Below are 144,179 nucleotides of genomic sequence, written 5' to 3' on the forward strand. Positions count from 1 at the left end.
CAATCCAAGCACGTTTGAGAATGGTTCACTGTTGGGAGATATTTGCAGTCTCTGTGTGGCTTACAATGGAGAAAGGCTCTTTCAGACAATGCGATTATTTGAGCAGCGCTCTCCGCTGGGTTCATTCAGCGCACATCTGACTGGGTGTTTGAGGAAGTCGCAGAGGACCGAGAAACATAGGGTTGCTTTGTTTCTATTGGCCACATGGGTGTTCGTTACAGTGCATAGTGCTCGCCGAATACTGGGTTTCAGAGCACAGTGATGCCGTAGTTGCATTATGTTTGAAAGGGCCATGAGTGTTTTCTTAAAGAGTAACATTTGAGTTTCTGAAATAAATTCCAAACAAGTTTGGGAAGGTTTTAGGAACTTGTGAAAAGCTGTTGTCAAGTAAACACATTTGTATTAGATTGAAAAGGGGTTAAGGTCTCACACGGGCTGCAGTATTCTTTAGTGTTACAAGGTTGGAACAGGATACTGATAATTTTGCAATTCATACATTGCCTTAAGGCTGGAAATGTTAAGTTGTTTTTCTTTTCTTTTTTAGAGTTACAGTCTTTTGAAGGCCATTAAAAACACCAGACATTCTTTCTGAATATGCTCAGCAAATAGCATAACATGAGTGTATAGATACCTTATGTGTATTTGAACACAACTAAGGACGTGTCCTAAATTCATACTACATACTTATTCTAATCAGATTTTGAGTATGCAGTTGTCACACTGAAAGACTAATCAAGATGAGTCTACTCAAATGCAGCCTGCACACTAATTACCATTGACGTTTTTGATGGACATTAGTCTCCCACAATGCATTGCAGAAAAGAAAAAAATGGATCATGAAAGTTATTGGGATTCATCCTTTAGGAACCATGGATATTGATACAAAATTTCATGGCAATCCATTAATAATCTTTTACATATTTCTGGAGTAAAGTGGTTGACAGTCTGACAGCACATTGACATCCCTTACAACGCTGCAAAAGTGGCTTGAATAGGTGTCCAAAATTCAACTACTATACTATAATATACTATCAATGCTAACAGCGCTAACAGCGCAAACAATTGTAACAGTGCTGACAGAGCTAACAGTGTTTACCTGAGGAGGAACCGGTGGTTTGTGCTACACCTTTAAGAAGACTGGGTTATAAGCTGTAACCGTTGTACGAGTGTGGTGCAGATTTGCAGCCACGATCGAGCGAGCGGGGCACTCTCACATGAACTATAAACTAAAAGGCACACGTGGCTGGCCCAGTTATGTAAACAAAACACAGCGAAACTCGGATTACAACATAGAGTGACTTCATTCTCTGCTCAGGTAGCCATTACTTCACTAGATATTTTGATTGCTGCTATATTAGTGCTCTGAATATCGTATAGAGAACCTTTTAGATCAAACACATGGCTTTTATATAGTCTGCTTTGTGAGACTCTGTAAGAGCCATACAGGAGAACAATTTGTCCTGACTTGCCCTGAACAAAGAAACATCTCAGAATAATGGATTCTCACATAAATAAGCCATTTTGCGCTCCCTTGAATTCCGAGTCGATGTAGGTCAGACTAAAAGTCGACAAGGTGAAGTGACAAGCACCAGCTGAAGCAGGACTCTCTGGGTTCCTTATTTCTTAAATCCTTCTCATTCTAGATTATTTAGGGTCTAATACCATCTCCACGGTAGATAAAGCCGATTACAAACCGTCTCTAAATGGAATTAGGTAATTTGCCTCACTTCATTCAGTGTAATCTCCACTGCAAACCTCATTTCGACTGCTCCCTCTCTTCACTTGATCTTTTTCCTTACCATCAAATTCAGGACCTGAGAAACTGATTGTAATATGTCCAAAGTATGGTTATTAAGACCTAGTAGCTCGTTACATTTTAAAAAAAGGTAGAAGTCACACTCACTACGTACCAAAGCTCGTCCAAAGGAGATGGTTAAAACCCCCAAAAAGAATGGTTACATCACTTCCACCTATCAAATTATTCAGGGAGTCTAGGATTTGCCACCAGATTCCAGGCTATTTTGGGGCTTCCGTTGTTCACAAGCTGAGTGAAGGCAGATCTCATTGTAGTTCTGAATCAGATTGGATTATGAGCTTAGTCTATTTTTTCTGTTCTCTCATTGTATTTTTTTTTTTTGTGGGGGGGGGGGGGGGGGGAATCACAAGGAGTGCAATGATGCCATGCGTTTTCTTAGGACAATCATATTTGTTGTATTCCTCAAGACTGTTACTGTCTAAAGTCAAACTTTTTCCAGTAAATGTTGTGATACGCCACACAGTTATTTCAGAGAGCTTTATCAATTGATGATCTTTCAATCCACTGGAGTCCAATATTAGAATTCAAATATCCATAGCCACAGCTACTGAGTTTATAATGTGAAATCATATAATGAGATCTTCTTACTCCCTAGATATGAAGATGGTATCATACTATGACATCAATAATGTGTGGCGTACATGTATTGTGCAGCGATAGACCCAGATTGATACAGTCTGATGGCATGTCAATGTTTGAATTTAAAGGCTGTCTGCCGTTAAACCTCTCACAATAATTTGGCTTCATGTGAGGTATTGAGATTCTATGAAAATGTACAATCAATCTTACATAGAATGTCAATCTTATTTTCTCTAAGCTTACAAAAGGCGATAAGACATGAGCATTGAGATTGCGTGCCCCTGGTCACTAAATGAATGACCCGGACACACGATTATCCACAACAACAAAAAAAAATCCAGCTATGTTTCTTAGAATTTCTGTAATCTGCCAGTCTGGCTTCACAACTATTCATTTCCTTTAGAAATCTCTGCCTGCCAAAAACAACCGCAAAAGCCTCAACAGAACATATACATATACATAGTTTCCAAGATGTACTGTGCAAACCTTGCATATCCATTTCACAGGTACTCTGTCCAAATGAATTACAGATGAGGCTGTCCATTTGATTTAAGAAACGTGCCCAAGTACAAGCGGCTTCAAAGGAGCCCTGGGCAGGTAATGACAGAGGAAGCTGGGTAACCCTGATTCTGGATGTGTACATCTGCATACTTTCCCAGCTTTGCCTGTGAAATTGATGGAAAATCACAGGGGTTTAGCCCGAGGATTCTCTACATAGATATCCAAGACACAGGACGGTGGTAAATCCAAGGTCCTTTTTTAATTAAATTTTGGTGTAAAGCTTGCTAATGTCGGCGACTTTTGTTTGCATTTTGAAACACTATTTACATAGAAAATAATATATGATCCACTCTAAGTTAAAAAGGACTCCTAACAATGCTGGCATGATCTCTCAGGGAGGACATGGTGCTCTATCTTCTGAACACAAGGCACTTATGAGCTTAGTGCTCAGTGCAGAAATGAATGAACTCATAGCAGGCGCCAGGGGAGCATATATGGACAGAATCATGGTTTGTGCCACCTTATTGCGTAAAACAATGACAAATGATCAAAATATTCAGGGGGCAGCTAGAAGTCTATTGCCAGCTCTCCATGTCCAAAACATATCTGAAAACTTTTTAAGTGATTGATGGCTCACTTCAGCCTGTGACACTCTTCACATGTCCTGCAGTCATAGATTTGACTCTTGAACCTGCCATATGCAGAGCCAGGCACCACACCGGCACGGCCCCATTTGTTAGCATTTGTGTGGCTCTGTTGGGAATTTTCTAGAATTCATAAGTGGTAAGATTTAAGTTTTGACGAAAAAAGGAACATCAACATATGTGCGGAATTGAAGTGAAATCAAGACAGACCAACCGTAAACGATACCACAGCCTGCATTCAGAGCACATCTCTGCTTGAATTGATAGTACTGACCATTACATGGAATGAATCAATTTAAAAAAACAACTGATGATTGATTATGGGTGGGCTTCAATTCTGTATGTAGTACTGCGCATTAATTGGTGGGCGGTGGTAATGGTTGGCTAGGCTTGAGTCTGGGGGTTTCACTGGTTTAAAGGGGGAAACAGTGGGTGGGAGCAGTTTGAGTAACGACCTGTCCTCATTTAGCATGCGCTACACAGATCAGTGGTCAACAGGCTTTTGCTAGAAGCCCCTCTGTTGTTCATGTGTACATACAACTACATGTATGATAATGCATAATCGGTTGCTTGATGTGCTTCAGATAAATATGGCCGCCAATTAGGCTTGGAGTGATCACAGATATCATGGGGTGATCATGGGTAAGGTAGGATTAGACCTGACATGATGAGCTCAAAGGCAGGACTTATTCCTGCTAAGGTAGAAGAGCTGGGCAGTTACCGCCACACAATCCCCTGGCTAACAGCTCTCCTTTGTCTCTCTACAGGCGTCTGGCCCCGGGCTACTGGCTATCTCCGCAAAAAGGTCAGCAGGATCCTTCTGGGCCCATAAAGACAGGCCAATTAACGCACCCGCACTTGGAAACCTGCATTATTTATACAGGATCCCTCATAGGATGAGAATTGGAATGAGGGAGGAGGCAGGGAGGATGTAGGAAGAGATGAAGGAGATCAATGGAAATGTGGGGTTTAATTACAGTCTGCGCGGCAGGCCATCTTCACAGGACTAAATCCTTGGCAGGGGTTGGTGGAAACAGACCGGCAGCATCCGGAGCCATGTATCCGTGTTTCTGACACGTCTCACTATTCACAGTGGTGTTGTGTTTAACGGCACTTAGATCAGGGTGAGAGCAGTCCTACTTGACAAGGCCGACACGCTTTATGATGAATAATGAAAGAAGAGTTTTTGTCAAAAGCCCCTAATTGGCTTAAAAGAGAAAAGCATTTGAGCAGTTTCCAAAAACATCCCTTCTTGTCAGGACGTAATTGAACGTCCTCTGTAGATAACTTTCTAGTCGTGATGCACTTACAGCATCACTAAACACGAATGTGTTAGCCCAGCCCAAGGATAAACACTTAGTTTCACACCAAGTGAAGGAAATGTGATTAAGTCCGTACATCTACACATCAAGCGATAAACATCATTAGATGGAAACCGCCCCGTCTAATTTGTTGTGATGTGCCCGTGATGTCATGATTGGATGTGCTCCTCCAAATGAGAGAGAGGCAATCCCAGCCGCTACGGAAAAAAAACACTTTGATTAACCATGCTATGTTGTTGACTGCAATTATGCATGGGTAATGAAACAGGTTATTTCAGGCGTGATTCACACCAACTGAACAAAGAAGTGTACGGCTTAAATGTTCCCATTCATGAATGACATAACAGTGTGATGTCTTAGTAGTGATCTCTTGCACAAAAAACACACTTATTTAGCGTGGAAGCCAGACACAACATGCCACAGCAGCTCTTTGTATGTGAGGGCGTGTTTTGGTACATTGTAGCTGTCAACTGTAAATCCCATAATTGCATACATTTCTTATGTACGATAATGTGTTTGCTTTATATTCATGTAAACAGTATTTTCTTCTCTGTGATATATGCAAAATGGCGATTCGAATCCCCTTTGAACACATGGAGAAGGCCCATTACCATCCACTGGTTACGGCTTTAGCGGGATTTGTGTTCTATTTCCATGACATCAAAGAATGAAGTATGTTGAAACCTGCCGAGATTGTTTGCAGGTGATTGTTTGTACATTGGGCGTCAGAAAATGAATGTCATTGTGAATAATTTTCCTTTGGTTGCATTTAATGTGTTCAGCATAACACTTGTTATACTGTACAAATAAAATATTCTACCAAGTACAACTTGTTTTGGTGGAATGTGTGCCCTTTAACTGGAGCAACTTTTGTTATAATTCATTTATTAATCAATGCAAAGGGGAATCTTGGCCTGCAGTGAATTAAAAACAATAAACTAGAACATGACTTGAGTATATTAGTAATGAATTAAAATGTATGTACATAGTACAAGATGTTGACTGAATTCAGTGAAATTGTCTGTCGAAACCTTCTGGCAGAGATATTTTACTATTTTTCTGTTGCTCTGTTTGTTACATCCTAATATTAGACAAATTTGCATCTACATTTGCCATTGCATTGTCATCTTTTCTCTGGGTGCTAAGATGATGAACAGAAACCAATTGGCAGTTTCTGCTTGTTTATTCAACTTCATTTAGTTACAGATTTACACATACGAGGATATTTAAACTGGGCATGCACTGTACTAGAAGTTAAAAGTATCTAATGAATTTAAATTAAATTTAAGAGCAGATACAAAAATACTTTCTGTAATGTGTGGGCACACCAATAAACGACTGTATTATCAAACGTTAAACTGTTCAGTAGTGCGTATATATAGTTATTATGATAGAAATGTAATTTTCTATGGCACATGGGGTTTTCTGGATTCTCTTGCAATATAACTGGTTAAAAAGTATGCATTAACATGCATTTACTATTTGGTCATGATTTTCTCTATAGCCTATGGCCGACAGTGAAATCAATTTGCCCCCCCCGGATTATTGGATCCAGCTAACTATATAAAGAGTAAATGCATCAGTTTTTTCTTTTTAATCTTTTCTTGCACCTCAGGAATGGGTTAATAATGAACCAAATGGAACTTGTGGTGTAGGGAGTCGGGCCCGATGGATGCCTAATTGAACCTGCTCACCTGCACCTCTCACTGGACTCCTCTCTGAGTGTTTGCCCGTGATAGACACACGTACACAAACACACATGACCTGACGGCAGAGATATGAAGTGGAGGATGTAGGCAGGAGGGCAGGTGCTCTCGCCTTTGACCGCTGCCCACGGTGTATCGACCGCCCATAACCCAGCCAGTAGTCAATACGCTCAGACCCAATTAAAGGCTCCTTCCTGAACACAGCCAGTATAATTGCCCTGCCTTCCTAGAAGCATTTCATACCACTGACATGCATGCTGTATTTAATGGCATATGTGTGAATGTGTTCCTTCATACATTTACATGTAGTTTTATAAACTATGTTCAGGAACGGGACCACGCCCAGAACGTGGCTCATTTCCCCCGGACAAGTATTTAAGCTCTACTAACCCATTCACTTCCTCTTCGGATCTGTGCTCTCATCCCTCCCCCCCGACCCCGTTTTTTGTTTCCCTTTTTCTCTCTCTCGCAGGATTACAGGAACGACTGGGGACTCTGCACCTCCAGAGCTTCCTAAGAGACGGCCCCCCATCCAACAGTCTCCGTTCCCTCCAGCCGCCGGACGCCAACGGTCCCCCGCCACGTCCCTTCACCCCTCTACCTCTATCCCTAACCTACTTCTTTTCATCCCTCTACCTTGACCCCTACCCTACATCCCTTCATCCCTCTACCCTATATCCCTTCATCCCCCTACCCCTACCCCTACCCTACATCCCTCTACCTCTACCCCTACCCCGCATCCCTTCATCCCTGCAACCCTCTACCTCTTCCGCTTCCTCATCCAACAATCATTCCGTTATGCAATAAACCTCTCGAAACTCATACAGTTATGTGCGTGGTCCTTGTTAGTGAATTATCAATATGACTTGACGAGCTTAGTAACCTGAGAACACATTCGGTGGCGACTGTGGCGAAGTGGATAGCGGGACCGTCCTTCAATCAGAGGATTAGTGGTTCGATCCCAGGCTCAGGCTCCTCGCATGTCGATGTGTCCTTGAGCAATACACTCAACCCCAAAATTGCTCCCGTAGCTTTGCCTACGGTGTAGAATTGTGATAGAATCTAAATTGTAAGTCGCTTTTGATAAAAGCATCTGCTAAATGTCTGTAATGTAATGTTATTCAGTTGGTGCGTTCAAAGCATTTCTACTTTATGCTTAATCTAAATATGTCACTTTAGATTTGTAGTCCAATAAGGAAAATATTACAATATTTAATCAGCCATTAAATATCTTTTCTTTTTCTTAGATTTGATTAAAAATCTGAATACAGTAAAACAAATAAAACCTCTGGACTGTGTGCTTTTCATATGCTGTTTAAGGCTCTGATGTGTGAGAAATAGTAGATAGATGTTCAATTCTTCAATTAATAAGCTGCGCAGCAAATCATTTGTGGCTTCTGTTTAAAGGAGAACATCACCATAATTAAAAGAGTTCCAATATCGTGGCGCCATGACCGCCTAGGAAAGCTCAATCAATATTTGTGAACATGAGCTACTCTCTCTAAAAGCCAGAAACCAGAGTCTCAAACAGAGTGTCTATTTTGAATGAGTTTAAATCTCTTGTAGCATTCTCATTTGAGAAACAGAAAATGTACCCATACATACATAACTTTTTTCCTATCTTTCTCAATTCATTGTCTATGGAGCAGTTCAACACTTAATACTACATAACATCAGATTTTCTTTTCGCAGGGTTTTAGCACTTTAGTTTTGGGATTGGGAAAGAGTTGTTCATGTTTACTATTATGTTTGGACTGGTTCCACAAAGTTCCAGTTTTGTCAAGACCGCTACCCTTCATTACATTTTCAAACCGTATTTATTCAGTGCATCCTCGCTTCGAGCCAGGCTCTCTTTGGTAGGTACATCTTGATCACACTCAGTTATACCCATGTTTCCACCAAAACTAGCATGTATATTTGGGCTTTTTAAACATGGTAAAACCTGCAAGAAGTAGGCAATAGACTCCTTTCTCATTGTGAGTTTGCTGTGGCGTTAAATCAGTGGAGAGACCATCCTTGTCACACAAGATACGAAAATAAAAATGATGTATGTTATACAATACAATTCTAGATTGTATTATTCAGTAGTTTCAGTGGTTTGATCCCTGGCCCCTCCAGTCCATACGAGTGTTAACACTGAAACCTGACTTGCTCCCAATAATTGTGTGTGTGGGGGCAAATGCACGTTGTTGTCAAACGAAAAGATCTGCCAAACAAAATCAATGTAGCGTTAAAAACATTAGATGTGAGTAACTGCCAGCTACTCTGCCTGTTTAACCAAAAACATAATTTCCCACGCTGGTTATGACATCTTTATGTTTTTGCTTTTCAATTAATTTATATAACCTTAGACATTCTGGCCTAAGTGCCCTCTCAGATATTTTCCAGGGCCCATGCCTGTCATATATTTCCAGTACGCAACATTGCAATGTGCATTAGTGCACCATATCCATTGAACTGAAGTGGCTACTGTGTAATTTAGACCAAGCAAGTGGGTGTTAGTCATTAGTCACTGCTGGGGTTGCTGTTGATTTTCTCTCTGTGTGGGTAGGGGATGTATATTATGAGATTACCGCGCTGATCCTCACATCCTCACAGTTATAATTAATGCAGGACTGCAGGTTGGCTGAAAGCTTGCTGCTTTTTAGTCCAAGTAAACTCTCCAATGTAGCGTCGAACAAGGTGCTCCATTAAGCTTGTTCTTTGTCTGATGGGCCTCCTGACGTTTTGTGATTTGGTGTCTTAAAAGGAAAGTAGTGGACTGCTGCACTGCACACTGTCAGGTTATTACATAAGCCATTAGCATTTAAAGGTGATTTAAAGTTTTAGAATAAAAGGGGAGCAATATACCGTATCAGTGAAGTGAAGTGTGAGATACACGTGCTTCCACCATGCATTTGATCATGTGACATGTCATGCGTCAAATGCAAAGTTTAGAAGGTCTCACCTTTCTTCAGCGCTCCCATCATCGGCGTCAACCAATCATATTGTAGAGACCCTTGGTAGGGAAAGCTACGAGGCGTTATCTTGCTTGTTTTGATGTATTGTTGGACTGCACACTGGTTACTGTGGGCCGTAGCCAAGGCGAAAACAACCGACCATACAGCTCTCTGAACAGACTCTAAACAGGCTAACAGGACAACAACAAAAGCATCCCACCTCACTCTCTCTGCCAATCACAGGTACGCTCACTTGTGCCACCTTAACCCCATAGGTAGCTCGAATGATTGACAGGTTCAACAGCTCCACAGATCATGAGACATTCACTGACCTCCTGAACTCAGTAAATGCAATAGCCATTACTCTTATCTTAAACCATTTCTTCCTGTAAACGAAATAACACTCATACCATAGATTAACTCAGTCTGTTACAATATGGTTTTGTTTGTTGTGTTCCATCTTAAAAACGCTGTTAGCCAGTTCTCGATGCTATTTAACGACATAAATCCGTCAACCAGGGCTCGAGCAACGCTCAGCTCAGCTACAGACTAACTGGCTAGACTTGGCCGCTTTGTTGCTTTTAAAAAAATTGAACACAAATGGTACAAAACTGGACTTCTCCTTTTACTATTCAAGCATAAGACCCTGTGTACAAAACTGACATTTGAGGATCAAGCTCACGAAATGTCCAAGTGAAATTTGGCTCCTGTGACACCGCCACAGTGGCTTTGAGGCCAGACACCAGAGCCCACAGAGCCCACTCACAAGGTTGGTTATAACTTTCACAGTGGCTCCTTTCCTCTCATCTTTATTGCTTTTCTCAGCTTCAGCCCTTCCAGGTAAGTATGGTCTCAAAGCAAACAATACGCATACATTTCACAAGACAGCTCCCCATGGGAAAATTGAAAGGAACTTGGAGCAGACTCGTAACCAGTTTCGGGAGACCTTGTCTGTCAAAATGACATGCTACACAGTCATACAATTGCCTCATGGTCCAGGATTTCAGTTATATGGCTCTTCTTCCATTTTATTTTTCTAAGTCGAGCCATATAGGACAGGCAATCATACTGGCTTGTTTCTTTATTTATCATGCTCTTTTTTGTTTATTTTGAGGTGAGGAGTTTGTATAACCCCCTTGGGTTCTTTTGTTTCTCTTCTGAATATTCTGTGCTCTTTTCACAAGTGAACATGAATAAAAGCTCAATCCTCAGCGTCCCGGGTGGAGAGCCAGAGTTGGAACTAAAGTTGACCAGGACTGTGACAAAACAATCATGATTTCTTCGGGAGCAAAAGACAGTCATCTCAGCCGGCGTCTCGCCTAAAATAGGAGCTAACTCTGGAAGTAGGGAAATAAATTCCCTACTTCAGAAAAGCTTAACGTCTATATCTGCACTTAAAAAAATATATATATATATGCAATTACAATTTTATTAATGCTGATATGTTCAGTAAGACCTTGGTTGACAACTTAAACTCAAATTCATCTGCATCATTCTGATTGACAAGTCGTCAGAATTGCTGGATACATTTTTATTAAGTGAGTTTTCACAAAACCTTGTTCTCAGCTCCAGAAAAAAAAAAAGAAGTAACGCACATCAAAACATGCAGGCAAACGCAGAATCTGCTGCTATTTTAAACAGTACTGTTTAAAGTTGTAAAGCAGTTTGTGTGCCCTTAGTGGCTTTGTGATTGACATATGATATGTGCTCGGGTGCAAACATCAACAACAGAAATGCTTTGGGTTGTTATTTGATTGTTGTTGAGAAACACAGCATGAAGATGTATTTCTTCTCAATCAGATGCTTTCAAGAGAACGACTAGCACCAAAGGCAATTTGCCTGCAAGCTAATATTCATTCAGAGGTTCATACATGGTCCGAGCCACAGCGTTGGTATATCTGAGGAAATAAAAAAATCAGCATATTATAATTTTGATGTAGTTAAAACAACAAGAAAAGACACTATTAATGCATATTCTAATCAATATGAGTCGAACAACATGCTGTGTACACCCTCCTATGAGTTGAACAACATGCTTTGTGATTATATATCCATCCACAGCTGTCTGTATTCTCCTCCATCCCCTCTTGCGGCTGTATTCTAATATCTCATTTGTCCACTGTGCCTGTCTCCTCTGCTCCAGTCTTGTCAGCGAAAGGTCACTCTGGCCCTCCAAGCAGAGTGCACACTTTCTCCAGGGAAATTAATGGTTTCAGCCTTCAATTGCTGCCTCTCTCTTTCTTGGTAATTTGCCGGCATTGACTTGGAGGATGCCTTCAAAAGGTAAACGTACACTATGGCGACTGGGAGCAGATGGACGCTCCTCTTGAGTTGATGAATTCAGATATTAGAGGGTGCTTCTGTCCTTTTTGTTGTTGTTTGCCGGACAGTGAAAGGACCAGGTGGAGCAGATGGAGATTTCCCAGACTCTGCTTTTGTGCGTGTAAATATTACACTATTGCATCCGTGTGTGAGAGAGAGAGACTGTGTGCACCGGCATCGGGGGCAAAGCGATTCCCTTTGATTCGATTTAATTTCACTGCATCCCGCGGAGGTATCAGTGGGAGGTGTGTGTAGCCGTTGCGACAGCCGCCACCCACCCGCTTTCTGGCGTTACGTTATTGATGATGTTCTCATCCTCCCAGACAATCACCGGGGATACACGGACAGACGAGGGAAATATGTCTTCATTCTCCCGTCAGGAAGGTTTACGGGCAGTTGATGTTGAAACGCCCATCAATGCCTTCAGAATGGATGATCAGGACAGTGCTGCAGAGTTTCGGGAGTTTGTGACGAGAGCAGGCCAACCTTCACAGAGGCATACGTTGGGTGCATTGTGTTAACTAGCATGTGAATGAATGGGACACAAAATGTCAAAGTGACACTGTTGTACCGAAACACATTGTTCTCATGACAATTACACGCAATTATTGGCTGCGAATGAAAAAAAGTCGTACATCTCAGAGCACAGAGTATACAACTTGACATGAAAAAGATCTTTGTCCGGGAGAATATTGTCTACTTTTGCATTTTAATCTCTGGCTTTTCAGCATATTCTTGTCTGCTGTTCAATGTAGTTATCCATTATATCGGGGCTTAATACAGCCTTGACTGTCCAGTTGTTACATTACACATCAGCGGAAGTCTCCTAGAGCCCAATAACTCACACATACAGATACTAACGGAGGTCTTCAGACCATTTATAAGCCATTCACTGGCAGGGGGAAAAGGGAAAGGATGTCTCTTTAGGAAGACTTGTGTTCAGACCCGAAAAGGAGATTTTAATACAATTGAGAGCAAAGTGGTCAATTAGGCATGGCTCAGGGAGAGTTGGGTTTCTGCCAACAACAAAGTTTTGTAAAAGGAATGATTCAATCCCCCAAAAAGGCTCTTTCTGTCCAGGCAGTGCTGAAAGGGAGCATTGCCATTGCAGTGTGTTAATATTTGATTTTCACAATGGCCCCATTTTGAAAGTTGACAGTTCTGTTTTGATGTGCTTCCTTCCTGCCCAGAATACCTTGCGGGGAGATCGACCTCTACTCTGCCTCTGATTGGCTACTGGCTGCTGAACGTTACATCATTCACATCTGTTAGTTTGATATGATGAATTCAATTCTACATCCTTAAGTTTAGTTTTTATTTCATGTTCTTAGGTAGTACCTCAAAACACATTTTACAAAGGTCACCAAAATTCTTCTGTGAATACCTGTCAGTCCAAGTCACAGCTCTTGGTTTGTCTATACTTGTGTATCCTAACAATAGTCGTCTTTAATTTAGGATATAAATTCAGGATTTTAAACCTAGCACTGATACAGGGAACTCCAAAAACTCATGTTACAGCAGTATCAAGTTCCAACTGATTTTCCACTTGGCTAAACCACGCTTTCCTTTGAAGTAGTGTCATATTTTTTTTTTCCACATATAAACTCAATCTGACTGCAATGTGAGAAGCACCGGGCTTCAATGGCTTGTTGATGGGGTCAATACTTGTGATGTGTGCAGCGAATCTAACATTATGCTGGACGGAGGGAGTCTGTCTCTTTGTGGCTGCAGGCGAGATATGATAGATTGGAGACCAAACCGCAGGTCCTCTCAGGTCTCTGTTGGGTGCCCGGGGCATCCACAGTTCAAAGTCCACAGCGCAAAGACATTTGAAGAAGACAGAACGCCGGATGCCTGAGAGGCTATATAATGCGTGTGAAAGAACCCACGGGAATATGGGGGCTGGAAAGGTGAGGAGGAATGGAAGGATTGAGATAAGGATAGAGAAAGTTGGTGTGTCTGGTAGAGAGCAGACTGTCAGAGGGCTCGAGAGTTCGCCTCATCTTTTCAACAGGGTTTATGAGTTGTGCCGTGTGATGAACACAACATGTACGGTACACTTGATAGAACATGGAGCCTGTGGGATTACAGTTTGCTCTACTGTGATTATATAGTGGAGAACTCTGCTAAAGTGTCCCACTTCTGGGTTTTAGGGATTAGGGATTTGTAAATAGGAAAATGCATGTTGGTCAGATGTGAAACAGTGGGCTCAGTGTAGCGGACTGTGTACCTCAACGCTTTGCCCTGGTGTTGATCTGCTCCTAAAGGGATTTACCACACGAACCTTACCATCCCATCCTGTCACTTTGCACACACCAACACGCATGCATGCACACATTTGATGCAGAGGTTGGGTGTCATGCACCGCTAGGTTTCAACCCCTCCCTTGATAAACACTACTCCCCCCCCCCCACACACGATAATCTCACTTTCACTAATCTGCCTCTTTGCAGGTTTTGGAAACCGCAGCCAGCCATTACCAATATGCTCCCACAATCCCTCTCTCTTTCTTCAATTAAATAGAGCGGTAATGTAATTAATACCGCTGTAATGTGTTTCTCTGTCACAGTGACATTCCCCTTCTCTGTATTTTTGTTGCACTGGATAGCTCTCTCCCACTCACGCCAACCTCAAACGGTCCTTCTGTATCATGTCAGTGTTTGTATCATGCACCGACTGCAAGCCGCTAAACTCATAATCTAACTCGCAGCAGCAAATCCTATTGTAGTCATGCCATCGGAAGGGACACGAGTGACGGTGCGGTGACAAATGACCTCTGTGTACTGCGTTTTGATAGTTATTGGGGCATCATTGATCAATAGCAGGCTGTCTTTATTATTGACTGTGTAATGGAAAAAGTCTAGACCAACAAAAAAACTGCACTTGACCTCATTTTGGTGCACGGCAGTGCATTTTGATAGCTGTAGTCAAAATTGAAAGTTTATATTTAGATACAGAATGCTGTGAAAAGTATTTCTACAGCAGAGGGCATGTACCTCAGCTCTGAAACATTTAGAAGTCGATGCTTGTATCAGCATGTTCCACTCTGTACACTACATTGTTTAGGACAAGGGAGCAGCATACAGCATCTGTCACTGAGGTGTCACTGGTGTATAACAAGCCTCGCAAGCTGAAATCACTCCCCCCCCCCCTCCCCCGCTTCAAAGTCTATGTTGGTTTAAACCCGTTCCACACTTGTCACCTTCTAAACAACAACTCTAATCTCTTCAAATAGAATTGCTTGACATGTCTCTGTAACGCTACATTTTTTTTCTTCCTCCGAGTCTTTTGCTGAGGCGGGGAAAATGTGCGGACCACTCAGAGTGTGCAGGCATTTGTTATTCCCTTTTTTTTTTTGGTAAAATAATTTAGTTGAAAAGAGAAGGTGTACCGGCGATCAATAGCAGGTCAGCCAATGATGGATGGCGTCGAGATTACTAATTTCACTGCAAGACAAATAACTCTGCGCACGGGCCCTCAGAGCTGAGAAATGGAGAGTGAAAATGGCAGAGCAAGCTACACGCGGCGCCTCGGCTCCCCAATTCTCTTCCCTATTCACATCGCCATTCATCTCCATTGTTTCTGCACTCCCAGCTTTCACGCTCACTCTCTGAAGGATCGTAATGACTGCTGGGGTAATCACAAGTGGGAACCTGTGTGTCTACCGTCGCTGCATTGACTTTACCGCGACTTACGCAGCTCTGACTTTAGTAGCTACAGGAAATCAGGTCGGCCCAATAGCATTCGATCTTCTATGTGTTATTGAAGCTCAATAATAGGAATGGTTAACAATGAGATAACTGCATTACCTGTGACGCTGAGACAGCTAACAATCCAAAATTGGAAACTAGCGATGCATTTCAGGTTAGTGCACGGTTTATACATTTCAGATGTTATTATTATTTGACAATTCAATTAAAGAGGAAAGAGTGACATGACAAATATAAAAAAAAGAGTCTTCATTTGTCTTCAAATCAGATCGATAGGTGCACGAAAGGATGGGGGGGGGGGGGGGGGGGGGGGGATAGGTCAGAGAGAAAGAGATGATGGGATGCGTCCAACTTTCTGGGTCTCTCAACGCTCAGCTGAACTCATTAGAAGTTAATTAATCACAGGTATCGATCCGTTGTCACTCTTAAGCTCCGCTAGATTCCAGGGCTCGGGTTCTGCTCTGCCGGTTGAAATGCTGAGTTCTCTTATCGCCCTGCCCTCTCGACTGGGCTGTGGTATTCGTCCTGGCGCCGTGCTGTGTGTCAGCGTGTAGCATGAGATGGCAGATCTATGCCTGGGATGTGGGACAGCCGATAGCACTGAGGCCTGGCTAGGATGAGACCTTAATTGAGTGTTAATGCGGTATAGGTTTCCGTACTGTATCGCATCATTTCACACGATATATATCCACCATCGGGGAGCAATAGAATTTTGCTGGAACAATGGGCAAATGTATTACTGTGTTTTTAAGTTTCTTTTTTTTTTTACTTTGACAAATTAAGATGCTGGCTTTTCAGTTTTGACCACATGTAATTTCTGTTTATTGATTCAAATTGATGTCTGTTGACACTGACAATTGTTATCCATCAATATGTAGGTTTGCAGAGAACGCTCCAGTTCTAACGGATATTCATGAAAGAGCAGAGTGTGTGGTTAATTCCAGCAAATAGTCAGTCCTTTGACTGCAACAAGCTTGGGAGTTGGGGATTGTGTAAGGCTAATGTGAACTGAGTCGAGTGAATATAATTCACAACATAAGTCAGATAAATGAACCATTAGCTAAATTCTCAAGTGAGGCACGTCGTTTGACCAAAGATTTAAAATAAAAAGTGCAGGCGTAGCATGCATAATGCAGTGCTTACTATTGAAGGTAATGACTGGTTGTTATTTATGCATTTTATACAGGCTATTCCTTTGCTGATAAACACAAACGTGGGCAGCTTGTGCTGTGCAATTTTACCAGAACAGGCATCTTCCCTTTAACTAGAAAGCAAAATAAAAATAAAAATAACAGTAACTTTGCTCCACATCCGTAAAAAATGCAATGGGTCTTTACTTTTTAGTGCAGCTGTTTAAAAGTGTATGTGTTTATGTCTGAAAGTGTTAGTGACTCAGTAAAAAACACCCCTTTACATAATTTGCAAATGCTCGGCTCGCCAAACATTTGCAAGTGCAATCCGTTTAAAATTTAAAACTTGACCGATATACTTTTGTTACTGTATTCTTTAAATGGAGCTTCCCAGCTGTGTGTTCCCCACGTTTTAAAATCCGAACAGTCAAATGTTATACATTGTGTATTTTCTAGTGTCTAAATGCTCTTTTTGTAAGCCCTTCCAAACAACTTTTCCCACTTACCATAGGTTTCTGCATGATGAAGCTGCTAAATACAGTATACATTACGCATTATAGTCCATGTATGACATACAGTAACATAGATCGGCTGTCTTCACGCCTCCCGTTTGGAGAAGCAGACACGGGTACTGGCACAGAAAGTTACCAATATACTGCTGTGGACGCCATATTAGTTCGGACCAGAATAACACAAACTCACCAACCGATGAATGCTGCAGTAAACCAGCAAGTTCTGCCAGGTAAAATAACTGTTTTTGTCAATGGAGTCTTTTGACTTTGAAGAGAGCATAGAGGACGCATTTTCCCTGAAGAAAAGGGCTCTCTGACGGCAAGATAAAGCGGTGACAATATTCTAAATACAGCGTATATAATTGTTCTGCTGCTCTCGTCTACAGCCGCTTTATCTTGCCGTCAGATAGACTTCATTGACAAAAATGGTAATTTTACCTCGCAAAACACGGGAGTTTATAGACAACCCCATTTAAAAAAAAATCCAAGCTAACCTCTTTTCAGGTATTCCCAAACTTAGCACAGCTAATGCTGACTAACGTTCAGTAACGGCTGCGTGGGCATTTCCAAAACCCCACTAAAGAGCACAGATGGAGTCAACCGTTAAGTGAGATGAAATAAAGTTTGTATTGAAGACATCCACATCCATCCATTATACGTAACCATTTATCTTTATTTCTTCATTCAGAAACATTTAAAGTAAAAGGCCTTGTCAGATTGCATAACATAAAATATTTGGTCTTCAAATACAAACTTCCAACCCCCGACTACATTTTTTTTCTCCCATGGACCGGAGCCGGTCTGCATTAGCCGTAGTGTGCCAATCCCAAATCCGTGATGACATACATTTCTTCTACAAGCTCACAGCAGGGACAGCCGCGTCGTAGCAGGGCCGACCACGGCCGACCCGTGACGGTCTCCCTCCATTCAGCTGTCGCCCCAACGGCTAAACCCGTGTGTCTAGACTAGAGATACAACTTAAACGTTTTTAAAAGTCGCTTTGTTCAGCTCTCAGTGTAGCATCTATCTGTATTTGTTTCACTGCTGTGTTCCTATGCAATTCTTCAATATGAATAGATAAATAGTCTAATCAACCAGTTATGGACATGTATTGAGCTATTTAAGAAAACCGATTTATTTAAATTGGCTTATAATGAATGCAATTCTTATGTATTTTCTTATTCTAATTCTCTCATTGTTTTTATACTTAATGGTCAGTTTTTTTGTATTTCACTTCAGCTGCTAATCACTTCATAATTCTGGTCTTAAAAAGTGAACTGGAAGTTGAATAAAAACTATTGCAGTTTTCTCGTGATGCATTTTAATAAATACCAGACAAATCTAACCACAAGGCAATACAAACACACTAATACTCGTCATTACAATGGATGGATTTCCATTGTTGAAAACCAAGTTTGTGTGTATATGTGTGGGGTGTGTTACTAAAGGGGAAATTGCTTTTGTCGGCAGTCTGACCTCGCCTTGGTCCAATTCGCCTCAAAGATTTGTCACCTCCGTACGGACTGCAAATAGTTTGGGGGCTTATGTTAAACCCTATTCTACTGAACCCAATGGTATATGACACATACACACACTCCAGAGCATGAATTTATTCATCAGTCCGATTAACCATTCAGCAGTGTGTAATCTCTTGTGTTGGGAGGCTGTAGTGGGCAGGTGAGGGTCATTGTTCCAATCGTAAACAAACACTATGTCTGACTGCTTAATCTACTTCATTTACTTTACATTCTCAAAGAGGGGTGCACTGTTTTTATTTATTTGTTTTTGCTGACATTCTGTTGCACCAGGATAGAACTTAGGCTACATCTCAGGAGAGTGTTTAAGAGTGGATGTGGCTGAAAATAGAATAGTCTGTGTGCGCGGTGGCCTCAGTGCTAGAGCCCATAGAGCTGACTCATGCTATTTTTCTTTTCTTTTTTCATGCCACTGGGAATAAAAAACACACCTCTGATATTTGGGGGTAGGGGAACTAATAACTACTCTATTACTTGGTCTGGTTCATTTGGTTATGCAACATAAAACGGAAATAATGCATCCAACAGATTGTTTGAGTCGTGCGCTAAGTTTAACCGCCCTTTTCAAGTCTATTAAATGTTGTCCTTACCAAAAAAAAGCATAAAGGTTGTATGTATGACAGGACGGCGATCTGTTATATGTTGGGTTTGTGATATTTCATATGCTTATGTGCAGCTGTACATAACTGATCATTTACACAAACAGTTACTGAGTGTCCTATTTTAGTTCAATATTTTAGGCCTGATTCAGCTGTTTTGTGTTATACAGTACGAGCTTAAAGCATGCAGATGATTATATGGTTGCTGTTCATAACTCCGACTAACATCCTAGAGGCCGTGTTTAGATCAGACCCCATATGTAAGCCAGTACCAGTCTCCTGTACCGTGTGATCTATTTAAAAGTGTTCTTGTGTCCACAGCTCTGCTTGTACTGACTGACTCCCAGAAGTGAGTGTGAGGGAGGAAAATGTGCCGAAAAAAGATAATGTGTGAAGCATCCACCTTCCCTAAAAAGAACAGAGAATGAATGTTTCTTCAAGAGCCTTAACTTGCATTGCTTCTTTCATTATGTAAAGATCATCTCTTCTGTGCATACTGGCTTTCGTCAGTTTATCTGAAGTCTTGTACTATATACTTATATTGGCAGTAGCCCGATATAATATATTTTTTCCCAGACTCCCTGTAAATCCCTTTTGTATGTTTAGATTTAATTGCTGAAAATACAAATGTTGACAATTTGCAGAACAATTTGTGGGGTATTTTAATCATTTTTTTTTACCACAGACATAGTTTTATAATTCAAAGGACTTTGAACACTAACTGTGTACATTTGTAAACCTAATAATACCAATAAACCCAAATGTGTGTATGTGGACAAACCTGATGTGAACACTACCACAAGGATCCTGCAATACCACATGTCAGGTCAGAAATTAATAGTTTGGTTGAGTAAGTCAAACAAGTTCAGTTCAGAACAGGATTTGTGTTGGTTTATTTTTTGTACATATTTATTTAGTATCGACACAAAGAGGTCTACAGTCCATTTTTACATGTTCAGTGCAAAATAAGGGGAAATGAGATTCCTAATGTGTGCAGAAAAGTTTCAGGACAAGTAATTCTTGCTCGTCTTTAAATCTGCAAATTTACATCTAAATTTAGCCTCAATATATCTCTGAACTCAATCATATCTGCCACGGATTTGTGATTATCAGATAAGGGAAATTCAGTCTCGTCACAAGCGCTCCAAAGTAGCCCCTCAATATTCTCAAAGTCAAGCGTGTCTATCGGAAAGAATAGAAGAATTACCCCAACAGCAACATAACAGACATTTACTTAGCACAGCACAACAAACAGGACATATTAAAAAGCTGGACTTCACTTTAACAACTGTGGAACTGTGTCTGCTCATTTCAACACAGCTGATTGCTGAATCCGTCTGCCAGTGCTTTCCTCGCCACAGAGCTGGAAATGATTACATCACATGCAGCTTGCTGTCACAACAGATGTTATGTGTTAGTCTTAGAAAAGTCATATTATTGTCCATCAAATATATATACCAAATGTTTTGCCAAAACCCAATGAATGTGGGATTATTTCTTCCACTAACTCTAAGTACAGTAAGGCTAGTTTAGGTTTAATGGCAAGGTTATGGGGTTAGAGTCGAAAAAAACAACTTTTAGCATTCATTGGGAGACGAAGCTGGGTTATTGGAAATGTCTCTCTCCATCCAACCCCCTAACCTCCAACCACTTCACTTCCCTCTGCTCTATTCCATTGGCAAGCTATAGTTTGAAGGCCAATCTCCGCCAATCCTCTTGTGGTTTAAGATGCACTTCTCTCAAATTACATGCTTGGACCATGTTATTTCCTTTCATCGTGCTGATTTCACTACATTTCACAAGACCAGGCTCCATTAACCCTTTATACTTTTTTTAAATGGGTCATTAGGTTTGTGCTGTAACCTGGAAAGATACGTCCGTCGTACAGCGTCTTTTAAACCCATTACTTTGTCTACTCGCACTTGACTGATTAATCCTCCTCTGTGTCCTACTCATGAAACTCAGGTTGCTATTACCAGGTATCCAGGGGTGACTGGCCTTGAGGCGATGCTATTTCCCTGGGTCTAAATAGCCAATTAGCTGAGACCTTGGGAACCTGAGTAAGGCAACCATTAGTAATTAGCCATTGACATTTGGCTGCTGTATAGAGTAGTAGCCTGATATTCTGACTGAATGGCCATTTCTTTGAATTGGAGAAAATGTGAGGTGTGTGTGGTGATTCAGAGCTCTAAACAGGGTAATGGGATAGTAAAGATGTGGCCAGTGTAATGGATCAGTGCTGTTCAACAATCATTTTAAATCTTTATCTTTCAGTGACGCCTTTTTGAAAGGATTTCATCTCACAAGATCATTCAAGCAAGTCAGTCAATTCATACTCAGGAGATGAAAAAAGTATATTCCTCATGCTGTGAGCGTTTGACAACCAGTCAGGGTCTTAATCTTTTTTTTTTTTGTCTTCTTTTTTTTTAATCTTTTTTTTGTAATCCAAGCTCACGCATGATGGAGGTCACTAATCATTAAGAACATTGAATATAGTTCAATGTCCACCACTGCTCTTGAGTTAGATTACTGTACCGTGAAGCACTACAGGAATTGTAGTTGATGATTATAATATATATCTAAAGTATTCTATTTATTGTCTGGCTTACAAGACCACTATTCAAATATAGTATCAAAATACACTATTTCCATATCCATGGTATGTCTACTTAAAACCCAACTATTATCTGTGTTGAAATGAATTGATATTTGACATGGATGGGGCTGCAGCTACTGGTTCTAACCTTTATTATCCATTAATATGCCAATCATTTTCTCAATATATCATTTGGTCTAAAAGATAGTTAGAAATGCGTGTCAAAATGTCCTTAAGCCCAAGGTGATGTCATGGAATAGTTTTTTCATTTCAAAATAAGTTAGAAAGATATTCTATAGTCTATCAACTAAAACAAAGAAGAGCTGAACATGTAGTTGCCAGTTTGCCAGCAAGCAAAAAGGAACATTATCAATGTTGTCTTGAATTCAGAAATTGAGATAGATGATGGCCTCAACACGATTGAAGTTGTTCATCAGCAAGTGTGTGAAGAAAGTTGTATTCAAGTCAAGTAGCAGTATAATGGGGCGTGAGGGAAATGTGTTTGTTTTTTTTGATCGCCGATGGTTAATTTAAATGTTTTCTTGGAGTTTCCAGAAGCCGCGAGTCACGCTGAACACCGCTGATTTGCATAATGTAGCCTACTCCTCCACTTGAAAGAATGAGGAGCGGCCATCGTGACGGCCCGTCTCTCAATGCATTGGGCGGTTGCTTACGTAGACAATGAATGGGGAGTGTGGAAATGAGGGATCCCGTGGACACAAACCAAAAGTGTATCTGATTGACACTAAATAGATGTAGATAGAAAAATCTGGCTGAATAGTCTCAAGTACAGACAGGGTGTCAATTATGTAGGTCTCTGAACAGGGCTGGGAGGGTGCTGTGAGTGTATCGTTGTTATCAGAGTACTACATCAGAGTGTTTTGCTCTGCATATTCTGCAGGAGGGTATAAAATGAAGATGAGCAACAGGAACCCTGTTCCATTAGCTTTAATGCAATAATAATGGCTGCAGCTGAGGCTAAGAGCCAACATGTTTGTTCTTATAGGGTAAATAGAAGTCTGAAGGAAGAAGAGAAATTCAATTTCAGTCTTTATCTCTGAGGATAGGTGTGAACTCGACGTTCAGTCATCGAGTCAGGGGCTGTGACAGGCTGAGCGGCGGTTTAAATCTACCTCTCAGCAGAACATCAACATCCTGCCTCTGACCTACATTCTCAGAGATGGACAATAACAACAGAGAGAATATTGTGGAATTAAGAGCAAGCAGGGCAATTTTATTAGGACGCTCCAGCTCTGGGTGTGCTCACAGTTCCTTCAAATCTCTCGGGACAATCACTCTTATTACTGGAGGCAGAGGATGATTTTTGTCAGGCATTTCCTGTCTCAATAATACATCTATTGTTAGTTTTGCTATTGTATGAGCAGAGAGGTTTGGAGGCAGAATAAAAATATTTCAAGGCTTTCAAAATCTATTTTTCATGAGCTTCATGGCCTTCAGAGAAAATTGCTATAGAGGCGGCGTTCATTTTAGTAGGACACAAATGTTCAAAATATTTTGGATGCCTCGGGGTGAAACCTAAATTGCGCATGACCAAAAAAAAGTTAATAATATGCTGATAAAGTCAGTACAGTGCTGTCACCATGGTTCCCATCTGAGTGTGCTTGTGGTTATTCCTGACAAAAAAAGGAAAATCTTAAAATGGACATTCAAGCCTGGGTTTGACTGCAGTTGCTTCAAAATAAAATGAATCCGCAACTACCAGCAGGAACGAGCCAATATTTCAATAATAGTCTCACCGACAATGATCAAATCAAATTACGTCAAATTAAGTCACGATGAAGTTTTCCCCACATGGTTGTCTCTGTTTCAATATGGGAACAGCATTGACTTGATTGTTTGTCTTGGGAATTCTTTTGTGGTTATGTTTAACAGTGTGGGCGAAGGGAAATACTAAGAAGTATTTAGCCACATACCCTCAACATGACAGTCCAGTGCTAGGCTAGACTTGTAGCCTATAATGGCCACAACACTGCTACTAAAAATAAATCAATACCATACCTCAGAGTGTGATTATTCCTGTCCATCACCTTTACTTAACCAACTCTGATTTCCAACATGAATATTGCTTATTGATATTTCTGAAAGTGTACCAGATTTAGATAATGTCAATCTTGGGCTGTTCCCGGAGGAGCCTGTGTAAGATGAGACACAGTGATGAGAATAAGTAAGCGAAGAGGAGTGGAGGATAAAGTGTAGGAGGTACATTGCAAATGCCAACAGCTACAGACTCATCTGTAAAGATGGCATTTACCCGACAGCAGGGCAGTGGACGTGTAAAGAGCCTTCAGCCTTTGCCTCCGTGCGAATCTACATCCCTAGTGTTTCCCTCCTGCTTCTTGTCCTCTTTGTCTTTGCTTTTCTGTCTGTACCAATTGCCCCCACAGTCGTCCTCTCCTGCCTCCTCTAAACTCCTCTCAGCCCCGCTGCCGCTAGTTCTGATCAGCCACACCACAGGCAAAGGCGCTGTCTTGTGCAAAACATGTGCCTGATAAATGAAGATCCAGACATCTGCTACAGAGGGGGCCCTGGAGCTCATGGGGGGCTAAATCACCACCATTGATTGTGCAGCTTCAACGCACTGACAAAAGGCCATGATCACTCATCTTGTTAAAAGCGGATTATCGGCCTGTTTGTATCTTGTTCAACCCATAAAGATTTTTCTTCCTCCCTTTTCTCTCCAATTTTAACACATTAGCTGTTTTTCTTTGGCCTAATTTGCTGAAGGGATAATCCTCCACGTTGGGTTTTTTGTCTCCAATGGAACTATGGATTTGAATGCTGTATTGTCTTCTTCTAAAATGGCTGACTGTGAAGATGTGCTGATTCATTAAGTGGCAGCTTTGGTTTTGTGGCTGGTAAATAAGACTTGTATGGTGGGATGGGTTGTTTAGCTCTTGGCCATGTGTGCTTTTTGTTGCAGCAGAGAGATTATCCATTCTCACCCAAGTGGTTGTCATACAAGAACACTTTGTTCAATCCAGGAGATGAATTAATCAGACCACCCTCATCCCACTGTTCTAAAGTGCTGCAAATTTGCAGAACTCACGTAGACCATCTTTTGAACATCTAAATGGCACCAGGCTAATTGTATGCAATGATTATCATATACATTGATAGAGAAATGAAACTACATTTTACAGAAAAAAATAGACATGATAGTGTGCTGTTTGTGATGCAGGATTGAGTCATCTGCGTAACGATTTGAAAGAAAATTACACATGATGGTGTGCTGTTCCGTCTCGGTCATGAAGGATTGTGTCATCTGCATAATGACTTACAAGCTATCCAAGATGCGAGGAAAGCACACGTGTGAATGTGTGTGCATGTCTGGAAGCAGGGGTCTAATGACATATCACTGCCAAATCCTAAACTCGCTGTTACAAAACCCATTTACCTCCTTGAGCTCCTTGTCCAAGCTGAGTCCTCAATGCAGACAAATGAATCACAGAGAAAATGGACACCAGCAGCAGGTTTAAGCTGTTTGTACATGAATATGTTTCACAAAAGTGTTGGGGGCTGCTCCACAGAATTATAGCCAGTGGAGGTTAATCTTGGCTTTACGGAGCCCCGGAAAGAACATGATGGGAGAAAGAGATGAACAAAAAAGATGTACAGGGTCCAGAGTTTTTCATTATAGGTAATGAAGAAAAATGTGTGGGTCTGGATCAGTTTGGCACCATGGAAACAACCACAGCAATGGAGTGCACACACCCATGGGAGAGGTTCATAGAAATGTATTTTCGAGAGGTGGGCTGGAGGCCAGCGGGGTAAACCAGTGCAACAGAGCCAACAGAAAGTTTGCTGATCCGGCAATGGAGTCGAGGCGCTACGGGATCAGCAAACTTTCTGTGGCTGCCGTTTGGAGGTGCAACAGCCATTAACTGATGGCTTATCTTCCAGCATCTTTGCACCAGTTCACTCTCTTCTTCTTCTCCCTTGGGATTTGACCGCTACTACTTTTATCCACTCAATATTTCTTCGGAGAATGCAAGTGTTTCTTTGGAGAACGCACGCGTTTCTTGAGAGGATGCAAAAGTTTGGAACACAAGATTCTCATCCCCCCTTAGGAGCTCCATATTGCTTTTACGCAATGAACTAAAAATATATATCCTACTCTATGTATATGCATTGTACATGCTAAATGCTGTACATTGCACACCATCAATCAAAAGTGAGATGTTGTTTGATGGATATTAAATCAGTGGTTCTGAAGGTATCATTCAAATATGTCTGATTTTAAATGAAATGCAATGGATATAAATCAGTTGAAATGGTCTTTCTGCACCAGAATTCTGAGGTACATTAATATTATATTGCTCATAACATGTGCATGCAGTGCACACACACGAATGAAAAGGCTGAATGTACGTTAAATTGATAACCCCCAAACATGGAAAAAAGAGAAAAGTTCCCATACGTTTTATAAGATGACTATTTAATTTCCCTTGCTACCTGGCAGTCACATCTGTTACCTAACTATCTCCTGTCTTTATGTTACCAAAACATATCAGCTATCGTTTATGGTTTTCCAGATTTGCTGATGCCAAAGGCCATATACAGCACATGTCTTAAATTATTCATAATAAGTGCATGTAATGATTCCAATTGATGGCATAGAGTGTTTGAGGAGATACAGGAAAGCAGACAGTGGCAGAATATTTTAACACAGCAATCAAGAAGTGTTGCACCCACCGGTCAACCTGCTTGAGGCTACTTTCTTCCAGTCTAGTCATGCATGTCACAGATATCTGAATCACCACCCCTTTGTTGATTAAATAGGTCTGGTGTTGCTCTTTTGAAAAGATGTTTCTCTCTTAAGCTCTGCGCAACAGTATGATTTGGAGAATCGGAGGCTTTGAGGGCTGGCGGTTATTACACCAACACAAGCACCAGAACAAGTGACTAGAAGGTCAAATCAAAGGGAACAATGAGAAGATCATCACTTTTCTGCCTGATGATATTCTGCTGTTTATCTGCAATGAACAGTTTAACTGATTGAATGTGATTTACAAAAACTACAGTATGTGAAGTGTTCAGTGATGCAGAATCGTGTCATTTGTGCGATGATATATGGCCGCCTTTCCCAGGAAGGGTTCAGAGCACATACATGTATGTGTGTGTAGTGGTTTGAGAAGTAGGGGTCTAATGACAGCTCAGTGCCAAATCCTAAACACCCTGGCACAGAGCCCATTTACCTCCTTTAGCTCTATATCCAAGGTGAGCACTCAACACAGACAAATGAATCCCTGAGAAAATGGAGCACCAGCATGTTTGGAGCCACTGGTACACAAATCCATTGTGGTGGAGTGGAAGTGACTGCTTCATCTAATTACAACCAATGGAGGTTAATCCCTGCTTTAAAATGTAGTTTTTTAAAAAAAGCTCTTTTATTGTACCTACTGCATCTATCATGTCTGAAAATATGTGCCAACAGACAGGATATCCAGCCCACCTTTTAACCGCAAACGCTCATTCTGCTGCTTAATCCTAACAACATCCAGTTAGAGGCCTCAGAAATGAGAGCAAAGCCATTTTATATAAACTTCTATCATTTAGAAAGGTTGTCAGATACATGTGGAATCTTCTAAATGTGTTGTCATGACCCGGATTGGGAATGAACTGCTTATTTATTGGCTTTAACAAGCAATTGACTGGGGAACTAAATGTTATGTTAACATATCATCTATCCTGCCACTCCTCATGCTATATTAATATTGTAATGATCTTCTGATTTGTATTAGTGCTTTTTAGATAATTATCATGGCATTTAGATGTCTGAATAAATGTCATCTCTGAGTTTACAAATTTCTGAGGATGCCAGTCGAGTCCCAGCTATGTTCATCTCACAGGGCAGCTTCTGAATCTGTGAGCCCATGAACAATAAGGCAAGTCAAACTGGAAGAGCTCAACAGGATTGCGTGATTGATGATGTGTTTCCCCTGCGGTGACTCTGGGAATGAAGACCTCTTTCGGGGAACTATTTGAATTAATGGTACTGACTCGTGGCGTATGGAGTCAACCATGCCAAGAATTATGTGAGCCACAGCGACAACCCTTAAATTAAGTTTCACAGATGCAGATGCTGCGCTGTTGTTACATGGGATATTGTGACAAGGTTGGTTTTCCACTTTTCAAGAACCCATTGCATTTAAGAAACTACTTGTAAAGTACTGAGTGTGAATTCTGTGACAAGTCTCTGACTGAAGCTGTATTGCAAATGGATATACAGATAGGTCCTATACTCTTTGAGGGAGCTCTTCAAGAATCCAACACATCCCTAATACATGTAGTGGTGCAGAATCAGAGATCGCTGTAAACATACCGTACGTGATCATAGGATGGTAGCATGACAACAATTCCAAAGCGTGAATCACATCAGGATATTGGGATAGTTGAGGGAGTTGCAGCAACAAGCAGTGTTGGACTCAGAGGTTTCAGCAGAGTGGGCCTAATGGTGAGTTTTGACAGTTTATAGGGAGCCGAAGCTGTAACCATGCTGCAACCTCCGGTTCTGAAAAGGGAAGCGAATGGAGAAGGTGCTTAGACTTGCATTATCTGAAGTTAGATTGTATTTAGGAGTCGGTTAGAAAACTACCCTATTTCTCTATTGATTTACTACCTCAGTAAACATTGTGATCATGGTGTCAATCGCTTGTTTCAAGTCTTCTTCAATACATCATGATACGATAAAGCAGAATATACTTTAGAGCATGACTACCTTGTGATTGGCGGGTCGCTACCACGGCTAAGTATGGTCTTGGAGTCGTGTTTTTGTGATAAGACTTTGCAATGTGTTGTAACATTTGGGTCGCCTAAAAATGTATTTTTCAGCATTCAATTGTTCTCAACCCTCTCTCACCACTTCTGATTGCTAAAAACCCAAATGGCAGCAGCCAAAATGCCAAACTTGAGGCCTGAAAACCATAGTCTACTAACCAGTGGGTGATGTCACGGTGACAATGTACAGTCTATGGCTTTAACTCAACGCAACAACTGATTCAGCTTTTCCTGCATCTGTCTTTGTGAAAAAAGTGGATCTCTCTGGGCTTTACCTTCCACAATCTAATTTAATTTGGCATACACTTCAGCTCTTGCTATTAAAAATGTAAACAACCGACCCTCAACTCAACCCATGGACTGTTCTCTTTGTTGAACAGTGACAAGCAACCTACAAGGGATATGGTATTTGGTAATATAAAAACATAAATACTTTATTCATTCTTTTTTTAATTATCATTAATACTGTCCTTATTTAGACATATGGAGTGATAAACCTGTGATCAGGCTGTTACTTGTTAGACAGAAGACGCACATGGCGACACAAGCAGAGGCACAAAAAGATGCACGCTAATACACAGATGGACAACCAGCCTGATTCAAATGAAGTGAAAGCTACTTTATACACTCCAGGGATAATTCAATCAATTCTTTAATCAATTATTTGTGAATTCGCCCCATAGTTTCTCCGTATGCTGACACATAAGGTGACAGAAACTGTCTTAGTGGGAGGGTGTCAGACAGAAATGAAAGTGTGAATACAGTAGATGAGAGTTGACTCTGGCTAATTGCAGCTATAGTTATACATGTTGATACCGCCAGTGTAGCACTGTGCAGAGAAGAGCTTGTCTGATTTATCCAGAAGACCATATGTGAGGCAGATTAAAGTACCAAACCACCAGATTAAGAGAATGCTATCCCAGCTACAACAGAGGTCAACTTGAGAAAATGTGATGGCTTCTCTTGTTACCACTCCTGTAAAATTCATAATATGTTGCAAGCCCCTTGACTTTCCATCAGATATGCGCGATACAAAGATTAATGGTTTCAGGAAAGATTTCTAGTGAGAAATTAAGTCTTGAATTGTAGCAATAGGGGACTTTAAAGTGGTTAAATTAATTTCTGGACCCCCCCACCCCCCTACCAAGGTCTATGGGACAAGGATTAACTAAAATGGTTTCCTTGAGGCAGTGACGTGGGGAGAGCTGTAGTTTGTTTGCTGCTTTAGCTAAGCCCATAAAGTGTTCACAGCGGTTGTCAGTGTTGAACACTCACAGGGGTTTTGAAAATCACTTCCTGTTGTGCTTAAACACGGTGAGACGTATTGAATACGGCTCACAAACTTGAGTGAATTAAGCTGCTGTGTCATTAGAGGGAAAGCTGCAGCAAGGCCCCTCTGTGCCTGTGGATGAGCACTGAACCTGAGTGGTGAAAATCACAATTTAAATGTGCCTTCAAAATAGAACAGCAAAACCACTTGAATGTAATGCATCGCTGAAATAAAGTGAGAAAATGCATCCAGAATGTTAATTGCCCACATTAAGGACAGGGCAGAAGAACGATGGTTAAAAGCAAAAAAGTGTTACAAACAATGTGTGCTGCCCATGTATAATTAAAGACATGGCTTTTACAATTTAATTGCTGGTGATCTGTATCCATGCAACCATGATAAGATCATCCATGGTTTGCATTAAAGACGTCACTTTGATCGTCACTATCGCTGCACTGACTCGTATCAAAGCATGCCATCTTTCAGATGACAATATCTCCCATCTATCTAAGCTGCTTTGAAGTTGCACCACCTGCCCTGTCTCCTCATTGATACCATCAGACGGAGCTGCTGCTTTCTTTTTTCTTTTCTTTTTTACCAGCTGTCATGTTCCCCTCGACCCCGTTTTTCTCCGACTCCTGAACCATCACTTAGACCATGCCCGAGAGTAAGTGTAGCAGATAACCGGTTGCTGGAAGTAACATGTGGGACACACATCATGGTGTGGCTGCAACCTGTCAAGATGGAACGTTTCAGACATCCATACATGTAGGCTTACCGACAAATGGAGTATCCTGTTATACAAGAAAATGTGTTCCATGCATACCATCAATATGTCAATGCTCTGTCAGTAGAAGGAGGCATTATCTAAATTAGTTGTACTCTTCTGTTGCATCTCACAGGCATTGTGATTGGGGTGGACAAAACGCAATTTTCCTGTTCTGACTGAATCTGGCCAAACCAAAATTATAAAAAAGGACATAGCATGCACATTGAGGGTTCATACATGTATTTGGGGTTTCTACTAGAACATGTTTACATGCTTTAATGTTCACAAAACACATTATTTTGCATATTCCAGTATTCACCCTCGGTTCGAAAGGCTCCGTTTTCTCTTTAAGATCCTTTCACGAAAAAGCACAGTCTTCTCTGATTGGCCTGTGAAGAATATGATGCACCTTCGCAAAGGTAGTTCTCAACGTGTCGGTGGAGATACTCCGATTGGGGGTGGTATATTCTAATGAGCCTGCATGTGACGTAGTAATCTCATGTTTTCTGATCCAAGCAGCCCACAAGAAACTGACAAGAAACTGATAAGAAACCTCCGGTTTGTGGGTTGGTAAGCACTCCAGATACCCAGATTTATGTGCACAACATTGCAAAAGTTTTTCATGATATATTTCCTTTAAACTTAGACTTATTAAACATAGGCCTACATTATAACACTGATAATGGCATGCATTGCATTAAACTGTGGCACTACCAAGTCCCTGATGTTATCAATGTTGCCTTACTTGCATTGGCTCACATACATGGCACCAAGCCATTGGTAATGTTATTAGTTTCTGATGTAGCGTATGTCAAAATGTCTGCAGTGACAAAAGGGTCTTCTGAGCTGGACTGAGAGGAAATTGAACCTCAGAGTGCTTACACTAGTGTTTGGGATCAAATTCAGTTGATTCACTGGGCAGTTAGAAAAACGTTTCAGAGTATGAGTAGCTTGCACTCTTGTCTACAGGCTGACCTACAACATATACAGCAAGAAACTGAAACCCTGTCTGAGATGAGGAGAACAAGACCACACTACAATATGTCCTTTTCCTCAGGTGAGGCATGTTGCAAATAAGTTAAGGCTTTAATTGTGAACAGCTTGGAGAAAGCAATATTTGTTCAGTTGTGCTCAAGCTGAGGTATGAAGTGCTAATTAAGAGCTGATGTCAAGACAGACTCATGACACAGAGTTCTTCCTTTAGCTTAGATGACTGTCAATTGTTAACAGGTGTCATGAATTAGCAATTTAATGTCATGTTCTTCCTTAATACTACATCCTTACTCTCTTTGGAGGCAAATTTGCAGAAACATAGTAAAGCGATGAAATTACTTACCAGATTGTTCTCCAGACTCATTATCAAACGTGACAGTGTGTTGCATTGCATTCTGGGCTTCAGAGAAATGAAGAAGTGGTGGATTTCTTCCTGTTTTACAGTCAAATATCAGTGCAAAAGTATGACACTAGAAAGAAAAATTTGCTCTTTGATATTGAGGGAATGACACCAAAGCCTGACATTTACTATTGATGTTCCAGAATAGAGAAGTCATCTCTTTTCCCATTAAACTCTATTATGGATACACTCTCAAGTTTTTGACATGCCATTACTCTATGATCTGTTATTCCCAGTAATAAAAAAACTATACCAGCAGATAACAAAATAGACCTTGAAACGTAAGTTACATTGCCGAAAGCTGTATTTTGCCAGAGCTGAAATGTTCCACAGCAGATTGTTCCTTTAAACAACCTGAGGAGAGGGCAGATGAGGTGTGTGTGTGTGTGTGTGTGTGTGTGTAGCATGTCTTGGCTTGCAGGAAGAGTTGCGTAACACCAAGCGGGTGGTGGTGCCAAGCCGCGAGCACATGCGGATTAGGAGAAACTCACCCTACAGAGATCTGGGTTAATTAAAACTGTTTTGGTGAGCTTGGTGACCTACCCTGCGAGATACAAAGAGAATGCCGGCTCCATCTGTTTAAGCAACGATAACGCCACAGTCAATGACTCGGCTCAATGCATGATGTGACGGCCGGATTGCACTGTTTTGGCTACAGTTTTACATCATGCAGCTATAGGCATTGCCCCCTGTATAGTGTAATCAGTGTGAGCTTATGTGGGTTTTCGGGGAGGGAGATTTTCCTTTTCCAAACTAAGATTCTTGAAAGTGTGTAGAGTCCCTTGGGGCACATTTGTGATTTAGGGATATTTAAATAAAATTGACTTGACATTAAGTGTGAAAGTGTTTGTAGAACGCACATGTAGCTTACATGTGGGTGTCAGGAAAACATATTTAGAATCTTCAGCAAAAGATTTTTACAAAAAAAACTAGCTAAGATTCATTTATGAAATGTTCTAAGTAATAAGAGTTAATATATATTATGATAATAGATTCAATTGCAATTACTGATGCAGAAGAAAAAGCATTTCAACCTTTTTATCATCCCGCTCATGGGATGCAAACACTACGTAATTCTTTTTCATGGAATTTATGTATATATTTGCCTATAGATGCTTTATGTATCTACAGATAAAACTCACGTCTGTTGAGTAATTGTCCGTTCTAAAATAGAATTTAGGGCATCACGCTAAACCAACTGGGAGTCAATGTAATAAAGATACCACTTTGTACTGTTGGATAGTTAAATCTACAACGATGCATCACATTAATAATCTCGTGTTTTATATGTAAAATCTTTATCTGAAACATAGCTATAGCTATGGCTGGCAAAAACGGCACAGTAAAATATTTCACTCTGAAATGCAAATGTCAGCTTCAGCAGTACATTTAAATCAAAATATTTACTCAGCTGTGGTGGAAATGGCTTCATACGTGAGAGGAAAAGTTCAAATTTGCGCTGTGAGATCATGATCATGTAAGGTATTGGGAATAAAATGTGGTTGGACTTTTATTTGATTAAAAGTAGGTTTATCTGTCTGTTTGCAAACGTCTGGAATACAAATATGACGGGGTTTGTATTCTGCCTTGGATGAATTTCAATCTTAGGAGCAGGCATATATCTGCTGCATCTCTCTCACACATAAACACGTTCCCGTCTTGCATCATCTGTCCTTCAGGTTCGCTTGCTTCTCTCTATGCTGCTCTGCTACCGCTCCCATCCTCCTCCCCGTCTGTCTGTCCGCCTCCCTCTCCCGTCGCAGCACTCGGTGTTCTCTCGCACACATTCTCTCTCTCTCTCTCTGATCTCCATCCTCCCGAGCATGTCTTGGAGGGGAATCGTCTGCAGCCAGCCAGGCAGCTGTGTGTTGTTGGTCTTGTGCCACCACAGAGGCGCTTTGGCAAACCCGCTATCTATTTGTTTAGAGGAATTAAAGGATGCACCCTCTCCAGGGACCTCTGGCCTCCGAGTCGCCAGAAGGGGCCCCTATCAGAAATTTCACTCAGTAAACACACACACGCACTCCGAAGTAAATAGACAGAGCCGGACTCACGTAGAGGAAAAACTGATAATCCATCGCTGGTCTTTGGAATGATCATCGCATCCGATTCCCCACCATTGACCACCGCGTTGTGTCGCTGGACAGGAATAGGGTTACAGATGTGGGCTTTTGAGGTAGTTCCCGCGGGTGCCATCATACTTACTACTTGACTGCTTTCATTTTTTTCCCTCTCTGTGCTCGTGGGGGACCACAGGAATGATCCAATATCCATTCTGCCACGCAGTGTGCACTGCACGTTAATGCAATCCATTTTCTATTTTTCTCCAAACGCTTTTAGTTACGGTGCAGGAAGGGAAATTGGTTTCCCTTCCAGCGGAATCATAGACTGTATATGCATATGTACAACGCGGCACGGCATAAATATCATTTGAGCAAACCTAAGTGGGTGAATACATGTAGTTATGTAGCATGTCTGAAGCTAAATGAGAAAATGAATGTGGCAATCAGACGCCTAATATGCTAAAATGACTGGCTGCCTTTCCCCAGTTTAACTAAAATGCCACTCAATGTTTGTTTGATATTTTCAAACGTATTGACTAAAGCTTTCTGCATCCAAAATGGAAGGTATGTAACTAGCTCAGTGGGTGGGAAGGACCTGATTTTCTTGTGTCCGTTCACCTTCACAATCACGCTCTATGGGCTCAGCATACAGGCATGTTATTTCCTGCTCCCACGCTATGAGCCATGTATGCAGAGCCTGCTCAGCTGCCGGTGGGCAATGAGCTGAGAGCTCAGAGGCTGATATCTGCTCGCCTGCCGGCAACTCCTCAGGGAATTGCATCACTTGGAGGCTAGCGAAGGTAAGATTTAATTCTGACAAAAGACGAGCAGAAACAACAGTTGTATTCTCAGGGGTTCTGTACAAATGTGGTCAAGCGGCGTATCTGAAACGTACTGGAGGCAAGGCAAGTTTATTTATATAGCACATTTCAGCATCAAGGCAATTCAGAGTGCTCAACATAAAACATCAAACACATTGAGACAAAGTGCAAAAGAAACCCACCACAAAAGGACATTTAAATACAATTAAAAACTTTCATTAAAGAGCCAAAATAAAACAAGCTGAAAAAGAATGAAAAAGAAAGTTAGAGTGCAGTTTAAGAAAAAAAGACCATTTGATTTAATAAAAAGCAGCAGGAAACAGAAAAGTATTTGCCTGTATTTAAAAAACAACAACTGAGAGTTGCAGATATACGGTGCATAAAAACTAAACACTCCTTTTCTGTGTTCAACTTTGACTTTGGGTACAGGCAGCAGACCTGTCCTAGATGACCCGAGAGGTCTGGATGGAGGATTGGAGATGCATTTTGGCCCTAAACCATTAGTGGCTTTACAAACCAACACTGACATTTTGACATGTATTATGTGACAGACTGGAAGCCAGTGTAAAACCTTAAAAGTGATGTGTTGCGATTCACTTTCTTGGTCTTAGTGAGGACTTGAGCAGCAGCGTTCTGAATCAGCTGCAGCTGTCTAATCGATTTCTTTTGGGACACCTGAAGAGACACCGTTACTGTAGTAGAGTCTACTAGAGATAAATGAGTGGACAAGTTTTCCCAAATCCTGCTGAGACATAAATCTTTTAATCCTTGATATATTCTTAAGGTAATATTAGGCTGACATTGTGTATTAATGCGACTGTTGAAATTCAGGTCGGAAACCAAAATGTCTGGCTTGGTGTGTGGTTTTTAATTCCTGCTTGGCTCCAAATACAAATACCTCGTTTTGTCTTGAAAGAAAATTCTGGCACATCCAATCGTTGAATTGTTCAATGTCACTTATTCAGAACTTGTATTGGACCACAGTCCATTGGTGATAAAGCTATGATATCTATATAAATGTATTGTGTATTTATCTATATTTTTATGTTGTTTTCCGTCATCTGAGCCAATGTAGATGTTTGACAGCAGAGGCTCCAGAATGACGCCTTGGGGAAATCTGCACGTCACATTTGTCTGCTCAGATGTGTATTTACCTATAAACAAAAAGGTCTTGGTTTGGATCATAAGTACGTTTGTTACGTAGTTACGTGGGCTAAACGTAATGTCGGCTACGATATGTAAGCGACATAGTAACATTATATAATCTACAATAACTTAGTAACACTGATTTTCGGTGTCACACGGGACATGAATACCGAGGCTCCAGTGAAGTAGGCTAATGCTAAACTTTCTTTTCAGCACTCGACAGTTCACTAGAAGTAATTATGTTGTATATTGGTGGAGAGGAAACAACCATCTATATTCATACAGCTGGAGAGAAAGGGTGAGACGGAGTGCTCGGCACTGACTAATCATTATTGATGGAGATTCACTTTCTCTTAGCAACCGAACGGCTGGCTGACTGCTGATCCTCGTTAAAAGAACACTGCACGTGAGCCGCCATTGGCTGGTTTTCACGGCCTATTGAGCCAATCAAGGTGACTCTGTGGAATGCCTGCTGTGGGGTGCCACCGAAACCTTTGTGGAGTCTCGGGTGCAATTTGGTGCAGTTCCACTGTACTCAACCCCCCCCCCCCCACATCAAAGCAATGGGTTTGAGAAAAGTCACAAGATTAAACTCTGTCATATCAGCATTAAACCACTCCAGGGAGAAGTGACTGACTGTCACGGCACCGGACATGGCTCGTTTTTAGGTTAATTCCAAGGCCGTACTATATTATATAGGAAAACTTCTTTTTTAGAGTATTTTTTAAATTATATTTTCACCTCCCAAGTTCAATAAGTTTGTCTCTCCTGTTATTGCCGCAAGGAAAAGCCAATCTCCACCGGGAAAGCATGTGCATAAATCATGTGGGTGTCTTTACAGTGATGTAGTCTCCTGCTTGTGTTATTATGTTCATGCTTCGCAGGATTCCGGCATGCTTCACACTCATGAATATTCATGGCTCATTCTATATTTGATCTTTCTTAACCTTGTTAGCTGCATATGTGCTCCTCTCCCTATTTTTTTACTCACGCACGGTCATAATGTTCGTACTGTACGTAATTAGTCTCATGCAGAATCATAGTCTCATGCAGCCTCTGAATATTTGATATTTTATGACTTTATATGCTCCCATTGCTCCGTGTGTACACCTCAAACTCTCTGTTCACCTGTTGTGTGCAAGCTAGGGTTACCAGTGTGCGTGCTTTGTTGCCATCAGCATGTTGTTGTGCGTGTGTGTGTGTGTGTGTGTGGAGGCCTGTGTGTACTCTGTCCACCAGAGCATGAAAGCATGTACCAGCTCTAGTCATGCTTCATTCACAGGAACATCCCTGCTGTGAGTTGTCCATACAGGTGAGAGGCACAGCTGTGGCAGTTGCAGATGAGTGTAAGCTGAAAATATTGTATAGGGCTCTCTGCACGCGAAGTACAGAACTGAACCCTGCGTGTTGAGTGCAATTAGAAACCCAGACCCAGCATGTTTAACGTGTAACAGGGCCTCCATTTTGGCATTTTCTTTTTAAATTTCACAGGTGGCTGTGATGGTTAAAGTTCATGGCTGTGAAGGTCATTGTATTATTTATAACCCCACTGGTATTGTATGACTGGGCAGTAAATGTAATAAATTATAATTTTTCTAAAGGAAAATGATGAAGAAAAAGGTCAGTATGATGTGCAGTTCTGTTTTCAAAATTGTAAAGAAAAAGAGAGTGAAAGAAACTAAATGAAAGAGAGTAGTTTTTCTACCATGGCTATGAGTCTAAACATAAAATACCCTTCCTCAAGCTCACTGAAACAAGTTTGCTTCCTCAAAATTAAGGTTTTTATAATTCTTCATTTGTTTTTGTTTTTAATGTTTCGGTTATTAATTCTTCTTTTTGTTTCATTATTGTGGCTTTGGTCCACGTCTCTGCTAAACGTTGTTGAATCATGTTTTTGTTGACAACTTTGGGCTTCCTCTCTGCATGAACGGTGCGTTAATGTAGATATAATTGCACATTATTGTACAGTATACTAGTTTTTATTCTCATCCCACAGCCATATACGTATGCTTTGGGAATTTCAAATTCCGTACAAATGTTTAATCGAAAATACAGTAAGTTTGTGGAACAAAAACTAACTTAACTTTTGAATATTCTCTATTGAATTCTTTTTATTTTAATTCATTTCCTAACCAGGTGGCAACCATAGCATCTGCACTCGCACTTGCACCCTTGATGTGAAAAATGTGTATGCCCGTTCACAAAATACTCTGGCTGTGGTCATCTTGATTTATGTTGTTTACTGTATAGTGGAATTCAATTATGACAAGCTCTTACATCAGGTAAACGTTTCCAAACATCTACAGAAAACACTGTATATGTCCTTCCATGTGCTCAGTATATTCCAAACAATTATAATTGTTCCATATTTTGGCATAAGACCAAAATTCTGGCAGAACTTTAGCATGCCAAGGAGGGCTGCCGTGACTGTGATGTAGGAGTGGTTTGAGTAGTTTCCAACTAAAAAACCCATCCCTGTGTGCAGCTATGTTGTCTACTTGCTGCCAGGGAACCCCCGAATTTTACACCTTCAAGCATCTTTAATTAGAATCAGCTGGTCAACGAGCATCTCCCACAATGCCGCAGGGCTTCAATCTCCCTCCCTACCACCATCACGACCTGCTACCACCACCTCTGATTCACAGGTAGGCCTACTGACAATGTCAATTTACCTTTCCTCTCCTGGCGGGCTAGCTGTTTTCAGCGCGTTGCCAAATTAAGGACCTGGGAATTACTCCCGCCGCGGAATAATGATGAGGCGGCCTCAATCAGCACATGGAAGTGTGTTTATAATGAGATCGTAAACATATGCTCGTGCCAGCGCAGCACCTACCCATCAGCTTAATTGGCTCGATGTGGAATCTCGACCCTCGTTGGACTTCTCCAGAGAAGGAGGGGTATGTGGAGGAGGAAAGTGCGGAGGTGTTTGGTGACATTCAGTGTTTGGCTGCAAACTGTGGTTTTGTGACTGGAAACATACAAACACAAGTGTAAAGACATCCAGACAAATATGATCCCGCATGATCCATACGTGTGATGGGGTTTTTTTAGCCGACACACCCACATACTGCACAACCAGAGTTAGCATTAAGGCTACCAGGTGCAGTAATTGGCACCTGCACGGACAATACTGAGGGTAAACAGACCCATTGTGCATTGTACTTGCCTGTGTGAATCAATGTAATTGCGAAGCCAAGTGGGGTGCAAAATATAATGAATTGGCCCCACAATTGACAAAGTATGATTTATGTATGTTTCTTAGTGTAATCAGTCTCGCCGAGGCTGCATTTGGTCCAGAGGGGAAGAGAATGAGCAGAGGTTAAATTGCACTAACCTCTGTCTGCTTAGGAGCTAGTGGGAACAATTTGGCAGCCTTGTATAATAAATGTCATTAATCATCACTCTGTCACATGTGTGGAAACACACATGTACTCTGGGACACGGTCATGCCAACTCTATCTGTCCATCTATCTGCCTAACGACGTGCTTGAATAACCACGAATGAGACCAAACCACATTTCCACATTGACTGATTCATTTGAGCTGCTCAGTATCCAATATAATTATGTATCCACATAATCAATAAGTCAAAACACCTGCGGTATCTCAACATTACAATGCAACTGCAACTAGTAACCAATGTTTTGTGTGAGACTTGATGTATAGGATGTGAATGTCTAACTATAATGGAAGGAGTCTCAGTCTGTAACGGCTCAATGGTTGTTAGTTCTCTCGACAACCGTTCGTACGATCGACATCACACTTGGCGGTATATTGCTGAGGACTCAAAGGAAGTGTGGAGAGTGAGCTCTTGAGATTCACGGGACAAATTCATTGGTAGTAAGTTATGTAGCCTTCACACTGTGTAGTGTATTGAGAGGGGGACCCCTATTAACTGTTACATCACTTAATGGCATGCTTGGTACAGCTCGCTCTCCATTGTTCGGTACGATGTTATGCTCTGTCGCTCGCTACAATATTGATTGTTACACCATCAAACGGCATGCTGGTTACAGCTTGCTATCCTTCGCTCGCTACAATACTAACCATTACACCACTGAACGGCATGCTGGGTACAGCGCTCTCTCCGTCGCTTGTTACAGTACATTTAAGAACAGATAGCGAAAGAAGGACAGACTGGAACGACCGGAGGTCACGGGACATATTCAGATGTGTGGTTCTCGGGAAAGGCGCAAGCAGCAATACCTGAGGCCAATCAATCGGCACGTATTTGACACATTTCTTAGCGTAACACAATTGTATATCCATTATGTCCATGTAATTATTGAGGATCATTGTGCAAAAGACTGAGTCAAGCTGTCCCCTCTGTTGCCAAGCTCGGTGCCCTGGTCCTCCACTGCACCCGTACAGCCTGGGTAATCACACATGTCATGATGTAATAGCAGATTACGCATGTAAGGGTGTCATAGCTCCCCTGCGGTGGCACTAAATGAGGTTAGCTGGGCCGCACATGACTGACACGTAGCTCCCAGCCATCCATATAGAATGAAGGACTCATTAAAAGGCTGAGAAGCCACCACCTGCTGGTATTGACAGAGATGTGATTAGCCTGTGAGCGTAATCTAAAGCGTTAACTGCCTCCTAATGCGCCATGACGTTTTATTGCACATAAGCATGGATTTAGTTCATTTCATATTGTGCTCTTTTAATAAACTGGGCTGGAAATATAATCAATTTGGGCACATGTGTTTATCAATTACAATCTGTAACTGGATATCCATCCAAAGATTGTGCCAACGAGATTTGTGTTTTGGGTTTTTGAACGGATTTGCCTTTGTAAATAGGAGGAAAATGATAACAAACTGACAAAAAACTGTGAATTGATTTTTTTTCCCCACCATTTTAATAAGTAAACATTAAATTGCTGAATGAACTCCTGCCGTAAGTGATGGGTTTAGTCACGAGTGTAACCCACCATGAAGTGTTTCTCTACTTGCTTTGCCAATGCAGACATTCGGTGTGTCTATTTTTACAATATGTCTACATCATTGTACCATTTTAGGTCCCAACTGAAAGAGACCTCACTTGACATATAACCTCCTTTCCCCTCTAGCTCTCCCATTGGTTTACACAATGCAGTAATCCCTCCTTGCATGGATATCAAATAAAAATAGCAACATTCTCTAAAAAAAAAATGACATTGTACTGTGACGTTAAAATAACATGAGATTACAGCCCCAAGAGACACTGTCGACACTGAGTTTACGACAGACAATAAAGAGGTGATTGAATGGCTGAGTAATGAATAGGTAAATGAGTGAGCTTGTCAGAGGGTGCACTCAATGAATGCCAGTGCTGAACAAAAGAAATAATCACAGAATGTTTTGTTTCTTTTCTTTGATGCACCATCCTCATATGCAGATGCATGTAAACCGTTTTACAGCCGGCTTGCCGAACTTATTGCTTTTGCTCCACCTCAAAGAAACAATCTGCTTGTTGCTACAACGCATTTAGCTTGTACCTACTCACTCTGCTGCCGATACCGACCAGGCAACAGCTTCCACACAACTAGCCGATAACGTATCGGACGCAGTCACAACAGGATGTTGATACAAGCTAGCTAACAAGCTGAGGAAGCAGAAATTGATTTGATGCATCAAAAGTGAAATGATCAGCTCCCAGTCAAAGAGAGCTGATGTGTGCGCTCAGTTCTGAGAGCCAACACATATTTTTAGTGACACAACCAGCTGTTCCCAGCTGTTGTTGCCCGAGAGCTTTGGGCCTATCATAGTTGCTGCCAGAAAGTGTGTCACATTACCTAATTGGATGTCTTTTGCCATAGAAGCGCTCCAATTTAGATGCTTTAAGCAAAGTGAATTAGCCTTTTGCTGAGTGACATTGAAAACACGATCCAATCCTGTGTTCTGTACCAGCTGCAGACTCGAAGGTGACTTGAACTTACAGATGTTGACATGAAACAAAGGAATAAGGACCTCTTTTTGCATTTTACTTGGGGGGGAAAGAAATGAATGATTCATTTTGTCCTTTGAAGATTTAACATCTTAATCATATCATCAAAGCCCCATGCACAAAGAGGCACTCGTTCTGTATTTCCTGTAGATGCTCTTAGTGGTCCCTTTGTTGACAGGTAATACAGACCTCGGCAAAGAAAGTGGATTAGATAGCAGACAAGCAGGACATGAAGACAGAAAGACAGGAGCACACAACATGTATTTTGCATTATAATCAAATGGGTCAAATAGGTAGATGGCATCAATACCCTGGACGCTTTCATATAAATGACACATTACTACTCTTTGTCAAATGTACACTAATGCAAATAAAATCTACACATACCGTTTGCATAAAAATATTAGTGCAGCTTTTTGTAGTGATGTTTAGCAAACATAAAACCACTTACTCGAGTTGAATTAATATAAAAATATTTTTATTGGAATGTTCACTTGTCACAACATGGCACAAATAACAAATATCAACATCACAGCTCGACAAAATATACTTGGGTCGATATTTCTAAACGTTTGCGTTGTAAATAAAGGCATCAACCAAACCCGATGTGTGGAACGGACATATTCAATACGTACACTTCTATTGCACAACACAGAGGCTACATAGTCTGAACCAAGACCCCAAACTGTACAAAGGCAGTGCAGACCAGATCCGCTCATTCCTTTCTTACCTTTCAAAATAAAAGCCCAAGACATATACAGTACACTGTGTAACTGTTAAAAGAAAACTCAATAATATAGCTTCCAGTACCTTAAAACAATTTACCACAGACAGACTTCCAGATGCTGCTCTGGGTCTGGTTCTAACTCACAAAGGCTCCACCCTGTACTGGATTATGTGGGTAATATTGTCCTCCAATCACAGGCACGCATATTTGCCATTTCTGTGTCGTTTATTCATCACACCACCGGTGTGTAATCCCTCAGAGTGACACACTTCCTGGATTGTAGAAAATGTTGCCAATGAATGTAACCCAGGCAGCAATTACATTTCCTTCAAATTATATTTGTAAAGCAGTAGAATTTAACTATATTTTTATTCATGTTTAATATGTATACAAATTGGTAAAAAGGTCAAAGAACAGTTTTAATCAGTGCCTCTGGCCTTTCAGCGGTCCAATCGACATCCATTATGACCTCCTGTGTGCCGTTTTTTTGTTTCTTTTTCGATCGCCTTTTCATTCGTCAGTCAGATACTTCACTGACTGTCTACTGGTGGTGGCTGGGAGGCAGGGCACTGTACGTTCATCAATCCCAAATGAACGCGTATCTGCTCTTGGGCTTCGGTCTCTGTCTCCTGGACCACAGGAGCCCTTCTGATTGGTCATAGCGACTCTCATTAGACACGGAGAGAGGGATTGTGGGAGTTTAGAGGATGGAAGTGAGTAGAGTTATATGCTGAGGAGGGGATGAAGGAAAGATATAGAGAGAAAAGAGAAATACAAAATACAGGAAAAGAAATGGAGGAAGGAGGACGATAATTACAATGAGACCGAGATAATGAAAGGAAGGAAAGCGAGGAAGTTTTCATAGAGCAGGAGCATATTGCGGCAAAGGCCGAACGTAATCTGACACACACGCTGATGCATATCAGATGGTGCTAAAGTGCAATTTAGTGGGTTAATCAGTTTGGTTATTAAGTTGTAAAGAGGCTGTAATATGGATAGACTGGGTCAATCAAAGAGACGGTATGATTTTGCCTGCCCTATAGCAAAATAAATGAATAATTTATCTGCAGTGGTCCAGTAGATTGCTGATCAGTACCGATTACTCAAATACTTGATGGAATTACAATTATATTTAACATTGATAGCTTTTACTTTGCTGCTACTCATTGAGGTTCGGAAGAAAAGCTCCACCTTGTTAATTTAGCTCCAGTCTTTCTCTCAGGCCTGAAAACACGCACAGAAAAAACTAAGCAATTACTTCCTCTTGACATGTTTTTGTTGAATCTTTGCCCTAATTAGGCAGCTGACTCATCTCTAGTTGGAACATGACTTTATTTCTTGCATGTTAAGACACAACTTTTCTGTGCATGTCCATTACAGGATTGTGTAATTCACTTCTTTTTTCCTTTGGTGCAGTTTCTGCTGTGTTGGTAAAAACTATGACGCCTGGAGTGTGACATCAGAATAATTACAGTCTTATTTCAATTATAGATAATTAATAACTGGTTAAATGAAATAGCTAATTTAATCACTTTTTCATTTAAATGATGCATCAAACTCTAAGCAGAGGAATATATTATAAAAATATGATTGAATCTACCAATTAATAATTCAATTAGGGGTGCATCAGGGATGAAACGGGCCAAAGGTCCTGTAGCCTGAGCAAAATGTCACCCATACAAGTTTTCTTGTATGCAAACAGTGAATGTTTACATTCACTGTTTGCACTGTTTTTTCTCATCAACATTGTGTGTACTCTGAATGGCTAACAAATTGAATGCATTTCCTTCATCTTTAAACATTTGCAAAGCCATTTTTTTTTTTTGTTAATTTGAAACCCACTCTGTTGACATTCATGTTTGAGTCTCATTTTCTTCTTCTTTCTTGGCATTTGCAACCAACAGAAGATTCTGCCAAGTGCACATAAAGTGCGTCCTCTTAAAAATATTGCTCTACAGTGCAACTAGCGGTCAGAAACTCCGCAGGTGACCTTTAAATGAATATATAGTTGTTCCTTTTAATTAATCAATTGATTTGAAAAATGAAACACTCCAAAAGTTTATTCCAGTGGCGCAATAATCCCGATTGTTGTGAAAGTTCTCCTCAATAAAGGTTAAATGTGACACATTTCTAAATGCCACCTGATATAATCACATGGAAGAAGCCCATGATTTGCAGCCAGCCAGCTGCACGTTGATCTGAGCTCGAGAGCCAGGTGAGCCATGGCTGTCTCCTGTGCAAAGATAGGATTTCTTGAGGCCACATTATGTCTGAGCTGATTACAGGCCTATACCTAACATACTGAAAAATCCACCAACGTGTCAAGAACAGGCCACGGTAGAATACTTTGAGAACATGGAAGTAATGATGAAAATTGGCCCCAGGCTACCCTGTAGGCCGGAACAACAGACGCTGCATCGACAGTAGATCTCCCATCTCCATTATCTATTGAGATGGGAGAAGGGCAGAATGGTGTCTGGAGAAAGGAGTAGGATGCCTCTGTTGTATCAACAGTGATTGACTGACTCATATGTGGCTGATTGCTTGGATGGTTAATTCATGGAGGATTTAAATAATTAACTTGTGGAGTAATTGTTTCATACATTTATTAATGAAGTGGGTTTTTTTCCCCAACCACCATGGTGTCAAGGATGTTAACAAAAACATATTTGGGGACAGTGGCGCTGGAATGAGTTTTGAAGTGTGTGTGTGTGAGGGGTGGGGAAGGATCCAGCTTTGGATGATGTAATATGGCATCACCCACAGTATTTTGTGAGACTGTGGTGGTGGACCTCGTATCCTGTGAGGGGTCCGGGGGTAGCCTATATGCTGGAAATGTCCCTTCCAAGCTGAGAGGTCCCACAAGAGGATTCCCTGGATAAACTGTGTAAAAACATCTTTGGTTCATTATGAAACTGTTATTATGAAATGTCTGATCACTTTGATTCCATTCGTATTACTCTTCACAATGGTTGATCATGATTGGACAATGGTCCAACATGTCAGATGCCATAGACCTTACCACTTTATTTCCATAACACTTGAAAGCCGGAATAGTGGGGACAACGCGACTCTTTGTCCCCTCTACTCCAGCCACCAAATGCAAGGGCAAAATCCTTTGTTCTCTCAGACGTGGAGGAATAATGAGGAATTACCGTCCACTTTCATATTTTCACAAGCACAGTCACACATGCAGTGGAGCTGTCGGCAGCTTCACACCTCGGCAGTCAACAGTTCATTTTAGAAACAGGTACAATCACGCAAACCCTTTTCTCATCCTACACCTAACCCCTCTCCTCCACTGTGTGATGAGCAATGCCGGGTGGTGATGCATCACTTTGACACAATCTGAATCCTGTACTTTCACCGAGCTAAACTTTGCCACACTGTGTGGCCTGGCAGTGTGCTGTATATATGTTCACAGTTTATCCTGAGGCTGGTAACGAGCTAGCAAGCAGCGGAATCCTCAATGGAGAGTGAGACGGAGATGAATCCCTGGACATAAACACGAATGCTGGATAAACCTGGCCTTGCTGAGACTGAGAACACCCACTCACATCTGCACCATCTGCTTTGTGGCTCAGTGGAAATCCCTAACCCCCCCCCCCCGCCACCAGCCCACTCACACAAACACCCCCCCTCCTCCGCCTACCCGCTCCTCCTCCTCCTCCTCCTCCTCCTCCTCCTCCTCTCGCCCACGCTTGCACACCCGCACACTCCTGACACTCACTCGCACACCGCTGATAGTGTCAAACACTTAAATGCCAGACCACCTTCCACCTACCGGCTGCATCCCACATTCAGAGGAAGTGAGCGGAATACAGATAGGCCTTTCCTAAACACACAAGCATGCACACGTCCTCTGACAGTCAGTTCAGTATCCTGCTGTCCTGGGGCTAACGGTTAATCCCTTTTCTTTCTCTGCGTCAGACTCTTCTTCAGCTCAGCTGCTTCTAGTTGTCTGAAGTTGAGGCAATATGTGACCTTTAAGTGCATGTAACTCTTTGTCAGTTTACTTCAACATGCCACGCTTAGTTATCCATTGGGGGGGTCTGTGTTTTTTTTTTATAGTAATCTACATTATTCGAAAGGTTAAGTTTCTGTTTTGGGTTGTTAAAGTCCAAGCGGCCACCTCCGGCGCTGAGAAATGTAGCCAACGTGAAAGTGTCAAGCTGCGGTTCCTCAAATGGCCGCATGAAATTAGATCCAAGAGCGAGTCTGTCAGCCAATACCTCTGAGCTTCACAACAGCTCCTCAGACAATGGGTGATGTCACACAAAGGCTATGACCATATTATACAATTTAGGTTAAAATTCCAGAAAACAATTATCACTGCTTTCATTCTTGTTTTTTTTAAAGGCTTTTACATACATTTATCATGCTAACCAAACGAAACCTGTACAATATTTTATAAAATATTGTAATAGTAATAATTGTAATAATAAAAGTGCAATTCATAATGTTGTTCACCATACAGCCAGATTAAGGCAAGACAACCTAGGCCAAAACAATATTTTCATGCACTAATCAATATAGAGATTCTGGGCTATTTCGCTTCCATGTCTTCTTTCAGACTATTGGAAAACGTAAAAAATGCACATTTAGGAAAATATAATTACACATTTTAGAAAACTGGTAATACAAAGAAATAATCATCTTAATGTAAATGATCAACTGGGGAAATCTAATGTGTATATTAGTTAAAGATGTTGACCCACCTCTAGTGTCTGAGCCAGAAATCTCCACTTCAGTAGCACTTCCATACATCAAACTTTCCAGTTTCATTCCTATCAATAATCTGAAGGTTTTTACAAAAGGGGTTTGTTCATATATCATTCATAGCCTGATTTATAGAACGTTTCATTCCCAATAACATGGTAAAAGTAAATTGTTATTTGCTGTATTTTCTGATTTATGAAATCGTATCTCATGGTGACTACGCCATGGCCTGTTTCGAGAATCGGGTTTATTGAGGTATCTGAATAAATGTCCTGGCTACAACCCAGAAGGCATCAGCCTATGTTCCTGATCTGACAGGGGTCCTGGTTTTACAGGGCAAAGTTAACCAGATAACCGAGTATAGGCCCGCCAGTGTACGTAGCAAAAAAATATAAACGCTCTCCTGAACTGGCCTTAAAAATAATACAGAGAAGTGAAACAAGCGTTGATTTATGAACAAGAAACGTACAACGTGACAGATCCTTGTACATGTGTCAGCTGGTAATAGCAGGGAGGGACTCATTTCCGCTAGCTGTTACAGTTGATGAGATTAGTCTGGTGCGAGTGTATGAGTGTGTGTGACAAGGGGAGGGAGAGACGGCATAAGAGGTGGGCGGATTACAGAAAAAACGGTATACTTTTTATGTGAAGCACAGTTAAGAGAGGGACATTGAATGTGTGTGTGTGTGTGTGTGTGTGTGTGTGTGTGTGTGTGTGTGTGTGTGTGTGTGTGTGTGTGTGTGAGAGAGAGAGGGGGGCGTTCTATATTTCCCTTGAATACCACCTCAAGGTTGGCTGAGGTCGCGACTGCTGAGACTAGAACCTGCGTCTGCTACCGCCCAGCCCAATATCTGCTGTTTCAATATCTGATCCTTTTTCTTTTTTTTTCTTCTATCAACGCTGTGTCCCACAATCCTCTGCAGTGATTAAACAACTGAAAGGGAGCGTGAATTGGGATGATGGGATAGAGAGCGAGATGAATTTATGTGTGAGCCTGCGTGTCGGAGAATATTTTTTGGGGCGGCGTGTGGGGAAAGACGCCGAGGCAGTTCCGCAGACAAAGACAGATGCGACTCAGTGGTCGCGAATGCCTCTGTTTACATTTGGAAATAGTCTCGTTCGACTCAGCCACACCTCATCGCTCCTTCCCACCGGAGCTCCACCGGCGTCGGGAGAAATTTCCTGCACAGGTTCTTTTGTCAAGGAGAAACTACAAAAGGAGGCGCAAACAAAGCAGAGGAGGTGCTTAAACACATTCCGTCTAGGATTGTCTCCATATGTCATTGTCAAATGAGCTGAGATAATAACCATTGTTGCTGCCTTCTTTGTGCCCTTTGGGTTCTTTTCTATTCTTATGTGCCACGTAACACAGCAAACTAGCATTTAAAGAACCAAGAAAGGGCTTTCTTTTCTTTTTTTTCTATTTCTGCATTTAAAAAGAAAAGAGAAAGTATCCCCTGAAGCATGTGTTCCTACGCTGGCGTTATCGAACGAGTGATTGAAGTTCATTCATCAGATTCAGTAGCTACTTAAGGCATACGGGGGTCTAAAGGTTTCAATGGCAACAGGCCAGGCTGTAAAAACACGATGTTCCACAGCTCAAGTTCTCATTAAACCATGTTGAAAGCACATGGAAAGCATTAGTAGGACGTCTCCGCCTTGCTTGTGTGGGCTGGTTCGTCTTGTTATTCTCTGGGCGTGCGGCGAGATCATCAGAACTTAACTGTTGGAGATGACAATTATTCACAACCCACAACTTTTCCTCAGTCAACATTAAAATGTAGGTGAAATGAGACTTGATGTCACTCGTGAATAATAATGCTCTTGTACTTTTAAAGACTATATTTCAACTTGCAATGCGATCTAGATGACAGCGTTTCAGCGTTTCAAGATTACTTTCTGACAAAAAGGTGGTTGAAAGGGTTCACTTTGTTGCTGTGACAAAAGCCTCGTTGTGCTACTGTGTGGCATATATTTCATGATTTCATAGTATTTTCCTCTTCCATGCTTCTGAAGTCTAACTTGTCAACGTGAAACTAAATAGTAGGGGTATTTTATTTGTAGAAAAACTGAGCCTTCTCGAGTGGTCCAAATAAAAACAGGAACCAGATCATGACAATCACATTAGTCACAGTCAAAATTGGATGATGACATGTGCACTGTAGCCTCATGAATTCACGCTTTAATGCATTTGTGCCGCTGCAAAGTAGAATTCTATCTTCATCTGACATTTTTTTGCCTTCAAGCCTTGGAAACGCTGCTGGAATGTTTTCATCTTCACCTTGCCAGAAACGGGAGTAAACAACAATAACATCGCTGAATTCACATTGCCTTTATTAACATACACGTGCGCTACATCTAGCAGCATTTACATCACAAAAGGCGATAGATCTTCAATGCGCCTACCATCGGGAGGGGGGGGGGGGGGGGGGGGGACAATGCATTCGAGGTAGAAAGTGAGATCAAGGGGTGAGCTGGTTGAAATGGCCACATGGGACGCGGGAGACTGAGAACAATGAGCGTGAGGGAGGTCTGTGAGAGCGAAATTGTTTTCCAGAGACAGATTTGTAAACCGCTGGTGCAGCTTGTAAGCAGCTTTCACTCAGACGAAACAATACCAGCAGCGGCCTGCTTTCGAGACGTGTGCTCTCCTGTGGATGAACAGCTAAATACTTTGTGTTATCTTGCAGTTTTTTCCTCTTTTATGCACGGCGTGTGCCCTTTGCCGCTCGCCGCAGCCTGCGGTGCATCTCAGACCAGTGTGGGTATTAGCAGTGAGTAACTGGAGGGAGGTCGGGGAGCCACTCGGGGCAGGCAAGGCTATAATGATGATCTTCACCATGAGTGATAATGAGTGCTAAGGTAATCCTCGCCTGGGACAAACGCACACACACTCACACACCGTGCTTGCGCACAAAATGCCACCAAGATCCCTCACAAACACACATCCAGCCCCTCTGCACTTTGTCTTATCAGTCTAGCTACAGTGCATGCGGGGAAATCAGAGTCGCACAATCTTGCCCCCAGGAGCCCAACTTGCAGCCACCCCCCCCACCCCACAGGCTGTTATGATGATACTCCTCCTCCTCTTCCTCTCCTAACAGCTTCATTCTTTTATCACACAGTGACAATCAGTCAGATAGCGGTGCTCTGAAAAACCCTTCCTCCAGCTCAGTGATGGGGACCAGAGACCAAGGACCTCGCTAATGCAACCCCCGAGCCCGGGCTTGTTAGCCGGAGCCACATCTGAGAGAAAAGAAGGGGAGATGGAAGAAGACTAGGGGAGAGAAAGAGAGAGGAAAGACGAGTGCTGGAGGGGTGTTTGTGTGTGTGTGTGTGTGTGTGTGTAGAGCAGAGAGGGAGAGGACAGTAGAGTGCGGGAGTGTTTTTACAACCCTGTGTGTGTGTGTGTGTGTGTGTGTGTGTGTGTGTGTGTGTGTGTGTGTGTGTGTGTGTGTGTGGGTGTGTGTGTGTGTGTGTGTGTGTGTTGTGCATGTAGAAGAGACACTGTAGTGCTTCCGCAGATAAAAGCGAGGAAACGCGAACCCCTCTCATGTGTCATAGGTCTGTCCTTTTGAATGAGACTTAAATCCATCAAATGAAAATGGAAGAGCTCTCTCTCTCTCTCTCTCTCTCCTCTCGTGCTTATTTTCTATCTCTTCCATTTTGATCTGATTGTTTCTCTCTCCCTCGCTCAACCAAATCAATCTGCCACCCACAGGTCATGCCATCATGGTGGTAAGAAAAGGACACGTGTGTTCGAGCCGGCCCGCACGACACTTAATGGTAATGTGACATTGCCAGTCTGTGTATGCGTGTGTGTGTGTGTGTATGTGTGTTTGTTTGTGTGCATGAACCCTTCACAAGCACGACACCAGTCTTCCCGCTATGCCTGTGAATAAAGATGATATTAATCCATAAAACATGGAGGAGGGGATTACTGTGTTTACTATGATGCATGTCTGTGGAAACAGAGTGCTCTCACCCAGTAATGTTGGCATGTTTGGACTTCCAAGGAGCTTTATGAAACGGCAGAGAAGAGAGGGAAAGAGAAAAGAAGAAAGTGTTTCTCTGTGCATGCACCCTGGCTGTGTGTCTGTATGTGCGGAGCTGCCATATGTTCTTTAATTCATGGGAAGTAAGAGGCTCTATTTTTAGCACCCACGGTCTCAAACTATTGCTGGCACTTCCATGTGTTTAAACATGCCCCAGCAACTTGCCAATATTGCCTCTTGTCTTCTCAAAATCCTCATCAGGCAAAGACAGAATATAAGGGCGGAAAGATTCAGAGAAGCCAAGCAACCAATCTCCCAAAATAGGTCAGTTTGAAAGCACGAATTTTCATACAGCCTTTTTAAAAGGGGCTTTTTAGGACTGAGGATTGTGGAGGAGAAGATGCTGCTGAGGATCTCTTTCTGTCAGACACACACACGCACACACACACACACACAGCCCGGTCGAGGTTTGTGTGAGGGCCGTGAAGACTGCTTCTGCCCCCTAGTGTTTGCCACCGGGACAACTTTTCTTTTCCACGCTTGGGCTTTCATCCAGAGGCTCACCTCTACTGAGCGCATCCGGCGAGGCAAAAAAAAAACAGCGTGTGTGTGGGTTCAGCATCCTCACATGGGCAGCATGATCACGGCTACAATGAAGCTGTGGGTGTCCGAAACGCTGAGCGAGACCGGATGAGATGTCCATTTTGTTTCCCCTTCACACGCCCTCTTTCTGCAGCTCCCAGAATCGGAGCCTACACAAACACAAGGGAGAGAGGGAGGAATCAATGAGGATGTGCCAGACTTGGCTCTCTTATCCAGAAAAAAAGAAGAAATCAGTGCTCCTATGGGCTGCCGCGTCACGTTCTGCCTGAGGTTGTGTAAGAATAGGGAGGCGCTCTCTGACTCATCATCCTGAAATATAACAAGCAATTATTCATATCCTGTTTGGAGAAGAATCAAATAAGTTAATGCTGCTGACGCGACTCTCAGCTAGCCTAATTGCTCTCCCTTTTAACTCTATTCAATGTATCTACTGTATAGAGCATGTTTCTTCATTCTAAAGTCTCATCACAATGGGAAACCAGACCTGTGATTAAAGGGTCAGATCACTTCCATTCATTCAGGACACCCATTTAATTCATTGAGTGATTCATTGTGTTCTTGAAAGAATGGCTCGGTATAATTTAATTTGCATTCAAGCTATTTGATTGAAAAGGTCTGTCCAGTTAAGCGTTCATATTTCACTTGAGAAGGGGGAAATGCTAATAATGTATTAGATTGTATTAGATATTAGATAATATATTATCATTATAAAGCAAATATAAAGTAAATTGAAATGAAAGCAGATATGATCACATCAGAATCAGAATCAGCTTTATTGGCCATGTATGCGTGCACGCTCCGGTTACACATTACTCTCATCGTACATACACACACATGAAATATATACAATAAACAACAGAAATAGTTCCAAAAAAACAAGGATATTAAAGACAACAAATTGTATGCAAATTTGTCGCTTTCTGATGAACCCACAAAGTCCTGCACGCCAACGCTGACTGGCCAATCATATCGTAGCATCTGCCAAACCCATCAGCATCTTTGTTTGACGGTTAGACGTAGTATAAAGAGCGAGTCCACGGGTGGGAGAGGTGGTGGTGGATCGGTCAAGCAAACACAGAACTTTGGTCCAGGAGACTACAGGTAAACGTTGACATTTCGTCACGTCAGTCTTAATTAAGTGTCGATGGTCACGTGTCTCACATGAGTCCATAGTCTCTTGTTAGTGACGTGAGTTTCTAGTCAGTCAAGTAGACATCAACCACGCTCTTTCTCTAAACCGAGAGGTTTTGTTACCTAAACCTGACTTTCTGTTATGACGGAAGTTTATTTTGAGAGGACAATATGCATCTAATGAAAGGCAACTGACACGGCATCCCTGACACTTACAAAACGAATGCCAGTGGCGTCCCTAAAGCATCATTATTTGAAGCTTAGGGCACTAACCAAGCATCTTCTTTAAAAGTTGGGAGTGAGAATGTGCAGTTAGTGACAGTGTGGGCTCCATGTTATCTCTGAAAGCTTGACAGTACAGCATCATTCTAGCGTCATTGAGCAAATTGTTTTGGTTGCCTACCCACCAATCAAAAGACGGACAAAGTCCGCGACTAGGTGGTCAAGAGAGAGAAAACTGTACTTACACAATCATCCAGTCAAGTGGAGAGATTCAGAATGATGCTAATGTTTCTTCATATTAGTGAAGAAATCAGTTATTGACAATTTTAAGAATTTGTAGTAATTACATTTTTTGATTTACACCTGTAAAGGGTTTTGTTTGCTGAAACTCAGAACATCTCGAGATATTTTTGAAAAACATCATGATACTAAATTAGTATCATAGGTAAATAAGTGCAAATTATTGAATTCAAGGTTCAGTTCACCCAACTTAAAATACATAATTTTTGATTTTCCTCTACCGGCATGTAAACATGCAGATTAAGTCCAGATCTTGAAGTATTGGGAATTTCTGCGGCCATTTTTTTGAAAAGCACAAATTCCCCTTAATCCAGGCATAGATCAAAAGACAAAAGAAATCTCGAAACCAGGACACAGAAAACACAAACTATGTGCATGGCCAGATATGGTTGGTAAAGATCTATACATGTGTTTGTGATATGAGTGAACCAAGCCTTTGCAGACACTGAAAATAATATCTAAAAATTGTCTAAAACAAATATGAAGCTAAAACATATCAGTGAGAAAGAGAGCGAGGGGAAAAGGTACATTTTGGAAGTGGTTCAGACCCAATAGGTTAAGTTTGAGATGATTTACTTTGGTTTAAGCTCTGCTGCCTTCACAAATGCACCTCAGAAATATCGCCCAACAAACCTAAACACCAATCAGGTCGATTGCTGTTTGTCTGCAGCAAGAAAACCAGCCTGGCTGTTCCACTCTCTCTGCTTTCATCTCGGCATCACTGGTCCGGTAAATGTTCCTCCTACTGTTCTGGCATGACAATTGGAACCCCAAACCAAGGAGCGTCATGCCGCTTTCTCCTGGTAGCATGCTGCTATCGGCATACACGTATCCAATTACACACATTCAATGAAACGGACTGAAAGCAAATGCTCACACACGTATGCAAAGCAGTGTGTGTGTGTGTGTTTCTGTGTGTATAAATAGTATTAGGAAATATCATTTTTCATTCTATTAATAGAAAGGACCGTAATGGAAATAAATAACGACATCTGAATAACAAAACGACTGAGCGTTTACCTGCCATTTCTACATACTTTAGGCAATTAATTAACATCACACTGCTTCAGCCTTTGCCTCTGAGAGAGGTTCTGGTTTAAATGACCACCACAGCTTTTTTTTATTACAAAAGTGCAAACATATATTTGTTTGGAACAGTGAATGTTCTAAGACTGTATTAGTGCAAATAACTAAACAAAAGCACAGACTACCTTCGGCCATCATTTACAGCTGTGAAATAGCTCCAAACGATGCTCCTTTAAACAGTGTCACCATGTTTGCGCTGCACGTGTGTTGACTGAATGCACACAACATGACATCAGCAGTGAAAAGCAAAGAGTACAACAGAATGTTGTTTGCACAGGCAGTTATACTCTGATGAAATACAAATGGGTGTAGAAGAGAGAAACTGATCCCTTTTTTCTATCGATCCCGCTGACGAAAGAACAAGTCTTCAGAATGAGACGTGTATCTGCAGTATCCATATTTTCGTATCGATCCGCCCACCTATACTTTTCTTCTATGCTACACTATCCGTGCATGGCAGCTACAATTGGTTAAGATCAACAGTTGTGGTCATGGTAAATAAACTATGGAGTACGGTTCGGTTTCACTAACAAAAAGGGAAAAATCGTGAAAAGCAAATTAAACGTGTGCGGAAAAATGCTAATTTCAGTCTCTCTTGCATATAAGTCGGACTTGAAACACGTCCATCCACCTCTCGAACTCCCACATCCTTGCTTTTTGCCTTTGTCCATATAAAGCACACAATTATCATTGGCACCAGATGTAAACCTTAAAGTGTTGATTTGTCCAATATACTACTGGGCTGTTATTTTATGGATACACTTTCTCATTTGTGATTTATTTATATCCGCTTTTTAATCATCATCAGGAGGCAGCAGTTTTCCCTTTAAAATGATGACCTTCCACCATGTTGTAATTTGTATTAGCTGTAAAGGTTCCAATCTTCAAATGTGACTTTTTGTCATCATAAACCAACAGACAACCAGCCACACTGATGTTTTTGTTCCTGTGCGAACTAGGAACTTTTTTTAACCAATAGTGCTAAAGTGGTGCCTGTCTGACTTACCTGCAGAGTCAAAGTGCTTTACTAAGATATAATGAGGTTGGAGCATTGTGTTAGAAACACAATTCAATTATCAAGCATTTCTCACCAAGGGGCAAAAATGTCTTCTCAGCTGAAACTGTGAAGAAAATGACAAATGTGGCAAAGAAATAGTCTTACACTCTCTACTACCTGATATATTCACACATGTCTGTGATCTTTGTACCCCACGAAGATTTATGTGTTACCTTTATCCCGGCTCTGTTGTGTATACACAACATAACCACAGACATACAGTATATGGGCAGAATTGAATTCAGGTGTACACGCATGCAGGGGGCAAATAAACACTCAACCGAGCACATACACACACACACACACCGACATGGTTTTCTTCCCCAGGCATCAGGTATCCAATCCGTCCTGTGATGGGTAATTGTTCTTTTTCTTATTAAAAGAACAGGTGGCCATGAGATAGCAGTCTCATTTTTCATCGCTGCTGCACTCCATGAGTCCAAACTAATGATCAAAACATTGAGCCGCTCCAAATCATCTCTCACCTCAGACTGATAGATATGGGAACTGATGGGAGGAATACTGTGTGTGGGTGCAGGAGGTTTGCGTGAGCTTGTACTGACAGTGCATGAATGTCTGACTGTGAACAAATGTTCTTTCACATCTATGGTTTCTTTATGTTTACGTGGGCACATGTGGTTATACATTTCAGGCGCCAGAAAAACGATTTTGTTGAGAGCCGTTGAGAGACGATAGAAATGCTCTCAATCTCATATTAGGACCATTACGGTTCGAAAAAACCCCACGATTAGTGTTACATAACAAGCGTAAAGACAACATTGACTTTTGATTTCAGGTGAGTCATGAACAGCAGTCTCCTGGGTGAAAGTCCTGTTTGACTCATCCACTAGCCCTAACCATCCACCCTCAGTGGACCTTCTCACTTACAATCACACTCGTTGTTATACCACTTAAAATAGCAGTCGTTTGATATACAATGTTACTTGCTCTACAGCATTCAATGTATCGGTGGTTTAGTAGAAACATACCATGCCAACAATGTGTTCCTGGCGACTCGATGCATGGGTGCCTTCATGTGTTCTTGTGGGTTTGTGTTTGTGCAAACGCTGGAAATCTTCACGGTCATATTCAAGAATTGGAACAAGGTCGTTTGGCTGTGACGGATCGCTTGCTCTGCTCCTTTTCTACATTGGTGGCATTCTCCAAGAACTTTCCTCTTGAACACCCACACACACACAGAGAGACAACCGCTCGTCTTCTCTTTTCCTCATCCAGTCGTGGCTCATTCGTGCTGCGCCACGCTTATCACTTTCAAAGGGAAACCAGAGTGCATCTCAAAGGGAAGAGATGAAAGCAGCTTGATGATCTATTATACATGGGGGCCATTCATAAGCAGAGAATAAAAGGTTTAGGTGTTGAGGGAGTATTTGCAGACTGTAAGAAGTTGAGACGAGACTCATTTTGTGTCATCCACCTTTACTGGTGATTTCAGGGGAGAGGGTTGTCTCCCCTGTCACGACCATTGTGTTGTTAATTCTTCCTGGACAGCTTTACTCGCCTCCAAATGACATTACTAAAAACACAAACCAGTCAGCGGTGACGCACCGACTGGAAGAAGAAATTATAAAAATTCATTTCAGGGATGTGTGAGGCGAGTGATATGTTGTTTGCCTTTTTTTTTTTCAGCCCTCCCTGTCACAAAACCTGTGATAAAACGCTCTGCCACACACATCCTATTTCCGATTTGACATATTATTTCAGTGATTTGTTTTTGATAGCAGTGATGACACGGATGGAGGCGGCACAATGTGACACTTTGGTGTGTGAAATAAAAGTGTTTTCCGTCATGCACACTTGACGGAAAACACAAACTTTCCGTCTCTCCCCTCTCTGCCGCTCTCCCTCGGTTTTTGATCATTTATGCTACGTTCTGCTCCTCTATTTGGGGCCGATGAGATTAGTCATCGCCTGTCCCATCTGTTGTGTTTACGACTCATTTGTTTACTCGCTGGTTCACATCAGAGCGTGCTGTGGCCAGGGGGATTCCTTCAGTGCGGGATGGGGTCCAGGCTCTGGGGTCAACTTAGCTCAATGATTCGTCACATTTCTCACTAAGTAGCTGTGATGAACAACACAGATTCCCTTATTTTCTGAACATAATTAATGTGCAAAGTAGTGAAAAAGTGCCATGTGACAGAGCCAAAAGGAGACAAAATGCAAGTCTTTTGCAGTGCTGTTTGGTAAGGTCAAACAACCATTTGACTACATGTGGATGTGCAACATGCTTAGCCAGGACCGACACGCGCTAATTCACCGGACACCATTTGAAAAGTCAATCCGCCTGCTTGTGGTTGCTGTCGTCAGTGAAATAGCTGTGAAGATGAACTCGACAGTACAGGTGGTGATGTGAAGCAAGCCAGCAATAGTTTCACATTATATAGATGAGGATAACGGACACAGCTGGAGTCATTCGCAGTCAAATAAAACTCTGCCGAAACCCAAAGTAGTCCACCATGAGATTTTTTATGTATGCCAGACGGGAAATTGTCTATTCGTCAAAGCTGTTTTCCACAGGCTCTTGATTTATTCTCAGTACTAATTCTGGATCACCGGAAGCTTAAGATATTTGTTTGTTTTGTTATATAAAATCATCTTCGCACATCAATTGCTTTTTGCACGTTTTACAGATTGAAATATTATTAGTTTTAATAGTAAGTTAATCTGTGGTCGGAGGTCACATTGTTCATGTGCAAAACAGTCAAAGCTTCCACAGCTTCAGGCTACGGTAGCCAACACTCCTTGCACACACAAAAAGAAGATTCAAAGCAAACAAGTCTACAGGAACAAATAATGCTTAATGGGACATAATGTGCTTATTTTGGCTGATGCTTGTAACATGTTGAATGAACACGTTATTTTTCTCTGTCAGTCTGAATATACCTGTATTTACTCGCTTCGTTTTAGCGACTGTCTCTTTAAAGCCCCTCTCCTGAAAAAGTCTTACCTGTTCTGATTGGCTTGAGAGTAAAATACTCGCACCTTTGCAAAGGTAGATCTCAAGCCGTTGATTGAGATGAAGCATTTCCAAGTGTATGTTGTTTTACATAAGATCTACATAAATGCATAAACAACCTGTTTACCTGCTTGGTCTGCGATGTAGGCTAAAAGTCATCTATTGCTGCGATATTTTGAACAAAATGTTGCTACTGACAACTTTCCTTCCTTGTATCAAAATGATTTGGTTGGTCTACAGCTGTCTGTTCTTATGTAACATTATATTAAAGGGACAGTTCGACGCTGGAAATATGAGGCTTCTGCCAGAAGGAGTTAGCTTAGCTCAGCACAAAGATTGGAAACAGCTAGCTTGGCGCTGTCCTTGGGTAACAAAATACACATACCAGTATCTCTAAAGTACACTATTCAACCGGTTTTAGTTTTATTTATTCTTTTTACCGGGTGTGGACGATTTTTTGGCCAGACCGGTGACTTCCTGGAGTCTTGCTAAGCTAACCGGCTGCTGGCTGTAGCTTCATAGTCTTTGTACAGACGTGAGATGGTGTATCAATCTTCTGATCTAACTCTCCACAAGAAAGCAAATGAGCTGTTACTGGGGAAATGTCAGTGTCTTGCAGAAAGTTACCAACCTCCTTTCTCCTTGTTTCTCCTTGTCAAGACATTTGAGCCAAGTTCGCCTCAGATGTTAAAATAAAATATTGACGTGTCTTGCAGCATTTTCATTGATGCCAATATACTCAGTTATGCTGTGCTTGTGATTCTGACCGGCCATGTAGAAATGACGTTGCGATTATGCTGCAATGTCGGGAAATACAGTCGACTGTCTATTGCTGCTCTTTCTGAATTGTTCCTTCATCTCCACTGTATTGAAGTTATATTTGTAGAGAAGAACCAGATGATTCAAACAACCAGTAACCAGCAGTGCAGAATACTCCCTGCAAGTAATGATGACTTAAAAAGCAGGCAGTTAGTGAGCATTACTGCCACTGCTACAGTCACATAATGTAGGAGTACACTGATGGATTCTCACTAATTCTTCGTCTCTGGTTCGAACTGAAATGTCAGTGAGATCCCTGATGTAAATGTTTAGTTTGAGTTACAGGGTAAGCAAGTTTCATGAATTAGCCTTCTACTGTATATTTCTAAATTATTTTTCTAACCTTTCTCAGCATTCCTGCTATATATAAAGTTGTAACATCATCTAACTACTGAGGGCATGACTGTTGAATTGAATGAGCACGGGCCCATTTTTCCGTTTTGTGCACTGTGAGCCAGTAATCTCTCCGTTCGCTGTCAAACGATAAAAATACACAATACTCCTGGGCGGCACAAAGCCGTCGCACTGCTTCCTATCGGTTCATCTATTGGCACACAAACGCTGATTGGAGATTAAGTGCCTGCTGGAACGCAGCAGCAGCAGCAGCAAGCCACGCAATCCATTGTGCCACAGAAAAGCCAAATCTTACCAAATTTCGAGATCTGAAGAACAATGCTCGGTGTGTTTTCAAATCGGGGCCTGTCACGTCATAATGTAGCTCTGCTTTAAAAAGCATCGGAACGCTGTGAGGCCCCATTGCAACCACACAGCCAAGGGCACAGCCAAACAAACCATCCGAGACATAAGACCGCGTGGAACCAATGGCAGAGGAGCCCGAAGAAATCGGTTACGTACGCCATCCTTCACATCCCCCATTATACAAAGTCACATTCATTACGTAAAATAAATTAACCCCAGCTGACTCTATTACATGCCTGTGTGCTTTAAAGTAGAGGTACGTGTTGATAAGTACCAAAGAATATGCTCAGCCCCTGGCTTGTTTTGATTGACTTGGAGCTTGTGTGTAATTCTTCCCACTTTAAAGTGTCCTCTAAATCAGCTGTGCGACTGAAGCTAACGAGGAAAACTCCAATGCCCTGCAAGAAGGGATTTGTTGGCAAATGTATACCCAAAGGCACATCTTACATCAAAAGTAGACTTGATTCTTAATTAAACCGATAGAATACAGCAGCGGTGACAGCTCTGTGGCGCTTCGCCTCAGTAAAACTTAACAGCCACTAAAGTTTCTTCTGAGCAATGATTAATGCATCCAATTTCTGTGATCTGTATTGAGCCTAGCATCATGGGTAATTAAATGATGGTCTACAGAGCACTGACTGCTCCCATAAAATGACAAGGCCATAATTATCATGAAGCGTGGTTACCCTCTGTCTCAAATACTAATTGTGTATCAATAACCAAGTGGAAGATGTCACGAGAATTTACGCCCAAAACAGCCCAAGCTGTGCCGATAGCTCACAGCTACAATGCTGCAGTCAACAACACCCAGTTCTCTTCTTCACAAAAAAAATGCAAGTAGACCTTTCAGACAGCGCATGTTTATTCATTGAGAAATAGCACAGGTCCGTACAGTGAGATGTGTAAAACCAACAAATGTAATTACCTGCTTCAAATGTATTTACATCGCCAAAGATAACAACTGCAGTGTTAATCCATCAACGTGGAATAAGACCAAAAGGCAAACCTCTAACTTATTATTCCCTTGTGCAAAACAACCTGCCAGACTTGCAGGCGTCTGTATTAGAAGGAGGTTCACCCGCTGAATACTGAACGCTGTGCGTTCTCTCGTAACGCCTCAGCGGCCAAGAATATAGCTTCCTCCAGTAAATACAATAACAAAAGCATTGCACTCTTAGAAGAAGAGGGATGTGCTGTGAGGAGCCGTTTGTACTTTTCTCATTGAGGTTGCCTGTTTGAAAACGATGCCCGTTTATTAATCAAACGCAGCACACACACACACAACTATAGTGCAGACCAGCCTCCTCGGGGACGGCGTGGCCGTCCAAGAGTCAAAAAACGTTAATATAGGAGGAGAATATTGATGTTTCCTTTACTACCATTTAAATCAAGACTGTTATTTTTATTATTGTTGTCCCTCTCCAAGATGAAGAGGGTGATAAACAGAGACGCCCGCCCCGGTCTCGTTGACATTTTAGGGAGTCCTTTTGGAGCAGTAAAGATGCCCACTTGATGGATACTAGAGCTCTATAGACAATGGGAAGACACAATGAGGAATGCTTATGGATGCAGAGGCGGATAAGCAAAATAAATAGAGAGGACACGGGTAGTACACAAAAGAAAAGATGGAGGTGAAGGTGGAACGGCGAGGAACAGTAAAGGAGGAAACCCACTGTGCAGAGACAGAATACGAGAGTCCGTCAGCATGAAAAACTCCAGGACAGGGTAGAACGGGAGATGTACATCCAGGGAGAGCTGTACAGAGCGAGAGACAGAACAGACAGCCACAGCAGCAGCCGTCAACTAGAGAAGATAAAAAAATAAAAAATAACTCGACACGTTGACACACTCTCTGTCTCTTCTTCTGTTTTCTCAGTACACTGGTCTGTAGAGAAGCTCCCCAGAGGCGAGTCTGCGTTTCAGCTCCTTCCACAGCAGCTCCCTCTCCTTTAAGGCGCCCTTCATGAAGCCTCGGTTCTCCTGGGCTCTCCGAGACAGGTAGGGCATCACCTCGCTCACCGGCCCATAGGGGACGTACTTATAGACGGGGAAGCCAGCCTGGCCTGTGTTCCGGGTGGATGAGATGGGAGGAAACAAAAGAAGAAGAACAAAAAAAAGGCATGATATATGAATGAAGAAGGTAAGAAATCTATTTACAAATATCTTTAGAGAGATTGCTAAGAAGTGATCTTTGATTGACTAGTTACATCACTACTGGACGCCATCTCAACAGGCTCCCCTCGCCGACTGATTGCTACAATCCTTCTAATCAGGCAGGTTTGCAGCGTTTGCACGGGCACCCTCACTTTGCCGCATTCGAATTAGAGGAGCTTGCTGCCGTCTGCCAGTCAGGCTCTCATACTGTGACTGTTTTGCCGGGGCTGACTCATTGAAATAAACGTCCCTTCAACTATTCCACAATTACTCGCAAAACACGACGAGACAAAAACAAAGTCATGACAACAACGATGTCTATATGGCACCTTTTAAAAAAAAAAGAAAAAAAGGAAAAGGTGTCGTAAATGATAGGCAAATAATAAAGAGCTCAACTCAAGATTCAAAGACACGGCACTGGCTGCTCCGTCCTTCGAGAAAACCGCAAAGAAACACGTGTGTCTGTTTACATCAGTACCGGTCAAGGCCGTTTCAACTTGAGCCTCACGTTGACAGACAACTTGCCCGCCGCCTCCGTGTCTGTCTTTGACTGACAAACAAAGTGGCGCGAGTAGGCAGCAGCGCTTCTTTAAGACAGCTCATCAATAGCGAAAGCGCCTCAGTTCATATGTTACCTCGCGGGCTGCAGACTGACTTCTACATGTGCACTTCATGCAGTCCGAGTGGCCTGTAGGGTATATAGATGGTGCAGCTGAAGGGTTTTTAAGCTCAGGACACAGCTGAGAGTTATAGGGGACGGCAGCGGATACAGATCCCGCGAAGGCTGACCTCAAACCGTCAAGTCGCCCCTATGTAGGGCAGCAGCCATCGTGCCTAGTCATTGTTGGTTGTGTTTGCGTGTGTTTTTTGTTCCTCACCCAGTGGGAAGCTGATCTGATCACACATGCCCAGGAGTTGACCGAAGTACACCTTGTTCTCTCTGGCTAAGAGACCCATCTCATTCATTCTGAAGAAAAGGGAGAGAGAGAGAGAGAGAGAGACTTGGAATAACAAAAAACTATTGAAAGTGTATTTTTCAACAGTGGTATGATTAAAAGCGTACCTCTTCAAGGTGTGTTTCACTGTGTCCTCATTATGGGAAGCCACCATAACGTTGGCATTTCTGGTCAGGGCAATCTCGTCCAGCACATAGTCCAGACACCTGACGCAAACACAGACACCCAAAATGCTCACAAGGACGGCAATTTAATGGCACTGCTGTCTTTTGACAGAATTGTGAACCGTTACCTGCGAAGTGTGAATCACCACACTCGTTTTCTACTAAACGTGTCTGAAGTTTGCACGTTGTGGTTGACCTTCGTCCAAAGGAATCACTCATGTTTGATTTAATGTGTGTTGCAGGACTATCTTTACTAAACAGTGAAGTATTCCAAAAACACTGAATGTATTTACATGAAATGTGAACCAATCCATTCAGGGAAGAGCTCCGTGTTCTGCTTTCCTGCTGGTGTGGCTGTGTTTGTATGCATCTGCATATTTTAAATCCCACCTCCTGCTGTGCTGTACAGCAAATCAGCTAAACTTTGTGTCTCTCATGTTTTGATGTTTACCTCTAAATCAAATGCTTGAGGGTGGCCTTTGCTCTTTTTGCGAAAAACATATTGATAACCACGGGGTGATGTCTTTGAGATCACCAAAAATCTACTGAGGGGAATGTAAGAAAATTGTTACAACACAGCAGCCCTGCAGCTGGATGGTCCTCTGTAACTTGCACTAGGATTACTCAACAGGGTGGAAGATTGCTGACGCAAGTAGTTAAACCCGGAGAGACTCTGATTGAAGGACCGCTTCCTTTAAAATGAACTGTGCTGTCCAGTGCAGCAGATTTGTGCCTCGAAGGTCACCGGTTTTAATCTTTGAACCTCATGGGAAAAGCAGGGTGGCACAATTTATTTGTAAAAGAGTGCAAGACACATTTAATTCCAAACTGCTATCCAATGGCAAAAGGCTGAAAGTGGCAGACAGAGAGCTGGGCTTAGCTAAAACAAGATCAAACTTTGCAGATGCACATTTGGGCAGCTGTGAAGAGACAAAGAATCGAGCCTTGGCTCTTACCTGTGGTACATTATATTGGTGGACTCATAATCAGGGTTTAGAGGGTCCTCATAACCAACGTCTTTGGCCCTCTCCCGCTCCTGATACATGTAGGCCCCCCGCACCAGCTTTGCAGCAAAGTGCCAACCCTCCCGTCGAGACAATTCCACGTCCATTGTAACGTTGTCGTAGGCCTCCTGCAGAGCAAAAGAAGATTCACACTTTAGCAAAGATGAACCAAAAACCAAGCCAAAAGTGAATTGATTTTCAATGTTGAGCTGAGCAGAGTAACACATTTCCTAACTCCTGTAGACCTAATAGTCAACTATTACAGAGCCAAATTATGCGTTACGGCACCATACAGTTGGATTATTGCTCTTACAGCCTATGTGGGTCTACCCATTCTACCTAATAGTGATGCACGGGACAACTTTATGCATACAGCAGCACTGTTGCCAAGACTGAGGTCTGAGACGAGCCGACTCGAGCACAGTGTGTTCTCAGAGGGAGAGGAGCTTTGTCTGTATCAGTGCGAGACAACGCGACACGGGTCCCCATAACTCTTACCTTCGTTCGTCTCGGGGCTTTCTGTTGTTGTATTGCCTTGTTTTTCGCTGCTTTGTCTGTCAAAGCACTTTGTAAATGCCGTTTTTAAAAGGTGTTCGATAAATAAAGTTATTGATGTTATAGATGGCGTGCGAGCTACGAGCAGGCACAGAGGCGTTAATGCTCGACGCGCTGCTTGTTGCTGTCTCCGAAATGCCAAAGGGCATACGAACAAAATAGGTATTACCAGCAAAAAACACCATATACGGACCTCCTCCATGCCGAGGAGGAATTGATATTAACAGTAAACTCATATCTTGCATTTACTTCTTTATCGCCTTTATGCAATCCCTGTTAAGTCAAGTATTATTTTAAAACGAGGTAATTGTTTTACAGGATATTCAACCTTTGTTTCATGTTAATACATACTTGACTGGCTGGAAGTACTTACTCTAATAATAAACTTCCTGTTTCTAAAGCATTTAAAAACAAATTGTCCGTCTTTGTAAAATCCACAGAAATGTTAACAGGGATTTAATCAGTGAACTATTCGTGTGAGAGATCCAGAGGTGCATGACCAAGGGCCGTGACCACTTGCGGAGCCGTGACCACGTCATTTTCTGGTGACATTGGCAACAAAGCAGTGGTGTATCACTACGTGAAGCAACTTGTGACAAAGTGGGACCCACGATAATCTATACGCTTGTATTCTATCGGACAGGTTGTGTGTGTTATCTTTACCTCACAATACCGTGCGTTGCAGGTGACAATATGGTAAGCCTACTGTACGAACGTTTGATAGAATAATACGGTTGTATTTACAGAAAATCTAAATAGAGCCACAAAATTCCCCTCAACATTATCCTCTTCTTGGCCACGTCCCTGTTTCATCTCCAACACAGCTGACTCACTGTAATCTCTTCACACGTTGACATTTGGAGCGACACGATTCGTCACAGCGGCATGCTCTTCCACCGTGAGACTTAGAACTGTTGTGTCTGCGAGCTTTGTGTGCAGATACTTGATTTACACATTTCAATCGCTGGGAAGTTCCTGACCTTCAGATAACATTGGTAGGTGTTGAAGATGACAGGCTTTTCTTTGTTGTAGAGCCTCTGCATCTCTAATGTCAGTCTGCTGATAGCCGGCTGGAGGTAGGTTTGCTCTGCATCCACCATCAGGCGAACACCATTCTCAATGGCATGCTGGGGGGAAAAAAAATGAATAATTTAAATGTATATAATAGTTGTATAACTAAAGCATCTTTTATTAAATGAATGTGATTGCCAACTTTCTGTCTACAGATACATCGTGTTAGAACTGCTCCCCATTGTTCTCCTTTGTTTCCTTGTAGTGCCCCCAGCTGTACTTTCACTCACCTGTCGTTCGTCAGCTCAGCGCCCCGCCCAGCCGGCACACCTGCCTTCCATCAACCTCATCAACCACAGTATATAAAGCTTAGCTCTGCGCCAACTCGCTGTCAGAGTCTTGACAGCCCTCGGTGGTCGCGTGTGACCTTTGCGTTGATGTTTCTGATATTTGGTTCGTGCTTATTTGCCTCGCTTAACGACTCGTTCTGTGTCTCAAGATCAACATCGCTCACATTATCAAGCCTGTGAATACACTCAAGCCTTGTCATGCCAGCCACTCATCGCCGTACTCCCTGCCTCACTCCCTGAACGCAACCACAGCTCTCGGCCTTCGGATTTCCCCCTCTCAGTGCCGATTCCCTTTCTACTTAAATAAATAAAACAATGACATTGTTTAAATGTCTCCCGCTGCGACCCTTTGTCCGTGTGTGGGCTCTCCTCCGGTTCTTAACACATTGTGACACTTTGGATACAAATAATACAGAACATTTGTGATTGTGCTTATGCTTACAATGGTTAGCGCTGCAGTGGGCTTGGTTATTATTAAAACGGCACCGCTGTACGATACTGGACGGCTTTTATCTGTTGTACACACATTTGCCCACACTGAAAAAGATATTCCTATCAGAAACTGTATGAGCATGTAAAGTAAAATATATTGTCTGAAGATACACACAAAAAATATGTCATGGCAACCAAGAAAGCACAGCTAGATCCTTGAACCAGTCTTTGTGGTTATTGTGAGATTACCTTGACCAGGATGTCCATGCGCTGCAACATCCTCTTCATTTGTTTCTCCTCCTCTGAAGTGAACGTCTTCAGCAGAGGCTCCAGCTCACCTAGCTGAGCAAACAACCCGGGAGCGTCAGTGTGCAGCATGAGACGCCAATGAGCCAAATACCACACAGCATGGCACCCATTGGTGCTTCTTAGTTTATCACCCCCCTTGAGCTCTTCAGCTGTTTTTAGTCCAAGGTCAACAGATATGTCGTAACTCGCCAAATTTTGTAGACGTGCTGTTAAACAAGGCAGCTCAGAGCCAAGTCCTCCACACTTGACATCGCAGCTATCCCCGTTTTACAACAGGACACGGTTGAGGATAAATTGACTCCAAATTTGGTGTAACCTGAAATACATTTTCAATGGCAAGTTTGGGGGCTGATAAAAGTAATAAATAGCTGTAACTGGTACATCGTATTAGGTTCAAGGATCACAACAAACTAGTCACAAAAAAACTGAAAAAGAGTAAACTGTATGGACAAACGCTTATTTTCAGGGCAACTTGACAGCGAGGAATAAATAAGTAAAATGAATTCCATTTAAACATTCTGGGATTTTCCTTTAACTGCCCTTATTTATAGTCGATTTGTCTCTCTGTGTTTTCTGCTGCTGACCTCTACATTTGGGACGACCAGCAGGTCCGATATCTTCCTTCTGTCGTCTATGAGGCTGTTCCAGTCCAGCATGTCTATGGTTCTGTCAAGGCAGAAGATGGAAAGGTATCATATATGTTATGGCAACAGTGTATTAGTGAGTGAAAAATGTGACCAGTATCTTGTTTTTTTGTTTTATTTTTGGAAGTTATAAACCTTTCTCCTTTTTTTTCATGAGGTAGTGTGACTTTATAACGGAATTTGTATTAAAAGAAATTGCCAAACAAATATATTGAACAATACTGTGCCCGTACTGTGAAGTGAACTATGAAGATGCATACATCAAGAAAAAAATAGTATATTGTATTGTATTTTGTTTTACAGTGGAAAACAGTGGTGATAAAATTGTGATTTAATGTTGTGAGTAAATAGTAAGAGTTGGAAGTATTACCAATGCAAAAAGCAACGCAATCCATGCAATAATACTAAGTAATAATAATACTAAGTATTTTCTGTGTGTAACGTTGACATTGTTTTACAGATATTTCCTATCTATTTCAGTAAGATGCTTACCCTGGAGTTCCCTCTTTCTTTCCAATCAACCAGCTCTGCAAGTCACCCTTTGCACCCAGTGTGGTCAGGAACTCCTAGAGGAACATGAAGATCTTAAGTACTGCAAACAAGCACATAGTGTTGCAATATGAAGTGGGAACGTGAAGATGATCGATAACATCGGATGTAAAAGATGAGAAAAACAACTCCACCTGCAGTTGTTTCAGCTCCAGCCTCCGCTCTAAGGCCTCACTGCTGTCTTCCCCCTGCTGTGATGCCAGGAAGGTGAAAAATTGCCGCCATTTCACCAGGACCTCTGAGAACTGGAGCTATAATAAAAAAAAGAAAGAAATGTCAGTCCACTACCTCGAGAATATCAGCTAAACTAGTGTGCTGAATTTTTTATCATTCTGTCGTGCCTACCAGGAAGTGAGGCCGTCCTAGAGCAGTCATTTTGATGGCAGAAAAACTGTCCATTGAACTCCCACCTAGAGGTTGAACATACGTGAAGTTTTTTTCAAAAGTTCAAGTTAAAGGCAAAATGATGAACATTATGGTAAATGAATGCTTTAAGACCCAGAGAAACGGAAGTTAGAGCGTCTTTATCTTCCATACTGTAACATATCCCTGAGTGAATCTGACTATTTGAGCCTTGTACAGTTACACGAGGGATTTAAATCCTCTAAAAGGTGGGCGTGCTTATTGCTCCTCCGCAGTCCAAATATGGTAACTTCCATTAATCGAATGCAAAAAAAGCCAAGATGGCAACGTCTGTATTCCAGAAAACATGATTGGATTTTGATATCAAAATTTATAATTTTTATTTTTTTATGCATATATTGTTAAATAGGTGCACAATATGACCGCCGATGTGATCTAAAATGTCATCTCGGCTTTAATGTGGATTACAGAACCGGACCACATGTCTGCTGGTTGAGGGATGAAAAGAAACTGGATCGTAAATATTCATGAGCCAGATTAGAGTTTACATCTTTAACACAATGTGTCAAAGCCGACATATCGTAAAGTCGTATAACTGTTGAGGTTTTATTCCTGTTGACCCACCAGAAGCCTTGATACATTTGATAAAGGTCTCCATGTGCTGGTCACATTTGGCCTCATCGGCGTAGAAATACGTGCGGGCTCCAGTCACACCCCCGCGACGATCCCTGAACGGTTTGTGTGCTTTGTATTTGCTCTCTCTGTGGTCCTCCCCTGGGGATGAAAACACATTTGCATGCTTATTACTGCTAATTACATCATACACTGCGTCCACAAATGAGAACAAAACAAGGCGTCTTACCTATGCTCTCTTTCTCTGCAGCGGATACACATGAGCTAAATTAGAAGAAATACAAAAGGATAAAATAAGTTCATTTGCGCTGTGTTTGGGCATTTTTGGAAATATAAATTACGTCACAAATACAGCAAATGTCTTTAAATGTTGGCCTTGTGGCAACGGCATGTCAGAGGCAGACATTGTGTTTAGTGACACTATATATGCTGAACTGTCCGGCTGTCAGCCTGCTGACCCTCCAGAGAGGACAGTTTGGAGCATCACACCACACTTGACCTATCCCCCCCCCCTCATCTCAGGGAACTGGGGATCTCATGTAACCAAATGGATGACTGATCACTCAGCATGCTTGACATTAGGGACGTCAATAGGGTTCAAAGCCAGGGAACTGAGGGGAGTTATCTTTTAACATGACATGCCATTTGTCTGGCACTTTTACTGTACAAAATCTGGATTTAACTGCAGTGTGAGTTTATTGGACATTGACATACATTGTATTGTCTTACACACGTTTAGCTAAGGCCACTTGTTAAGTATTGTTTTCTTTATGTATATTTTGAATAAAAAAAATAGTGGGGCCGAATCTATCAGTCAGAATAGTCAACACACTATTGAATTCAATAATCATTTATCAAAAAGTGATGATACGCTCATTCTGTTTTATATCATTGTAAATTAAATGTTTTGGACCATTGGTCGGATAAAACAAATTACTATAAAATGTCAACTTGGGCTCTGGCCATTTCTTCATTAGTGTCCAACATATTTTAGACTTACTGATTACTCAATTAATTAAAAAAAAAAAAGATGTATTTATTTATAATGCAGACTTCAAGATAAAAAAGAAACATTTCAGAGCTTTACATAGCACCGAGTAGCTGGGTGATAAAACCCTGTCAGTACTGGTTCCAGTTGAGGTTTTAACTGTGCCATGACTTAAATGTACTAGAAGCACTGATTATTAATTAAATATTGTCATGAGATTGTCATATTTTAATATAATGTATTGTTTTATGCCAGCTTCATTACAATAAACTCCGTACGGCCCTTCAAAAGAATAATGAAATCCAAAGTGTCAAATCAGGGGTATGTATTTTAGACAGAACTGAAGCCTGGCATAAGTAAGTATCATGCTCTCAACATCAAGCCAGGCCCGAGGCCTCTGATCCTTAAATCTTCTTTCTGTTGGAAGGAGCTAATGCTGTTGTTGCTATCTTGGCAGATCATTGGGAGTGCCTGTCAAACCCTGCTGTCTGAGATCAAGCTGGCTTAAAGTATCTTGTCCTCCTGCTTTACCGTCTGAAGGTGTATGTTCACCAAACAAAAGCTTTCGAGGCTGAGGTTTGATTCTTCTTTTGATGTTTCCAAGCAGACATCCCCAAGACAAAGTATATCAAAGCCGTGCAAAGCAGTGATATCTTCTTACTGGTGGTATGGTATTAAAAGAAACACATACACCGAGTTGAAATAGAAGAAAGGTGAGCCTGGTTGCTTTATCTCCTTCCAGAATGTGTTACAACACGATAAAAGAATGTGTTACAACACGATAAAACAACGTGTTACAACACGATAAAAGAATGTGTTACAACACGACAAAACAACTACAGATGTCTGACATTATGTTTGACATTATGTCTGGCACAAGCTGACATTGCAGTCACTTTACGTCAACACATTTAAACATAAACATACTGCCTAACACCCTTGTTTATTCACTACGTCTGACCTTTATGAATCTACAGATGTTGTGCGAGATAAATACAAAGTCGGTGTTAAAGACAAAATAAGATCTGCCCTTTAGGGCTGATTATTACACTCATGCAAAGTCAACCTGACAAGTGCGTTTGTCTTTTTTTAACATCAATGAAAAAAGGCTCCAAATAATATTCCCTTTTACTTCCTCTCTATTCACTGATTCGACGTTGAAGCGACTCCTAAATGGGCCAAGAAAAAGTCCATAATGTATTTTAGAGTACGAGATGTCCTAATTACTCATAATGCATGAACGCCCAGAGCTACAACTTAAGTAGCATTGCTGCTGCCTCGGCCCAGAGAGGCGGCTTGCATAAGGTCGGTACTATCATCCAAGTTAACATCAGCTCACGGATCAAATAGCCACACTGCCTTGTGTGCTACCCCATGTGACAGGATTCCTACCGAGTCCGAATTTCTCTCCAGCCAACCAATCCAGACCGAGGGGCCACGACTGAGCCAGCAAATCATGCTGTGGAGAGTGTTTACTTCCTGGTTGTGAGGCATATTAAAATAAACCTGACATCAAGCAAATGGAAAATACTCTGCAAGGTAATTAAAACAAGACACTATCTATGAAGTTCTACGGACAATTTAATCTTTATATAACTGAGCTGACACCAATGATTCCTCCTCACTTTAATACCAACTGCTGACATCTATTCAAATCCTGAAAAACACACTTCAACTGATAATGTAGAGCCAAAAACCTATTTAGTTGCATGAAATGTGTAATAATACTCTCATACTCCATCTCTTTTTGCCCAGCCTCCTCCTGGCTGATGTCCTCCTCCACGCTGTAGTCCAGGACAGAGCCGACGCCGAAGGCCTGATTCTTCTGGATCAGCGGCCTGATGGCCACGTGGTCCTCACCGGCCACAAACTGGCCGTAAAACGTCATCTTCATGAGTTGGTTGAAGGCTCGCTCACCCAGGATCTTCTTACCTAGATCCATTATCTGAGCAGAAAGGGAGAGAGGTTAAATCACCAGTTCATGATTTTTTTTTGACAGGTGTATAAAATGCTCATAACTTATTCTGCATGTCGTTTACTGCAGGGTAGTTTCAGTGACTCATTCTGACTCAAAAAAGACCGTTTTTGAAAGAAACAGGTTTAACTGAGAGACTGGAAAAGCCACACACTGATCCCTCGTAAGCAAAGGAATTCAAGTCATGTTCTTACCCTCAAGCTAAAGACGAAAACAGGGACAACATATGAAATTTAAAAGCTACACTAAAAATCTGCGTTTCGCCAGATTATATTTCTACTGCTTAACATTCTGTGTGGAGCTACTTGCTTTCACAAACCACAGCCCAGCTCTCCATTGATGACGTCGTGAGAAGTGTGGAAGGAATGAACCTGCAGCGCTGCAAAAGTCTATGAAATGACTCATATGCACCACAGGTGTGTCTTATGGCCATTCCGTTTATATACAGTGTATTGACATTACTAGATAGACATTATAACGTTATAAAATGCCTATGTTATGTGAAAACGTCACATGAGAGGAAACAAGTATGCTAACCTATTTTACCTGTTTAAAATGCTGCCGGCATAAAGTCACCTGTACAACTCGCGTAAACGTGGTTAATGGCCGAGTTACCTCTGTATTCTTTTCAACCAGGAAGTCATAGGAGCAGAGTTTGAAAACCACCAAACTTCTGAGCAGCTCTAATGAGTCTTTGCTCTTATATGCCCTCTGTGTCTGGTCAAAGTCTACGGACATCTCATTAGCAGCGGAGGTGGAGGTGGTTCCGTCTCTCCCCGGCTGTCCGGGAACAGCCGACCGTGCCGAGTCATCGTGAGCCCCGCCGCGGCTGCTCACGTCGTCACGCGTCTGGGTCGCGGAGGTCGAGGACCGGAATCTTTGGCTGAGGACGAACCGCTTGAGAGCTGGCCCGGCTTTGACGTGAAACATCAGCCTGGAGGAGGTAGACATCAGCGTTTGCCAAGTTCGGCAGACCATCTGCCAGTGCGAGCTGCGCACGCTTCAGCGCAAACAGGTAGGAAGCCAAAACAAGATCATCACTCGGTTGGTGGATACAGCCTGTGACGCAAGAGTTGCTTTTTCACTCCCAAACTTTTTTTTTTGACGTCATAGGTGCACTGCTGTAATACTCCCCCCCCCTCGTTATAGACAACAAACAGTTTGTTGTTGTACTTTCTCAACCGAATTCCATTGTTAGGCAACAACTTTGGTCCATGTGTACCTCCTGTCAACTGATGTAATTCACATACACTGCAACCCAGGGAACCTGATATGTGTGTGTGTGTGTGTGTGTGTGTGTGTGTGTGTGTGTGTGTAGGTGTGTGTGTGTGTGTGTGTGTGTGTGTGTGTGTGTGTGTGTGTGTGTGTGTGTGTGTGTGTGTGTGTGTGTTAAACATTTCTATAGTCTTTGAAGCAGCATTTCTATAGTCCTGAGTACCTTTCAGCATATATACTGTATATATATATATTGTGGGTTTTGTTATGGATAAGGGATTATCGCCATTGTCATAACATTTTGTGATGGGTGATTTATAACTATATTTTGGTCCTAAACCCCCTTAACGCCCCTGACAATCATATTGTGGATTGTTTCTGTAAGAAGAGAAGATGCACTGTGCCAGAAAAAGGCATTGGACTGGATGTTATAATGCATCTGATTTAATATATACATTTCCCCCCCACTCATTAGCTTCCACTGGTCAGGAGACCTTGCACTTTGTGCAGGAGGTGCCATATGCCAAAATAACTTCGTTGGTGTTAACAGATGGGGGAGCTATTGTCTAACATAGTTAGTACACTGCTGCCCCTCCAACCCACACACATACACACACACACACACACACACACAAACCAAGGCACACACACTCTCCTTGTGCATCAATTAAAAACTTCCTTAAATTATTAAAGTAGTTTAGGCTACTGCAAATACAATCCACATGTACAAATTTGTCATTTTAAAATTGACGATTCACTATGGTTAAAGTACGCAATTATCAATAATGATGATAAAGATATTAGTAGAAATTATCATTATGAAAAAACGCTGTGCTTTTCCTTTATCGCCCGCGTGAACTTGTTGTTTATTAAAATACCAAATTATGCCACAAGTCATTGTTTTAACCAAGGCCACTGAAACAGACCCTGTTGCACACAGGCCTATGTAAATTTGGTGGCGCACGCATGGCGCACAAAGCCAAAGATAGAGTAACAAATCAGGAATTTCCCTCCTGCCACTCCTGAGAGCGCAAGAGAGGACAGAAGTTAAGGATTAAGCGCTTCTCCTCAGAGAGGAACAAACGGAAAGGCAGCTGATTCGCCTCAATATTTTTTTTCCAAGAATATCATCATATCGACACGTTTCCACGCGCGTTGAGGGCATTGTTTTGGAAAAAAACGTTCTTTTTTTAATTTCATTATGAGTCTGTACCAACGGGCTTTGCACGATGGTCTCTTTTAGAAACTTTGGTGGAATAAACTGCGCACTACAGGAAAACAGCATTTATCAAGAATACTGTGATTTTCAAGTTTTGGTTTCCTGACTTATTTCCAGCGTTTTCCTTGGGACTGCTGTCGCTGGTCACTTTTTTTTTAAGTTGCTGAGTTTTTCAATGGCGTAGATGGTTGCAAGGGTTTGTTCAATCATCTTTTTGGGACGGGAAGGGTTTGATATTTACCAAGCAGACACATCTGGATTATGTGCGTGAAAACAAATCGGAGTGTTTAAAAACCAGGGAAAAGCCAGCATCGTCACTTTCCGGAGAAGGGAAATGCGGAGTGGAAACGGCGTCTAGGAGGATGCTGCTGCTTGTACAATGGAAGTGAAGAACTCTTTTGCTGTTGTTGCGGTGGTTTATCTCTTCGTTTGCACCACTTTCAGCCAAGAACTCAATCCCAAAGGCAGGAATGTATGCAAAGCACCTGGGTAAGCATCAGTGCAGAAGAAAGTAGGATTTGAAGCAGCAGTTGTTAATGCAAATCAGCTTGTTTGGAAGTTTCTCTCGTGACATCTTTGCCTCATTCTCCTCAAACTTCTGTTATCTCATTCCTCACGTATTTGAGTTCCTTGAACAATAATGGTGTTTCAGAACTGAGCACACTAAAGACACAAAAAATATTGATATTTTTTGCAGTGTTGGCCTAATGCCTGAATAGCGGTTTTCACTAAATGATTAGACTAGTTGAAATCAACCACTGAATTAATTGTCTAAACTTGTATTTTACGTTCATATCAAGCATTGTTGTTACCACATTGCATATATAATTTCACGGTGAGCTCTTTCTTTTCTACACTTAACGTGTTCCCGGTCCGCTGTACAGCAGGAGGAGGAGCCGTTATAGAAAGCAGCTATACAGATGTGTACATCTGGAACAGGAGTGTGTAGGGGGCGCTCTCATTGACCGTCATAGCGGTCGTGGCACAGTTTGATAATGCACTTTTATTAGTTACCTTTCTTTGTGTGAAGTTTATGAAATGTTTAAAAAGGAGCACATGTTAGTTGACAGTTGATATTTCAAAATAAAGTCAGAGTATTGTATTCCAGGAATCCACATATCTAGACAGCTCTCTCTCTCTCTCAAAAGTTACGGTATCCAAAAAGCATCTCTGGATGACCTCCAGGATTACATCTGAACCTTTTTGAGCGACTCGTGTAAAAGAGAAAAACAAACCCAGGACCACAATTGCTGACTGCAGCATCCAAACTTGTTGGACTGATGTCTATGGATTTTGAAATTGTGTTAGACGAGAAACATTAAATGTATTCCAGGGCTCGTTCTCCAATATGCCATAAAAGATGTTGTGATAATGAACCGTGCGCTAACTAGGCTGTATACCTTTTTGTTTCTTGAAACATAAGCAGTCAAAGTGTTTGGATCTGAAAAGCCACACGCTGCATCTTTTCGTGCGGTCACAATGAAATGTAATGAAGGGCTGCTTTTCAAAAGTTATCTCAGATTGTTCGTTGCTTCACTGGGCAACAAATCGTCATTCACCAGAAACATATCGCCTTTAGTGCTTTGTGAAGTTTCCAGTGTAACATAAATATAGCACTGCATGGCCTCCACTGCTCTACAAGTTTGACATGTTTCCCTCCTTCCAGTATTCAACATTCATTGCAGTGAACTTTCCACTCACCTGTTTTTTCCATTAAGTTTTTATTTTATGACTTGAATGCGATGCTTTCAGCACTGATTCAGAAAAATGGATTTTTGAATCAGTTAAAGTGCAGCTATTGAATTTCTTGGCAAAGGGAGTTGAACAATTCTTTATGTAATAATGAAAGGTAAACCGCAGCGCAAGTGCAGCTATGCTTCCACACGACTAATACATTCTGCCACCTTTCTTTCCGGTGCTGACACGGGTTGGCTGTGTGTTTTTTAAAAAGGGCAACAAGAGCCAGCTCCATACATGTTGACTGGAGTTTGTCAATACAGCACTGCTGCACAAAGCTGAACCCAGTGCCATGTTATGTACATTAAATGGTAAAAGGCTTATTTAGCAATCATCTTCCTTCAACAACAAGTGAAAGCACACAGAACACAGACCTGTGATCTCTACCACGCGCCTATTTTGGCAGCATAAATAACGGCGTTGCTCCCTGCTCATTGACTGAAAGCAAACTGCCATCTTTAAACACTTTAGGGGAAGCTGACGTGTTGCAGGGGCCCCGCAGAGGTCGCAGGCGTGGGAGGAAGAGGAGACGCATCCGTCCTTTCCTGACAGGCCTGAAAACTCAGCTGCAAAATATTGTCTCTGAATATTCACATTTCCCCAAAGGCTGAGGGAGCTTAAAGAAACTGATAAACTACACAGATTCAGGGGTTAAGGGCTTCTAAGTGTACACATGACCCAAATTCAGAGAGTTATACAACCGTGTTCAAAGTTTATGCGTCATGTACAATCCCCTGCATACATTTGCAGCCACATGAATAAGAACTGTGAGATCAAAGAGGCATGAGCTGGGTGCGGATGCTGCTGCTTTGACATGAGTTTATTTCACTGTAGCCAGGTTCCTCCATCATCGCCCTCTCATTCTCAATGTCACAACTTCTTTTCCAGATCACCAGGATTTGTGTGCTGCAGCGGATGGGGGCAGCTAGGGGATGAGTGCCCGACACGTATGTACCGTACAGACATCATTTACCAGTACAGCAGCTCATTGTGCAAGCCAGTTGAATAACACAGGCCTATTCTTTCTTCCCCCAAGCTCTCTGCGAAGGCAACTTCACCTGCAATGAAAATGAGGTGTGTGTCAGGCCGAACGAATGTCGCTGTCGTCATGGATACTTTGGAGCTAGCTGTGACACTAGTAAGGGATTTCCTACATTTTTCTCATCAGCATTTCAACCTTTTGCCTCTCATCTGTGGTGTTAAAGTTCACCTGTTAAATATACAAGTGTTAGAACTAAAACTACAGCACACTGGGGGTCTTTTTTTAGCCATGCTAGAGGTATTGCTCTGTTGAAGGCCACATTGTTCTCTCTCTAAAGGTCACTGAAATATCTATTAGATAGATTGCCAAGAAATGAGCGTGTGTTTGCTAACATGCTAAACAAAGATGGTGGCAGTGGTAAATGTTGTATACCTGCAAAAACATCAGCATTGTTAGCATGGCCGTTGTGATTGTGTTGCCATGCTGCCGTTTAGCACAAAGCTCCGATCTGCCTAGGACAAGCCTCACAGAGCCACGAGCTTGGCTGCAGACCAGCGGTGGCTAAACCTGTTTTGATATAAAGAAAATCACAAGGGTCAAACAATAGAAAATGTGTGAGTGCAAACAGTTACACTGCAAGAAAATACTTGTTTCTAGACCAGAAAACCGTATGTGCCATGGCAAAACAATTTTCTATCAAAATAACTATGCAGCTCTAGTAAACAGTCTAACGTTTTGGCATTACAGTAATTTATTGGTTACATTAATTATAACTATCTGCTGCTCTTAAATTAAATTAAAATGTATTTAACACTTTTAAGCTGTAATGTAACAGAGTGCTCACTGCAAATATTATTATTATTCTTATGTGTATATGTGTAATTACTTAAAGTTCTGTTCATGGGCATAGCGCCCACTTGAAAGACGATGCAGATGTAAGCATAAGATATACATTTGTAAGTCTAATATTAAGATGTAACAAACAGGAGAGGTAGAAATTGTAAAATATTGATAATTCCACAAAAATATATTCAAGTGTTGAAACTAGGATGTGCAATGTACATACAGTCAAATATATTCCAAATAGGCTCAAGCCATGTTCCAGTTTATTTAAAAAATTCACCGCGGGCCATTTAAACACAGGCAGCAGGCCGCAATTTGCCCACAAGCCGTAGTTTGGCCACGCCAGCTGCAGGCTCTTACTATTGCTCAAGGTTATTTGACGAGTCAGAATGTTGTTTCCCATTTCCTGACAAGTGCACTGTCTTTTAACAGAGTGCCCGGCCCAGTACTGGGGCCCTGACTGCAAGGGGAAATGTAATTGTTACCCCAACGGCCAGTGCGACGACCTGACCGGCGAGTGTACCTGCAACCACAATCGTTGGGGACTTAACTGCGAGTATCCTTGCATGTGCCAAAAGGGCAAGTGTGACCGAGAGACGGGCAAATGCACATGTCACCCCGGCATCTGGGGTCCCTTGTGCAACAACAACTGCTACTGCAGCATCAATTCCATCTGCAATGCGAAGACCGGGCGATGTATGTGCAATCCTGGTTGGACGGGGAGGAACTGTGCCATCCAGTGTAACTGCAACAATTCACCATGCGACCAGTTCACGGGACGCTGCCAGTGCCAAGAGGGACTGTGGGGCCCACGGTGTGAAAGTTACTGCCATTGCTTCAAAGGCAAGTGCAACCAAGCGGACGGCTCGTGTACCTGCACGCCAGGGTACCGTGGGAGGTTTTGCAGGGAACCATGTCCTGCCGGGTTCTACGGTCAAAACTGCAGGAACAGGTGGGGCAAAAAATCTTAGCAGAGAGCAAATGCACCACATAAAAAACACAGGAAACATGCAGTTTTACAGATGCCTAATGTTCAATTCCCTTGTCCGATCCATGTAATGGTGTAGCCCTGTGGTTTTAGTCGGAAATAAGATTTGATATATGCTGCAGTTGATAATCCATAAAAAAGATCTGATAGTGTTACTTAATTGAGCAATAATATAGTGATATTTGGGAGTTGGTATTCACATTATCCGGGAATACCAATCATCATCAGAAAACATGTAGAAGCAATTCATGTTAAGTGCTTTACCTTCCATGGACTGTGACATTCTCACGAAACGGTTGCTATAAAATAAAATGAGCTTGGTTAGAGTTCAGTGTTGTTTATCTCCCTCTTTAAACGATCATTAAAGCAACAATTCAAAGCATACAAACAGATTCTGTCCATCTGGTTTCAGATCCGTAAACGGTTTTAGTACATTGAGAAGCCATGTAAACAAGATAAATGACTATAGTTTTGTTCTTTTCCTGTTCTCCTTGGTTGTACCACAGGTGTGGGCACTGTAAAGGCCAGCAGCCCTGTAAGATAACAGAGGGACGCTGCGTCACCTGTGACAGGGGCTGGAATGGGACACGGTGTGACCAGCTCTGCTCCAAAGGCTTCTTTGGCGAAAATTGCCAAGAAGTGTGTCCCTCCTGCAAAGACGGTCACCACTGCGACCACATTCATGGCAAGTGCTCTCACTGTAACCCTGGCTGGATTGGGGACAGGTAAGGAAACACCAAGAGTACAATTTTAGAAATGTGTAAATGAACAGCACTGTATCATGGCAGGTCGCGAAATAGTCACAAAGTGCAATCAGTTGGTTTTTAAATTAAATGCCTTAACGTGACAGAACTAGAGACATAGGATTAAATATCCTGAAAGACTTTTAGGGGGCGGGACGGGAGGCGGAGCACGACTTTCAACTACGAGTCAGCTGTTCGACACAGCGCCTCCCAAAGTTTTGTTGCAGTTTTGTTACTGTGATGAAAAGAAACCTGCAAAACTACACATTTCTGTTGTTCAGTCAGACCTTCATCATCAACATAAAAAACATAATGGCAGTGCCTTTAACAAGTACTACTGTAATAACGCTTTCCGTACTGCACTAATGAGCTTGAAAATGACTGTAATCACCACATTCCTCTTGTGTTTGATAGGTGCGAGGTGCGCTGCCCCAACGGCACATATGGCGAGAACTGTGAGAACAACTGCAGTCACTGTTTTAACGGCATCTGTCATGTTGTCACCGGAGAGTGCTTGTGTGACCCGGGATTTTATGGCACCTAGTAAGTCATGAGACACCTCGTATCCCCGAAAAAAACCCTCACGTTTGTGCATTACAATACATAGTGAAAATGGTTGATGGCTTGCTTATTACTTTTGTCACACGCTTGAATATCTTGGGAATTGAATGAGCGAGCATGTGTTTTGAGGCGTATTTTACAGATACTGATAAAAAAACACTTTTGAAATACAAAAGTGAAATTCCTACAAACTTCCATCAAAGGACACATTTTGCCTGGAACAAATAACTGATCCCATTTATGCCTTTTCTCTTTTTCTGTGTCCTATTTCATGCATCTGTCACTTGGATTGAACATTAAACAGATGTTGTTTTTGTCTGTGCTCAAGCTGCAATATGACCTGTCAACCCGGCCAGTATGGAGTGAACTGCAACCAAACCTGCTCTTGCAATGACAAGAACTGTGATCCTGTGTCTGGTGCTTGCTATCTCCGTAAGAAAATCTCCTTTTCTTTTTAAAGAGCAACCACATGCTTTGTAACTATGGTGTTTTTAAAGAGGTTTCTGTGATCAGCAGTAGTCAGTAACTAGTGTTCTTTTTCAAAATAACGTACTTAATAACGAGACAAATAGTTATTTCCTAGTCGGACTACACGTACCAAAAGACTTATAACCCTCTGAACTGTTTGTCCAAAGAGCCAGATGCCGCGTGTGCTGCCTGTGTATTAAAATGTCTAATAGTTGGCTGTAAGCACAGAGTACCAACAAACACATCTATTCAGGTCAGCCGGTGTAGTGGGAGAGTTAACGTTGCGAGGCCTTGATAGCGTTTCCAGACCCAGACCGGTGTCCTTTTTATGGCTGTGTTTGTTGGCTCTGTTCCTGTCCAGCCAGAGAGAGAGAGAGAGAGAGAGAGAGAGAGAGAGAGGAAGAAGGAGAAGAAATAAAAAGAGAGAAAATATGGGAGAAAAAGAGAACTTGGAAGGGAGACAGAGGGGAAAAAAAGTGCACTGTTTGGAAAGAGGAGATATTTGGAGGCATGCAAGGAGAAGATTAGAGCACAAAGGTAACAGGGATTTTGGCAAGTGGACATGATGGGCGGTGGCAGGCCGGTCAGTGATATCATGAGACCTCGTCACCTGTCCCCAAACCGTTTCCCATTCTTTGTCCAGCTGTGAGCACAGAGCAGTGACAACATGCCACGCCTAGACTGCCCAACAATCCATCTCAGCAGTCTTGACAGCGTAAAGACCCGAGGGCCGCCGCCGCTACTCACCCCTTAACTGATGGCTTGCTTCTCTCCGGGTGTCATCTGTCCTTGCGAGCGTCCATGCTCACGCAATTATAGCACTTATTATCTTTGGGGTGTATCCCACTTGAAGAGGGAGGGGCGCTGATAAATCATCGATGAGTTATGGTGAGGGCCGCGTAGTAAAGAGGGGGCGAGGGGGAGGAAGTTGCTCGCAGGAAATCAGCAGTGAAAAGCGTAAGTGGTTAAATGTCTGCAGGGAGATAAGATTAATAGTGAATTATTTGCAGTGCATTTCAGCCTGTTGCAACATTCCTCAGAGATGCTTCATGCCAAGCAGCCATTGAAAATCAATTGTTAATGTCAACACAGTGCTCTGTCTTTATTATCAAAGCTAACTGGCACATTAATGAAGATTATACAGTTAGCATAACCCTCTCCTCAAGCCATTGGAACTCACTTGTTCGGTAAATCATACTAATTTGCTATATGCCACTGTCTCTAGTGTTAGTGATGACAGAGAGAGAGAGAGAGATTTGTTGAAACTGGCATGAAGAGTTTTGCTGTGCCAATGTGGCACACCCAGACCTCACTGCGTCTCGTCTTTCAGAGCCCAACCAGCGGATGGGCGTGATCGCGGCTGGAACCCTGGTCTCCTTTTTACTGATTGTCCTCCTGTCCCTGCTGTGCTGCTGCTGCCTGTGTCGACACAAAGACGACCACAAGTGAGTGACGGATAGGTGTCTTCTCCTCTACGCTCCGTGACGGGAGGGCTCGAGTAGCTTGCCCTGGTTATAAAAATGGAAGAAAATGTTTTCTTTCTACTCTCTCTCTCTCTCTCTCTCTCTCTCGCAGGAACCTTTGTTTGTTAAATGAATAAATGCATTTAAAAATATTTTAAAGCACTTTTAAATATTGACATTACAGTGCAAGTAGCAATGTGAGCAGCCCCTGGGCCCTCAAAAGAGGCACAGGGCCAGGTTTAATATGCCTCTTTTGAATGATTCATGTGGGTTTCCATGGCGTCATCCCTTTTCAGTCCTAACCAAGACAACTCTACCAACAGCAAAAAAGCCAAGCGGATCCTGTGTGGACGATTCAGCCGAATCAGCACTAAACTCCCCCGTATTCCACTGAGGCGACAGAAACTTCCCAAAGTAGTCGGTAAGCCCCAAAACTCTTTTCTCATATCCCACCGCAGTGCTGCCTGAAGCTGCTGTGTTTCATGTAATCATCTTGCATGTACAGCGCAGTCTGCTAAAGCCGCGTCACTCTTAGCTTTAATTATTAGGCGAATGATATTCACACGTTGACGTGGAGGTTTCGGACGATATGACAACTGTGGTTTCACTGGTAATCTGCGCTTTTATACGTCTTCATCTTAACACAGCGGGGACAATGACACCAATGAAGGGCAGTCAGAGTGTGCATTTTGCTTCAGTGCTACCTTAGTCTTCCTCTTAGATGATGAATAGGGTTGAAAAGTGTATGGCGGCTGCCAGGCGAGTATGGGGTTTCATTTGAAAGGAATGCACTGGTTTTGGAGCCCCTTATTATTCTTGGCACCCTCAAATGCCATGTGTTCATATTATCACAACCCTAAACTGGGGCTTTTTTCTCCCCCCCCCCCTTTCTTTTTTACTCGTTTCCATCGTCTTCTTCCCCAAGAAAACTTTTCTTGGGCCGAGGAGCAGGCTGTGTTATTAAAAGAAGGCCCGTGGTTGTCGGGGGGCCCCGGGTGGTGGTGAGTGACGTGCTATCAAAGGCCGCACTGTTTGGGTGAACGCTGCGGCACTGCTGCTCCATGCGGAGGTCTCGTGGTCTGTGTCAGATCTGTCTGCGGGCCCGGTCTTTTTTCATAACAGACAGAGGAGATATGATGATCTTTTAAACCCCACCAGATGCAGTTTAACATGGCTGCTTTTGTTCAGGGTTCAAAAACAACTTTAACAGTTTAAAAATACACAATTATCTGGATTTCTTTAAAAATTCAACTGTTTCTAGAAGCAGAAAGTCGTCTTGCCCCTAGTAGCTATGTTATGCAACTATACAAATGATTGTTCTTCATTTTGACAAGTTTGCAGCTCCGGGGTAATTGTGTTGTCGGAACAGCAATATTTGTCTGCACTTCTATTTTGAATTTCCAATATTTTCAAGACATGGAAATATTTTTCTAACTGTTCACAGAGTCCATCCGTATTAATGATGCAAATGTTTTTATTTACTATTTCAAGTAGGAGATTAATAATGTTTAGCTAGCATTGACAGAATATAGGGGTGACATTTGCAGTAGTGGTAAAGCAATTAGTCAACTAATTAATTAGTCCACTGACAGAAAGTTAATGTACAGCAACTTTCACGATCAATTTTTTGTAAAAGTCATTTATCAAGAGAAAGAAGTGAAACATTCCTGGGCTCCAGCTTGTTGAAGTTGCTGCTTTTGCCCGTTTGTCATTGTAAACGAAATCCTTGGACTGTTGGTCAGATAAAACAAGGGACTGGGAGTGTGAGTGTGCTCTCGGTTTTCTGACATATAGTTATAAATGATTGATTGTTTAAAAAGTTCTCAAAATGCAATTCAGAGCATATCTATTGCAACCACACAGACCTCAGCATGGCGATGCCTTGCAGCTAGCGCTCCGAAGAGTTCTAACAGTGCAAACAACGGCAACAGCGCTGCCAGAGTTACCCGAGGAGGAACCGAGGGGTGGGCGTTACGCTTCCATGACGACGCTGTCGGCTGGGACGGCGTTATCAGCTATAACTGCTGTATGAGCGCAGTGCGGAGCGCAGGCCACGAGCTAGCCATTGGCACACGTTCACATGCACTAACATACACTGAAAGGCAGATATATTCACTGCAGTGTTGCGCTGCAGTTTCTGATCTTCGCTTCAGCTTAAGCCTCATTATGAAGCACTGTTATTTGATTCTTTAATTAAAAGGGCTCTACTGAAATCAGTGTGCTGTGGAAGAAGTTCATGACCTAGTTTCTTTTTCATGTCTGAGCAGCATGTGCCTCCTCGGTTATCCAGCTGATTCTTTAAGACAGAATCTGTCTCTATTATGCCTCGGTCAAAATACAACACTGGGACAGAGTTTCCTTTGTCGTCACACTGTGGAGTATTAATACGCTTGTTTGTGGAGAGCTTGACCATGTGAATCAATGTGCCAGAGGCATAACAAAGCAACGTCATCTTAGCCAAATGCCTTTACGTAAAAATACTGGGATGTGTTTTCACTGTTAGCAAACCGATAAAAAATACATTTTTATGCTTTTTTTTCTGCATCTTAAAAAAATCAAATAAAAACACCATCTACCTGTCAAATTGGAGAACAGACCTCAATACCAGTCAAAGTCAAATCTATCACCGCTAGTGTTTGTCGCGCTTGTCCTTCCTGGTTTGTCCTATTTCAAATGTTTGCTACTCTGCTTTCTGTTGGGCTGCACACAGAAGAGTGGTCTGCCAACATTTAGAAACTCAAACTCTGACTGGGGCTACACAGTCCTGCACACACGCATTCCAGAGGGGGCCCAATGGGGCTGGAAACAGGAAGTGGTCAATTTTACCCCAGTCCGTGTCAGAACTGTGATTTATCCACACACACCAGGGTCAGTCGCAACAGATGTGGCAACACAAAATGAAAAAAGGAACAAGGGGGAGGTAAGGAAGGAAGACAACAACCTCTGTTAGCATACGTAGCCTCAGAGGAAAAGCAACATGAACACACTGTCACCTATTCGGCCCTTGGCATTACTGAGGCTGTTTGCTTGTAGTTTGGCATTCCATTCTAAGCGTATTTACTCCACGCCCAACAGATTCACGTCTGTCCTGCATTCCTTGCATCCTCTGTGTCCAAATGCTTACCCACGGATTTGAGCTGAGAACAGCGCCACCTGTGTTTCTTTATCTTTATTTTTCCCTGGCAAACTTGGCAGGGATTGCAAATGTGTTTGCAGCAACACTCAACTCCTCTTTCATGCAGATGTGAACTGCCTAAAGAAAACTTGCTCACACCCTGAAGTAATTAAGATGGAACAAAGAAAAAAAAGTCAGCTTGAGTTTTAGGAATATTTGAAAATGAATGCAATTGGTTGTGTCACTGATTGGTTAATAGGCTCCGAGTTGGACATGTTGGATGTCACTTAGTGTACTGCATTGGTATTAGAGAGTATTTCAGGCAGAAACATATTGTTTCTTCTTCTTATTGGCAAGTAATATCCTCGTTCTATGTCCAGATTTCCACAGCTGGACCAGGCATTTGAACTAGCAACCTTCTTGTCCCGGCCCAGCCCTCTAGCCTTTGGACTACCTCTGCCTGTTAACGGATCCCCCCACTGAGCAACTGTGGTGGCGGAGCTCTGCAGCTGGGATGTGTCAATAATGCCCTGTTGTGTGTTGGCCTCCATGTAGGGAGGGATCACAGTGGCGTCCAGTCTGCAGAACAATCTGCCCCGCTAGACCCACAGTCTGGAGGGAGCAACTTTCATGGGCAGCAGTTGTTCATCACGACATACAAGTAATGTCGCAAAATGCCCATGTGTTAGCTTGTTGACCTACTCAACTGAAGTCTTTGCATAGGTTAGCTGCTCTACATTCCTTAGTCCTTCAGATTCTCTGCCTATCTGCCTGCTGCTGACCCTGCACACAGGCAGGAGTGAAGACAGAGAACGCACCCCGTCCTGTTCATTTATTTATTTCTCTCATTGAATTTGAGCAAAATATTATTTTGTCATCCACACCTCTGGGTAAACATTTTGCTGGGTTCTGTATTTTGTTATTAATCTACCACATCCACACAAAGCTGATTTCTTTTTTTGAAGTTAATCCAATCAGAATAGTAGTGAGATGGAAGACTTTGGGGTCATTCTTGTAGCCACTAAAGTCCAACATTAACTACACATGTAGAGAGAACAGGGTGCCATTATTCTTGTAAACAGGATATCCTTAAATAATCACATAAATGGGTGCCCTTGGCTCTACATTCATATTGAAACGCTTGTTATTTTTTTCCCCACTTTTAAACACATCTTGCTTATTGTAGAAATGTTGCACCTGTGTTGACATTATCCACCTTACGAGCAACACAAAGACTTTAGACTGTCAAACTGAAACATGTTGTTTAAAGGTTTTGGTGACTTCTTTTGGATAAATGGAAGAACATCGATCAGTGTAGCAATATAGATTTACCTTCTGTGTCGTATTTCTCATCTCAGTAAGACATTAAAACAGATCTTCCGTGGTAGTAACTTATACAGTTAAAAGCTATCATTTGTAAAAGTAGATAAAACTCAGCTGCCTCAAGGAAAAAACAACAAATCAGAGTCCTTGAAAATTGCTTTGTACAATCATGTCAGTACAACAAAAATATATAGCACAGACACACACACACACACACCTATGAGCCAGTTCTGATTTGACCATGACTAAATAGTTGTGGTTTGAAAATATATTGAAAGTAAGAAAGGCACAAAGAGTAGGAGTATGTTCCCCCAGCCCTATGTTTCCTGAAGCCTATATTTCCTCAGCCATATGTTCCCTAAGCCTATAGTTCCCTCAGTTCAGTAGCTCTGCCAGTGCCATGCCATTGTTACAACATCCCTTTATTCCAAACATGATCAATAGTTTGATTAGTCTGTAAAAGTCCCATTTGTCTAAAAACCTTTTTGGGAAAGCATGACCCTCCTTACTCTGCCTCTGATTGGCTTACCCTGTTATTCTTACCCTAACTCTAACCAATATCATTACTCAAGTCTAAACCAACCTAACCAATGAAAAAGTACTCCCCAGACGGTCTGTTTGTCGTTGGATGTTAATCGCTACATATCTAAAAAAAGTTATAAACAGATTTTAGCATGGGCCAGGGATGATGCTGGGGGAACATAGGTCTGATCCCCGTGGCTGTGGGGCTGGTGGATGGACACAGGATGCAAGAGAATAAACATTAATGCACAGACCGGTTTATGATGAAAAATAAAGCAGATATCTTTAGTTTACATGTTATGGTCAGAATCGGTTTATTGCCAGGAGCGCTTGCAAGGATTTTGTCCTGGTGATTGGTGCATACCAATAAACACACAAATGGAACCTCTAAACAGACCATCTGCCAAAGTAATATGTATTTCAGTGAAATTAAGATCAACATTGTCTTGTTTGTTAACATTTTAAAAGTTAAATGCATATCAAACACTAACAAATGAAGATGCTTTGAGAATGTAAACAAAGCTGTGCAAAATATGGTCCCCATACCCTGATAAAATACAAAGTAAATGCAGCTTTTACAGTTTTAGTGCTTCTACAAGTCACCAAGTCAGCAAAAATCTGTCCGTAGAGAGCTTCTTAATGGCTCATCTTTTTAGTTATAGTCAAACAACAGCGGCTAAGGAGCTAGGATTTGTTCCTGGCCAGGATTCTGGTACAGTTTTAGGGGACTTCTTCCACCTAGGTTTTATTGGAGGCCTAAACAATTGGATCGACCCATGTGTCAGCGGGCATGTAAACAGGAGCATCTGATGTGGTCGGTCATGTCAAGGTAACACCCAGTAGGATTTAAGTCAAAACTCACGCCAGATGGGAAGATCAGCTTGAAGTTTTCCTCGGAAACCACAGCTGTCCTGAGACTGACGGGTCAGCAGAATGCTGCAGTATGTGAAAGGGAGGAAGACAGAGAGAGCGAGGCAGACAGTCAGAGAGAAACATACACTTGACCTACATATTGTTACGGGAGAGGATTCTATGGAAGATGACGAAAGAACCCATTTGCAAACACCTAAATACTAAAAGATCAGAATAAGAGATGATATGACATCACCATCGCTGCAGTTTAACTCCATATTTTATTTGTAGATATTATACAATACATTGCTTTTGTAATGACAGAGTCTCCATTATTAAAGGAATAGTTCACATGTTGGGGAATATGCTTCTTGTGTACAGGCTAGCAGGTGTATATACTGTACTACAAGTTTCTTTTTGTTTCTTTCTGTCTTTATGCTAAGCTAGGTGAAGTTGTACGTATTTGCTTTTCTAATTAATGAGATGACATTGGTATTGATTTTTTCATCCCACTCTCGGATAGAGACGCATATTTCCCAAAATGCTGAATTATACGAATAAAGAAAATGCCATATTTTCACTTTCATTTAATTCATTGATATAGAGTGTGTGCTTTCACATCTCGTTTATTGAGAACATAACACTGATAGTTCACATACTCCTCAATAATCTATTTATTCATTAATGAATGAATTTCTTTGTTGTTTGGGTCAACAAGTAGCTGAAGACCCGATAGCTATGGCTTAAATACGTATTTCTCGTACGATTGTCAGAATGCTGTTTCTTGTTTGTCTTTTAACAAAACTGCAAAATGAATAAATAAATAAAATATATCTACATTTGCTTACAAAAACCCATAATGTCGGAGCCTTTGTGAACTCAAATTCAAAACCAATTAAAAAGCACAGTTTTTCCACAGACTCAATTAAACCAACACTTTCTACATCTCTGCAGCAGTTGTGAGAGTGAGTGAGAACAGACTGTTGTTCTTGTAACATGGTACAATACCCTCTGGCTGACCTTTTGGCTTCTGCGTTTGTTTTCTGTTCTCAGTAGCACACCACGACCCAGAGAACACCTTCAACTGCAGCTTCATCGAGCCCCCCTCGGTGGCTGAGCAGCCTTCCCCCTCCTCCTGGTCGTCCCAAGAGTCTTTCTCTTCCTATGAGAGCAGAGACGAGGGGCCAGTTTACTGTTTGCCCCACGAAGGTGAGTCATCGTTAGAATAAATAAACAGTTATCTAGAATGACGCACATAAATCCCTAATTTGTCTTTGGCATGGGGTCTTTACACACACACACACACACACACACACACTGATAGACACAGTGAAGAAGTCAAGTTCCCCAGTGTGACCGTTGAGTGACTCACCCGCTTCTGTAAATCTCATTATGGAGATAGTTTCTTTATCATATGCCATCTAGACCCAGGTTTTGCTTCGAGAACAAGGCGAGTATAAACAGGAAATGGATTGGTCAAGTCAGCACATGGCCCAAATCCAAACAGTGACTAACTCCTTGAAGTTTGATGGAAAACACCCGTTCCGTCAGTTTCTATTCTGGATGTCTGACAGTGCAAGTCAGGTTTTGTTTTGGGGGATTTTTTGTGCGTGCTGAGTGATTGATGTTTTTTTTAGTGCTCTCTTTCTAGTTTGGTGTAGTTCTCATTCTTCTCATGAATGGTCCAAGGCCTTAGAAACAATTGATTTTGAGTAAAAACCCTCGGGCACAAAAGTTAGAATGGCACTGATAGGATCTGTCGCATTGGAGCCACTCCAGTCCCAAGTATGTGTAAATAAATTAGCAAATTAAGTGGTACATGTATCAGTCTTTGAATCATGTGTGTTATTGCTTTTCTAGTGGAAGTGAGTTGCTGCTATTTGTGAAGGTAACAGATAAATCACATTGTTAAGATTTAAAGGCTGCAACCCAGTCGCCCGAATAAAATGTTGGCATTGTATGTTTCTGCAAATCACGGATATGTTGAATCTCAACATTTCTGAACCAAAAATAACTTTCATATCAAGATTTTTAGATAGTTAGTTAAGTTGAGTAGAAGATCCTGGTAGTCCTGTATTTGACTTATCCATCCACTCCATACTCCTCCTTACATGGTCTTTGATTAAACCCATAAATCAGGCATTAAAGTCTGTATGGCATCAACTGAGAAAGAAAACCTCAACTGAAACAATCTTTTTATTGATATAAAGCAGTCTCATACGGTGTGCTCATAGCAGGGTAATGACAAATCTAGAATTCAGTTTCATAGTTGCACAAGTAGAGAATGAGTAATGTCAGTGACACAAACAATATCTACAATATCGAAAGTTGACTAACATTACAAACATTAGCCTCTATAAGCCAGTAACTAACCAGGCCAATGTACAGTATTGCTAAGCAAATGCATAAGTGTCATTTTGCCATGGTTACATCGTATTGCTTATGAATTTAACTTTTTATTTTATAAAGAGAGAATGTGTTACTTCTTCTGTCAATTGCATGATCTCACTTTCATTGATCACTTGTAAGGATATTTAAATAATCAGATTATCTAATCTTGGACTAATACCTGTTGGTCTTCTAATGATCCACAGAATCTATAAATGAAAGCAAAGAGAAGGGCAGCCCCAGCCCACCAACGGAGAAGCCAGAAGCTGATGAGGATGATGCAGGGGAATACACCTCCCTGAAAGACACGAGTTTCACAAAACCAGAAGGCAGCGAGCAGCCCCTGCTCAAGTCCTCTGACAGCGAAGGCTCCACCAGTGGCTCTGAATCCACCACTGCGGCTCTCTACGCTCGCATCGCTCGCCTCTCCAAGCAGTCTAAGGAGGACGATGGCAGCGGCAAGGATGGGGATGGCACTCCTACACCAGAGGCCAAGCGCAACGGAAAGCCTCCACCATCACCTGGCAAGCCCAAACCACGCCCACCAGACCCGTCCACTAAGCCCAAAGTATCGTGGATACACGGCAATACTACAGGGTCTCCCCAGCCAGAGCAACAGGGGCATGGGGGATTGAAGGCACTTGCTGTGCCAAAGGAGAAAAACAGGAGCTCCAGCGATGGTTCAGCCAAGAGCGAGGAGCGGCCGAAAATGAAGGAGAGGAGTCGTGAGCAACAGAAGAAACAAGAGGTGAAGGAAGCAGACGTCAATGGCTCTCCCAGCAAACACAAACCTCTGCGAGGTAAGAAGTCTGGGGACGAGCACAGCAGTCCCAATCACATGGAGCACATCAATGGTGTGGTTCATAATGCCCTCAAGAAGATAAGTAACTTCCACAGCTCATCATCTGAGAAGAAGGGTGCTGAAAGTCCAAAGGAGACCCCCAAGGAGCCACCCAAGAGCCCCAAGGTCATTCACCCTCATATGAACTCTGAGGCTGCCACACTCCTGGCTGCTCAGCTCAAGGAGAAAACCCAAAGCATCAACAGGAACGAGGGGACCGGTCTGACGAAGACCAATGGGCTCTCCACACCCAAGGGAAACCGGGAGAAGCCAACACCTCCACAGAAAGCCAAGAGGAACCCCTCCAGTGGATTGAGCCAGCAGGGCTCCACCAAGCCCCTGCTGCCCACCTCGAGCAGCCTCCAGAAGATGGTGGCACCCGTCGCCACTGACCTCGGGACCCCTGAAGCCAAGAGCCCGGAGAAGCAGGACTTGAACGGCTCAAGGGCAGGGGACCCGATGTTTGATCCTACACCAAAGAAGACTCCCATGAAAAAGCCACCCAGGAAGAAAGGCAAGGAGGTTACTTTGGATACATCGGAAAGTAAAACACCCCAGCAAAAGACAGCCATAATGCCACCACAGGTAGTGAAATAAATGTTCTTAAAGACACATTTTGTGATGGATACCAAAGAGACTAAAATGGATTTGTTGGAAGGTGAACCTCGTAGTTTTTCAATCAAGGAATTTAAACATTTTGTGAGTGTGCTGCGACTCCAGGACCAGTCAAGAGTGAGAAATGCTTCTAAATCAAGGGTGCAGTTGAGTCGTATTGGTGAGTTGTATTATAATGACCTCTATACACCATTGTAATTCATTTCAAGAATCCCTTTTTGTGTAACGACTATGTATCAAGCTCACACCACAACCTGTGGCTATGCCGGACACAACAGAACAGTGGTTCACAGACATAATCCATAGTTCATTCATCTCTATCCCTCTGCAGTATGTCCACCACTATTTTTATAAATGGATTGCTTTTGGGGTTCCATAACTGTAATTTGCTAAGGTGTCAGAAAAATAGCTATTATTTTATGCACACTCTCCAAAGGTACTAAGGGTACTAAAAATAACAAGAGCAATTAGATCCTCTGGGTATTGCAAGCTATTTTGTTTTGTTTTTTGTTTTGTTTGTGGGCCAACATGCATAAATACAGTTTTATACCTTAAGCTACCCTCCTCATTCTTTATGTCAAGGCTATTCTTTGCAGTAGAAGGTCAACTTAATTATGTCAATGAAGAGCAACACTTTTTGTTTGGCACATTTCTTAAGCAAGAAAGCGCCTTTTATTTCCTTCTCTATTTTTCTACTATAGCAAGTTTCAGGTTGACCTACCACATTATAAAGAATGCTTCTCTCTAATAAACTAAATCTGGCACTCCAAAGTATGAAAGTTATGTTACATTTAGGACTTAATGGTCACTTTGAAGAGCTTTAGCGTTGGTCTCAAGGCTTTTACCTACAGAAATGTTACATTGTTTTATTTAAAGTCTTAGCCCTCTTTTGTCCAACTCTGTCAGACATGGTGTTTCAGAACCCATTCAAGCCCTTTGATCTTTCTACAAAAAGGGCTGTTTCAAACCTCTTTCATACTTCTGCTAACACCAAATCACCAGAATGTGCTCTTGCTGTACGTTTTATTTCGTCAGTTAAACCACTAAACCAAAAAGGAAATCCCAAGGTATTCTATGTCCTCACTTTATGTCGTGCTTGTAAATCACTTTAATTAAACTCACACACTTTCTCTGTAATGGAGCAACATCTGCATTTTTTTTCATGCTGTATTTAAGAAAAACATACTGCATATCCCAACAAATCAGATACAATAGATAGTTTAGTTGAAGTAATGACTCTTAGAAGTATTCTCTACCAATCTGACCACAGAAGGAGACTACCGTGTGTCTTCATCTGTTTTTTTTTACTTTTGTCGAGAAACTAGGGCAACAATATTGCCAACTGAGCTACTCCCATTTCACATGTATTTGTTTATGCCATCGGGTGTTGTGTAGGAAAAAAATCCTGCCAAGGATGTTTTGTCCCTTAAGGATCGTGTTATCTTAAACTAGTAGACTCGTGCTGAAGTAACAGGGTGTTTAATTTCATTTTTTTTAGGATGAGACTGTAAGGCTAAATGGTACCGTGCCTCGAGTATTAAAATGTGCCTCAACTGTGGATCAGTTTAAGCAAAAGAAGCCATGTTTTCCTAAATGTTGATCCTAAAATATGTAAACCAAAAAGAGTAGCGGGTTGGGATTCTTAAATTTGAGGAAAAAAGCCTTTTATTTCAGTTGTTGGTGGATAGCTATTTGGAAAGTAGCATTCAAAACATGAGCTATGAACAATGGATGACAGGTAGTGTGTTAACATGCCGTTGGTATGTTTTGGGCTGAAGAATATATCACATTAACACAGCTAATTTGAAAAATTGTCTTGTTTTTTTTGTGTTTTATCAAGGTACAACTCATTTTGGTTATTTTTTCAACTTGTATACATTGTGTACTTTTTTTATTATCTTTGTAAGCTGTGCTTATATGACTTTTTTAGTTCTTCTGTTTTTCTTGGTGTCAATGAACTGGCTTTCATGTTGTTTTTGCTTTTTTTTTGATATGTTGCTTATTTTGAGCTCTGAAGCAAACCTACAGTATGAGTACTTTCCATCTTGTAAAGTTTACATTGGCTTTGTTATTGTTCTCTGTTGATGTTATTGTTTGTGTAACACTTAACTGCATGACGCAGAGTGTAGTTATATGGCATTAATAGCTCCACCGGAAATCTGTAACCTTGTTCCCTCTAGTTGTTATTATTGCCTCCCATAAAACAAAGACAAACTCATACAGAAAGGATTGTACAATACTACTATGATACCACTGTTGAAACAATTGCATATACTCAAACCATAACATTGTGTAATTATGAAGTGGCAATTTTTATCTGACTGGCCCATGCCTGTTTTTATTGGCGTACAGTGCATTTTTTGTAAAGAAGGGCCTGAAAAGCTGCAAAAACGTTACCAACTGTAAGGTATATTTTGTTTTTTGTGGTTTGTTTTTGGCAACTTTGATTTCCATTTTGTGTATGGTCATTCAATTTGTGTTTCCTCATTTACTTCTTTGGAATAAAAAAGCAATACATGTAGCTCTAGTCAAACCAAAATTAAAAAATCCGTCATTATTTCTATAAATGTCTTATTCCAGCGTACAATCAACTAGAACAACACTATGGTGAAAAGGCAGGTATTGGGTAATACACATAAATATCTTATAGTATTCATACGGATGCTGGTTGATATTTGACCCTTTCCTGTGACTCTGGGCTGCTGGGCTGCCGCGTCTCAGGGACGAGGAGTCATTCGGTCACAGCGGCTCTTCAAAGAGCCTGAGGGAACCAGGGAACTGTTCATTTGACTCCTTCAGGATGGGGGTGACAAAAGGCTCCTTTCATGAGGGGAAAAACAGTGGAAACTCTGTGCTAAGGAGTTAATCACGCGCTGCATATGTGTCCTCTTTTGGCAGGGAGAAGAGGGGTAGAGCAGTACTGGGCCACAAGGCAATGAAGGAGCATGAATGGATGGATGGATGGATGGATGGGTCATGTGATGGGTAATTGGAAGCAGAAGGCGAAGCAGCTTTGTTTTAGGTTTTGCTCTTTTGACATGGTGATCTACTTGCTGTGTATATGTGTGGAGATTGTACATAAATGTTGAGTTGTATTAAGATTTTTTCAGAGCTGTCAGGGACTTGCATATTGTGATTGATGATAACGCCAAATGGATGCGGATAAGACCTTTTAGAGACCATTCTAAGAAGATAAAAAACATTGAAAAGTTCTACCTTTCCTTGTTTTTTTTTAGGGCAGGTTAAACTACCGAATAATTTCCATCGGCATAGCCATAGCTGAAGGGGTGGCAATAACGTTGTTTCCAACAATATCGTTGGTCCCCAAAACACATTGTTTGTTTGTTTATTAATATTGTTCTTATGAAACTAATGACATTCCCACCAGCATCCGCAGCATTTTATGTTTAGGGCAAACACCCGAAAGTAAGATGGGGAACACGGTGAAGACAATAACTGCTAAAGTTTATAATGAACATGCTCCATTTAGCTCAAATGACCACAGAATGTTTTCTTGCTCTGTTTTGGATCTTGTGTTGAGTCTGACTCACCCACCACAACCTTGATGTCTCCAAATCAATCTTCCTTTGAATTTGACAATTTCACATACAGACTGTCAGACAACACTACCCCCCCAACCAAACACCCCCCCACCCCCACCCTAAATCATTCAATTTTTCATGTGACCATGGCTTGAAGTCTGATTCAATGCCAGGATGACGAGGAATGTTGACACAACTGCCTCCGTCTGCCCGTCCTCAACTCGCAGATGGAGAAGATACTCAGCTGAGCATACCAACACATGTTCTCTGGCTTTTCATCCTTCACATTCACATGTTGTGAGAAAGTCACAGCTTGGGAAATGTGCATTGCGTGTCGCCACTGCGCAGCATTTCAGGATAAGCTGTGTTGATGTAGCATGTGTATGACTTGTGATGGATTTCTGTGCCTGCTGCTTTTGATGTGTTTAAATGGGAGTGGCCTGTGTATGATTATGAAACCTGGCCTTTTCATATCCCCTCTGCAGTTGGAGTAATATTTTGCTTGTTGCATTGACTTGGTATTGAAGGTTCACGTGTGGAACATAAATTCGCTGCGACGCTGCAACACAAAAGGAACACAAAGGGGTCGACCATATAGGATAATGCAAAACTTGGTCAGTGTTAGGAGTGTGGGATCGGGGGTTCAATGACATGTGGGCTGCCAGTCTAAACATGACTTGGAGCAGGGACTGCTCTCAGTGTGCCAAGTGGAGGCTATAACACTCAGGCCCTATGAGTCAGCCAAAAGCCCTGGACTCAGAAAACCTATTCCAGTCCCTGTGTTTCCATGGCAACGGGAACAGATTGGAGCCACATCTGGTAGCCATTTCAGTCCCTGCGAGAAGAGGAAGAAAGAAATTTATGAGTGAGGGGGGAAAAGACAAATATTTTCTGCAATGCAAAGCAGAAAGAAAGGGGAGTCGAGTTACACTTGAAAGGGATTGAAAATATGAATTCTGCCGAGGACTCGGTCAAGAGCAGCTTTTCGGTGCCCATGTAAGTTCTGGATAATGGGTTAAGCTTTACTCCGTGTGAGTTGAAATCTTGTAAGAGGCATTCAGTGGAAAGCAACGTCTATTAGCGTGCATGGATAGATGTCCTCGAGAAACAAAGCCAGGATTTCATGTGGTCATAGAAAGCCATTTCTTCTGTGCAAATCCGCTTATTTGTTTTGAAAACCTATTGCTGAAATGTTTGCAAGTCTCCAAGATACGATATTTCTTGAAAAACCACAATGTAACCGAGTCTGAGGTTTTTGACGCTTACAATTGAAGAGTAGCTTTTTCTTCTGGTGTTCAAACCACCGACTCACTGTCTGACATAGATGCGTGTCTGCTGCAGCACGTTTTTTTTCCCCCCAAAAAAGCGCTCATATCCCTGGCGGATTCTCTGCATCTGAAACGAGCAGAGGAGATTTGAAAAAGCTGTTTTTTTTCTCTCTTATCCCTGTCGACGCGCTGTCTGCGAGAAACACCGTCTAATTGCAGTCCTCCTCACACGTTAAATGTTGTTTCTCAGCGCTGTGGAAATGCAGTAACTATGAAATGACATTTACTGGAAATGGAGCCGGTGCTTTTCTTGAGCCAAAACCACTGAGAACTGAGGTCAGCGCACAACCAGAATTGGGAAGAGAAGGCAGCACCAGCATCAAATGTGTGTTTATAGATTTCCAGTGACATCTGCTCACATTATAATAGACCCGAAACTCCCTTGCAAGGCCACCGACCAAGAAAAGCAGCTCTTAATTAAGAGCAACCACACAAAAACCCGACAACCCGACCTCCCAAATAGATGCTCAGACAAACAAAGTTTGTAAACGAGGTCAAAAGAGCTGAAACCCAGTTTGGGATGGACACACTTGTCAGTGATACCGTAAACTGCTATTTATTTGAGGTCCACTTACTTTGAGTCATCCGTGACATGTCAAACTACTTTGAGATGGACCCATGCATCATTCTAGCAGTGTCCGGACGTAGAGCTTCTGGAACACACATACACACAGTTTTCATCTTGACAAGTTCTGTAAATTTGGAAATGGAAATGAATAGAAATATCCAGAAATGTATTTAAGCAACAGTTGCGTTTTCTATCCAGATGGAGATTTTTCTCTCTCTTTTTTTCCCTTTTCTTTCACATGAGGGGGTGTGCAAAAAGTTGTCTGGGGCTTCAAATTGCCCTGGACTTTTCCCTCTTTGTCAGCATAATTCTATGGAATGAGTATTAGTGGGGAAGATTTGGATGGCTAACAGAAAGCAGATCAGTCCGATGCTTTTTCTTCCTTTCCTTTCTCTCTTTTCCTTTCTCTCTTTTAAACTCTCATGTTTTTTTCATGTTTTAGCTTATTTTCCCCCTTCCTCATTCACTCCTTCCTCCCTCCCCCCTTCCTTTATTCCCTCACACACCCATCCATCCGCTATCTGTGCAGTAAAGTGGGACTTCAGACTTCATAATGTGGCTTGAGGTTTCAGCTTTCACATAATTCCACAGGCTGATCCAACGGGGTTTTTTTTCCCCTCATTGCTTCTCACTCACTCCAACCCGGAGCAGCGGAGAGAGAGGGCGAACGCTGCTGCCTTATTCCAGATATTGAGACGGAAAACGATCACAAGACCAAATGTGTCTGCCCAAACCCAAGGAAAATAAGCAGATGGCTTATGTTTTCATGCACTGAACCCCGACTGTCCCGACAATCAGGCCTGTCTGCGACCGACGAACTGTAGCTTACAACAGCTTTGTTGTTCGAGACGCAAACTTACACTCCAAATATTTTTTTGCCAAAACCAGTCTGAGAAACACATGTCGATGCGGAGTTTTCTCCTGCAAGAACATTTCCCTGTTTTTCAAACCGCATCAGATTTGCTTTATGACTCAGAGGCCATGCGGGTCAAGTTTATTCACACCCTTCTTATCCACGGCCTATGTGGTTGGACTCAATTTGATAGCAGCCTAACAGAGGCTGCCTTTGCTTTTATATAGATGCCAGGATATATTTTTTGTGCATGCAGTTGGTATGCACTGGCTGTGTGCTGGTGTGTACCCGACCCTTACAGCCCTGTTCTACTTCACAGGACAACACTGGAGCCATTATGGGGAGCCATGTGTTTCTGATTACCCAGACACAGATTAGAGGGAGGGGAACAGCGGTTGCTGTCTGCTGGCCCCCCGGCTCCACTGATGTGGCCAGCAACTGGGCATCCATCGGTGCAAATCTCTTCGCCTCCTTCCCACCTCATGCGCCAAACCTTCACGTCCGCTATGACGTCACTACGAGGCCCAACTATCGCCTTATCCTGTTCCCTAATTTAATTATGGAAACACTTGAATCTTTGTCAGTGAAATGATTCCCACTTGACCTACATATTGTACAAAAAGCAGAAAACTCTCACCGCTATATTCTTGAAAATGAGCTCTCGTTGCTAAATTGTAAACACGGTTGTAGCTCTCGCATGTGATCACAGAAGACGTGGATTGAGCTTTTTGTTGCTTCAGCAATGTGATACTTATTTGACCTACACAGGGAAACCTTTTTGAGTTGCCCCCCTCCGGGGAGGCAAGTCAGGGTCAGCTGCAGAGCAGCGTCACAGAGACGGTTAGGCATCAATGATTTGCAGGACACTTTAGCATGGTGACTGTATGCTAGCAAAGCACCTGGACCCAGATTGTTACACTGACGGGACACTAGCTTTCAAAAGCACAAGTCATTTCTTCACATCAGTATCAGTGTATACATATATAAATATTACATCCCAAACATCAGAAGTGATACATAAAATGAGTGAAGTGAATCCTTTAAGGTGTTGAATAAAAGAATTCAGAGCATAAGTGATTGAGGGATTGCCTCACACACCTGTTGACTTTGAGACGATGGAACCGCATTTCTGGGTTTTAGGACTTTCGTGTTTCAATCAAAAGTCGAAAGCAGTTCATCTCTTATAAAATATACAATCATTGTTTTAGGTATGAATATTCATATCTGCAAGTGGTGGAAGGAGTATTCCTTAGTTTTGGTAAATAAGCTTATTCGCTTTCTTGCTGAGGGTCAGATGAGATTCCACCCTGGGGCTAGCAGCAGGTTAGCTTAGCATAACGCCAAGGGGAAACAGCTAGCCTGGCTCTCTCCACGGGTAAATATGGCAATTCACAGTTATACGTGGGATCATGTACTTCATCATCAATCATCTTGGCAGAAAGCTAATATTTCCCAAAATGCCAAAACCATTCTATTGTAAGTAAGTTTAGAGAGACTTCTTAGATTGTGATATTACTTTAAGTACATACCTATTATGGCCAACATGTATTTAAAGTATCTAACCATAATTGTTGTATCTGATTGAGGAGGAGCTTATTGTAATTACTTGTAGGCTGTAACATTAGTAAAAAGCTTCAGCCTTTTCTCACCTTCCCCAACAACACAACAAAGACCCTGTAAACAAGGTCAGTGGCAGCAAACCATCCTTGTCATCCGTGCCTGTACAACACAGATCCTCTGCCAAGGCCAGCAGCGCCTCGCAGCCTTCTGCGGCCTCCCTGTGTGGGGAGAATTGGAGCCACTTATTTTAGGTCGTAGGTTCAAGCCAACCGCAAGCTTAAATCAAACTCCGCGACGATCTTGTTTACTCCATGAGCTGTGAATTTGCTTTCGGTTGGTGTCACGCATATAGACATTTAACTCAATTCCCCTTTTTATCGCTTTGTTGTTTTAATTCAATCTGTACAGAGTCACAGCCATGAAGAAATATCATGACAATCAAATGCTGCAGATTAACAATTTACAGAATGACACAAGTCAGTTTTTCCATGTACACTAAGAATAATACAATGACCACACAGTCACTTTTTAGTTTTCTTAACCAGATGTGATGCTATTTTATGTATTGTGCTGGACAATCTAAGTTTAGAAGTAAAGCAAATAATGTTTTGCTCCTTGAACCCTGTACAGTATACAGCGCAGCACACTCGCATTGTATTTTCATTGAATGGAACCCTCCACATGGCCTTTACTTCTTTCAACACTGCCTCTTTTCTTTATAAGTAGACTGGAGCGCAGCAGGCAGACAAGCAGCAGGCTTCCCCCCCATGTTGCCCCGAGGCTCCAGACAGAAAAGCACACACACACACACACACACACACAGATAACTGTTTATACTCAGAGTTATATTTTTATTCATCTCCCTTGGTCATCCTTAAATATATATAAATGCATGTCTCCCTTTAAAAGCACAGAGAAATAGACACCAGAGCCGATTTTTTCTCACAAATGGCCGAGCACATCATTAGACAGCAGACACACAAACTACTACTACTGTCCCGCTGGCTGGTAGGCAGCATCCGGTGCTTTGGAGAAACAGGAAGTGTGTGCGTCTTTGTAACAAGCTCTCCGAGGGAGGCAGGATTACAGTGAGGTGTTTTAGTGTTTGATCTTTTGCCAGCTGCAAGTGTTGCAATTTGCAGAACTCCTACTGGAAAAAAAGTTGCTCAGTAAGAATTTTGCAAATGTCTTCGTCGTCTATACGTCTCTGCTCCATAAACCTCTAGTTATAAATGACTGCGTTTTCCCCTTTGTCAGCAAATTTATCGTAACAACATCCCCTTTTTGGCATGCACCACATGATGTAAGCTGAAACATGCCGAATGTGAGCACATATGGTATGCATCCACACATATAGACCGAGGAGTCAGCCCCACCCCCACTGCTTATTGTGCTTTCTCCCCTCTCTCATCGACTCGTCCTTTCTTTCTCTCAATCAAACTATTTAAAATCCTTCTGGCCGATCCATGCATTGTGAGGAATGGCAGTGGAACTTTAAAACACAAAGTAGCAAACGTAAAGAAACAATAACTAGAGTTCGGGAAGCATACAGGCCCACGGATTTACGATGGCTGCCAAGGGGAGGAAACCCTGTTAAAGAGGGGGACTGTTTTACTGCCATTTGACACATAATCTCAAATAGTACATGCAGAGCGCAGGACTCTGCGCTGCAGAGCTCCGTGTCTGGAAGAGATAGAGGCAGATAGATGGTTTTGCTTTAGCATTCCAGGCAGGAATGGTTTATTTTTGTTGGAAACATAATTGTCTGTGGCTACGTATTCACAAGTACACTTTACCCGCCAAACTACCTTAAAGTGTATATGTGGGTGTTGCTGCTCTCTTGTGGTGACCTGATGTACTTGCTTTTTTGTTGTTGTCAGAGCCCAGAAGTTGTGTAAACTTGGGAGGGCAGAGATGTTTTCCCCCTTTCAGGGTGTTAACGCAGTGCAAATGTGCTGTGCTGTCATGAGGTCTGATTTCATACACAAGTACACAATGGAATTATACATTTCTTCTCATGCAACACAGTGAGAAAGAAATGCACTGGAGGTCTGTCATGTTCTTTCATTGTTTCCGTTGCTGATGTTTTGGTCTGCAAAACTGCTTCAGGATACAGAATGCACTGGTGCAAACTTAACAAATGTGTTTGAAAATGGTTTGGCAGAAACCTCAACTATGCAGGAATGTAGAGTTAAATACATTATTTCATATTCTGGGAAATACATTTATTTGCTTTCTCGCTGCATTTTTGTGTAGCGTTTGTTTGGCAAGACAGAGTTACAAAGTGTAACCCGTAAAATGCATACATTTAACAATAAGACAAGTTGATTACTGATATTTTGAGGTGTTGGTAGCTTCTTGAACTGAGCCTTGCTCGTTCTTTTCCCCTTGTTTCCTTCCTTCTTTATGTTAGCCGAGGAACATTCATTTTGTGTTGATTTTGGCGGCCCCTGTCGACAAATGTGGTAGTGTTTCTGAGCACAGCTAGAGTTCTTTTGGAAAACTTCTTGTTTTACTGCAGCAGGGTCTAGCAGTCTACCCAGTCCTGGTTCTGGTTCTCCCGTGCCTCCCTTCCCTCCGGTGGGCCCAGAAATATGGCCTGGTTCTCCAGCAATGTGGTGTCAGAGTTTGCTCCCAGCGGGGACCGCCGGCAGCGCGGCGAAGTGAAACCGATCGCTGCCGGAGGCCCCGCTGGAGGCCCCGCTGGAGTTCCTGCTGAACCTGCGTGCCGTAAATTGTTTGGTCTTATTTCACGCGGAATCCTACCCGATGACCAGAATTAAGAATAGCGTTCTGTACTAGTTCAAATATATTTAACTTAATATAATCTACTAAACACACAAATGTGTGTTTCATAAGAGTTTCACATGAGTGGCAGTTTGTGTTACTTAGCTGTTACAAAAAGTTTTGTGTTCTACATTTGTGAATATAATATTTTCCTAAAATATACATGTTGTGTGGAATGAGGAACCGTGCAGACACCTGTGCAGCAGCTATGAGAGCGTGGCTGGCTCTGAGTGGCCATCAACCACCTGCAACCTAACTGCATGGGAAAAAGTGATAAGAGCACAGATGTTGTGCGGTTTCTCTGGACCCCCGATGACATCTAATGTGGAAGAAACTATAAACCATAAAGCCAGGGGTCTTTCTGCATGGCCACTGTGAGATCAAAAACAGCCTCATAACTCCACGAGAAAAGCCAAAATAACAATACGGCTAACCAGCGACCTACTTCCCAGATTATAAAGATTGTGTGGTAGAAAGCCAACAAAGAAACTAAAGAATCTAACACAGGAGGGCACTGCTCCCCTACAGGAATGTGTCATGGTCTAGTCCACCCTGAGAAACTGTCCATGTGGATTAAAGGGTTACATATTGTTGGTAATAACTCAGGCAAAAGCACTCAAGGATACTTGTAAAAGAGAAATGTGGGCCCTCGTGGTGCTCACTCTTGCCCTCGCTGTTAGCGCATCAGACAGCAACAACGACACAGCGGTCGAAGAGAAGCTTGATATTGCCAGAGGTAAACTGCTGGTGAGTACAGATAGAAATCTAAACTTACATGTGCATATCTTGCCAGGTCTCATAAATTATATACAGGAGGACAGTGGACGAAGGGGGGGGGCATGAGTAAGATGAGGGATAAAACCATGTGCTGTCATGTCAGCATGCTTCCTACTGAGATACGAAACCTGTTTCTGGCACCTTTTGATCACTCATAGAAGGAAGCGTGCACAATGCTATTTGTTTTAACAACCGTCGTTCCTGTCGTCCCTGCAGGCTCCCAGTGTGGTCGGATGAGGCATAAAGAAAATGCCCGAGCTCCATCATTTTCTAATGGAGCGCTGGGCTTTATAGTATCCTTGTGCTCTTCTGTTCCTCAGGCTGTTTCGTTAAGACCTGACCTTCCAAAAAAAACCAAAAAAAAACATAGATGTTCTCATGACCTCTTTCATGAGCAAAACAATGTTTCAAGCAAGTTGCCAAGTCTGTTGCCAGCTCTGTGAGCTTTCCCCAAAACGCTTCCAAGTAGCAATCATGTTGAGTGAGCCTTAAAGTCGAGCAAAAACAGATGGATGTGCTTTATTCTTCACCACACTGCCTACCTGTTGTTTCCCTTGATCCGTTCCCTCCTGTGTAGCCACAACTTGGAATACGATTCATCGGAGGAGAAGAATCCCCGTCTGATATTCTATAATGAAAAGGACGAGGCTGTAAAGGTGAGACGTGAGTTTGGGGGTCTTTGGCACATCCGCCTTGTGACGGGGCTTATCTGGGGAGCTCCAGGATGTCGAGACACATTCAGTAATAAGACTGCTGCATCTGATCTCAGATCCTCCGTCAGATGCCAAGTCACACAGACCCGAGTGTGTTTGAAAGAGCGAGACAGAATTACAAAAAATAATAATAAAAAAAACAAAAAACAGATGGGGAGAGTAAGAAAGTATATAAATTGAAGTTTCTGACAGATGAACAATATTTTTGTACTGAACAGCACTATAGTTGATACACTTTTATGTCCTGAAATTACAATTGTTCAGTGTTTCCCACTGACTTTTAATCTTCGTCAGTGTGAAAACATGAATCTGCATTAAGGCCAGTATGAGCCAATAAAACTCCACTGAAACTAATACTGATGAATGTATTTAGCGTCAGCCTCTTGCACAAAGAGCCCCTGCTGTGGTGTTAAAGTCAACTATTCTCATACTTTACTGCTTTCTTGAGGTTTCCACCTTTTATCTTCCCTCATAAAGCCTAGTAGGAGTTTTTCTTTTGTCACATTAAGGCTCCAATGTTTCTTGTTTTCATTTATTGTTTCATAATGTGGGCGCCCTTTGAGACTGTAATTTGACTTTATATGAAGATTTATTCCAGAGACTAAATTATTGAAAACAAATAAATGAAAAATAAATGTGCAGGAGGGAACTATATATATCATCAGAGACTGAACAAGTTTTAAGAAAAATCAAATTTTTAAAACCAAATTAATGTATCAGAATAAACTGAAGTGAATCCGAAGATACTGTATGTTTGCAAACACATACTGCTCTGCAAACATGTAACTTATGCTGCATTGCTGCCTTTAAGCCTCAAACCATGTGTCCAAATGCATGTGCGTGTGTGTGTGTGTGTGTGTGTGTTTCCCTCCCGACACGTCAGACTGTTCCCGTGGAGAAAATGAAGGCAGAGGAGATCAGCAGCCTGTTGGACTCATTGGGTTTCTACAAGAGGTCCCAGAAAGGGGAAGAGGTGCCAGAGGAGTTCCAGCATTTCCCCCTGCTCCCCCCCAGGGACGAGCTGTGATGACACCTTGTGGCCGAACTCTGCCGCTGCACCCGTGGTCACATTAATGACGAGTGGGGCCCCAAGGCCAAAACGATAGGCCAGGCACCATTCTGAGGACTTGCTGGCTGGGTGCAGCGTGCAGCGTGCTATTCAATGTCACTCTGTTTATATGTTTTAAAAATTAAAAAGAAGGCTGTAAAAGACCTCGATGAGTGGATTGATGCTTTTGATGTGCCTGATGTTTCCATACTATCAACCTTGAATGGTATATATTAAAACAGCACAGAGTATTAACACACTGAAAACAGAAATATGAGGTTAGTAATAAGAAGACTATATTTGTTGTGTAAAATTTGAGTTTTCCTTTCCTTAATAAACTGTATTATTCTATTCTTTTTATATTATATTTCTGTAAAGCTTAATTGGGACAGTCCAGCCCAAAATTTGAAAATGTTCCTCCTATCTGTACTACTATTTATCAATGTCGATTGCTTTGTTGGGAGTTGCCTTTTGGAGGTATCAGGAGTAGAGATTTCCTCCTTCTCATCTTTAATAATGGGACTATATATGGCACTCGGCTTGTGGTGCTCAAAGTGCCCGAAAAACACATTTTAAAAACTCAACCGCAATGTCTTTTTCCAGAAATCTTGTCCCGGTTACTCAAGACATTCCACAGACACAAAATGAGGTAAATAGCACTACAGATATGTATATTTTTTATTTTTGGGGTGAACTGTCCCCTTAAATAGATACAAAATTCTCGAGATAAACAAATTGACTGTGCATTATGAACGGCCGCTTACTTCCTAACAAACTCACAAGCTGCTGTCTCACCCTAATCCTCAGCGCGCCTCCCTCGCTATAATCTGATTAGCGGTGGAGTCTGCCAGCATGCGTCTCTGTGTGTCCATTTGCATCCTCCGTGCGTTTGTTGTTCTTGTGTGACTTAAGACGAGCAGGATTGGCAGCAGACACTGGAACACAAGCACAGTTTTGGACCGCTATCGTCTCCTGACTCCTCGGCTCGGTCATGGTCGACGGCTCTACCCACAATGCCTGTGTTTTACTCACCTGTTTCCGAGAACCTGCAGATCGGTCTGGCCTATATGGGAGGCTCTGTGTTCACCAACAACAGGACAGCAGACAGCGACTTCACCAGGGAGCAGGAGGACGCCTCTGGTTGGTCACTGCATCCACACACTGTTTTACAACATTAGTATAGTCTACTGCTGTACAATGTCAAACAACATCGTAGAATACATTATGATACAGAAAAGAGAACATTTGTTATTATGTGTAACTCAAACTAATTCTGATATATACATTGACTTTTCGAGTATTGTCGAATGTTATGATAATTTTTAAAACAGTTTCTATTGGCGTGCTTTGGTCTTTTTGAAGATGTATTACTTGTCTTATGTCACTTTAAAAAGTCATATGACAAAGTTTTAGTTTCCTGACCTCATCAATAGCTGAAAAATGCTGCTTACTGGCTGCTAACTGCTTACTGAACAGCCTTTGCAGTGCCGTTAATTGTGGATTAGTTATAATAGAGGTCCCTTTTCATCAGCGGTGTACTTTACTTTGTTTACCCTCTGCAAACGATGTCTGCAATACAGACCCCTGAAATCGAAATGGTGGAAACTTGTATTCCAAGCAGCTGTCTGGTATGATGAGTTAAAGAAAACATTAATAGTGAATCACAGATATATCTTTAAACAGCCTGCTGTTGTTATTTGTGTTGCAGTGGTGAACGAGCTGGTTTCTCACCTTCCCCTCCAGATGCTTCTGTACTTCAACATGTTTTATTTTCCCTGCTGGTGGTTTTCTGCCGTTTTCATGTTGGAAGTAAAGGTTAGTTGGGTGGTAGGGAAGCAATACCAATCAGAAAACAAAACCCTGATAAATCCTTTTAAAAGAGGGAGTCATTGAACTTGCTGGCAATATCCAAATCTTTTAGATCCTTCAATTTCAGATTTTTGAGGATTTTCTTTTAACACCAAATCCAGGAGAGAGTGAATAAATGAGATAAAAGAAAGCATTCCGTAGAGTGAGGTAGACATTGCCTGAGGTAATAAATATAAGACAAGAAGCTAGTATTAGTGATGCAATGATAACAAAAACAGTACAAAACGTTGCATCCAATTTACAAGACATTTCGGTGTCTATAACATAGACTGTGTGCTACAAGCAGGAGGTGCAGCATGTTGGTGCACTGCAGCATGCTCAGCCAGTTGGAACAGCATTGAGCTAACATGCTAAGACAATTTTAGCACTCAAATGGATGGCAGCCGATATACAATTGAATGTTTTCTAATAGAAAGCAGTTGTTTGTGGTTCTTTTATTCAATAATTGTGTCACCTATAAAAGTAGACTACTATGACACCCTCCCCGAGGATGCCTCAGTGAAGCGAATCAATCGTCCTCACGTTCTGTGATCGCACGCCAGCTATTGAGCCTTTTTCGGCTGCTCGTGTGTTGTAGAGGCGTGACAACTCCTCTTTTAACCCTCCTTGGATCAAACCAGGGTAAAGTATTTTTAGGTATGTTTGTCTGCCCAGTGAAAAAAGGATGTGTTAATACCTATACCTGACATCCCTGCTGTGCTTTATTTCCAGTTTTATTATCTTCCCGGGTACTACCAGGCTCTGCTCATAACCGGGATGATCCTCCTCACAGTCATTGAACTGGTCCGACTCTATCTGGGCTACATTGGCAACCTTAAAGAAAAGGTAATCCAAACCAACATCCTCCTTGAACCACAACTCAAAGCTCTTTTGTGGACTTGTCTCCCGGATAAGGCAGCGGAGGAAGTGTGCCTGCTTAAGTATTCTGCCTGCATGTGTAAACAATCAGCCGTTGGCAACAACTGTCCATTGAGTTTGTGTGTGTACGTGCAGGTATTTGTGTGTGTGTGTGTGTGTGTGTGTGTGTGTGTGTGTGTGTCTCTGTGCTTTCATGTGGATATAACCGAAGCACTCGATGCCTGACTGCTCTACTGTATCTTTGCATCGCCTCCGTGCACCAATCCAAAATGCTGCCTCCCTTCCTCTCTCCCTGTCATCAGGTGCCAGAGCTGGCATCCTTCTGGCTGCTGTCTTTCATGTTCCAGCTGCCAGTGCTGCTGTTCTTCCTGACCGATGAGGGAATCATCATCTTGCCTCTAGAGAGAGCCGTCCACTCCTTCTACCTCCTCTTCCTGCTCGCCCAGATCCTGGCCTCCTTCCTGGCGCTCAGGACCATGACCCGAAAGCTCACCTTGCTCTTCCATCTGCGCCAGTTTGGCAAGGTGGAGAGCTTCCACCACGCAGGGATGAGCCCCGCCTACGGGTTGCCCTACCACCGCAGTGTGCTGCCCATGTCACTCACCCATGATATGTACCATTAAAGTAAAAAGCTGTTTTCATTTACCGACACACTTTTAGATATTGTCATTTGTTTGCTTACTCTCTGGGTGTGTTTCCATCTACCTGTTTTGATTTTCAATTTGCACATAAAAAAACGGAAATGACGAAAAATTTGAATATTCATATCTATATATCTTCCTCAAAACCGGAAATTAATGAATTGCAATCCGGTTCCCTCGTCTCGGAGTCAATGGGTTTGTGGTATGTTTTTTTGCTTGGATATCTGCATTAAGGTCTGTGGTTAACACAAGCTCAAGAGATTTTAAAGTTTTGTTCTACAATATGAAATACAGTACACCTGTGAATACCACTATTGTGAATTTTGAAGCTTTTACGAGTCTTAAAAAAGGTGGTTACTAACAAGCGGCTGAATGAGATTGCGTCATCAGGCCGACTCGTCCGCCTTCACAGCCTTGTTGCACATACTCACGCTTATGCGACCACAGTGTAGTTTGCCTATAGCCTAACGTTAGCATCTTACTTTTGCTGATTGCTTTCAGGCTTCAACAAATGTTATCTTGCTAAACAAAACGCAACAAAACGGGCTTCTGGAATAATCTAAATTCCAATGGAAAACTCCCATCTGTATTTTGTTGAGGAAACCACTGTGATGCTAACATTCCAGGATTGGCCTACAGAAATACCCCTGCAGCACTATTATTTATTGGTTTTCTGCTTAAGGAGAATTGGCGCCTCCTGCTGCTTATCCCGATGAACCAACTCCTAAAAATTACAGTAGTGGATGGAAACAAGCATTCTGCAATATGTGCTTTAAGTTTCCCAAAATACCTCTCTGCAACTGTCACAGAATGAATGCAAGATTGTTACTTGGCATTGTGAACACTTAAATACAACTATCCAACTATTTTGTAAAAAACTTGGTTGTGTCAATCTATATGAAACAGCATTGCATTCTGGTCCTTTAAAGGCCACTGATGTGCCATATCTTCTGTATGACTTCTGATCGCTGGTGTTAAATGATATCTCTTGTTATATAGCTTGTTGATATTTCAAAAAAGATTAAAAAAAACACCATTTCAACCCCACTCTAAATGTCAAAACCTGACGCCATGTCAGCCAAGCTGTCATGGAGCGACATGGAAACACAGCAAAATACACCATCAAACAACAAAAGGGCCTCAGAAATACAAGGTAGCACATTGCCTGTAGCTGCTTTCATCAAAAAAGTGTTTTTTGATTTTTCTCTTTTCTTTAATGATGATGGAGTCTGAAGTGTTGGTAGAACAGAATTGCTTTTTTTCCAAGCTAGATTCAATTATTTTACCCCTGAGACAAGATTAGCAGGTATACATAGAACAACCTGTTCTTTTGTTTCTGGAAGGAACAATGTGAGACTTACTTTAAACTCTCCCTAGACCTCTTTTTAAGGCGTCCCTTTAGTATATAGTATTACCATTACAGTCTGAGTGGGATGCAAGAATCTAATTTATTTCTGACACAGTTTAAAACCTGACTGCAGCAGAATTGTGTTAAATATGTACGACCACACAGTGGCAGTCAGCGACCGGAGGAGGGACGGGGAGCATTAGGCAGTGCCGCAAAGTCCAACAAGAACAGATTATCATGCTCCACATGTGCTGATCCATGGAAACCCTCTGGCTGTAGAATAAAGGTTATGCCTGTCCACACATGAATACGATGATGTTTCATTTGATAATCTGTAACTCCAGGTCAACATGGAAATCGATTTCATATATCTTGTTGTCTACGCCTCTCTTTTCGCCTGTTTTGGATGGAAACACTGCAGATGTCACACTTGTTTTCACAGCACGCTAACAGCTACTGTTTGGTGCTCTATTGTTTCTTTGCTGGTGAGACATTATTTAAAGAGAGGTGCACTAAGTATAGTCAACAAGCTGGTTATGGAAGAGTCACAGTTACCCTATCTCTACTTTATATTCAGGATACAACAAGCTGCAGTGGCTGCTGCACCGTTCATTGAGAACAGAAAAACACTCAGAGTGGAGGATGTAACATGCTGGACACTTTATTTGGAAGAGGTTACTTAAAAGATAACCTAAATGTGAGTTTACATATTGCTGCACAGAGGAAACGTGGAAAGCCTATTTACTTTCCTTATATCTATGTATTGGTTGTCCTTAACAGTTAAAACCTGAACAATGAAAGGGTTGAAACTAGGTGGAGGCAACCTCCGTCTCTGAAAAGTGAAGCCACTGCCTGAAACTTCCATTCTCTCTAAAGGCCATCAGGGGATGACTCATCTGGTTCCAAAAAGAAGTCTGATTGTATAGAAGTCTATGAGAACATTAGCCTACTTCTCACTTGATTTATTACCTCAGTAAATATTGTAAACATGAGTTTATGGTCACAATCCCTAGTTTCAAATCTTCTACTTTGTGAGTGACGGATTCAACGGTGTGGGAGTTCTCCATGTTTTCATCTTAGAACATTAACCCTTTCACATTGTGTTTACAGTTCATGATAATTGTAACATATTGGTCACCTAAAAATGTCTTATTCAGCTTTCGGTTGTACTCCGCTCCACCCTCTCGTGTCACTTCTCGTTCCAAAGAACAAAGATGGCAATGGCCAAAATACCAAACTTGAGTCCACCAAATGGACCCAATGGGCGATGTCACGGTGACTATGTCCTTGTAAACAAGTGTACCATGACTTCATAAGTAAAGTGGCACCAAACACATGAGGGGTCTTGATGAACACATTACCCTTTAACCCCAATTATTAATGCTCCACATGTCTTGAATTTGACCTTTTGTAGGGTGGTGATGATGAAGCAGCTCGGTTTGGTGTTTCAGCACAAACATAAAATGAAAGAGACAGTGAGCAGTCTACTCAGTGGTCATTAGTGTCAGGCACGTCTGGTTGTCCCATGAAGGAGGACATTAATCTCCCCGGACTGCACATGTTTGAGTCTTAAAAATAAATCATGCAGATACACACCAAACATATATATTTACACATACATTTGTGACCCTATATATATATATATATATATATATATATATATATATATATATATATATATATATATATAGATACACACAATTCCATATCCATGTAGACACATTTATATATATAGCCTACACATCACTTACATATTGTTCAACTGGGAAATTAACAATATGTATAAAGGACTTCGAGAGAAGTCTTCTTCTACTATAAACTTTGTTTGCCGTTAAGATAAATGGTATTCATGAATATTGTTCAGGTATTTCTGAAAGTTGTCATATATTCCTTTAGCATTAGAACCTGTCATTTTTCCTGCTCTTTGATATTTCTCCCTCATAGTTAATCACCTGATTCTGTTCACCTGTCTGACCAGCTGCACCCTGTCCCTCGTTAGCTCGTCCCAGTTTATATATAGAGGGCGTTTTTCAGCCGCTGCAGTTTGTTTGTTGTCTGTCAGTACCTGTGCTGCCTGCTCAGGCCACTTATCATGTGTCGACTCTAATAATCCCCAACATCAAAGAATGATGCTGCGTTCGATGCAACCATCGCAGTGGTTTCTCCAACACTGAGAAAATGCTGCCGTTTTTAAACCCGATCAGATTTTAAAGATTACTTTACACTCCACCAAATGTGATTCACAGCACACAACAGGAAAGAGTGTCAATTGACCATTTATTTTGACTAGTCTTTCAGTGCAAACAGAGCCTAAGCTTTCCCATCATGCCAGACGTTGAGACAAGTGAGCAGCTCAGGGAGAAGTCACTTTCAACATGTTTATCCTCTTCAGCAAAGCCAAAGGGAAAACAAACTTATGCAGACAGACGCCGGCAAAAAGGAGGCGATTGTGAGAAAGCTGCAGGCATCAGAGCAGTGATCCTCTTCTTCTCATTAGTTGGCAGTAATTGTACCAAGGAATCCTAATTAATCATATTGTCATCCATTGATTTGCTTTAAATGCTACTCAGAACATTGCTCGATATTTTGTCTCTTCCCTCCTCAGACTTAAGTTTTTCATGGTCAACAAAAATACGTTGAACATGTATGAAAAAGAGAAATAACGGTCCCGATGTCGAGCTTCTATCTCAAAGTGACACAAGTCTGTTCTGTGTTCCAGCATTTGCTTTCACGCTCGCTGCTCCCCAGAGAGCGCTGTGTGTTCTCGAGGATGCTGTGACCCATTCAGCTTCTCCTGTGTCCGGTTTTAATTAAGTATGGACTCCTATTAGCTGCTGGAGAGGAAGAAGATTAACCAGCTGGTGGTGGAAAAATGGAATAGGGATTCCCAACTGATGGCACAGTGGTCACATCTGAAGCACCTCGCACTTTTCGCCTCATCAAATTGCCTTTCTTTGGTGGAGTGTGGTGAATAATAGTCTCCTATAGTCTGGGGACATAATGTTCTCTATCTTGCTAAACATATTGTTTCCCTCAATGCTTTTTTTTAGCATCCTTTTGAAAATGTGCAACTTCTGATCAAGTTTTCTTCTCCACATCTCTTCTACAATACGGCAATGCAGCGTCTCATCAGCTGGGCTTCATCACCTTAATTATGATTGGGTGCAGGCAGCTCAGAGGTAATCATAGAATGCGACTGACGAGGCCGTGCTTGGCGCCAGCAGGAGGAAATATCAAAGACATCACAGCGACATCCTCATCACTCATTTCGGTAATCCCTCGTGGTGGAGAGCTCGCCGGCCCTGCCAAGAGCCTGGAAATGTTCCCGTCCCCTTAATCCCATGTGGTGAAGAGCTGTAACCCTCAAAAAATATTGTAGTTCAGCTTCATTCATAAAATGGGATGACAAGTTGCTACACACCGCGGTTGTTTACCGGACTGGTTCACTCATGAAAACATTTTCTAACTTAAAAAGAGGAAGAATGGTGACACCAAATGCTCAAACCCGCCCAATCCTCACCCAGGAAAGTGTTTTGTGTAAACGAAATCAACCAATACTTAAGTTTTTCTTCTGGTATACGGGACTCCTTGTTGGCAAATCCCAAGTTATATGGAGGGAGTGGGTGAATAAAATCCGTTTCACAGCAAGCATGGTTTTTGATCTGAAAAATTCACATGTAAATTTATAAAACCATTTATGGAAACCAATTTTTCTGAGTTCTTAAGAAAACTTAAACACACCTGCGGAACATTCAAGCAGAGCAAAAATGTTTGGACGCATCTTGATTTCAGTGGATGTCCGCCTGCAGAAATAAGTGTTTGACCAATGATATCCTTTTTTCCAGGTGATGTCATACCTCAATGTATAGCTCTAGGTAGCTTGCTGCCAGAAAGGGGAAAAGTCTTATAAAGTTTGTTTCTCAGCACCGGTCCTTTTTAAGTCGGCTATGCCAGTAACGAAACTCATTAAACCAGTCACACATTTACAACAGCCCCAACCGTTTCCATTGGCAACTGAAGGAAAATATCTCCGAGAACATCCTGTCAGCCTCCGTTCCGCAGACCTCCAGGGAGTGTCAAGCTGTGAGCCTCCCAGTTAAATTTTTCTCACTCATTTCCCCATATATGGGCTGAAGGAAATAGCAATATGGTGGTTGATGGGAACATTTGTATGGTTCAATTATTTATCGCCATTCCTATGATCCAAGCGAAGCGGCTTTTTAGGGGTACATAATATATAATGGACAATTGCTGCCTCAAAATGATATTGGGCGATGAAATTCAAATCTCATTCATAAAGCACTTATAGTTTCTCTACATTTCACAGCCAGCAGGCTCTGTTGAAATTGTGACATCATACTGGCAGGCAGGGCATATTGATATTTGGTGTCTGGATATTTTCAATTTGGGTCTGATTACCTGGGTGAGGGGGGAATGGCAGGGCAATTCACTTCTCCCGATGGTTTAAATGGCCACTCACCATACAGTTCAGATTAATATTTTATCAAGGACCGACTGTATTAAATCTGAAGACCTTGATGACACAGGAGAATGTACCGGCTTCAGAGCAAACCACATTAAGGCTGATATATTCAGTTTATGGTTGTTTTTCTTCTATAATTTGAGAGGGTTTTGAATAGAGACATTTGCATGTTACCTGAGTTTGCTCTCTATATGAGAGGGAGGTTTGTTAAGTTCTGTCAGGCAACCTCGACACACTATGTAAATGTTGGACCCGAAAACACAACATGTTAATATTCCCTGCATTTTTCGTATTTATCTGAAATATGCATTATAGAATATAGGATTGCGATACATCAACATCTGCCTTAAGCCAAACATGCATTGGAAAAAAAAACTGATCTGAGCTCCAAGGTCCATTTTCTTTGTGACACATACTTTCTTCCCAAAGGTCAGTTAAGTTTACATTTCAAAGCCTGTTTTATTAGTTTGTTCAAGTCCAATTTAATGATATATCTCGAACCTAACAAATTGGCCTCAGAGGGCTTCACAATCTGTACAGCATATGACATTGTCTAACAATAGACAGTTTGGATGAGGAAAAACTAAGGAAGAACACAGACAAAACAAACTCTTTAATGAGAGGAAAAAAGGAGACAATACATACCATATCTCAAGAGACGGACGGACATAACCATAGTACATTTACAATACGGAGAGAACAGACTTATCACAGTTATACAGTTTTCTTCACAGTCATGTCAATTTTGCAACTTTTATCTCATTCCCATTCTTCAAATTTTCCGCTTGGGCAGAAGCAGCCTTTTGCATATCTCTGGCAAACCGAATATCATTTTCGTGGACAAGAGCAGGATGGTAAAATGGCAGCGAATAAGAGTTAAGAGTTCAAATGTTTTACGATTTTTCCGTCCTCCGCAACTGAGTTTACAACAGGATGTTACGTAGCTCGCTCACACAAGGAGGAAGTTGTTTAAGTTTGCAATAGTATATTAAAGAGATGGTAAATGGACTTGCATTTATAGCTAACCTTTCTAGTCTTTCGACTACTCCAAGCCCTCCCGCCCTTATCGGACTTTCTCACTACATTACATCCGTTGCTCTGAACATCTAATAATGACACGGATGGGCTTAAATTAAAGTTAATTGAAATCCCAGTGCGTCTCAAACAGAAGCTAAAGGGTGCCTTTTGCTTCAGCATCAAAACGCTGACGGCCACAGCCCAAGCGTCAACATATGGCTCCCTGAGACCACGTTTTTATAAGGTCTTTCGAAGTCTGGCCAGTCATCCAGCATTATGGAAGTTGTAAACTATTATAGATCAAATTTAACTACACCATACCAGCCATCCATCTCACTGTCAAATCCTTTGTCCTTGGTGAATTATACAAGCAGGAGTTATTAACACTTACTGAGTGAGAGTGGGAAACATTCCTATCTGAACTACAGCCAATAGGCCTAAAACAATAGAATAGAATAGGCCTAGAATAGATGTTTTAGCTATAATGGATATAAGGCCCGTGACCCTGCAGTTAAAGAACAATTAAAACTGTTTTACAAGTTGTAGAAGGGAATTTCATGAAGCGAAAAAAAACATCCCATATTCCATGTTTAGTGAAACCCAGCGGAGCCTAGAAGAAATTCTGGTATTTGTCATGGTCACTTGCAGCACAACTGATGAATGAAAAGCAAAATACTTGAATCTGGGGCCAAGTATTTCATCCACGAAAACCTGTTCTGAAACCTTGGTCGCTTTTTCTTTCCTTAGTCATAAAATGGTCCCACAGGCCAGGTTGGTAAACACAAACACGCTGTGGTGGAATCACTCGCACTACATTACACGACTGTTCTAAAGTTGGCTCTCTCTGTTACCTACGGAGTCACCGCTCTGACGTTAAATATGCTGTAGCTTTAAAGTCATTTATCACTTCTTTTGCCAACACAGATTTAATTTGTAAACATGTCAATGATTCAAGATTTTAGTCGGCAACTCGGCATAGCTCAACCTATCAAACGGATGACCGAAACATTGTACTTGAGCAGGTGTGACTTGGTTTAGCCCTTTAATAGTATCTGATGATCAAAAGGGTCTTGCATTGAGTGAGCATGTGGGGGTTAACCATCTCTCTCAAGGACACTCCAGTCTGACACTTGATGGATCTATACAGTAACCTTCTGTTACAAGGACTGAGCAAATGATCCATCTTTCTTTCATCACCTCAATATATCCACTGTCCTGCTTCAGGCAGGCCCTTGGCAAAGACCTGGCATGTGTGGCATCCTTTGTCACTGTATGATATGGACAACTTATTTGAAAGATCAAAAATGTATATTTCCTCTCATTGTGAAGCTTAAGTTCTGAAACCTCATATTGCATATTCTGTATGAACTTAGAAGTCCAAATCTCCTGCCTATTTCTGTCTTTTGATTTTCACTTTCTTTGTTCTCAAAATAAATTTTCATGAAATTACTATGAAATACTATGAAGGCTCATTTGGGCCCTTATATTTAATGTCAGAGTTCCACATCCAAGCTGGGAGGAAGCAGTCGCAGGCCTGCCAAGCATTTGATTCAGACGGGACTCTGATATCCCTTTTGAGGTGTGTTCTGACAAAAGTGTTAAAACCGTTTGGTCTCTGAGATTCCAGGGGGATAAGGAGTCACGCGAATTGTGTGCAAATACAACACAAAAATTGTAATACATTTTGGAATAATAATATGACTCACCAAGAAGAACTCTCATATGAACCTGAATGTTCTGCTGTGTTGGTGTTTGTGTCGGGGGCAGGAACAGCGGGAGCGATAGCCACTGAGCTTCTGAGAATTCTCCGCAGGCGCTCATGGAAAACATGTTTTAACTGTGATAGCTAGTCAGGTGATCGAACTGCCTCCAAGCTGACAAACAGTTGAGGGAAAACATGGCAGAGTAGTGATGCCAGGCTTTTGAAGATTATTGATAATTATCTCCTGATCATGCAATCGGTCGCGTGTGTATGTGCGTTCTCGGCAAACTGCATTATAATTTGGGTGGACGGTTTTATCGCTGCATGCTCACAGACTTCTCGTGGTTGCGGTGACTCACACTTTCTCAAAAATGCTTTTGTGCTTGTTCTATACTGGCATTGACTGCTTGCTGACAACTCATTCACCACTCTTATTAACCAGCCCCCGGCCGGTAGCCGCCACTAGTGATAACACAGCTGAGTGCATTTCCGACTTCCCCCATCCACTACTCTGTGCCTGCAGAGACAATGGGAAGAAAACAGTTTGCAGTATGTTCGGCTAACGGCTAACGAAACAAAAAAAGTACACGCACTGCTGTACGTCGCTGCAACTCAGGCGTTGCTTTGTAGGCAGACAGCTTCAGCTTTGTTTTTGGCAAGATTGTATGACGTCTTATCCAACTCCTTCTTGTTTTTGAGTTTAGGCGCCTTACAGGCCACTAGTGTCTAGCAGGGGGGTTAGCCGGTTGTTTTCATTCAATCACACAGATTAAAATTCTTGGGCAGAAGATGTTTTATAAAATATTGATTCAAGCTGTATAGATTCCAAATATTAATGGTTTGTTTGTACGCTCTTCCTCAGTCTGACATCAAGACATTTGTATTCTGACCACGGAATCATGTATTGATATTCACTGGCTATTAACCGCTTTTTAAAGCCTCCAGTTAATGCACCCTAACAGTCTCATACATATTCTAAATGCTCTGCCTAGTATTTTCTAGCCGGGGGCCACTGGTGGACTCCTGGAGAGAGAGCATCTTCAATTCAATTAAAACTGGAAGTTCGGTGACTCCTGATCCAATCAAGCTCTTGGCTGGGGACCATGACATGAATGATAATGCCACTAAAGACAATTGCGGGGACAGACAGAAACATGAGACACTGGTATCTACAGCCAGTGATGGAAATGTTAAAGAACTGAGATGGATTACAAAAACAGTGAAACCACTCGTATATCTATAAGTCATTGTGGCATGATTACGAGATGTCTAGAGACTGCAATGATAATGTTTCAGTTTGAATAGAATTCAATATTTGGGAGGAGAAAGCTACCACCAAAGATGCACCGTGTGCTGTACTGCTCCAAAAGGCAGACGGAGAAAAGAACCGCAACAATACCTCAATACAATTTGAGAATAAATCTGATTAAGTGTTTGTATTTATGGTGTGAATAATGATATTTAAATGTGAACAGAAAAGGAAAAAATGAAAAAGGCACAACAACTGCCACTGAACATGCTGATTTTAAACCATTAAAACTCTAAATCATCGTCAGACGATGTTGAAGAAAATCATCATAACTTATATTCTGAACACACCACATTTGGTGAAAGAAGAAAATGGTTTATATAACTTATGTTGAACACATATGGTTTCATAAATAAACATTTCTAGAAAGTGATAAAGGAGCACCAGACAAATTGGAATATATCACTCCAATTTCATTCCTAACATTTCCCGTAGATGTATCATGTGTTCTGCCAAAAAGGTTATCTTGACCCAGACGAAGACGTGAGAGCATGACATAATGAGGGGACCAGATGTGGTTTGTTTGTGGTTCAACTGACTGGTTTGATTGGTGGAAAGTGACATAAGGGCTGAATTTTGACTATAAGAGTAAGAACTAATACTTTGGATTAGTTGTATGTTGCCTTGTGCTCATTAAAACACTTCCCGCTGGGTTGCAACTCCAATTCCACGTCTCTTCTCGTCATTTTGCCACAACACGATAGCTGGTGGGTTATGAGATCTAATTTCAGCCGATGCGCTCAGCCCCTTTTCCTCTCCACTGCGGCGGTTTACCTGCATTCAACCAAAGATAACATTATCACATGATGGACAGTTGCTGCAGAACCAGAGATATCGTGTGTTTTTTCTTTTATTCCATGCAATCTTCTTTCTTATTAAAGCCTATACTACCCACAATGCAACCATGTAAACTGGAGATGAATATTATATTTTTGGAAAAACTAAAAAGCAATTTCAGAGAGAAACAGACATAAAGGTCTACAAAATGCTTTTGAAGGATATATGCATGATGTGAAGCTGATTCAGCAGCAAAGACAGAAGCTGAAGCCTGGAGATCACAGTGCAACAGTGATCCACATCACCTGGCGTTTAAAGTGGTGCGCAGAGGTATAAAAAACGCGAAATGAATTACAGTTGACCCTGACAAATGTATGTGGAGTTGGCTAACCACTCTCAGCTCACTTCCAACACAATCACTTTGCTTCCTCGCGTGGAGTTGTCTGATCAACAAAGCAGTTCCAGCCATATTGCAAAAAGTGGAATTCTCTTCACTGCATCTTGATAAACTGTTGCGGCATTTCGTGCTCCAGCCCAGAGAGAAAATCTTCCTTCGCTGCTGGATGTTATTAATTAAGGAGTGTGTAACAGAAAGAGAGGAGCTTTCTAGTAAAATAGTAATGAGATAAATACCTGAGCTTGTGCAGTAACCCTAGTACATTTAGAAAGCCTTGTATTTCTAGCCGCTCTCTAATCTTGTACCTTGTGTGAGCGCCTCCTGCAGCACCGCAGCCTGACACCTCTGCAGCACAGAGCCTCTGAGCCTCTGAATCTGCAGTTGTGGGATGTTATACATCCCTGCAGAGGAACCTGACTGAGTTGATGGTCGCAGGGAGGCAGAGGGGACACGTCGCTCGAAATGTTAAGATCCAGGCTCCCTGTTTTTTAATGTATTACCAACTGCTCATGAAACTAACGAACAGTGGCCTTTCACTTGCTGTGACCTTAAGCTTTCAATTAACAGCTTTGTAAAGGTGAAATTATCAGGCATTTTTTTTAACTGGATCTCATTTGGTACAAGAGCACCTTTCAGTCTTTAATGAGAATGAAACGATACAGAACCCCTTGAACAAGCACTATAGGGCACTAACGACTTTTGGTAAAGTCACGGACCTTTTAACAGGCCACTTGCTGAAAACAAATCTCTTTTTGGACCACTCAGAAACCACGGTAAAGAATATTCAAATACACTTTTTTTTTCCAGGTACATAAACTCTTTTTGCAGATATTTACATATTTCCAGTTTGTTAAGGCCCCTACACGAGGTACACCACACAGGTGTTTTCACTTATTTAGGCTGATTAGACCTCTTCTCATGGTCTGTGTGGGCGTGTACAGGCTGTTGATTGACATTCTCTCTCTCTGGCGTGTTAATTTGTCCTTTTTATTGCTTTTTTGAAGCCGGAGACACACTACGTAAAATACCGTCTATGAGGTCTTCATTTTCTCTTGCCAAGAAGGTCTCTTTGGTTGTTTTATCAATATGTCCTTGCTTGTTTACTGAATGGCTTTCCAAAAAAAACATTTGCTTATGTCAATAAACACAGTTTGATACTGTATTAAAGGGTAACAAGCTTTTTGAGTCCATCAGCATTGGTAGTCGGGGCAGTCTTAAACCTAACAATTACAGGAAATGCTGATTGGTTGGGAGTACTTTGGTAAAAAACAACAGAGTCTTAGTCATCACCTTTTAAAGAGACAAGAAAAGTGGTAATTGGACTTGGTCTTTTGTTCCTCTTGCCTCCTGACCTCTCAGTAACCACACTGCTCAGCAGGGTGTGTAAAGCAACACTAATGCAAATCCCTTCACTGAAGCTCTGTCACATCAGCTGTAAAACTAAAATACCTACACTCTTCCTCCTGTCACAAAAGAGCAAACATAAAATAGATAAAAACATAAATAAATAACCAATAATAAGAGGAAAAAAAGAGTTGAAAGTCACGACATCAGCAGCGAGTACTCCATCAAGCCCAGCACCGATGGCCTCACATAGGTTCACGGATCCTCAAACTGGCCTTGACCCTAGGGGTCAACTTCAATGACATCTTGTCCAGGCAGGAAATATAACATTGTTTGATTTCCTGGAAGTCTGTTGATTACTCTTCATCTCCCGAGGTGTGACCGTGCTGGAAGGGGGGCGCAGGGTGGGAGGGAGTGGCAGCCTGAACCGGACAGACATGATTGATGATTTCTAAGCGGAAAGTGTCGGGAGATGAGCTGCTTCTATGTCTGGCTGAGTGGAAGCCTAATGGAACTTGTTTGTTAGCATGCAGTTGTAGTTGAATTGTTATACGTCTGATGTTCCTGTGTTTCTTCTAATGTTTTCTTGGCTTTCATTTGTGCAAATGTTCCAAAAATAATCAGAGAAAAGACTGCAGGGGCCATTTTTTGGTTGTTAATTCGTCCAAGTGAAGGGTTAAGATCAAAGAATACGTGTAACATCATCAATGTTCTTTTTCCAAGAGGCTGAGAGACAAAACTTGGTGTAACAGTATGCTAAAATTATTTGAGGGAGATTGAGCAAAAGCCACTGTACATTTTAGATTTGTAGAGCAAGCACACAAAGCCGTGTGTCTGTAGTATAGAGCAAGAAAAGTGGATCTTATTTACAGAGCTGCGTATTCATTTGTGGCCCACAATAACTTGGGTCAATAATATTGATCACTCTGAACTTCCCTAAATGGTTTTAGTTTTCTGCACCTTGTGTTTGCTATTAATTACCGTGGGTGATACAATGTCTTTAAAGAGCCCATTTAAACAGTTCTAACTCTGCCCTCACTGAAATCTGAGATTGAAACAATAAATCATTCATGTGCTCAGATCCCTGGTTTCAGCTATGGAGGCTAAACAGGCTCGTCAGTAATAGATGAGAAATGTCTCCATTTTTCTGCTGCTTCTGTGAGAATCAATCCTTTTGAATCGCTCACGCTCTGTGGGAAACCATCGTGTGGCCTGATGTCACTGTTAACATCTCCATTGAAATCTGCCGCTGCAATATGTTCTGATACAAATTTCGGTACTGAGGATATGGAGAGCTTGCTCCATGTGTCCATCAAAAGTATTCTTTACGCAGCCTGGGCAGCAAATTGATGGTGATTGGCAAACAACGCAGACGGTCCCTTGACAATTTACTTAGTTGGATAGTGCAAATGCATTAATTACCTTTTATTGGGAAATGATAATCATCTGTTGTGCTCAGACGCCCAGGAGAGCGAGGAGGATTGAAAGGACTGGCTGAAACAAGAACTTGCAGCCTTTTAACGGTTCACAGCGAAGCTCAATCTCAGATTTACTTTGCATGCACATTCACTATCTGCACACAAACGCACATTATGCACCTGACTGGCAAACGATCAAGCAATCAGCTATTTAACATTCAGTGTTTTCCAGCATGAACATTGCTGTCCTCCCATGTGAACATTTGCTTACCCATGCATCGAATTATGGTTTATTATAGATTCGGAGATCCCCAGAACAAACTTTTATTTGCTCTCTAATTCGTTCCCTTCCACAAATACATTTGTTCATCACTGGTACTGTAGCATGTCGGCTAAGCTCTAGTGCTTATTTAGGTATGGTAGAGAGGAAAACGTGCTCAATTGCCCATTTTGTTTGTGCCACCGTGATGAGATTAACAAACTTCCTCTAAGGGGTTGCATAGCTCATGGGTATACACGTTTTGAAACATTATCATGTCTTCTCTCTGACCCCATTATCTTGGTTTCAGGTCATATTAAGAACCATGACAAACTTTGGCTTGTTCTTTTGAAGCAGCATCAATAAAATTGTATGTGTCCACGCCGACGAAAGCAGGGGCCGGAGGCATTATGTGTTTGGGTCGGTCCGTCCATCCATCCGTCCATCTGGTCCATTCTCTGTGTGTGCCATCAGGACATTTGTTCAAATTTGACACAGCTGTCCACTTGGACTCAAGGATGACATGGTATAACTTTGGCGGTCAAATGTCAATGTCAGGTCGACGTCACAAAACACGTTTTTATGACAATTTAATAGATGTCTGATGAGATAAAATAATGAAATGATGACATTTTGGACAGACATGACGTAAACTGCAACTGGACTGGTTGGCAGAGGCGTACAACTGCGAGGTAGTAATCCTAGTTTGAAATGAAAAGCCATTAAGCTCTTGCCAAGGAGGAAGATGGTCCCTGGGTGCACGAAGGCACTGGCAATATGCAGAACTTCAGTGAGAGCCCTTTACGGACTGATGCAACAGAGCTCTCTCTGAACCCTGCAGTTGAGTAATAAAGTTGGCATGAGTCACTGATCCCACAGAGGAATCTGGGATAAAACTGGCTCCTGGCTTTGGCTCTCTGCCACCATGTAGAAACTAACAAGTGCCTCCTCTTCTTCTGCTATGATGTATGTGTTTGTGTGGAACTTCATTTTCTGACCTCCATTGATCATCGGGTCAACGTAATGGTTCGCTGGTCAATGGCGGCAGCTTGCTGAGTATTTTTGGGGGTTTTCTATTTTTGTGTCTCCAACGTTTGCAGCACACAACAAAAAGATGAATGTCATGCCCGTTACTTCCTTTTGATTACCAGTGTTCACCTTGAGGCATTCAGTAACTGATTAATGAGTTGAGACAAAATAAATGAAATACTTTTCCTATTTCCTCTCCCTCTAGGAATGACAAAACTGTTAATCATTCTGGTAACGGCTTGTGCTGCCATTTGGAACCTTGCGGAGCATGTCTGGCTGGGAAAAAAATATAGTAATGGACACAAAATAATCATTGTCAGTCATCTGTTTTCTGACGGTGCCCTTCTTCATAATGGTAAAATGCATGAAAGTGCTCTCTAGAAGCTGCTTTACAATTGTCGCTCCAGGTGTTTCAGTTGTCTTCGCAACTGCAAATATTTTCTTCACAAATGTATTTCTTACATAAGGTTTTCATCCTAATATATTCATTTATGTATAACTTCCCTAGAGGGACAGGATGCTGCAGTTGTATCTTTGTTAGCCTTTTCTATTTTTAGGCATCAATAACATGCAACATCAACCGTCATTCTGTTTTCTGATTTCGTCGGAATGTTGCAGTTGCTGACTCTCAACGATGGGAGTTCCTTTTTTAATCTACTATGCAGAATTGACACTTGGGAGATTTGAACGGCGTCTGTGGCGAAGATGGAAAAATTACATTGGAATGCAAATAAGCTGAAGTTGTGCATTATAGCCGATAGGAATAGATAATTATGTAGAAATGACTTGAGATAGAAATTTAAATGATTTTGCATTTGGCTGAGCCCATTTTGAGTTTTGATGTATTGTTTAAAACTGGTTTTAAAGATCCTTTTGAACGGCTCACGTCCGGGACGTTAGTGGCAGAAAAATGGCATGTGACATGTTAATGGTGACGTTTTGATATATTTTCTAGACTAGTTTGTTTCAGAGGATTTATTCAATGGTATGATGTAACTGTCTACCAAAAAATTGTCCGACAACTTTGAAATACCTTTTTTTTTAAATATGCTCTGTCAAAAATATAACTGCTTATACTATTTTACAAAAGCTACTGTTCATTATAAAAACCTTAATGTTCATAATTCCATTGTTTATTTTTCATAATCAGGCTTTCGTTTTGGGACTTGTTTCAGAAAATACAATCACTTAATTGGCAATTAATCTACAAAGCCAACTTTTAAGAGAATAACGGTTCTGGGATTTTAATCACTGGAGGTGGTGCAACTTCTGCCCAAAGGTGTCAGATGTAATTTGTTGTTTTGTTTTGCTCCTCATCATATATTTTTTAATGTAGCCAATATCCGATTCAAGTGTAAAGCAGCCACAGTCCTGAACTGACTGCGTTGCGCAAAAAACAATAACAAAGTCGTCACATGCAGCAACCTGTCATACAGAATGTAAAGGCATGAATGTTAATGTGCATTGAGAGCCAGCGAAAATGAGGATTAGGAGAAGGAAATTATATAATTAAGGTTATTTGTGGTGCAATGGAGGTATTTGTCGAGGTGGAATTGTGACGTGAATGACTTCAAAGTGCAAAATTGTGATGACTGTGGATCAAGAGGGACTTAAATGTCACATGAATTCTGACATGACTGTTCAGAATGAGATCGCATTGCAAAAAATCAGCTCTGGACCACATCTGAAAGTGGTCCACATTTTGCCTGCAGTCTGAAGGCCTTGTACTAACTATTAATAGCTAAATGTCAACACATTGAGAGAAGCTCATCTTTTTACTGGAGTGACAATTAGAGCTTTTAAGGGTTTAATTGTTTAAACCTGTTGAGACCACCCAAATTATTTTGCCCAGTGTTGTCTCTCCCCAAAAGACGAAGTAAGAATTATCAAAACTCTGATGTAATTGTGGAATCGTTTATGCAAGGGGAGTTTGGATTTGGTTTATACTCAGTTTGGGGACGTAAACTCTCCGCCTCCTGGCAATTCAACACTCTCCTAATCTCCTCTCACCCACCTACGTTTATTTTCAGCAGCTCAAAGATGGAACATGGTGCTGTGAGCAAGAGACAGGTGTCACAACATTTACCCACTAAAAAGGCTGAGATGTTTACTTCCAAATGTACATTACATGCAGTGTTATATTTCCAATATGTGCATGTTCATGGAGAACTGCCTCACAAGATGTATCTTTTGTATCTTACTGGTCTTTACAGGCCACCGTAGCTGATGGGAAAGGCACAAGTTGTGGCTGATTACTTAATGTAGCTTTTGCAATGACATGATGAAAAAAGTCAGTACTAAGATAGAAACTTGTATGCGGTGTGTATATATATAAAGCAGCATTCTTTTCGATGAAATGGTGGTTGGAGAAAGTCTTTCAGACTGCCATAGACCAGCCTGACCATCGCTAGTGGACATAGGAGATATAAGAGACAATTTTGTTGGGATAAATGCGACAGATGGGGCCCAAATCCCTTTGCTAAGCCAAGGGGTATCTGAAAATGGAATATAGCATTCCATGGATTCAGGTAACCTTGAAAAATCCATCATGGATTTCAATCTGAAATGTCAGCATGCCAATCGATATGCAGTCAAACTCACCCTCAGCTTTTCATAAAGTCATCTCAAGCTCCCCGGTTGAGGATTTGACAAATGGAGAACTATTTCACGGACACATCATGGTCGTTATTTTATTTGTGTGAATTACCATTCCACAGACATAGAAGAAGAACGTCGGGTGGAGTCGATGAACAGATATCACATCGTCAATAAACATTTTTGCAAGATTCAAAGACAAGTATCAAAGTACAGTACAATGGAAATAGAACATTCAGTAGACTATCAACATGTTCATACATTTTTTTTTTTTTCATCGGTAAAAATAAAAATAAATTGGTTTGTACATTTTGCTCTGGTGATAAATAATACATCTATGATTGGTGTATTTAATGCTTATGCACAATGCCAACGTGTCCCAAAGAATAAGGCAACAAATCAAATTATGATTATAACTTTATTCCCCATGAAATTCTCCCTCATATAATAGAAAACGAATGAGACAGTATACTTTGTCAGTCAGTTAATATTCTATTCCATCATATTCTTATCACAAAAATAGATACATCTATGGTAAATTAATTTTTCAAACTATATCAGGAACTGGATGAACAATCATGGCGGTGAGTTGCCGTTGTGCGCTGCAGCACATGTTAAAGTGCAAAAATGGAAACATAGGTATCTTTTAATAAATGGGCTTTTTTTTGTTTTGATTGTGTTCCCCACAGAGTTGACGCTTTTGATAAATTGCCCGGGTACATCAGATAATCGTTGTCCCGCCCCGGCTCTGGGCGATAGTCGTCTAATTGTGTTGTCTCTGTGAGGTTCTGGCTCTTGTGAGATCCAAGTTTGGGGAGCTGCCAATAGAGATGATAAAAAGGGATATTCATAAGCTGTGAATTATTTACATCCCTATATTGCAGTATCTTGTTTTCGAGGGCATTTTCAAGGGCTTTTCTTTTTCTTTTGGCTTTCCAAAGATGTCTCGGCCACACATCGTGGTCAAAATTTCAAATTTTTTCCTGATCAGAACGGACTTCTGGTTTTCTTCTCAATAATTCCAATGTTAATTTCATCAGTTGTTTACTGAGCTTCCTCTCATTACCCACTCTCGTTATGTGGCCCAGTTCTGCCATCACCCCCCCCCCCCCCCCACCCCCACCCCCCACCCCCCGAAGCTTTGGTTGAAGTTGGTTTCTATGTACAATACACATTGATAATGACAGACCTAACACAGATGCATGCACAACCTAAACTACACCAGATGAAATTCATGTGGTGCTTCACAGATAGTTATGTGTTATTGCAAGAGTTTACACCATTTGGCCACTGTCAGATTTCAATGCACTGGGCAGCTTCTGGCACACGCGTCCCCACCTACTCATCTGTCGGCATCTCACTGAACAAGAGGGCGGTTCCCTCAATGTCTCCGTTGTATTGCCAAATCCTCAATTTGAAAAGTGCTATAGAAACTTTTCTGACCTCAACAGTTATTAGGTCCATCGGCGCTAACGTTTTTCAAGATTCATGTCTGTCCAAAGCATTGAGAGATGTCTGTTTTGCACACATTTATTGCTCTATAGCAATGCATCCAGACAAAGAAAACAACAAAAGAAGAGGAACACAATACATTCCTGCACATTTGCATCCGCACTACCAACCAGATCAGTTTTGATGCATATTCTTTAGATGGTTGAGTGACACACATCTTGAAGTCGTTTGCTCCTCGGTGGCAGTGGATGGTCGTCAGGCGGCCGGCGAGGCAAAAGGTCCACAGTTTAGCAATCCCGAAAATCTTTTTTCTATTTTTAAGATCATACTCTAAAGCAGCCCTTCTTTTTCATGCAGTCGTATGCTTTGCTTTTGTTGTGATTGCCGATACCCCCCGCTCCGCACACACAATTGCTCACAGTTGTCATTAAGTAATAAAACAGCTGTTACAGTCATAATGATTAATACATTGATAAGAACTTTTACAAATGTGTCAAGACGACTAAATCCATGCATTTCATGCATAGATGATGGTCATCCTCTGAGGCTCCCAAAAGCCCCGCAGTTGAGACGGAGACTCGAGTGTTTACTGCATGTGCAGCCACTTTTCAGCCAGCCCACCTACCGTCCTTCCTGTGAGCTGTTAACCTGCTTCACCCTGCTCAAACTAAAGCCCTGCAGCCTGTGAATGAGCGAAACCATCCACACACAATCGCATGCACCTCCCTGCAAACCCTATTATTTGCTTTTTACCAAGCTGTTGTCATTCCCAAGTGGGTTTTGAACAAAGTTGCACCGCATACAATATCTCCACAGCGCCGTGCACTCCAGACCTCGCACATAACAACACCTTCCAGCCTCAGGAATACATTTTCTCCAATGTCCCCACAATGTTTCACAGATTTCTTTCTACTCGTTTATAATATACCGCATGGTACAATAGACAAATACAGAACTGGACAGTCACTACACTTCTCTTTATTGCTGCCACCATACTGAATGCAACACTGCTCAAATGCACATAGCTAATGAATACTAAATGTTGTCTGACGAAGAGTGATATGTATAGTCATCTGTCCACCGGTGTCTCAGACTAACACAAATTCCTGCACATGTAGTGTCCTGTAACTCCAGTTATTTTGCAGTCGTATGCCGGCCTGTTTTACAGCTGTGTGATTGTAGTTGTTTTTTTAAGCATGATCTCTTCAGTCATTTATCTGTAAGGCAGCCTTTAGGTGGTGGTCAAGGCTGAAGATACCGCTCCTCCTATTTCATGCCGCTCCGCAGCACCTGATTGGCCGCAATGAGCATGACGCTGATGATGAAAGCTATAGCGAAGGCGCATATCAGGCTCTTGCGCACACACGTTTGCTTGACATGCTGCGTCGGGCTGGAAGCTGAGAGGGGAAAAAAGAAGAGGTGGGAGGAAAAGAGGAAAAACATTACCTGAAGGTTTGTTCAATCAGGTGTTATTTAATGCTCCAAAGATATCTCGATTCGAATGAAAGAGCTCATCACAAAGCCTTGACAATTACACACACATACAACTATAGAGGGGGAATACTGCCAAGAAAATTTGTTTTCACACCTGTACACTGCGTTACTGCATCTAGATTGAAATGTTGATTGCAGTTTTGGAACAACAAACAGATGGATTGGCACCTGACTGGCATATTAAAAGATGCTCAAAAAACTAGCACTCTGAGAAAAGGGGAAGTATACCTGCAGAATAGTCTGATGCACCATAGGAACCAAGGCAGTTGAAGCAAAACAACATTTACAAATAGAAACTTTCATATCCATTGTGTCTTGTGTTTGTCTTGTATTTCTGTCCAAGATACTGAAAAAGAAACTGTGTAAAATTGATTTATCTTTTGATTTATCTTTGTTTCCTCCAGAGGTCATTTCCACTCTGAGAAAAACAGCTCATGTGTCAAAAGTGTTTTTCCAACAGAAAATATATTTCTCTATGTAAACCGTGGAACTGGGTTGGTTATGGTTCCAACACTCCTCAAACGTGCACATTAAATGACCAAGAGGGTCCAGTTTTTCATACGCTATACATTATGAGCTATTGAGCTGCTGATGGTATCAGGGCGCTATCAAGTTCTCGATGTGAGGAATTTTCAAAAGGGGAAATCTGTAATGTGCCAATAGAAAAGACATTATTATTATTAATATATTGTGTGGTGACAGACTACACACAATGTCTGTTCACTAGGATTAGATGTGCTCTGCCCAATACAGTGCAACTGAGTGTTGATCAGGTTTACCGGGCCTTCATCACTTCCATAAATAATATTTGTCACATATATATGGTGGCTTGTGATGGTCATATAATCTTTCAAACACACCAATAAAACCTATATCATAGTTGATGCAAATGTCACGGAGCGATGCTGCTCGTTAAAGGGTATTTTGACCCAAATCACAAACCCCTCACTTACCCCTACTGGTGAGTAGCCATGCAGATGGTTTGGTTTTAGTTGCATTCCAATGGAAGTTATTCAGTGGCGCATGAAGCCAAAAAACCTGAAGAGTAAGAAATTACCCGGATCTTATACGACCCATAGACCCCAACTGATTGGTCTCGGCTCGCTCACATTAAACGACAGCATTAAAAATGTGACTATTAGTTAATTCTAATTGCTAACCTAATGACTAATAAGTGCTATTTAAGAGACATTTAAAAAAATGTATCGGCCCATTTACAGATGTCTCTTTTTAAATGTATGGAAAGAAGTCTATGGCGGACCTTGAGATTGTAATTACACAGTTTGGCCACTACACAAATTGTGGTGTGAAGGTGTGAAGTAGGTCGGATTAGTGGCTCTCGAGATGTGCTCGAAGCCGAGATAAAATGGCATTTGGAAATATTCAACACGGGCATCGCCTGGTGGTTAAGATGCATGCAACATAACTGTAATGTCCCCGGTTTAATTCCAACTTGACTTTTGTAGCATCAGCAGCAGCACATGAACAGCAGAAGCCTCTGAAAGTATATGAGCTCCTTACTGTCTATATCCACCTGGCACTGCCCGGGGTTCTCTATGTGGTTCTCCTCAGTCATGATGATGTTCTCGATGTCTTTCATGGAAAGGTGATCACAGAAGGTGTCATAGAGGAGCCTCTTCAGCTCTTCCACCGTTAACTTCTGCATGTCACACTGGAGATGGACACACATAACTGAACATTAACTTAGACACAGGCTGGTGGACACGACGTCTACAAACACATGCACACACACACACACACACAACACATAAAAAGGTGTGAACAATAACAGCTTAAATAGCAGTGTATGGAAAAAGTTGTATACAGTACATTTAATCAGATTATGAAAATATGACTTAATCCATAATTTATTTTTTAGACAAATTAAGGAAAAGGAACTTTTGACCAAGTAGACATCCAATCGAAGTGCAATCAAACTACTTTTTACTACATTTTTACAAATGCTAATGTTTTATGCAGTGGTGGAAGAAATACTGAAGTAAAGTAGTGGTAAAAGTGGAAATATACCACACTACAAAAATACTCCATTACAAGTAACAGTCCTGCATTCAAAATGTCACCTGAATAAAGACAGTCGTATTATCGACAAAGTGTACGTAAGACAACCAAAGTAAAAGGGCACTATTGGAGTATTGCTCCTTTTGGTGTCATATTGTAATACGATATATTATATATTTGGATTACTCCGTAATTACCAATGCATTTGTATATGATATATGTTTATCATACACCATCATTTAATCCATACATTAATAGCAATACATTGTATTTTATTAGCCAGTCTTGTGTTTTGTATATAAAATCAGTTTCTGCAAAGCTTCTATAGCTGTTACATACATTCAGTGGAGTAAAACATAAATAAAAATTGCCTCAAAGTTGAAAGTAGCTGAATTAAAATATGGAAGTTCAGTTTCTAACTAATTGTACTGAGGTATATTCCAGCACTGGCATTATGTAAAAGTGGATTTAGATGAAATAGAGAATCAGTGAATGACTAACACCAAAACTAACAATAAAATTGTCAATCCGGGGTCTGTGCCTGTTTGGAAAGCTCATCTATGTTACTCATTCTCTGCTCGGCTTGAGCCGCGCTCACCAGTCTGACCGGAGGCTCTGTGTGAGCAATCCAGCAGCACATGCTTGATACTACCATTCTGTTATATAATGTTATGTGAGGCAATGCAGCCTTTGCAACAGTCCCTCAAGTTTTCTCGACTCTCCCAGCAGGTGTCTTGGGTTATGATTCTTTTTCCGTACACTGACTGCACCAAGAATTCCCACAAATCCCCTCTCGTTCACATTCGATTTGGAGCCTGACTTTCTGACAGCAACTCTGGCGCCGTTATCACGTAACTACTACAACAAAGGAGGCTTAGACACGAGCTCCATCCCATTAATTTCATCCCGCTGTCAAAGTGAGCAGTCGATTATCTAATGAGGTGTCTGTAAATAAATTAATATCTATTTTACATAAAAATTGACTTTAATGTTCTAAGTAATAAGACTGTCGCCACACACAAAGAGGCGGAGATACCGACTCAAAGTCTTTATGAGGGACACAGATCTTGAGGGAATCCACACTTCTCCAAGATATAAATCATCCCATTAACAACCCAGTGCATGCGGCAATTAAAACTGGTTTTCCTTTAAAGTCGCACTGTGGCAGAGGCTAAATGTTACTGCGCTGGGAGGTTTGCTACAGCTGCTGTCTATCTTCTTACTAATAGGCAGAAAATGAGTGACTGAATAATGAGCACCTTCCAAAAAACGGAGTCAAAGTCAGTGCCGTTGAACTTATCTGGCATCCCAGCTGCCGTCAGCTTTGGGCCCAGAAGAGTGACAAACTCCTCAAAGTCCACCTGGCCATCGCCTGCGAAAAGAGGAACATTTGGTGTTTATTGTCGCTGGTTTTTTTAACTGCCTACTACAGTCCAGTTTTGTGGGCAAATAGAGAGCAAAGCAAATAAAATCCAAGCTGTTTGTTTGCCTCACCGTCCATGTCCAGTCTCTGAATGATGACTTCCAGCTCCACCTCGTTTGGCATGTAGCCCAGGGAGCGCATGGCCATTCCCAGCTCCTGCTTCGAGATGAACCCATTCCCATCACGGTCAAACACTTTAAAAGCCTCGCGGATCTCTGCAGAGAAGACACACACACACACACACACACACACACACACATGAGCTGAAGTCTTACGGCTGAGCAGGATATGAAAGTGTGAAATGTTCCACGCACCAAAGACACATTTGTTATGCCGCATCAGTGCTTGAGTCATAGTTATATGAGGGTTGGCAGCTCAGAAGAACACATTCCACCAGTAAAATGACAAAAGAAAGAGCCAAAATAAGATAAAATAAGATAAATACCCTTGAACAAAGAGCTGAGATCAGGACACGTTTTAAACATTATAAAGTAATACTCTCTCAAGTCCCTGTATTTAAAATGGGAATGAATCAAACCTTATTTTCTACACTGCCAAAATCTAAAAAGATTCAGTGCCAAAAATAACCTTACAAGAATATGTAATGCCTTCAAACAAGGTGTGGGAAGTGTAATATTCTGGTGGTTGCATTTCCTATATTACCATCCGTACTATAATGTCTTAGAAAGGAAGACAAATGAATGACAAAAAGGTTCGATGATACAACAAAGAGACACAAAAAAGACTATAAAGAGACCAAAACAACTGCAAAGAGACACAAAATGTCTAAAAAGAGACAAAAAGCTACTACAAAGAGACACAAAATGACCAAGAGATGTAAAACAACCATGTCTCTTGTGACTTTATGGAAGTGCAATACAACAACAACTGAAGTACCACTTTAACAAAACAAGATGATGGAAAACTGGAGGAATGTGCGTCGCGTTACATGCAGCAGTAACAGCAGAATAGTTTTGAGATAAACAAAAGAAAAACAAGTGGGCTACAACACCCGAGTAAACAAAGACACTTAAGCCTCAGCAAAATAAATCAAAGCCAATAAAGACGAGTACTGGACACACGGTTCTCACTCCGAGAGCAGAAGATGCCCCGCTGCTAACACACAACCACGATCACAACAGGAAATCTTTGAGCAGTTAACTCCTCAGTTCAGCCACACTGCGTATTTCCCCTCTTCCTCTGCTTGTTTACTCTTCATGAGGGGCTGAATCCCTTCATTTATATGCAGTAACATCCACAACCGAGACACCTACAATATTAGACTCGCCACATCTTCGCGTCACACGCCTGATTAGCACTCAAAAGAGCAGAGCGGGAGATGAATCTTAAGATGGGGATGATGCACGGTGTAGATCTTCCGAAAATCACATGTTAAATCTGTAATCTCTCTAATCTGTTGGAATCAGAAGCCTTAAATTGCATCATTAAATAGTCACGCAAGAGTCACGTTTGGCCTGCGTGATGAGGTTCAGGGAAAAACGGTATTTTCCAGAGTTTAGGCAGAATAGATCAAATTAAAGACAAGTTTTTAAATGAAGAAAAAAAGTAGAGTGGGTTTTGAATGTTGTTGCTAAACAATGCAGAACTTCTCTGTTATACAATTGACTGACAATCAAAATAACAACCTTCTAGGTAGGCGACATAGGAACTCAAATTTGAATTAAAATCAATTTCCCTTCTTAGTTGACAGCCAATTAGCTGTTAAGTCACGGAAGTGCAATACTAAACAAACTTTATCAATCCAACGCCTCGTGGAAACTGGGAATTGCTGCTCCGGTGATTTATCGGAGTGTCAGAACGACGACGAGCGGCCGAGTCTCAGGGGCCAAAATCAGCAGCATGACAGTCCGAGACGAACATTTCAGCCGTTCAGTGATGGCAGGAAGCGGCGTGTCATTCAAAGGATAATGTGGTTGCGGGGCTTCAGGAACTGGTTTGTTTTAATCGAGCGCAGGATAGACACCGTGCCACAGGGACAGGAGGGGTAGTTTGCAATCATGGATTAGAATGGATTACATCTGGGCATGCAATTTATAAAACCCAGCAAGAAGACATTGCAGCAGCTATTTTTCACATTTTTCCCAACAAAATGTCTTCGTTTGAATCATTGAGAGCCTCCAGCTGTGTTTTTTTCCTCCCTTCCCTGGATGTGATCCTATTGTTTATAGAATGGCAATACCTCAGTATCCATCTGAGGTCCCCGCTCCATCTGTTTACTTTAAGAAGAGGGGCTTTCCATTAGAAAAAAAAGAAAAACATGCTGCTGCCACACAGGAGGCAAATGCACTCTTAAATAATGTGCCAACACAGTTTTAGTAAGTACTCTGTCTCCCCTGAAAGCTTTATTTAATGATCAAGGGCCAAGGTGAAGTAAAAACATCCCGACTTGTGAGTGGTTTATAGTATATTTGATATTAAAAGTTAGTATTGTGTTGTCGTGAAATACGGGCGGAATTTTGCTGAAGGGAGAATGTGTACTTTGTCGAGAACCATTTACAGAATACGAACGCTTTAGTGCTGCCTGGGCCGGAAATGATTATGAATGGCTTCTCAAGTCCCAGAGAGATATAAAACCGTAAAGCTGGAATATGTGTAGCCATTACAATTATGTTATCAAAAGCACCTGATACCAGGACAAACAGAGTACTACTAGAATGTACTGACAAGTCTCTAAAGTAAAGCAGACCATACGTAACCTCAACTCCAATTAATCAAAAAGGCTGACTAATCATCCTTTCTCCTTTTGACCACACACCATCCAGATAGAGCGCTATCTCTTCCACAGTTTATCCGCCTTAATTGTCCTCAGAGAGACGAGTATATTCTCCCATTTTCAATTTACTCGATGAGCCCAAAAATGGGCCACATCCACGCTAATGCCCCCACAGTGGCTCTTTTGTAATTTGAAACTGCCCCTGTCAGAATCAAACATGTTCTCACTCCCTGACTGTGAAGAGATGCTCTGGTGAACAAACAACTGAATAGCTCTGATATTGGTGTAGGCCTGACTTATTCTGTCCAATCAAAGAGAGGCAGTTGGCAAAATTTCACCACCAGTTATTCATGTGGCCTTGAAATAAACGGATCTGAATACTCGGCAGACATAGTTAAAGCAACAGTGGGTCAGCTATACTCCACCTTCATTATCCCAAATCAGCCTCAGTCTTCCTGCTAAAATAATCTCACTTCCGGCTTCAATAACACTCGAGTACCTTATTGATGTACCCGTGTTTTTTCTGAAATTATTTTTAGAAGATGCTGTTGTTGCATCTTCAACTGAGTCTCTGAGACCGCGGCTCCGCTGGGGAACTGTGAATATATTTGTTGAAAGCATGTGGCATTTGCTTTGATGTAGAGAGGTGCTTGTTGGCCTTCAAAGATGCGATGCCACGCGGTCCCCTGTGGTGTGATCTCACAGAGAATGAAAAGCCCGAGTTAAGATCGTGTACTGCGAGAGCAAGCATCTGAAGCTGAACTCCCACAAGAGAAAGGTGCATCGTGTACTCCAATCGCACCGCTCTCCCCGTACACTGTTGTACATCGTTGAACTGTATTGGATGCTTGCTGCAGCGCAGAGACGCAGAACTGTGTGTGAACTGTACGCAGCACTAGACAAAGCCAGGAATCACTTGGAAATGGCGCCGATTCATGCAGACAAATTGAAAGGTGCTTGGATTCATGACGAGGGTGAAGCATCAATGACAAAGGGCATGACATCCGCTTTCTTTGCAACGGTTTCCACCAGACACTCGAGGATACAGAGAGAGAGAGAGAGTGAAGGAGAGTTTAAGAATGTCATCAACTCTGGGTGCTTTTTAATGAAGAAAAAAGTCATCATTAGAAAACGGGAGAAATGAACTCTCCTCGTCTTCACAGAACAGCAACGCGTCGCATGGGAAATGTTCGCTTGGATTTTCGAGGCATGCCTGGAGCAAACCGTTACCCCTTTTTCAGGCTAAATTTAGCACCAGTGAAAACTTTTTGCTAATTACAGAACGGGGTAATGCCGGGGCTTTTGTGGCGCTGAAGTGTCTGTGAATGTAATCCAGGGCCTGTTTTTCAGGACTAGAAATCCTCTTAGCCTCAGTCAGACCTGCATCTGCTTAGGACTGCTTTGGATCGGTAATTGCAGCTCACCGCCCTTTATGTAAGACCTTATCAGTGTGAGAGAAATACTGTTTGTGTGTGTGTCGGTGTATGTGTGAACCGTATAGGCAACTATTTTTAAACGCCCATAGCAAGCTTAGTCCATCTTTAGCTGGATGTTGGCTGACTTTTGCACCCGGAAGATTTGAATTTGACCATAACAGGCTTCTAATAAGGCTCTGGAGTGTTCATGTGGGATATATGGCAGAGTGTAAGTCATCTGTGCCTTAAGGGAAAAAAAACATCTGGGTTTGGATGGAACCTCCTCCCATTATGAAGTGTGAAGCACTTCAACCTCGCCAATGCAACCCTGCCACGACCACAGGGAGCAACTGCAAGAGACAAAAATTTAAAAAAGTTGGAAAGGTCGAGGTGCTTTATTCTCAATATGAAAAAAATCCCAGAGACGACTTCATAAACCCCACTTGTCCTTGAATGATTGAAGTCAGTGAAAGGCCGTCATCTTTTAGCCAGTCTCTGTTGCTCACTTCAGGCTCTCTTTCTTTTTTTTCCAGCGGGGAGGGGGAATCATTGATCTGTCTCTGATTTTTTTTTCCGTTTCCTCCCTCGCTCTTATGTTTTCAAAGCTGCAAGTTCTCATCCTCACAGCCGATACCATGCTGAGGCGAAGCCAATATCCACAGTGAGAAAACCCATGAAAAGCACCTCAAACAAAGGTCAGAAGTGAACAATCAAAAGCCTCCGCTCAGCTTATCCAACACTCCCTCATCAGTTCCACCACGTTAACGGTACGCACTCGCTTATGGATCTCGCTTTTCTACCGCTGGATTCTGTTATTGTCTGGTGTAGACTTCACAGTATTGTTCATCAAAGGGAGAAAAAGCACTTCACCTTCCGTAACTCATCACAGTTAATTTCGCAGGTAATAAAGTCTGCTGGATCCACTCCTTCATGGCAATCGATCAAAATGGGAATAAATGACTTAACTTTAACCTACCCGACAGCCGTCATCACAGCACTTCATGATATTCTCCGTTAATCTACACCACATATTTTACATCAACTCCCAGCTTTGCAAGGTAAGATTACAGTAAGTGATTAACTGAGAATCTATACGAGAACGTGGTTGTCTCTGTGATCTGGATGTCAGAGAAACTACAAAAGGTGGTCACTATTGAAATCGCTCTGGAAGATATCAAATGCTCTCTTCAACCTCTTAGGAGATTTTCTGTTTTATAGTCTGCATCTGTTTCAAATAAATAAAAAAGAACCAGTTTTTATATTAAAGGAACAGTTTTGACATTTTGGGTTAATACAATTGTTTTCTTTTTGGCGGAGAGTTTGATAAGATACTAAAACAACTCTTAACATTCTGTTCATAATGTTCATTGTTTAATGTTTTCTGGCCATATCTTATTGCACCTTTTTAAGTTATTTAAACTAAACGGAGAAAGATCTTTTCAGTGGTTATTTCCAGAATACTATTCATTTATAGGTTTTAGCTAATAATATAACAAACTGCACAACATTTCCACAAAACCACACTTTTTTATTTTTTAAACCCTTCAGAAACGGTTTCACAAGACAGATAAAAACCTTTTGGCTCACCGGCTGTGGTGCTGGGCCCCTTCACCCCTTTAGAAACGAGCCGTCTCTGCTCTCACACTTTTATCACCATCTATGTCAAGTAGAGCTTCTTCAAATGCCACCCGTCTCATCCAGGCAGGCGATACAGCCGAAAAAAAGCCATTTTGAAATCCATTCCTGCCTGTCCGTCTGTTTGGCAGATTGTATAAAACGACTCTCCATCATGCAGGTAGAGCGGGAACAGTTGAGGATTGAGCTGAGTGACGGGAAGACGTTACAAAGTGATATTTATTATTCTCATCCTGGATATATACGAGCAGGGTGCTTTAATGGGTGGCACGAACTGCGTCCTTTTCCAAAATGGATGAAGTTAATCTTCCTGTCTTGCTTGTGTCTCTTTTTTTCACCATGTTGTGGCCTCTTTTTTTATGCCTTTGGTGTTTTTATCTTATGATAATCAGGGACTTTAACAGAACAAAACTGATATTTCACTACAGATCCATCACCTTCCCTCCACACACATGCAGCATTATTTCACCTTCCTGCTTCAGTGTTTTCTAGAATACAAATTCATAAATCCAACACCACCAAGTCAAATTCTGACAACGAACTCTGAATATGTTGCAGGCTTTGTTGGCGTAATTGAACAATTACAGCAGTCAGTTGCTGTTGTTGCCGCTCGTCTTTCTTCTTTGTTAATCATTTAACAAAAAACACCCGAGTTATGAACTGATGTTTTACGAGACTTGTTACATTGTCAAAGGGATTTGAAAGGCAGAAAGTGGAAATGGAATGGGGTTTGGCAGTCGAAAAACACTTCATTGATTTGCCTGATTTGCTTTTTTGTTTCAATATTATTTCAGAGGGCGAATGCTTTGATGAGAAGCTGTTCTTTGTTCCCGTATGAAGGTATCAAAAGCTCTCGTGTATGAAAGAGGAAACAGTTTGTTTCGGGGGATCCAATTTAAGGGTGAAACAAGGTGTTTTTGTTTCTGTAAGAGAACAATAATAAAACTAATTCTGGCTCCCAGGGAGAGAGCCTTGCTAATACCAGTCAACAGCTGAAATGAACAGGGGAGGGAAGTAAGTGTTTGGTTTTGGTAAACAAACACATCTGGATCATTTGCACACTCCACACTCGTGAAAAGGAGCCGGCATATCTAAAATCATCTTAGCAGCACATGTTTTAAAACGTCGCAGTTGACCCCTTGGAAGCCCACCCCCACAACGCCCACTGATTCTGCACCAGCAATACGCTATGTGCATAATTTCTGTCTTGCCAAGCAGATGCCGGTGTCTTTAAATATCTTCATTTGTATTCATGTAAGTAGTTCCAAAGGAATGGAAGTCAATCCTCCACCTCGGGGCGAAGGGATGAGTCAATGTTTTCTGCTGCAGCTACAGTAGGAGTCGAGCAGAAACATCAAGATCGCCTCACAGGCGGTTTACGCCATTAGGAACACAGTGGTGTCAGTATATTTTTGAGCGTCTGTCAGTCAAAGCGATTTGCAATGTCGCCAAAAGTCTGCCAAGGGAACAACTGGAAATGATGAAAAAGAGGCATGTGTTACATTTGTCTACTACTGAAAGCAAAAAAAATGAAAAAGTCAGAATATCTTGAGAAAATATTCTTCACTGACTTTCAGAGTTTAGGCATACAGGCTTTTATACAGTATTGTCGTGTAACTGGTTGATATTTTGGAAGGTTTCACATTCAACCTTTACATCCCTGCCCCCCACTGAGCTTTTTCTTTTTCTAACACACTTTAAATTCACCATCAGCTGTGATCCAAATACATTTGTTGAGGAGGTCTGCATGTTGTTGTGATAATTGATCTAAACAAATATACTCAGTGTCCCCTTTGGTGGACGAATTTCAATCGTCTATGCCCAATTCTCCTCTGAAGAAAGGGGATTGTGTAATGGACTGCACTGACTCTTAATTAGGTGTTGTGTCCAAACTGCCACTCCCCCGTTCATTTGAACTTCATCTCCTCTGCAAACCATCTTTTCACTCCATATCAAAATGAATGAAATAACGTAAACTTGCCGATAGTCTCCTATTCAGTAATAAGATGAGGCAGACCTTCCGACCATTGCTTATATCACAAAGTAAATTAAAGAATGTAAAAACTCTTTTTATAAATCCATCTTTAGGGTTCAGTTGCTTTGGTTACATTAATCCAATCCCTTCCTGTTTCCAACATCTTAGCTTCCTGTCTCCGGGGTGAAGTGACAACCCAATCTGTGTTCGATCTGGAGACGAGGAAAGCCCCTTCACTTGCCACGAGCGTGAACAAATGGAGATAACTTTGCAGGCGGCGTAGATTTCGATTTCCGCAGACAGTTACAACTCGAGCTTGAAATGCTCCTTGAGAGATTTGTCCCTGCTGGGGTTCCGTTACAGGTTTGGCCCGGGAATCACTTTTATGTTTCCTTGACAGTGATTTAAAAGAAGGCATTCATGCCCAACCAAACACAATGTAACTGGAACTCAGTGTGGAAAAAAAATAAAAGTGTTATTAGACATGTTTATGGATATAAAACCATCTGCAGAAAAAAGGGAATGTGTTAAATATGATGCCAATCAAACACGTCATATATAAATATAAATATAGTCAATTCCACTGTTGGCTTCCCTTTTTCTGTTTTTCTGCTTGCTGCATTTGTGTAATGTGAGCAAGAATAACTAGCATTTAGATCGGGCTGGTTATAATATTAAGCTTTTTACTATGAATTCACATTTGCGACTTCTGCTACTTCCCAAATAAATGATGTTCCTGTTTTAAAGCATAACATTTTATTATTAGACAAAAGGCAAATTCCCCTTTTGTTCGTCTTTTTCTATCAGTTCACTCATGTTTGTCTAATGTATTCATTTACCTTAATATCTGCATTTATAGACTATTTATGAATATAATTCTGTTTCCACACAAAAGAAAAAAGGTGTTTTGAGGTTTTCGAGACAACTCTCTTGGGAATCTATGGGCCTAACTCATTAAATAAATGGTTGAAGATTGCTTGAGGTGAGTTGTATGCTAAGTTTATTCCCATGAACATAAGGCATAGTGATTGAACAAGAGGCAGACATTGGTATATGTATCACTCTATTTTTCTTTGATTCTACAACTTTAACAATAACAAAAGTCAGAAACGATAAAAGGAAAGCGAGCAGATTAAAACTGGATTGATAAATAAAATGCCCTGATCATGTGAACATTGTGATCCTGCCTTATCTTTTGCTTTGTTTCTACAGGAAGCTTCTGGCGTCGGTTTACATGAGCCTCACTCTGGGACCTGCTACAAATGCTTTATTAAGCTCAGCCCTGGGACTATTTTGAGGCGGCTTCCAATAGGGCTGATGTTAGGCAGAGTGGAAATGGCTAATTCCACCTGCAGTGATATTGACACTGAGCTGTGCGTGTGTGTGTGAGTGTGTTTTAGTGGTGGAGGAGGTCTAAACTATATCAAGCTGCGGTAATATGACCAACAGTTATTTCTTTCGTCCCTCTTGTGTAGGAGGGGAAATGGAGAATGTGGAGCCCAATATGGAGTGTTCAATTTATGCTCGCATTGTATGGTACTTGCTACCCCCCCCCCCCACACACACACACACACACACACACACACACACACACACACACCCGCTCCACACACACACAGGCTTAAAGAGCATCAGAAAACTAGCATTTTGTTCCAATTACAGCTTTGACAGCCTTTACCGCCGAAAAGTATGATGCCACTGGTCCAATCCCTTGGGTGTCCAACCCAGTAATTGAAAATTGCGTCCCTGGCTCTGCGTGCCAATGGGGTTTGAGCCTCCAGTCTCTATACATGATGCACTCGCACACACACATTCACTAATGTGCTATTTCGTTTCGTGACCAAGCCCCGTCTCCTTGACGGCCGAGCTGATGCATGTGACACAATTCCAGACAATTCCCGTCTGTCTCTCAAGAGATGCGAGCGGTGACGAGACACAGACTGGCGCTCAAGATTGATCAATTTATATTATGATTTCAAAATGATCTACCTTTACTGTATCTGCAATCCGGGAAGCACAAGGACATTGTGTGTTCTGTTGAAATTGGCTTTACTTCCTCGTGTTTTGGGGCCTTAGAGATCCTGCTGCTGCATGTGTAAAAGTATTAATAATAATTGCAAAATTGTTCTCATTTTAAATGTTTACTTCTGTTCTTCTGACCTTATTAAATACCATTATATCAAAAGATTTCCATATTTTGTTACCTTCATTAAATGCGCAAGCCTTGTATGCAGCAAGAGAAAGCCTTGTTATTACGTACATTGCACGTTTCTACAAACCATAATAACAATTATAAAGAAGGAGAAAGTCCACAATAGTTAACAGGTCACACAAACACAGGACTTTCACCCAGGAGACCGCTGTGTTAAACCAAAAGTAGACGCTAGGTTTACGCTTGTTACGTAACTCTATAATAAAAGTGGTGCATAAAAAGTACTGTCAACAACATGGAGCATATAATATCCATGTGTATTTAAAACATGTTTGCGGCTGACCCAAAGCAGAAGTAATAGAAGTCTTTTCAGTTCAAAATCATATTCATGAGAAATATGTTATAATATATAATATGTTATATTAGAATCATGAAGAATCAAGCCTAAAAATCAATGTTTAGTATGTTTTGAACTCTTTAAAGGGGCCTGGCTGTACAATAAGGAGTTGAATGTATCATGCAACATTAAATTTCTTTGGAGGAAAATGCATTATGATGCCAGCTGCTCGCTGTTAGCACTGTCCTCCATCTTTAAGCAGCTACAAATACGACAAAGGTAAAAGGTAGGATTGTTCCAGAAAGCTAGTAAAATATATATCAGAAATCATAAATCTTGGCACAATATAAATATTCATAGTCACTTTCTTTAGCTTTTATTTAACAAACCAATCAGCGCTGTCTCGTTTGTTTTGTTCCCATTGTTTGCTGTCTGGCAGCAAAAGCTGTGATCCTCAGAAGGCTGTTCTTGTCAAGAGTGAAACTATCTCCTCGGTGACACCGCTTTAAAAAGTCTGCCTCTCTCACAACCTGTAAGACATCCCTCACACGGGATCGCTAATGCTCGACAACAGCTGAAGAAGGCGCTGTCACTGCTGTTAACCGTGCATTACCTCGGGCTTTCCTATTCACCCCCACAAAGCCTCCATTGCTTCTCCAGTCAAACTGCCACTACAGGTTGAGCTATAAAGCCCAAACGGATCACTTTGTCTTGCGACAATGTGACTGCAGCAAGGCAGCACAAGTGCATTTCACTAACTGAAGCGCTGTCTGTTCATTGCGCCCGAAGCTGACTGTAGATTATAGTTGGAGGGTGAAGAGGAAACTGAGATTCCTCAATCTCAACAACCAAAAGCATCTTTTCAAGTCAATAAAGAAAAAGATTGAAATATGAGACATCCATCTTTGTTTTTTTCTGTGCCATG

The 144,179-nt window shown here is 41.7% G+C and overlaps 5 protein-coding genes across 5 annotated transcripts in view; 3 read left to right on the plus strand and 2 right to left on the minus strand.

The window, feature by feature from the left end:
* Positions 1-61,274: 61,274 nt before the first annotated feature.
* On the minus strand, positions 61,275-73,528 carry prodhb (proline dehydrogenase (oxidase) 1b). Its single transcript, XM_079160526.1, has 14 exons — positions 73,137-73,528; positions 72,283-72,491; positions 69,788-69,822; positions 69,550-69,699; positions 68,908-68,972; positions 68,697-68,813; positions 68,506-68,579; positions 67,954-68,035; positions 67,310-67,402; positions 66,248-66,394; positions 64,665-64,840; positions 63,652-63,750; positions 63,467-63,555; positions 61,275-62,497 (listed from the first exon to the last, which is right to left on the minus strand). The coding sequence occupies exons 1-14, from the start codon at positions 73,497-73,499 to the stop codon at positions 62,307-62,309; spliced, it is 1,890 nt and encodes a 629-aa protein (XP_079016652.1). The 5' UTR covers positions 73,500-73,528; the 3' UTR covers positions 61,275-62,306.
* A 1,645-nt stretch (positions 73,529-75,173) lies between these two features.
* Positions 75,174-94,937, plus strand: scarf2 (scavenger receptor class F, member 2). The gene is made up of 11 exons (XM_079161953.1): positions 75,174-75,444; positions 77,581-77,639; positions 77,729-77,830; positions 78,950-79,469; positions 80,012-80,230; positions 80,663-80,791; positions 81,138-81,241; positions 82,608-82,722; positions 83,064-83,161; positions 89,606-89,761; positions 91,147-94,937. The coding sequence occupies exons 1-11, from the start codon at positions 75,335-75,337 to the stop codon at positions 92,376-92,378; spliced, it is 2,844 nt and encodes a 947-aa protein (XP_079018079.1). The 5' UTR covers positions 75,174-75,334; the 3' UTR covers positions 92,379-94,937.
* An 8,696-nt stretch (positions 94,938-103,633) lies between these two features.
* selenoe (selenoprotein e) lies at positions 103,634-105,737 on the plus strand. Its single transcript, XM_079160834.1, has 4 exons — positions 103,634-103,781; positions 104,028-104,104; positions 104,389-104,467; positions 105,408-105,737. The coding sequence occupies exons 1-4, from the start codon at positions 103,674-103,676 to the stop codon at positions 105,549-105,551; spliced, it is 408 nt and encodes a 135-aa protein (XP_079016960.1). The 5' UTR covers positions 103,634-103,673; the 3' UTR covers positions 105,552-105,737.
* Positions 105,738-106,585: 848 nt separating this feature from the next.
* LOC306697943 (transmembrane protein 17A) lies at positions 106,586-108,922 on the plus strand (the record flags this gene model as incomplete). Its single annotated transcript, XM_079162051.1, has 4 exons — positions 106,586-106,712; positions 107,281-107,387; positions 108,153-108,266; positions 108,602-108,922. 4 exons carry the CDS (start codon positions 106,586-106,588, stop codon positions 108,920-108,922), a joined length of 669 nt encoding a protein of 222 aa, XP_079018177.1.
* A 20,414-nt stretch (positions 108,923-129,336) lies between these two features.
* cabp7a (calcium binding protein 7a) overlaps positions 129,337-144,179 on the minus strand; it is a gene marked incomplete at both ends in the record, with an annotated part of 16,597 nt that continues 1,754 nt past the window's right edge. Inside the window, 4 exons of the mRNA XM_079161521.1 lie at positions 129,337-129,467; positions 131,086-131,236; positions 132,843-132,955; positions 133,078-133,221. Coding sequence (XP_079017647.1) covers positions 129,337-129,467; positions 131,086-131,236; positions 132,843-132,955; positions 133,078-133,221 — 539 coding nt within the window. The remainder of the gene's footprint in view (positions 129,468-131,085; positions 131,237-132,842; positions 132,956-133,077; positions 133,222-144,179) is intronic.

This window comes from Pholis gunnellus (genome assembly GCF_910591455.1).
Source record: "Pholis gunnellus genome assembly, chromosome: 6".
Lineage (NCBI taxonomy): Eukaryota > Metazoa > Chordata > Actinopteri > Perciformes > Pholidae > Pholis > Pholis gunnellus.

Excerpts from the sequence above, each read along its gene's own strand:
- prodhb (XM_079160526.1), bottom strand. The coding sequence starts at position 73,499 with ATGGTCTGCCGAACTTGGCAAACGCTGATGTCTACCTCCTCCAGGCTG. Across the intron at positions 69,823-72,282 it reads GCTGGGCAAAAAGAGATGGA|CTCATGTGTATCCGCTGCAG; the intron begins GTATGAGAGTAT and ends CTTCTAATTTAG. Across the intron at positions 68,973-69,549 it reads CAAATGTATCAAGGCTTCTG|GTGGGAGTTCAATGGACAGT; the intron begins GTGGGTCAACAG and ends TTCAACCTCTAG.
- scarf2 (XM_079161953.1), top strand. The coding sequence starts at position 75,335 with ATGGAAGTGAAGAACTCTTTTGCTGTTGTTGCGGTGGTTTATCTCTTC. Across the intron at positions 79,470-80,011 it reads GGTCAAAACTGCAGGAACAG|GTGTGGGCACTGTAAAGGCC; the intron begins GTGGGGCAAAAA and ends GTTGTACCACAG. Across the intron at positions 89,762-91,146 it reads TTACTGTTTGCCCCACGAAG|AATCTATAAATGAAAGCAAA; the intron begins GTGAGTCATCGT and ends AATGATCCACAG.